This window comes from Hippoglossus hippoglossus, chromosome 16 (genome assembly GCF_009819705.1).
Source record: "Hippoglossus hippoglossus isolate fHipHip1 chromosome 16, fHipHip1.pri, whole genome shotgun sequence".
NCBI classification, from domain to species: Eukaryota; Metazoa; Chordata; class Actinopteri; order Pleuronectiformes; family Pleuronectidae; genus Hippoglossus; species Hippoglossus hippoglossus.
The window spans coordinates 9,792,061-9,932,481 of record NC_047166.1 but is presented as its reverse complement, the minus strand read 5'-3'; the positions used below and the strand labels follow the sequence as shown (position 1 = coordinate 9,932,481).

Here is a 140,421-nt window from a genome sequence, read left to right as displayed (position 1 = left end):
TTGGTGTCCAAGCATCTGCTGGGGCTCATGTCTCCGTCCCCCATGCGAGCTTGACTTTCCTCATCCTCCTCTTCCTGTGGCTCCTCGCTCCGTCTCTGTAAAAGCCTCCTTGTCTGTTTAATTCTCTGTGTCGTTAGCTCCGTCTCTGTGGGTGGGCCTCTGTGACTCTCTGTGTGATTATGACAGGCCGTCTGTGGGGAGGCCTGCTGTTGCCAGAGCAGCTCTCACTGCAGTGTTCAGTCTGCCTGTAGGTCTGAGAGGCTTTACGTCTCTATTTCCCCCCCAATCCATCTCGGCTGCGCTTTGTGTGCCTCTATCAATATTGGTTTGTGTCTATCAGTGGATAACAAGCATCTGTCTCTCTCTCGTTGTCCCGCTCCCTCTGCTCCCCCTGATGTTTCCCCAACAGAGAGACAGACAGAAGGAGAGGGGGTCCATTCCTCCTGGTCGAGTGACACCAGGAATTTCCTCTTTCTCTCTGCTCCGCTCCCAGGCTTCCCCAGCAACCTCCCCTCGACCATGACACTGCTGGCCTCCGAGAGGTCGCTTCTCATCCGGAACAAGTTCCGATCAGGTGAGGACCCTCGAGGCTCCACTCACGCCAGCTCAACAAGGAGGAGGATTTATTTCACATAAAACACAAGCTTTACATCTCAGGCATAATTGGCAACATTAGCATCAATATATGGAGGTGAACTGTTTGCGATAAGTTATTGGCTGATCAGTCACCATGTCCATCATGTGGTCAATAGAGTGAAGGTATTGATCATGGTGAATGGATTTAGTGTTTTTTTCTCACCGACAGAGATGTCCTGAATAGACGAGAGGACAGCAGAGATCTCTGCATGTTACTGTGTCACACTTTGACCAAAACACAGGCTGGTTGGTTGATAAAAAACAACAATGGGCCTTCACCAGGAAATGTATTCATTTTAATATCAAAACATTAATATGGGACAATCAGCTGTAACGTTTTTTAAAAGATCATCTGTGATCTGCTTTATTAGGAATTTAACAATAGTAACCAGAAGTTAAATCTCTTGAACCCAACGAAAAAAGAACACAACACAAATACAGAAAACTGTCATCCACACTACATCTGAAGTTGTTGTGCATTTGCCAGAAAACAGTTTTCATGCAAGACCTTTAAAGAAATAAAGCTCCAACACCACAGTTAAAGACTCATTAGTGATTATTCGATCTCAACTCAGATTTGCTGCAGAGTAAAATGGGTCTCATGTGGATTTGATTTGAAATGTAAAAGTAGGTTGCAGATATAAGATTACAGTCTAAAAGGTTATCATTGAAGGTGACATGAGAAGTGAGCACACTGGGGGGAAACGACAGCTGACATCAACTATAAATTATATCCCTGAGTTGTACTTATACGAAAGAAGTTCACTCAGCTGAATACAACAACTTCAGGACACAGCCACGATTCTTTGATACACAATTAAACAACTGTCCCTAGAACTGCAGTGTGCAACCTTCAGCAGTCGCAGTGGCTACTGTTGTGGTTCCGGGCAGCTGTCGCAAACGTCTGGTAAAATAGAAAGGCGAGGAAATGACATAGAGACGGTCCCTTAGGTGAACAAACACCTGCTGGAAAACATGATTCTCTACGGCAGCTGCTCCGTTTGAAAACATGTATGTACATAGTTGAGCATGAGGAATATATCAGGCTGAGAGTATATACTATCAAACCAATGTATGTACTTTGGATATTGTTCATGATACAGTTTGTCTGAGTTTTTATTCAGTGTTTAAAGTTGAACAGTGTCATTGTTGACCTTGGATGTGACTTGTTTCCAATGCAAAACTGTTTAAGTTTAAGTCATGATTCTCAACCTTTTCAGCTTGAGACCCTGTCACAGCTTTTATGTGTCTGAGTTGCAAGAAGTTCAACCAAAGAATTGTTTAACTTCAATGATCTTAAAAAAGCCATTATTTAACACGAATATTTGAAATAAACAAACAAAATTATATATTTTCCATGAGTCCAATTCAAATATCAAACATGTCGTTGGCAGACAAGCATGCACACACACACTGAAACCAAACAGAAAACTTCCCTCTGACAAGCACTGCTTGTCTGATGTCTTAAGCGGACGGAGCCCAGTGTGCAAATCTGCTGTTAAACCCAGATTTGTGAGATGTTTTGAGTTGTCAGAGAGGCAGGAGAGCAGGAAGAGTGTGGTTAGCAGCACAAATGAGGATGACGTGAGGGGTAGGGGATGCATGAGACGCTTGTGGAGAGAGTGGGACAGCTGAAGGGGGGATGGGACCAACAGAAATAGACATACTGAGAGATAAATAGTTGCTGCCCTCAACCCCCTGCACAGCGCCCCCCCCCCCCCCCCCCCCCCCCCCCCCCCCCTGCCCTCGTCAGGTCTCTCAGGTCTCAAAACTCAAAATGAAATGTATCATGCACTCAGGGAAGCGCTCTGTGGTTCGGCCCCAGGCCTACCTCACTTCACCTGTTGGTGTGTACGTGCTGAATGTTCACATGTGTGCGTAGACGTGTGGTGCGTGTGTAGATGTTTGTAGACATGCGAGAAGATACATAATCTACAAGCACTGCAAAGTATGGGGTGATATCAGTTCCAAGGCGGTATCACTTAACAGTGACCGAGTGGTCTGCTGTTGCTCATCTGTACCTTGTGATGTCAGCGTGATTTTTGTCTCAGATCATTTGTCCTGTGAATGGAAATATACTTACTCACTGTAATATTTCATAATTTTTTGACATAATCTCTCTCCTTCTCTTTCAGTGCTGCAGTTGAGGATTCAGAACCGGAGGCAGAGTGAAATCAATGCAGACTCTGGTTAGTCCATGTGTGTCATTAACATTGTGATTGATCCATCTACACTATGACTGCATGTTCGATTTCATATGAATGAAGTCACCTCTCTCACTGAGAGATGATTGACTATTGATCACTTGATGTCTGTGCACATATTTACCAGCTTTTACTTTCCTTTGACTACACTTCTGGAGTGAATTACCCAGAAACACTTGTTGAACAATAGCAGCAATGACTATAGATTTAAATCCAATGACACAATGACCTCAAATATGCATGATATGCAAAATATGCCCAGTGCCATATTAGTTAGTCTGCAAAAGGGCCTCACAGCTATCAGGGTTGTAGAGATGCACTATAACAAATCTTGCATTACTTAATTGTAATGAAACTGATATATTGGCACAAGTACACAATTTACACAAGTAAATATATGTACACGAATATCATTCAATAACAGATCCGGTTGATAAATTGTACCATAAGCTCAAAATTCCTTTATATTCCTCTGCATCTGTGTGGAAATTGTTTAACATTTTAGTCCATATTGTAGTAATGTGAAAAGCAATCCCAGCTACTTTGTTGAGAGGCACAGCACCTGGCTCCAGGTCCCACTGGGCTGTCTGAGGCTGAAACAGGCTGCACAAGAAGAGCTGCACGTTCTGATACCTGCCGACACGAAAGAGCGTCTGCCAGGCTCCACGCTGTAACGTGGAGGAGGATGACTTTAAAAGGCTGAGAGGGATTTGTTGATGCAGCTGAGATGCTGCTCCACTCGGCTGACGCTGTCTAAAGAAATAGCAAAATGAGAAATCAGGTTTTTAGAAAATGTCCTCGTTATTTTGATTTCATCTCATAACCACATCTTCTTTTTCTTCATAGGATTGAAACCTACTGCTCCAGCTCAAAAAACAGAGAAAGACCTGAGTGAAGCTCTGGTGAGTAGCATCCCATCCATCCCATTTCACACGATACATCAAATACTGATTTTAAAGCATTAATTGATTATGTTTACATTTTTTATTTTTTATTGGCTAATTAAATAAATTAAATATGTGTTAATTAATAATTAATTTAATTAAACATTTAAATAAATCTACGCACTGACACATACTTTATGTACGAATACACATAATATGTGAATCCAATTAGGATGACTGGATATATTTGATGGGATAGAATGAGAATAAATCTTTAGCTGCAGATTATCAATATCGTCTGTAAGTAAGTTATTAAGAAATGAACAATTTATACTGATGGTGAATGGTTAATGGACTGTATTTATATAATACATTTATAAACACAAAATATATACTAACAACTCTATAATAGTTTCATGGGTGAATATTTGTAAACCCTGGTGTCCCAGTATTTCATTCACACTGACACTGAGGTACAGTTTTATTTAACCTTCCCCCTCAGTGAACTGCTGTCTAATCTGTAGTCTCTGCTCTGACCTGATGTTTCCTGCTGCAGCGTCTAAATGAAGATGGTGCCACTCAGAAGTTGCCCCCTAGTGGTCTGAACACTAAAACCACACAAGGTAGCTGCTCCATCTATACAGAAATGTTACTGTGTCCTGTTTTACCCTCGGTTCCCCCTCATCTCGCTCCTCTCTGTCTGCGTTGTGTTACTTCTGAGCTGATTTGCTCTCCATCTCATTGTTGTGCGAGGAAATGAAGTGTGTAAATCTGTCGCTGTTTCATCCGCTGTCAGTTAAACAGAAATATGACCTTGTTGCACTTTGATTTTTTAAAAGCTGCCTACAAACATATCAGTGATTGACGGCATGTGATAAACCCGCCCATCCGGAGATCAGTCATCTTTTTTCCGCCAGCGCTGACATCTCTCTGTGTCATCTCACTTTCCCTCTTTATCTCCACACCCTCTAACCCCGCTTTTAATTTGAAAAGACTGTTATTCTAATAACACAACTGTCTGATCTCCCAAAATGTCCTTCTCTGCCCTTTTCAAAAATATCATGTGGATCTGTTTGTGTCCAGGGGAATACTGAGCATCTCCCTGTAGACAGGAGTGTTTACTATTTTTTGATGCCTCTGTTGGTTTGATTTGGGACTGATCGCCCGTGGCAACAATGTTGTGCATGCTCACGTCACATATGTTCTGAAATCCTGTTTCCTCTCTCTCTCTCTCCAATCTCTCATCCACTGATCTCCCATCTGTCCCCCTTCTTCCTGCCTAACTCCACCATCCCTCCCTCCCTCCCTCCCCTCCCTCCAGTAGAGAGGAGTGTGTGTGGCGCCCAGAGGCAGAAGAAGGCTCGCCAGGTGCAGGACCTCACCGAGAGGATCCATTGTCAGCCTGGACCTGTGGAGCATCAGCACCAACACACGCTGCCCCTGGAGAACCGTGAGTCATCACACTGACTGTACACACACACTCACACACACACACACATTCTCCACCTTCTACCCAATCTCCTCTTCTGACCTTACCTCCTTTCACTTTTCATCTCCTCAGGTTCGGCCTCCTTCCCTCTCTCCGCTGATGTCTTCGAAGATGACATCTCCTCCTGCGCCTCCTCCTCGCCCACTGGGCAACATGGCGTTCACCAATCACCGGCCTATTCTTCTCTACCAGGGCTCCCAGGCGACCAATTACTGAGTGACTTCTCAGCTGTGTGCCCGCCCCTTAACCACAGCCCCGCTCATGCTCAGGTGAGGAAACAGGGTCGAGGTTTGAGATGGATGTGAAAAGAAAGAAAGTCTGATAAATGATTTCCTTCTAACAACCTCTGATATACACATTAAAAGTAAATGATGAGTTTATATATGGGGTCGTACGCCAACTCTGATTGTCTGATATTTTGCCTTTAGTCTGGTTTGACGTTGCTCCCGGCAACCGAGGGCATCAGACAACCTATGACTGTAACGCTGGGTGAATCAAACTCCATGGCAACAACTGGGAGACCAAATGGGATGTTTCTGACCTCTCAGACCACCCCCCTGCTGCCAAAGGTAATGTGGGGTTAGTGCATGATAATGATGTCACAGAAAAAAAACAGTGCTTCAGTTGCTAATTAAAATTTTATAAGGACCTCTTCTGTTTTTGATGCCTCAAAATGAAAATGAATGGCGAATCAATGCAGTATTATGTAATTTTCATTGAGAAAACCATGTGCTTGTCATGGTAACAGCCTTTCACAGCAGGTATACAACCTAAAAAATAATCGAGCACTGTAGAGGTCTTTAACCCAACAGGATGGTCACTTGTGTTTTGTCAAACACAAAGCGCTGCTGTAAGCTGCTCTGCATTCATTACTGTCACTTTGCACTTCTGGGGTAGCTCAGTATTTGCCCCGTAGGTTAACGCATTCACACACCAGCAGCATGGCAGAATATGTCAGAAGCAGCATGTGCTGTCATCAGGAGCTTTATGAGAAATTTGTACGTTTCATGTTTAACCTTGACACGGGGCAAATATTGTCAAACAACGTAAAATGACCTGACATTTCTCCCTGATGTTTTATTCGCTATTCTTCAAATGACTCGCCACAACCACAGTATAGTTGCAATGTAAGGACGTGTGGGAAATGTGCATCTTGACAGACAGCTCAGCCTCCCAGCCCGACCTGCTCCTCCTTGAACTTCAACCACCTCCCCCGCCCACGGAAACCGAGGGACACCAAACCCAAAATGAGGAAACTCAAGTATCACCAGTACATTCCTCCGGACCAGAGAGGAGCTTCTGGCACTGGAGGTATCCGTTTGATTCTTTTTTTGTAAAAAATCAATTAGAAGTATTTTATTGTTTAAAATCAAGACTAAATCAAATCTATTTCTTCAGCGGGAGGAGCCAAACAGAAGAGCACTACCCCTACCCAGTCTCTGGACCCAGCCTATTCCCACCTCTTGAAGCAGCAGCAGGTCATCCTCCAGCTTCAAATCCTCCAGAACCAGCAGCAGCAGCAACAACAACATCAGCAGCAGCAGCAGCAGCAGCAGCAGCAGCAGCAGCAGCAGCAACAGCTACAACCCCAGCAACAGGTCGCTGTTGTATCCAGGTATGCATTGAGCTCCCTGGAGATAGTGCCAAGTAATTCAATCTGAGCCAACTTCACAACAAGACGTCAATGCTGCTGTCATTCTTGCAGCAGAGATCACTGTGTGAAATCGTCCGGAGCCCTGCCCCTCAACCCCCAACCTGTGCCTGCCACAACCAACCACACCCCCATGGACGCAAACCCAACGTCCAACCCTGAGCCTCTGCCTGCGAACCTTGTTGATCTTACAGTAAGAGACCCTTGTCTATCATACCTCACTCCGCTAAGGCCCAACGGTCCCCTAATGAAACCATTTAAATTCACTAGATCTGGATTTTTATTTGGATCTGCACCAAATGCATTTACAAATATCAGTCCTTTAAATATGTCTCATCAAAACCCATGAACTACTCTGATAAATTAAACTCCCTATCTCCCAATGTTAAAGAAATGGAAAGAAATTCTGAGATCCAAACACCGGCATTTAATGGGTTCATCCTGACCCATACAAGTTTTGTGGTAATCAGTCAAGTAGTTTTTAATGGATCTAAAAGCCTATAAGATATATATCCGAGAACAGATTTATGATTATAAGAAACTTTGCCCTCTGCCCTTCCACCCCCATCTTTTCCCATTCCTCAGGTGTCAGAGTTGCGGCAGCAGCTGCGTAAGCGTGGCCTCCCCGTCTCCGGCACAAAGCCGGCCCTGTTGCAGCGTCTACTTCCCTTCCAGCTCCCTCACACTCACCTCCCTCCTGCTCCCTTATGCCAACTGGGTGCCAACCAGGAGCCCCTCACTCCATGCCCCCTGCTGCCACCCAGCCAGAGCCCTGGCTCCAGCTCCAGCTCTGGACCGGACTCGCCCGGCAGCCCGAACCAACAGCTCTACATCCAGGACAGAGGAATTCCTAATGGGATTCTCAGTGACAGTCCAAATGGAAATCTGAATGCCGTCCCGAGCAGGTTCACAACTGCTGCGTCAGTCAGTTTGGCAGGCGAACAGTGCGGTCTGACCAACGCCGTCTTCCTGGCTCCTGCCAGCACCGCCTCAGGAACTCCCAGTCCCAGTCTCCCCATGTCGTCCTCTTCACCCCTGCAGTGTGTGACTCCCTGGAGAACTGAGAGCGAGCAGCAGCAGCAGCAGCAGCAGGAGCTGAATGTGGAGCTGGAGATGAGGCAGAGGATACGGAGCAGGCCCAGGGACCGCTCCACTAGCACTGGGAATGAGGTGAGGACAGCCAGCCACTTGGATGTGTTGAAAAACTGCTCATTTAGTGAGAATTAATCGCATCAATTCCCTTTTCCCTCCCCATTCCTTCAGTCTTGTGACGGATCCCTGCATCCTTTCCTGCAACAGGATCCAGGATGCTCTCGGGGGAAACCAGAAACAGATGCACAGACAGAGGTGTTGTTCACACAGGTAAACACACAAACCAAGACACACATTTCTCACATACCGTAATCGCATGTAGACGTCTCTTTTCAAAGACACACTACAGAGCCTTTAATGTAAAATACTGCTCTAACATCAGCTTCCTCCTATCACCACCTGCGGACTAATCTACCCCCGCTTTCTAATCAGGTGTTTTGCTTTCAACCATGTGATGTGATTGGCCAGGACTTTGAGCTGCCGGTGCAGATTACAGCCAGTCCTGTGCAGACCTTGCCCAGCGTTCGCAGTTTGGAAGAAGAGCTACAGGAGGCTATCCAGAAAGCACAGGTCAGCGTCTGTAGATGAATAAGAGGAGATCATTAACAATTTCTTTTGAACGAGGGAATTAAGCTTTTTTTTCTCCCCCTTTGGCCACAGATGGACCCTCGGCAGTCCATAGATGACATTTTGGATGAGCCTATTACTTGCGATGGTGAGTGTCCTATAATTAATAAAGAATAGAACTTAAATGGCACTCATTCATCTTTCAGGGTCTAATCCTTTTAACCTCCTCTTTTCTAGGCTCTGTCAATGTCTCTGATCTTAAATCCCCGGCCCACTCTGCCCCCGGCCCATCTCCTCCTCCTCCTCCTCCTCCTCCTCAAGTTGATCAGTCCCAGGCCTCCCAGCAGCACACCAGGGACGACAACTTCCTGCCCTCGCCACTTTGCTCGTCTCTCTTGCTGGAGCTACCTCCATCTCCCGCGGTAATAAACCCCAGCCAGGTTGTGCCAGCTCCTCCCCCACCTCCCATCTGCACCTCCCCTCTGCCGTCCACTGTGAAGTCACGGAAGCGACGGGCCCCGACTCTGTTTGACGCTGCCGACTGGCTCGAAACGCTGACGTGTGGCCTCCGCCCTCTCACCCCACCGACAGCTCCCTTTGTTGAGTCAGACTTCAGTCTGGATTCAGATTTGAATGTCAATCGAGTGTTGGATCTGATGATAGAGCAGTGGTGAGGATTTGTGTGCACATAACTTACGTGTTTATTTTTGATGGTAATGAATGGGGCACAATGTATGCATCCCCCAGAGGGCACAAGATTGTGATTAGAGGCCCCCCATCCGTCCATCCATCCCTGATCTGATAGGCTGCCAGAGTCACCGGCTCCACGCAATGTCGAGAGCTGGAATCATCGCAGCGATCAGATCAAACATGGCTTTGATGGGGCAGCAAGAGCACAAACACATGCACACACATGCACCCGACGCACACATAGACACTGCATAGCGCTGTTTTAATACACTTGGGCTCAGCCGGGAAGGCAAACAAGCAACACATCTGTGGACTGACACACTCCACGGCACAATGTTTGCAGTGCAAAACAAAAGAAAACCTGGTGGCTTATTAATTTAAACATGCTTCCTGGCTGCACTGGGAGAATGTTGTTTCTGACTTATCTCCAAAAACCCGCTGTTGGACTGGGTGGAGTGTGGCCCCTGGTGTTGACTCAGTCATAGAGTCCTAACCATTCATAAAGCCCATTTAGAGTGTGTAAAAAGCCAGACAGAGCACACAGCTTGTGTGTGGCTCCAGACCTTAACCCCGGTGCCAGACACACAGTCGGCATGCAGAGAGAGAAAGCTGGCACAAGCCACAAACAAGCAGTGTGTGTGCGTTTGTGTGTTTGTGTGCATGTTTGTTAAGTATGCGTGTGTTCAATATGTCTGACTATGTGTGACTGTGCACACAAGACTGCTTTTGTTTGTATGTGTCAACACACAAACGCTTCCATGTATATTTATCAGCATTAATGCCAAAATGCACTTGTCGCTATTTGTTTGCTCACGATCACATGTATGTGTGTGTGTGTGTGAATGTGTGAGTGCGTGTGTGTATGCGTGTGTGTGTGAGAGGATACATGTGAAAGACACAGGAAAGACGTGGAGGATTTTCTGTGTCCACATCCAGACCAGACATTTCGTTGTAGTCTCTTTTCCAGCGGGCAGTAACTCCAGTGTAGTTATCCAGTGTAATCATCAGGAAAAAAAACCATGTTACCTTGCTCAAGTTATCCAGTGGAGCAATCAGGCAACCACCCAGCAAACAGTCCTCGTACAAATGAACCAATCAGACGAGGGAAAGTTTCCTCATCACTTTGTAAAAAAAAACTGAAAAAAACAGGTGGTCATTTTGTTCCCTTATTAACCCCCCGACAGCGCGTGGCCCCGCTGCTCGGAGCTTACGCTGCTACTTGCAAAGCCAGATTTAGCACGATTTATGACCCGACCCCACACCTGTTCACTTTGTGTATTTGAATTCCACAAATGTTTCTATTTGACATTGCTGTACAATACACAAAAAGAATGACCACTTCTATTAAGAGAAAATGCACTGTAGAATTAGTACAAGAAAATATAGATGTAGGGCGAATATGAAAGTAGTCGTGTGGCCCGGAGATGAGCGCGGAGCTGATGCAGTAAAATGCTGCACATTCTCTTAATGGCGACAGTGATGTTGCTTTTATATTGTACATGATTTACTGGCGGCGCAGGAAAGGGTACATTATTTGTTTGCATAATCAACATTCAGTGAGTTATGTCCATTCTCAACCCCCACTTAACATAATGACATTAAAGGGAAAGAACTGACGGAGGCTAGCTGCCATTAGCCCCTGCTGTACCACATAAATGTAATTTAGATACAAAGTCCCATCTACATAAAATTACATTCTGCCATTGATTGGCCCACCGACCCATCAATCATGTTTGGAGAGCGCTGATTGGCTCATCCATATCTGGAACATTAATCTCGTTCCATAACTAACTGGACGTCCTTCTTTATGACCACTTTATTTTGAAAAAAAGGCGGCAGAACCGGGCAGATCTGAGGTCATGTCACGTTTGTTGTCGGCCTGTTATTTTTTTTGTTCTGATGATGAACTAGTGTCTTACCAAGCAAGACAGCCGCAGTGGATTCTTACTAGAAGAAGATATCTGTGCATCTGCACATCTTCAGCACGATATTACAGCTTTATGTTGAAGCAGTTGTTGAACAGCTTTCACTAGAGACACTATGAAAAATGCAGCTCAGTGTGAATGGACCGCTGTGATAATCACGGTGATCAATAAATGTTGCCTGCTGCATAAAAAAAAGAAAGGAAAAATTGGCAGGAGAGTAAGATGCTACCTCCTGTGACTTCCAGTGCTTTAGGGCCCACACCAGTGTTTTCCTTGTTTCTCATTTAATTTCCCAACACTGGAGCAGAGTCTTCCTGGAGCGAACCCCTGAGACGCTTCCACAGGTTTGGTTAAACCTCCCGAAGACGTCAGCTGGAAACATTGGGGTGTTTCAGGTAACTGAGACTCTGTTGGCCACTTCTGCTGCTATTGTAAAATGTGAGACAAGATAAAATGTGTTTGCTTTAATTTATTATGTAACTTATTCATGCAAAATGATATCACCCTCTGTCCAAAATGTATTTAAAAGCATTGAGAAAATTAAAGTCTTAATAGATTTTCTATGTGGTTCCTTCTCTGTTTCTTTTATCCTTTCATGTTAAGTGCAGCTAAGAGCTCCAATGGCACGTTTAGAGGATTAACACGTTGATTGATTTATGAAGAAAAAACTACTGATCACTCATATTTTCCCCCCAAAAACTCCCTCAATTGATGTCTTATTAAATATTGATGATCACTAAGTAAGTTAAATATTCATCTGCACCAATATGCTGCTTAAATATCTATGAAACAGCTGTAACATCCCCATGGCTGGTGATAAATATGAATGACACAGTGTTTTAATGTGGAGGAACAGCGACACAGCTGTAAATGAAAAGCTGGATAAACTACGACCTCCAGTCAGGGATCATCCCAGGGAAAGGGACACTGAAAGGAAAAAAAAAATCACATCACCATCATCCATCCATCATCCATTAGCTATAACCTTGTATACTTTATACGCAGGGAGGCTGGAGCTTATCCCAGCTGACACTGGACAAAGGTGGGGAACATTGTTGGACAGTTTTGCCAAATTGAGACAGAAAACCATTTACTCAAACACTCAAACACACATCCACAGGTAACGTAAGAGCCACCAATCACCCTGACCTGCAGGATTTTGGATTACGGGAGACAGTGGCCCCTTCCTGTCGGCAGATTCAAACCCAGAAACCTTTTTGCTGTCGACAACAGCATCGTTCCTTTTTAATATCTTCTAATAGGATACAGGATATTAGACAAATTTGGTCATGAAGGTGCAACATGGTGGACTCTCTGGGAGAAAACCTAATCCTACAGGGCTCATACTCAGATACTGCACATCACGATGATTCTTATTTTCAGGTCTTCCTCCTTACAGAAAGGGAAGTGAGGAAAAGGGAAAGAGTAAAGTTAGAAAGAAGGGAGCAAGAGAGGAAAGAGAGAGAGAGAGAGAGAGAGAGAGGATCATGTGTGTTTCAGTTGTATTTAAGCACTATCAGGCTTGAAGTTATAATGATATTAATGAGGACAGAGACACACATGTATGACATGAAGTTAAAAACATTGGTCGAGAGAGAGAGAGAGAGAGAGAGAGAGAGAGAGAGAGAGAGAGAGAGCACAGTGCATCATGGGAGTTCCTGCAGCAGCCCCCAGGCCAGTAGCAGCATAACTAAGGGCTGGTTGAGGACTCACCTGATCCTGCACTGTGAGCCTTATCAAAGAGGGAAGTTTCAAGCCAATCTGTTCAGTACATTTTGTCCCTCAAATCATTTTCAAATTAGTGAACAAATTTCTTTTCCATTTCATGAAACCTTTTTGCTGTCGACAACAGCATCGTGCCTTTTTAATATCTTCTAATATCACAGGATATTAGACAAATTTGGTCATAATGACAACGTTATACAGATGAAAAGTGGTGCAGTTGTATTGATCCCTTGCAAAGTATGAAATCCCAAAGCAATTACTGTTCTTTGATGGAACTGTTATTAGGCCACATTCTAGGAGCAGGTGTACTTTGAGCAATCATGCTCATAATCCCTACAGAGCACAGTGCTGGGTTTAAAACTGCAGTTGTCAGGAGTCATCCTGTGGGGACCATGAATATCTATACAACATTTCATGGCCAGCAATCCAATGTGGGTGTTTCAGTAAAACCCCAAAATGTCATCTTGCTGGTGACACTCCTAGAGGTTCATGCCTTTGTTGCACTGTTTGTATTTGATCCGTTTTGGTTTCACATTGTGATTCAGTGTCACATGTCAACGTCCTGACATCATCACCGACATGGGCCGCGCCTGCCTCTACTCGACATTGATTGGTTTGTAGATGGGTGTGTGTGTTTGACGTCGGTGTGTTCGTCAGCTATTGAATCTTTTCATCAAAGAACCGGTTCACTTTGTTTACATTGCTGTCATTGTAACACCACTATGATTAAATCATTAGACATGAAGACTGCAAGCAATCACGCAATCTGCTTCTTCTTCTTCTTCTTCTTCTTCTTCTTCTTCTTCTTCTTCTTCTTCTTCTTCTTCTTCTTCTTCTTCTTCTTCTTCTTCTTCTTCTTCTTCTTCACTCTGCACCTAGTAGTACTGCTAAAATTTGTAATGCCACTGAATGTGAACTGTTTTCTTAGTTGCTATGATCATAATATATACTGTATTTTACAAACCATGCATTTTTTTTCCATTTAAAATTCCTGCACACTGCTTCTTCTGTAAACTACGTAGCTTGACTTAATGGATCCACGTGAACCTGATGGATGAGTCTGGATGTTTCTGCTCTCTGATGTCTTGCCAAACAACTCATGTTGCTCCGCAGTGCAAGAATACGCCTTTGTAGAGTCTTTGCTTTTTTCCACCTTGGACTTAATGACTTTATAGTTTTCTTTAGCAGATAAGACACTCTTATTACAAGTGAGCTATACCTCTATAAAAGCAGGGGAGTTGATTAATTGATTGAGCGAACACAGACCAAGATGTGGTGTGAGGATCCATCTCCATTCCAATCAAAGACGGAAATGTAAAGATGCAGCAGACAACAAATCAGAGCAATTTAAAGCGGCCTGTGTTTGTTTGGCTCGACAGCGAGTGGAAGCTGCATATGTTGATAAGTTTAACCAAACCTGCCTGGAGACCGTGCACAAAGGGAGGAAATAAGATGAGACAATCTCCTCTCTTTGACTTATCCAGCCGGGGGTGAGTGTGTTTTCACAGTGGTAATACTCCAAAGCTGTGACCAGGGTGTAATGAGGGATTCTCTGTAATGGCCCCTGTAGCCGTTCCACATGACTTACTCTACGTCCCAACCTTTGCAATAACCGCTTCCTGCGAGATTTCATGGGAATTAAAGGTAGAAAGGTGCGTTTCATATGTAAAGCAGGAGGCTCTCTGTGAGACGTGAGCCGGTCTGTGTGGATTCCCTCCCTCCTTCCACCCATCTCTCTCTCTCTCTCTCCACTCTTTGCTCTCTCGTTTTGTCTCTTGGGTCGACACTGGGGTGGGCTGTTGGCAGGTGAGGGGGGGGTTGCTGGTTGAGGTAGGCTTTGATCACTGGCAGAAGGTCGCTGTGGTTCGATTTCTGTGGCGCTCCTCTGAGAGGTTTGCTCTGCAATTATAAACCATGTGAGAGAAGGCAGAGGGGTGTTCATTTCTCAGCAGCTACTGGAGCCTGTGTGTTCGTTAGCCATCGTGTTTACAGTGCGAGGCAGGAAAAGGACATCATCCAATACATGCAACATAAAATCCACCAAATAACCTCTTTACTATTTGAGCTGTGTGGTTAAAGGAGACTAAATAAAGGACAAAAATATTTTTGTACACATTCAACAGATATATTAACTTTTGTTTTGTGTTTTTGGCCAACAAAAAAATACAAGTTCAATATTTACAGGCTCTTTAAGGGCTAAATGCTGCACACTATAGGTAACTTTGACTGTATGCTATTTGGGGCTGTGCAGGTTGTGTACCTAAAGTTTTCAGAGTGTTTCGACTGGAAACAGCTGGCAGCCACAGCAAATGGTTGAGCGGTGAGAGTGAAGCGAAACATTAAGTTACACAGCGGAAAAACAAAGCCCTGAAAGATGCAGTGAAGCTTTGTGATCCGAACTTCGGGGTCTTGGAAATAATTATTGTTGATATAAAACAAAAAATTGCAGCCACTTCAGTTCACTGAATATGACTAAGTGGCATCTAGTGGTGAAGTTGCATACTACAACCCACTGAATAGTGCTTACCTCACCCTTCCAAGCATTAATTAGAAACTCCAGTGGCCTTCAGTTCACGTTAAAACACAAAAGGTCTTCTATAGTACAGCCTGTATATAAAGATGGACGACACATCCTTCCTCCCACTATCTAGAAATTGAAGCTGAAATATCCCTCTGAAAAATGAACGCCACCATCTTGGGCATTTAGAGCCAGAGTCTCCACTGTTGTGATTGGGGGATGGAGCAACGTGTAATTTGCCTTTTTTCTTTGGCCCATGTCCCATCCTCTAACATGAAGGAGGTGTTAGTGTTTGGTTTGTCCCTTCTGAGCTACTGTAGACACATGAAGGTGCAACATGGTGGACTCTCTGGGAGAAAACCTAATCCTTCAGGGCTCATGCTCAGATACTGCACATCACGATGATTCTTATTTTCAGGTCTTCCTCCTTACAGAAAGGGAAGTGAGGAAAAGGGAAAGAGAAAAGATAGAAAGAAGGGAGCAAGAGAGGAAAGAGAGAGAGAGAGAGAGAGGATCATGTGTGTTTCAGTTGTATTTAAGCACTATCAGGCTTGAAGTTATAATGATAATAATGAGGACAGAGACACACATGTATGACATGAAGTTAAAAACATTGGTCGAGAGAGAGAAAGAGAGAGAGAGAGAGAGAGAGAGAGAGAGAGAGAGAGAGAGAGAGAGAGAGAGCACAGTGCATCATGGGAGTTCCTGCAACAGCCCCCAGGCCAGTAGCAGCATAACTAAGGGCTGGTTGAGGACTCACCTGATCCTGCACTGTGAGCCTTATCAAAGAGGGAAGTTTCAAGCCAAACCTCAAATGTTGCGATCTGTTCAGTACATTTTGTCTCTCAAATCATTTTCAAATTAGTTAACAAATTTCTTTTCCATTTCATTAAATCCATCAGGATGTGTAGTAGGTTTTCCATCCACACCCTTACACTGGACGTACGCAGTTTACAATTAGAACGGAGGCAGATTTGCCAGTGAAATTTATGGTTTTAGACGCAATGGGCCCTTGATTTCACGAAGAGGCAGAAAAAATGCAGCTTCTGGCTGAAATAATGACCGTCATTAGCATATTTTATCGCATTAATCGTTAGCTCCATTAGTTGTTTGACATCTCCAAGCCTGGCTGACTCGTCCTGCAATGAGAACCCACTAAAGAATTTCAAATGGGTAATTGATGGCTACAATACTGTGCTGAAAAACTGCAGTTATAAGTCACCATCCTCGCTTTGGCCAGCGATGCGAGATATGGAAATGAAGGAGCAGCATTGTTTTGTACCGCTGGATAGAGCTAGCTGTCATTATAATGCACAGTTTGATTTGATTAGTGAACACTGGGAACACATTGGTCAAGCTGGTAATAAGATGCTGTGTAGAAAAAGCTTGTTTCATCCCATATTTGCAGACGTCCCTACATCATCACTGCATCAATCCTGAATCTTTTTACACCCAGGATAAAAATAACCTACAAGTGCCTCTGGCACTCTAGGTGTGCCAGAGGCACTTGAAAGCTAACAGGAAGTCCAGGTGAAGGGGCGGAGTCAATAAAAGGGGGTGGGTAGCTGTGGGCTCTTCTTCCTGGATTGAGGTCCCACACCAGAGAGTGAGAAAGAGCATGTGGCTTTTTGTTTGGTGTTTGATTTGGTAGATTCCTCTTCTCTTTTAAATAAATATTAAAAAACATGATGTTGATAGAGAAACTGTATTTAGGTCATTGTGTATTTAATTGTATCAAACTAAAGAAAAATGTTATTTAAAATATACAATATTTTTGACCATTTCACCTTTTTACACATGTTTCTACCCCAGAATTCCTGATTATTTCACTTTAGGGGTTTGCTTATTTCATATCTCATTAGATCTTTGTGTTATTTGTACAATTTGCCCTTATCCCTCCTTTATAGTGGCCTGCATTTAATCATTCTACAGTGTGGTGGGTTGTTTTCCCTACGTCTTTATTCAAGTGTGTGGTCTTTCAGTTTGAGAGCAGGACTTATTGTTTTTCATTTCAGATTTTGTAATCCTCTCACTCAAAACCCTGCGCTCGCACACGAATACACCCGGCTCCTTCTTAGATTTCCTGCCTTCCAGCTTCAGTTCTTCTCCTCTCGCTCACGCTGCTTCTGTCCTCACATGAAACATCTGCTGCTGTTTGCTGCTATCTGTTCTGAGATGTGTCCTTTATTTCACACATTGTCAAATAAAATCTGTATATTTTGGTGCAGAAAACAACCTGTTTTCTCTGGGCCTTGTGAGTATCACCGAGGTCACGTATGCATAAAACTGCATAAGCGATATTATACGTGATAACATGAACGTACTATATGATCAAAAAGGAAACTGTAGCAGCCAATGCACATTAATGGACATGATGAGCTGAAAATTGTGAATATGGGCTATACAAATACAATTGGATTGATTTGATTAGAATACCCTTTAAATATTTGTTATCACACTATAATGATATTAAATAGGCACAGATTTTTTTAAATGATTAAGCACAAATAAAGAAAACATTTTTATCTCCGCAGTAGAGAATCCACAAAGGCAGTGTTGTACTTTTCATACTGACCCTCTGACTGCCTCTCTGAGTTTACAGAGAGAAAAATAAAAACATTTGAATCTATCATTTCCTTGTGGGACACAAAACACGAGGACTCTGTGAAACCACCACAGAAATCCTGTTTTCTGCTGCAAACACTGGTGAATTATTACTGCAGCTCTGCCCCAAGGAGGAAATATGTGAAATATTCAAATGCTGCTGTCTGTTGTTGTTCTCTCTGCCGTTGCAAGGTGGAAATAACAGCGTGACAACGGTCGGATATCACTTTATTACTGTACATAATTATTACACTTGTAAGTAGTCATTTGTTTAACTTGTATTATTCATAAAAGAATTGCGAGAAGATGTGGGTTGATTCTCGATGATAAACTGCTTGTGTGAAGAGGCTGTTGTTGAGGAATGATTAATTCTTCTTCTTATGATCCAGTTTCCTTGTACTTTCTCTGTCCAAATGTATCCGACTGCTTCGCTTGCTCGTCCTCGTGAAATCTGTTAATCACTCACTACAGGCGACCAGTATAGATCTTGCCCCTCAGCATCGCTAATCATGAAATTGAGGCACGTGGGGATTTCTCACCTCCACACACTGCGGAGAGTCGGAAACCATATTTCTTTTCTGAAATCTCTCTGAAGGGACGCACACAGAATATTTCAAACGCCATGGTAGATAGAGTTTTTATCCTGTGAAGGAAGGATGCCCTGAGACTGTTTAAAGTAGCCTGCGTCTGTGTCTGTAACTAGAGGCTTCTGCAGCTTTCCAGCGCATGCCACACATCAAACTGCAGAGCTGGTTAAGCTGAGCAGAGCTGCTGCTTGTCTTTGTTTAAAAACTGTGTGAGATGGGGAAGGCTAATTGGACTAATTAGCACCAAAACAAGGCTTGACTGAACAGTCTTTCTGTACCACAGATGTTTTGCTGCTTTTTAGCTGAAAAAAAAAAGATGTAGGAAGAAAAGAGCCTCATTTTCAAGGCTAACCCAATGTGGCGTGATTAGTCTCCGTGCAGTCACAAAACGGGCGGGTAGACGTGCTTTTGATGTACTGGTGCTTGAACCGACCTTTGCCACAGCAGCTCCAGCCGAGCGCTCCCCTGTGGGATGAAAGCTAAACCAACTTTACCTTCTCTTGTCCCCGAAATGTGTTTTTACCTTATTTTGCCAACTGTAGTCCCAAGATCCCGAGACTTTAAGGCCGGAGACTGTGTCTCACGTTTCAGACCCATGAGGTGGAGTTGGGGCAGTTACGCATTTGATTCTGTGAACCCCATTTTATATCCTTGGCCAAGGAGGTGATGTTTGTTAGTTTGTTAGGATTACGCATAAACTACTGGATGGAGTATCACCCAGAAGAACCTTGAAAATGTAATCTGTTGATAAGGATTTGTTTTGCAACATTTTCGTTGATTCCTCTGAATATTTCATGGTTCTTGATGAAAGAGATCAGGCATGTTTTAGGGGCTGATATTCATGTGTGCGACATTTGGTGCAGTTCCAAATAAAAATGTGGATCTAGTGAATTTAAAACCAGTTTCATAAGGGGACTATGGCGGATGTATTCATTACCTTAGTGCCGTTCCAGTTTCTATGTGAATGTGATGTCTGCTTCCTCTTGTGATATATTTCCGTCAGTGATGTGCTGAACTCTGAGCTCAGGATCTGTTGCGGAACATGATCACGTGACGACTTTGTGCCTAATTTTAATCATTTGCTGCTGCAGTGCTTCACATTATCAGCCTGAAATGACTCCTCGGTGCAGCTCACACTTTGCCTCGTACCAACAAAAAAAAAAAAGAACCCAGAGGCTTTTTTGTTAAGTATCCCTATCTTGAAGATCTCACTAGCATGCTGTAGGCTTGGCATGGGATAAATATAGACAGTATTTTCCATTAAAGTGGTTTATTTCATTATATAAAATACTAAGACGTTTTCGTAGATCTTGTGAATATATTAATATGAAATTTAGACACACTGCTGCAGGAAACTGTTCTTCAGGACACGGCTTCTTTTACACGACTTCACATGCGCCATAGAAAGCAAAAAACTGAATTTGGATTTATACCAGACATGGATGAGATGTATTCTGAGGATCAGTGAAGTTGCTTGGTTTTCGGTTTTCAGTCGTTCAGCTGCACACAATAGGACGAGGTAGAGCTGCTATCATAACTCTGATGTACCAGCTGCTTGGCTCCCACACAGGTCGATGTACTGTAGCCTATAACTCCACAAATTATTAATATTATGCACCTTTACTTTAGCAATAACACTGTTACTCCTGTAGATGTCATGCAGCTAATACAACAGATACACTGACAGTTTTAAACTTGAAAACTTTTCTGCTCATATCTGTATTATTGGTTGGATTGATGCACAAGTGCAATTACACTGCATCTCAGATTCAAAAACACAAAAGTAGGCTTTGAAACTGCAATTTCTATTTTTCAGGATGGACATCGTCTATCTGTTATTAAAACAAAGAATGTCTTCTTTCATAGTTTAAATGACAACTTCTTTCATTACTTACACTTCAGTTTGCATAGTTAATCCCCTTCCGATATTTCTAAATTACAACTTCAAGTGCTTCTCGACACAAATTCAAGGCAGCAACACAGTCTAGCTTCAGTTTCTTCAGAGGGCAACAATCCCACAACAGTTTCTGTAGAAATTGCATTATTTTAGTTGATTGATATTCTTTTACATCTCAAATCTCTGTGACGTGAGACCATGGCTGCAATCAGCCTGGAAACAACATAACAAAACGTTTATTAAAATGTAAATGGTTGTGCATTGAACACTTGTTGGTGATACTCAGGCTTTACAACTATAGCAGATGTTCCTGTTGAAATCTCAGAGGGAGATGACATGAGTTTAAATGTTGTTGTTTTAAGTGTTTATACTTAAAAATACACTTGATGTTAGTCTCTGCTTCTGCCGTCTGGAATATGTACTTCCAACTTCTATGTCTGATGCGAACACTGAGCAGCAGCTGCCGCATCTGTAGAGAACGTGATCGTGTGCACTGATATGGCGTGGTTTATATACACGTCACTGCTGATTGGGCAACACCTCTGACACACCCATCAAAACAAAGAAGATGGAGCTTGAAGCCCGTTGGACACGATCTAGAACAAACATGTCTGTCAATCCCGAAACCGTGGCAAAACAGTGCAGAGCGTTTTGAGTGCCCCAGATATCGTTGCATGACAAGTCTTCCAATAAAGGGAAATTGTTACAACTTGCACAGATTTCTGATAAGACATTTAAATACTTTTGAAACAACATGAAAAGACACACATCTCTTGAAAGCTATGAAGAAAAGTTACAAAATTCTAATTTATTCCTACTTATCTGAACACTTCACGACACTTTATCCTCAAAGGTGACACATTTCAGTGCTGATGTTCCTCCTGTCAAGATCCTCGGCAAGACAATGATGTTAATTTTAGAAACCGGACCACAAGTGTCAGTCTGGTCCAAAAATCGAATTCCAAATTTAATAATGGAGTTTTCAAGTCTCTATAATAAGGTTCAGAGATCCAACAGAAATCATCAGAAATCTTTGTAAAGTCACATCAAGAATCACATCAGGGAGAAGCAATTTCTCCTTGGCTGTGAGTGTGTGTGTGTGTGTGTGTGGCATGAAATTTTAAGCAGCAAATGACATAAGATGGTGTGACTGGTTTCAGAGAAGTGATCCTCTGCATTTAGACAGAGGATTAGATCATTATGTTTCCTGTCGTGTCTAATTTGCTGTGTTGTCCTGGGTGTTAATGGATGTCTAGTATCAACAGCTACTGTAGCTATTGTTTTGACAGTCGTGTGGCGTCACGTTCGTGAGTGGACTCAGCATCTGAAACACGACAACATGAAACAGTTACCTCATCGGATAAATCTGTGTGGATACCGTGTGCGCCACTATAACGGCACAGTTGCAGTTACAGTAGAATTTGCGTACTTATAATTGGATTTGACAAATTATCCACGTGTCGGGGCGTGCAGAACATATTAGTGAACATGTCACAGCAGTGGGCTGATAACACACGGACCATGAAAATCAGCGGGAGACGACACTGAACAGGATGCGACACAGAATGATCTGATCCCTGCTGTGCACTTTGTTAAACTGCCTGCACCTGAACTGTAGATTTGTCCTCTTGAGAGTTATTGTCTGGTAGAAGCGAGATTACATCCAAATCAGATAAAACAAAGCCAGTGGCACAAGCAGTGTAGTGTGTGTGTGTGTGTGCCTGAAAAGGGACACAGCTGAGTTCCTGTGTAGGATGTGTACCAGACTCCACCGCTCACCGCTGCCTCTCTGCTCCCCCGCTGGGTCGCTCCTCTTCTCTTTAGCTACGACTTGTGTTTGAGGCCGAGTGTCAATGACAGCCCACCTCACAAACTCAGCTGCAGCGCAACACAGCCCAACCTTGCCTCTAGCTGATAGCATTGTAATAATGACAAATGCTCTGGGTTTGTGCATGCACCGCTGCTTGTTTGAGTGCATGTGCGACGGTGTACGAGTGTTACCACCTCCATTAGTTTGCAGGGAACCAGGGGGGAGCTGGTAGGTGTATTCACCCTGTGGCCGTGCTGCATCCATGTTAATGAGGATATAAGAACTCCCATCCCTCCAAGGTCATAAAGCTGCAGGAGTACTGTATGGATTAACTTCCCCCTGCCTGCTCCTTCCATATGCTCTGAATACGACCATGAGCAGTCACAGATTAGATTAACCCCGTCACGTGTGTGGGTTTCTGTCTGTGCAAACATGTACACAAACTCGATGGAAGAATCACCCACTGCTTTACATCTTCAAAGAGGGAATTAACCTCAGATTTCACCCTGATGGACATCACATTGTTCAGACATCTAGTTAGTTAGATGCTTTATTGATCCAGAGGGAAATATCCGCATCCAGTAGCAATACAAAACAGTCAAACAACAAAGAGCATAAGAATAATAAAAGTTCAAATGAGTCAAGAACAAGTACACTGCAGAACTACTACAGTTACAGATAGATGGTGACAGCATGTCTGTCAACCGCAGGGTTGATGCTAGATTTCCCAAAGATCATCTAATAATTCCAGATATCTGTCTGTATGTGGGTAGGATGTCTCCAGAATCATTCATCTCATCACCTTCACACTCTGCAAATGTATTGATGAGGGCCCAAGGAAGTGCAGTGTGGAATTTGGTGCAATTTGGACACAAGATATATTCAATATTAATACAATATTTGAAAAAGGTGCCCAGTGGGTTGCAGTCAGTGGGGGGGGGGGAGCAGCATGTCTCAATAGGCAGCCTGCGGACTGGGGTGAACTTGTCTTCGTCTATGTCCTCAGATAACTTACAGAAACAGGGTTTTTCACTTTCTGTGATGACTAAAAAACACGATCAGATAACTTACAGGCACAGCACCACTCTGCCATTGAAAATTAAACTTCCATACAAAAACTCTGTTAAATTGCTAGATTCTATAACTGCATTTTTTCTGTCGAAGCAAGCAGAAAAATGTACCCGTTCAAACCGGGCATGTTATGGGAGTGTTGGACTATATCTTGGCTGGAGGTAGTTGCGAGGTTACCAGCAGTAAGTTACTGCTCTCAGCCAATAGTTTAACTCCCCATAAAAACTGTGAAAAAAAGTTTGTTTAAATCGAATTTCTTGTACAGATGAAACAAACAAGATATTGCTTTTTATATTGTGAAACTTTAGAAGTGAAGTGACAGAGCCAGGACAGCTGGTTCCCCCTGGTTCCAGTTGTTATGCTGAGCTAATGGTTGCTGGTGGTAGCTCTGTCTTACCAGTTCAGATGTGACAGTGGTGTCGACACTTCCATCTAACTGTCTTACAAAAAGTAAACTTGCAGACTTCCCAAATGTTGAACTATTCCTTTATGCACCAGGCTAAATCATAAGCCAACATCACATCAGTGTGTAACTAACTGTTGAGTGGCAAATTTTGTGTTTGTGTAAAAGAAACTAAAAAACACCTGGCATGGCTCTGTCACTTGCACAGTCGTGCTGCCGCTCTGTGGCTGCCTCTTTAAGCCCTCCAGAATCTTCCAAGGAGAGATTGCCATGCTTGAGCTAATCTCAGAACCCAGAACCAAATCTGGGTCTGTGGCGAGCCACTGGTTGTCAGGAGGGACTCTGCTCCCTCTACCTTAACAACCAAGCCGACCAAGCGTGACCCTCCCTCCTTCAATGAAAGAATCATATGAGCCAACCGTCTCCGCCCGTGTCTGTCTCTGTCATTCGGTCTCCACCAAACTCTGTAATCCAAATTGATAGGAGGGATGAGGGATGCAACACATGTCATAAATGGGGGCTCAAAACCTATTCCAGTTTTGGAATTGTTTTTCCACTAAGATCTCACGGATTCTTATGGGTATGGCTGCAGGTGAGGCTCCTTAAGGAGTGGTGCTGCTGTCTTATATGATGTGCAGACTGGCTGCATGTGAGTTTGTGAAGCATGCTCTATCTTCCAGGGCATAGTAACGTTGAACAGACTGCGTGTCCACTTCAATCTCTGGATGTTTTAGGGATTTATTCTCTCACTCAAGGACAATTCAGTGGAACAAGCTAAATGTAGTCGCTTGAAGGGCGTTTTCCCTCCTCGCTGTGACAACCTGATTAGGAAGTACTGGATACATTTGTTCTGGAGCTGTTCTGCCTCGGTTTATCCTGTTAAGAGGAGGTGAGCAGGATTGATGGAAGGGAGGTAACCAGTGGACAGCCAGTTGCTCCCCCACAGACTGAGGCAGTTCCCTGGATTTAAGACTCATGATGCCTGTGGAAGGAACAAGAAATCGAGGCAGAGAACAGGCCTAATGCGTCTGTATTGCAGACATAAAGTAGATGCAACACCGAATAGATATCGAGTTACCAGGTGAATTCATTCATATGTATCCAGTCTGCCGTCTGCGGGAGAGGGAGGACGGCATGCGGAGACATTATACAGGCGGCATTACTGCTCAGCACTGGATAACAGTGTCTGTTTCACACGAGCCGCTCTCAGGTTATGAGTAACAGGCCCTGCAGAGATGCGGTTTATGCAAACCGAAGGCTTCGGCACATCCCCCCCCCCCACAAAGTCTCTGCGCATATTCATATGATGCACATGCGCTGCCCTTCGATAGCACAGCCGTTTCTTTTTCCGTCCATCCCACACGACTCAAGCATGGCTCACTTTTTCTCGCCTCCCTCCGTTCGCCCTATCATCAGTGTAAAATACCTCACCCCAGCAGACAGAGACAGATGGAGAGAGCAGCACCAGCCCCCTGCTCGGCTCCAATGATTTATGCCACAGGAGCGCACAGACCCACACACACACACCTATACATCCACACATATACAGTATGCATGTGATTACACATCAGCGGATGAGATTGCACGCATAAATATGCATGGTCTCACAGGTGGCACACGGCTGAATGCATGACGGAACCTGTCTTGTGTTAATGTTAAATGCCAGAGCTCCAGGGCTTTTTATAAGGACGTGCATCTCGGAAGCAGTGACAACAGAGTCTGACATCATTTGTCCCTTTCTATGACAGTTAAAGAGGAACAGGCTGCGGGCACATTCCTCCTCCTTATTCCACCTGACTGAGGTGTCAGCCCGGAAAAAGCTGTGTTCTACATTGCTGCAACACTCCGCTACAGGAAGGGAACATCAGTTTTACTCTGTGTTAAATGCCAACTAGGCAAATTAAGTGAAGTTTTAAGGGCAGATAATGAGCGTGTGTCGCTGCTGTGCAAAGAGAGGAAAGAGTGGGGAGACATGTTTATGTGTGTGTGTGTGTGCACAAGGGTGTGTGTTTGTTATCGCCACTCTGTGGTCTGGGGCTCGGAGCTGTTATGGTGTTGCAACAAGGACATGCTTGCTGTACATGAGGCAATGATTTGCGAGTAAGGTCATTGTACACGCTGTACTCCTCATCACCCCCCCCCCCCCCCCCCCCCCCCCCCTCCCCCCTCGCTCTAACCACACACACTTACACAGCAACCTTTTTAATATAAATTCTGTTGTGGGAAGAAGGGTGAGGCGCAGGAATGGGTGTGAGCAGGAAAAGGGGAGAGAGGATGGAAAGAAGCATGTGAGGTGGGACAGAGGAGAGAAGGGCTCATGGAGAAGAAAGACAGACTATAATAAAGGAGGTATAAGAGTGGTAGAGGGGAAATTGTTTATCCTGCAGCCCAGGTAAGGGTGACCTGTTTGTCTCAGCGTCTGAGCGTCTGTTACTCCCCTGATGTCTCTGTAATGGGCCTGTGAAGCAGGAAGACACGACAGCCCACTGCAGCGGCCCACGGTCCTGACAGAGGCTCACAGGCTCCTCGGCTCCATTCCACCCTGATAGCTCCAGGAAATACAAACAAATTTCAGTTAATGAATTAAAAAAAAAGTGTCATTTGTTATTTCAACAGAAAAATAAACCACAGTTAAACACCAGGTCTGGAGGGCAGGTTTCTCTGCTACATCATTTTAGTGAAGTATTGTTTTAGGAACGCTGGCGGCAGGGATGACGATGGCACCTACCATCGGTTATGTTTTTGTTTGTGTTTGTATGTTAGTTAGCAGGATTGCGCAAAAACTAAAGGAGGGATTACCACAACTTGGTGAGAGAATGCAATATGCATCAGAGAAGAAGCCATAACATTTTGGTGTGAATGAAGATCAGGGTGCGGATCCAGGATTTTTTTTTTTTCACTTTCTGTAACATTGCGAGAAAGGGCTTTCTTCAACATTTTTGTTGAATCCTCAGAGATAAATTCATCCCTATTGATTAAAAGAATCCGCCATTTTGAGGGGACTGAAATTATTGAGTGTGAGCAGATCTAAATAAAAATCTGTATCTAGTGAATGTGGTTTCACAATGGGCCTTGACTGAAGTATGTGTTCTGTGAGTGCTACTCCAGTTCCAACACACTGAACGAACTTAGACAGCAGCTGACTCTGAACACAATCTGGCCCCAAACCAGCAGATCTGACTCACATCTATATCACTGCCCCAGGTGCAGCCCGGGTACAGAACAAGCTTGTGGGAACGACTACATGCCTCTCAACAGGGACCGGGCCAGATGCAATGGCAGAATACAAAAGTGTCATTGTTAAGTCTGGAAATAGTTTCTTTTTAGATGTACAATTTTGCACCACCGTTCAAACGGGGAGAAAATGGCTGTAGAGTAAAAAATGTTAAGACCATGACAGACGAACTCCTGCAATCCACTGAACGCTGCACACACTGATGACTTATAACAGAGTAAGAGTGTTCCAGGGTGGATTTTTCCTCAAGGCAGCAGCTATAGATCTAACTGGAACTTGAAATAAAAGTGTGTCAGGCAGCCGGGTCCCTTTGATTTGTCTCTGCTCACTTTCCCCTCATGTTTTTCACTTCACTCATCCCCCCCCCCCCCCCCCCCCCGCATACGACACGGTGATGACAGCCCCCTCCTGTGTGCTTTCTCCAAAATCACCTCTGTGACGATCAGTTTCATTACTTTGATTTTTTTCCAGAAATAAAACTGTGCAGTCGCAAAGTTGGGCGGGAGCGAGGGGGGGGGACGGAGGGTGAGAAGAAAGGGAGACGAGAGGAGAAGCTTGGCCTAGAGCTGTGGAAAGTTGTAATGGATGTTATGTGAGCAGCAGGAGAATAAAAAGCATGTGGGCGTTTATATGGAATTAAGATTTAGGTAGTCATTACCATATTGCCTAAGACTTTTCAGCTATAAAAAAAAAAAAAGAAGATTGTATTATTTTCTCTCCAATTACATCCCTAAATAATACACCCATGTATATTTACAGATGCACACATTTAAGAGTGTGAATGATGCATAAAACAAGCGCATAAAATGTTGTCCTTTCACTCAAAACCACTTAAAACACAGAGAGTGAGGAGAGGAATAAAAGGCTTTAGTTTCTTGATTTAAAATCAATGCGTAAATAGCAACTGATGCCAATCTCCTGATAGGGAGGACAAAACCGTAACTCATCCATTTTTATTTAAAACAATAAACAGGAGGAATAATAGAATTAGAAAGTCTAACCACATATATATGTCTATATATTTTATTTTTATAGGCGACCTGTAGGCTTGAGTGGGGTCTGCAGGCACTCAAGCCCACAGGTCGCCTATAAAAGACGTAACATGCCTGAGGGTTCAATGTACGATCGCAGGTGACAACATGGAGACGGTGAAAGTGCTCCCGGTTCTAATAGAGACGGAGATGACAGCTGCGCCGGGGAAACGAGAGAATACTTCTGCTCCGATGTGTGTGTGTCGACTAACCTCTCGCTGTCGTCCCCAACTGCCACTGACAAGCCACTCACCTGCTGACATGCTCATGTACGGTATGTGTGTCAGCCACTGTACAGGCAGCCGCTGGAGCGACCTGTCAACGTGGGGACCGGGTTCGATTCACCACTCTACACTGGTGCTCAGAGAAAAGAGACCAGGAGAAAACATCCAACAGGGAGGACCATAGTCATAGCGACTGTATATTCTGTATATAAAATCATTTACTTAATTTGTTTTGAGCTGTTACTTACATTTCTTTTTTTTAAAATAATGTATTATTTTATTTGTTTTGTATTATTTTTCTTGTTGCCTTTTGTGAAGCACTTTGTTATGGCCGTTTTTAAAAGGTGTCTTATCATTAACTTATAATTATTTCATTCATGACAACAATCCCATCAATAATGGCTTTCACTACTTAAATCATGTAAACTAAAAGATTTAAGATAATTAGTTAGATTCTGATTTCTTTATTTAAACCTGCTTGGACTTATTTTCTGACCACTTTAGGGAAGTGGAAACCAGTTATGAACACAACAACACACTGTGTTAAACTGATGTGTCGACCATGTTAGCAAATAGTGGCTAATTTAGATACAGATCAAAAGTCTCCTTCAGAGTCATGTGTCTGGCCACTTGGTGAATATACATCAAGATTCACTCCCTGGTTTGGTCTCTAATGTCTGAGGGAAACATCTGACGTCTTTGTTATGTTGCACCAAATATTTACAATAAACTGACGCAATATAAAGCAATGTCAGGCTGAGAAGAGAAGCAGATTCAGTTGATAATTTTCCGCTGTATCACTACCGAGACAAAAATTTTTTAACATTCCATTTGGTGCATTTTATAAATATCAATTACATGATTTAATTGATATTTGATGAAGTTTTGTTAATGATTACTTTGGATGAACAGAATTAACTGGTCCATCAGCGACTGATCAGGTCCCTGTCCCTCCCTATATCCGACTGGTTCCACCTTGAATGCAGGTAACATTTCTACTGGACTTGGACCGATCGCTGATAGCTCCAACATAACCTGTAACAATCGCTGCAAGCTGCCAAAGGGGATTTGCAATAAAACAATCTTGTTCTAAAAAACTAACCTCTGTTAATGCACCCCCCCTCAGCTCTCCTAAACAGTTCTAGTTTCATAACCACCAGCATCACCCATCACAGGCCCTCTGCAGCACACTGAACATCACGGCCCTCATGGTGCAATTCACACCACTTTAATTCAAGTACCTCAGCAACCTCATTTACCCCCCCCCCCCTTTAGTGCCACCTCTGTAAAGTTTGTCTTTTACAGGTAGTGTACATCTTTAGTGATTACTTTATTTGAACATCTTTGTTTTACAATTAACTCCAAAACCCAGTAAAGAGTTTTTATCACATTTTGTATAAAACTATGATAAAATCCTCATCTTAGGTGATTTTAACATACTTGTCATGAGTTTTATTACTGATTTTATAGATATACTGGAATCATTTAACCTCACTCAGGCAATACATGAGCCGACACACTCAAAGGACCTTTTTAATGGTCTCAGCCCGGACAGCATTGGAACTGAGGATATGTGTGTGTCGGATCACAAAGCAGTTTTATTCAATGTGGTTTTATCCCAATAACCTTTTTAAGCATGATGCACCTGTTCGCCAGCGCATTTAAACTCTGTCTGTCAGCAAGTTTTCTTTTTTAAGTAAAGAAAATTTGTATTAAATTTAGTTGTGAACAGGAAATGAACAATTTTCTCTATGTGAAAATCTGATGATGTTTTAAGTAGAAACAGGCAAGTGAGTATTGGTAAATAACGACACTTTAGTTGCCGGGAACAGCTCCACACAAATCAAGTATGAAATAAATGTATCCGTCCATCTAAGAATCGACAAGCATCTATCACGTTACAGGTTCCACAATGAAAACAGCTGATCCGTCCCGGAGGAGCTCTAGCGTCGCATTTTCTGTCGATGAGAATCTAACCAGAGTCTCTTTACCCACGCAGCCTTTCACTGCGACATAATGCTTCTTTCCTGAAATGACTCACATGAATTAGTTTGTCCCCACTTATTTTCTGACACGTTGTTTGTTACACAGTAGATACAAGTATTCTCCGAAGGCTCTCACAGCCCATGAGTGGCTTCAAACTGGCAGCCAGTCGAACAAGGTCAATTTCCTAACCTTGCATTATCCCCACTGTATATGTTGTGTCTTCAGAGACGGTGTTTAGAACAATATGGTGCATTGTTCCCGCAGCCGACAAAGCATCTTTTGTTGCGCAGTAATATGGTGCATTGTCTTCCTGCCTATGAAGTATCTCTTGTTTTAGAGTAATCTTGTCTTAAGAAGCTTCTTTACAATGATACGCCACATTGTTCTTTCACTGTCTTCTGCCATTTGATTTATGTTGTACTCTAGAGCTCAGGAGAAAGAAAAGAAATGTTTGCATGTGCATCCTGCAGGGGAAATGTAATTCTACCTTAGTAGATCAATTGAAAGCATTGTATTCAAATGCCTTTCACTCACAATTCTAATCCGTCCTCTCCTATTAGCAAACATATGGGCAGGCTGACTGCAGAGGCTGTTATGTAATTAATAGTCATGGTGGGGCAATTAAAATCAGGAGGCTTTATGGGCTTGCTGATTAAGATATTTAAAGCATGAAGAACCCGAGGCTCTTATTTTTTTGTGCAATTTTCTGCATATCATCGTGTTTATACTCGTTTGCTTTTTTGTTTCCTCTAGCAAATGTGTGTTTGTGCTAAAAAACACAAAAAAACCCGAGCTCTGCCTTTTGTTTGTGCGCGATGCGAGAGTGCGAACAAGGCGAGGAACAGTTTTTACACTCATCCTTGACTTTTCCTTTACCCGCACGCAATTAATTACAGCCCAGAATAGCAGCCCTGGGATCAGCTGCTCGGGAAATGAAAACACATCAGTGTAAACGCGCGGCCGGCCCAGTGTTGTCTCGCAGCTCGCCGAGACCCCCTCGCCGCCATCCATTTGCAGTGACAATCATTATCGCCTGAAAGCAGTGGTCTCCAACTCTATTCCAGAGGGTACGAGTGTGTTCGCGGCCCCACGGTAATCCATATTCACTTTCTTAATTGGTTCAATTAGTTCTCTCAGATACTGTATGAATTTTACACTCTGCCTGTCCCCAGATAAAGTCCAGTTAACGTATTACCGGGCAGAGGTTACAAATTGGGTTCCCACTGGTGAGGCTTAATACACACAGGATTTGAAGTCATTTATGTGGTTGAGTGGGCTAAAAACTGTATTGCTGACACTGTAATGAGGAAACACAAGCATCTCAGCCTCACCGTTTAGTCATACGCACGAATTACACTCCTGGGAATTCTCACATGTGCGTGTGCACACACACAGACACACACACACACACGCCGTATCAGACACAGATAACGACACGATGGGAAGTAAATACTCGTATAATATCACCTTTATTAACACTGAGTCAGCCTTTATTTCACTTCACTAATTCTGTCAGGGTTGTGTTACTGTAAAGATATAACTACACAATCTCATAATTTCATGTTTACACACAAAGTTATGCCCTTTAATTCTCTTCACTAATTCTGGGGGTGGGGGTGGGGGGGCTGTATAACTACACACACTCTCACTTACACACACGTGTATGAAGTCAATGTTGATTGATGTCAATGAAGCAATTCAGTTTGTGACATGCAAAACTATGCGGCTTATTGGTCACTCTCTTTTAACGGCCGAGTTAAACAGCAACAACAGACATGAAACCGCACACGCACGCACGCACACAGACACGCACACAGACACGCACACAGACATCGTCAAACAAATGAGGCCTTTTGCATTACTGTCTGTCTGGTGAATGGAGAGTATGTATCGATCTGGAGAAGAGGCTCGTACGTCAGTGTGGTTGGGCAAAATGCCATTAAGGGGGGAGAGAAGTTATGTCGACACACACACATTGTTTGTATTCTTTACCCGGACAAACTGATTCCAGCTCTTCATCCTGTGTGTTCAAACTGTCTCGCTATGTAAATTTAATTCTTCGTCCCTCGATCAGTTGTCTATCCCTCGTTCCCTTCTGTCTTTCCACTGTCCTGTCTCCGTCCCTTGTGTCCAGCTCAAAGTTCTGCGTGACACTGACCGCACAGTGAAGTACAGTGCAGGTGGCTGCAGGCGGCTCTAGAGAGCGTCCCGACTTTCCTCTGCCGTGCTATTTGTGGGGTCTGATGGGCAAACTGGGAATAGCAAGATGATTCAACGCTACAGGGTCAGGATCTATGATAATGTACCGTGGGGAACATTCCCATGTAATGAACACAGTACATCTTCTTTAGAGGCCCTCTTGAGGAATGAAGATGAGGACACACAGATAAAGAGGAAGCCAAAGAAAAGCAGATAAAGGGGAAAATCCAGGAATGCGAGGGGAGAGAACAGAACGAAGAGAGGAGCAGCGGAGGAGAAGAGTGGAACGGCAATGACGAGAGGAAAGATGTGATGGGAGAGAAGAAGTAAAAGAGATAATGTTAATGCAGTACAGTCGGCGGTTTGTGCTCCCTCTGCAGCACTTGTGAACACTGCTGTCTGTGTTGAGCTCTTGCTCTTAGATCCTCCTGCTGCTACTGTAAAAAGAGACATTGAGAGGAAGAGTTTTTCGTTCATGTATGTACGAATTTGTGAATGAACGTCTGCAAGCCCCCCTTGTCTGGAAGCTGAAACACATTGTCATGGTGGCTCTTGATTTGTGTGGATGAAAGAAGCCATAATGAGCCTCCAGCTACTTAGCGTGCCATTCGACTCAAGCTGTCTGTCAATCACTTCCAGGTCCCCTCTGCGTCAAGCCTTGGCTTTTGTCCTGATGTCTTGAAAAAATAAAGCAATAAAACGATAACAGACATGCAAACACGCCCAACCCACAACCTCGCATCTGTTAAACATTCATTATTCTCTTCCGTTTCTCTTGCAGAGAGAAAAACTGCCATGAGCCACGGAGCCAAATTAGGTTGGACCAAGAGGTCTGCTGCCGCTGGAGCCTGATCCACTGGGCACACAAGTGTGAAATTGGTGAGTAGATTACATGTGAGGGCTGTGATGTGCCAGCAGCTGGTCCATCGTTACAGGTCAATACCGATCAAACACGGCTGATAATGTGTGCGCCGAGTCCATTTTTTCGCTTAACTGTGCACATATCAGGACACGAGTGAATCTTCTCATTGAAAATCAAATGTATTTATTGATAGAAATCATTTATAAAAGGCTATACAGGGTAATTTTCATGTACAAATTCTACTTGATTCATCTTTAAGGGAGTATTTCACATATGAGGCAACAGAATAGTATTTCTTTCAGCGTTGCAGTTGTTGATCCCTGACAACTTCTAAATATACATATACAAAAAAAAAAAGCTAATCGTCTTAGAAATGCTCACATCATTGACTCATAATTGAAGTTTAGTCCCGGCTTGACCCATTTGCAGGTCTCAGCTAAGCGATCAAGGAACCAATACAACGCCTCGCTGCCCTCTGTCAATACACCTGGTCTGACCTATTGGCTGAGGTGGAGAGGGGAGCAGATCCATAGCATTGACAGCCTCCCCCTTCTCCTCGGCTCTCTCATTAGATCCACTCTATTAAACTCCTTATGCATCTGTCTGTAGGCCACAGGCCGGGCGCTGGGAAACAATCGGAGAGCCCTGCTGGTGGCTGGTGAGCTCCACTACGGCTGAGGAAATTACTGAGAAAGACTTGAAATGCACCACGTTTACATGCCGCTGAAGACAACTGTTGAAGGCAATGGGGGTAATAGTCTTCTTGTTGTGTTCATGCGGTTTTTACATTAAGAGAACTGCAAGATGTGCGTAAGAGCGGATACATGTATCTGTGAAGTGCGAAAGGACATTTTGGGAAAAGCACTGATTCAATCTCTGTTTTCAGGAAACTGCAAACCTGGCTCTGTCAAAATGGTTTAGACATCCACCAGCCACCACGTAAAAAATCACTTATTTACATGTTATATTTCATGATCTGGTTATAAAAACAATTGGTTGTTTTACAGTGATATAAGAAAATTGTGCAGTACATCACCCCCCCGTCAAGCATTTTAATTGTTTTATATTAATTTGTGAGTTTTAAAGGTGCTGTTAGGTGAATACTGTCACGTTTGAATTAATCTGATTTACCGGCTGTGTTTCTGCCTGATATTTTCAAAATGTACTTGGTTCGAGAAACTGAGCTGGAAACCTACTCACTGATGATGGCAAGTTTTGATGACAATTTGGAATCGCACGTCATTGACTGATTTTGTTTTCGTCTTCTTTGCAGGGAATTAACCATTTCTTATAAGGGCTCCAACCGTTACTCCATCCTGAGCTTATAAGCTCTATAGTCCCCCCCCCCCCCAAGAAGACTAGTAATTGGTTTCAAGAAATAAAAACAAGCCAGAGTGTTTTTTTCCCCTATAGCAGAATGATAATGGGTGCAGCCAGACCCTCCTCTAATGCTGACACAGCGTTGTGGAGATGCCAATGCAATGGCTGTGCGACACTGTCTTCCCCCCTGGTGCTAAGCTAACCAGTTGCTGGCTGTAGCTTTATATTAAGTGGCAATGATCTGCTCATCTAAACAAACAAGCTCTTTACCCAAAAATGTTGAGCTGGTCCTTTACGGATCATGCCACTCTGCGACTGTGTGTATTGTAACATGTAACTCTGACATGTGCTGACTTTGGGTTTCTGTGTGTTTGCATTGTACGGTATGCTCTATCTGTGGGTGTGCGCGTGTAGCTGTGTGTTCGAGGAGCTGTGTGCGTAGCCATGTGTGTAGTATCATTCAGGGGTGGAGTGCATGCGCATGGGACAGTGTGGCACTGAGGACTCTGAAGGGTCAGGCATGGACGCAGTCGTCACTCCCATCTTCTTCAGGGAACGCTCATCTGTCACCGAGATGGAGCGAGAGTACGCAGGACGAGAGGCTGCTGGTGGCCCTGAGATATACAGATAGATGGATAGATGGATATTATTTGCTTTCACAAGACAATTGTATTATTTCTGAAAGAAATGACAATTGTAAAAAAGGGAAGAAAAGCAAGAGACATTGAGAAGGAGATGAGAGACAGAGGGAGAACTGTGTTTATGCTTTTAATTTATTTAAGATTACTTAAGATCTCTGTCGTACACTTAGATTCACGTTAGTTAAACCCCTCATTGGTATTCAACTCACACAGTCGACTCTTTATTTGAGTAAATGACATCCATTTGCATTTATTATGACTGACAAATAAAAGGAAAGAAATAACAAAATCAGGACTGTTTGCTGTCCTGGCTCCCAATTGGTGGAATGAGTTCTCCATTGACATCAGAAAGTCTACACATCTTCCGCCGTAGACTAAAGACGCATCTCTTCTGACTACACCTGGGTTAAGAAGATGATGTCTAATGAACCACCGTCAACTTTGGTGTTTATATTTAAAAAATATATATTTTTAATTAAACTTATATGGGACTTGCATGTAGCACTTGTAATTTGGCTTTTTTGAAGCAAATTGTACTTACTTGATTCTTGCTGATCTGGGTTTGTACCCTCATGCACTTACTGTAAGTCGCTTTGGATAAAAGCTTCAGCTAAATGTAATGCAATGTAAAATAAAAACGAGTACTGGGCCTGAGCGGAGATGGAAGCAGTAGCAGAGTGCAACCTGTAGGGGCTCAGGGCAGTGCAGTGAGCCGCAGCAGGTTGAGCAATGACTGCAGATTTGTTGCAGGTTGATGTCTCATCATCACACACACGGGGAGAGAGAGAGAGAGAGAGAGGGAGAGAAAGAAAGCGAGAGGGGGGGGTGAGAGAGAGAGATGCTACAGGCCATATTGGCAATTCTACCCTTGATATCGCTCACATCCAGCTGAGGTTCACCACACTAACCAGAAGGGGGCAGGGTGAACAAACACTCACACAAGCACAAAAGCACACACACACGCACACACACGCACGCACACACACACACACAGGACACAGACCCCTGCCAGGGCTGACATTTGCAGCTAACTGCTGCAGTGGCTGCTTGGTGCGGGGGACAGTTCAGCAGGTGTCTGCATTACACTGTTTATTAGACCGACGCAGTGGCATTATCACTTCATGAGGCAGCCCACACTCCCCCCCCCTACATCTGTCTTTCTGTCGTCCTTTTCCGGGCATGTACCCTCTGTCTCTCCCCCCACTCCGCTCCTTGTGTTGTGAAATGCCTCCCGACTGCTCTCCACTCTCCGTTCCTCTCCCACAGATGCACACCAGCCATCTGGGTAGTTGTTGGGCAGCGAAGGCATTAATGGTGCAACAAACCTCTGTTCAAGCCCGATGGCATTACAGACATCACGGCAGGCTAAATAAATACAAAATGACCTGTTCAGCTTTAAATTCCTAATGATCTACAACATGTGAGCTGCGTTTTAAGTGTTTTTTGGCATTCCAGTATTTCCTCTGTAGACCTCCCTGCTTATTATGTCCAAATGAAATGCAGAAACATACATTTCAAACTTGCTGCTTTTCATCTATGCCCCATCTCATCTTCTGCTTCTGCTCTCTCTACCTTTACCGCTCTCACCTCCAGCTGTATTATCTCTCCTCTCCCCCTCTGTCTCCCCTCTGTCTCCCCCTCTGTCTCCCCTTGTATCCTCTGTGGTATTTCAGTACAGTGCAGGTCAGGAGCTGCAATCTCACCTGTGCTGTTCTGGCTGGATTTGACTTTGCTGTTGGTCTTCTCCTGCATCATCTGCTCGTACTCTCTCACCTCCTCCAAACTCAGCCCTGTGGGGAAAAGCACAGTACAAATGTAGACACTCAAAGCATTAGAGCAGAGTATGAAATATTACATATATATTGAAGGTAAAAGAAGAAAAAAAACTGCACAACCGCACTGCTCTGAATGTTTAAAAGCTGCATTGTGTGTGTATGTCTGACCCACCGTGCCATTCGTCTATCCATGCTACCGCCTGCCTGTGGCCGACCAGAAGAATGTCCCTGATGTTCTGAAATAAAACCAGAAACAAAATTAAATCAAACGACATTGAAACGTGTGCAGTCATGTGTGTGCAGTTACCACAATCGGTACCAGTTCACAGGACGTCATTGTCAAAACGTTGGATAAACTTTTGTGTAATTACTTTGAACGAATGAGATCATGGTTGAGATAAATGGAGACTTATCTCACATTAGTTGAAACTTATCTCAGCGGTATTATTTGCACTTACTGAAACTAAAAGGACATTCCCATAAACAGTGGCTATGCCTTAACAGTGTGGGAAAAAAGGGTGCAGCGAGTTTGCCTTTAAATGCTTTCAGTTTTCCTTCATGCTTCATTGCTTTGCTTCATTGTGTCAGACAAATGTTTTGAAAGTGATTTTTTTTTTTTTTTCCCCAACGGGCGTTTAACTCATTCCTCTGACCTGAAACTGTGAAAACCTTTGCTTTTTTTGAGCTGTAAGAAAAGACGCCTGCTCACTCTTTCGTGGTGGAAAAACCATTACAGCACATTTCCTAATAATTCCAACAAAATAGTTGGTTGCATAAAAAGCAGTGAAGAGCTCACCTGAGGCTAACAGCCTTCTTGGCATTTAATTATTTTCTATAAATTAATGTGGTTAATGATTCTTTTTATGTCTAAATGCAACATATGGCATATTCAAACGCGCATCTCGACCAAGGCCCCTTATGAAACCACATTGAATTTAACAAATCCTTTTTTGGGGGGGGGGGATCTGCACCAAATTCCACACATTTGTAAATATTTAAAAAAACATCTAAACCCATTAATAATTCTCTGAGAAATATATACGTAAATGTTGAAAAATGCCTTCACAGGTTTAAAGGTCCGTGGTAAGAAACAAGCGCAGATGAAAATAAAAGCTCCTTGGCGGAGGTAATAACCAATCATGATCATTGGAGATCACCATTTTACTGTACAAGTGAAAACAACGTGCACAAATCAGTGCTCAAAAAAGGAGCAGAGCACTTTATGAAATCCAATTAGCTCTAAAATCTAATTTTCCCACCTTGTATTACACCTGTATGTGCTCGTAACTGTAATTGCAGATCTTATCTTGATCCAACCCTCACGACATCAGCATAGGGAAAAGGAATGATGGGGGGGAAGAAAGAAACTCTGTCTCACTCTGTGTATGAACTCCTCAGTCCTGGTCTGAAAGCCGTAGACCTCAAAGCTGCACTGCACCCTCTTATAGGAGCACATGATGGGCTTGTGGTCGTCTCTCCAGCTCTCCTCCAGAGGCCCTCTGCCAGTTTTATCTGACTGCCAGCGACTCAGGTCCTGCACAGAGCAAACAGCCGGTCTATATGTTACTTGCTGACGCTGCAGAAACTTGGGTCCTGTGAGGCATCTTCAGGGGAGTTATGGATGTGTGTGTGTGTAAGTGCATTTGTACTGTGTGTGTGAAAATGAGTGTGACAATATGTGAGAGGAGGTGCAAACAGATTGTTGCCCAACACATCCCATCAGAGGAAAGCATGATAAAACGCATTATGCATCTGTGACCAAAGCTGATTGGAAACCGTTTGTCTCTGTGATTATATGTTCTCACAGTGTCGCCTAATATGAAATGGGTGTGTTGGCGGTTCTTTTTGTTAGTCTGTGCGTGCATGTGATGTAGTGTATGGTCTATGCTTATGTGTGCTTGTCTGCACACATCTGTGCACCCAGGCCTGTGAATCGACCTTTATCTCTGAGGACTCGCAGGCAATAAAGAAGTGTAAAACCTTGGAGAGAAAGGAATGAAGACAGACAGGTGTAGAAGAGGGACGTGGATGTTTTAACTGATTTATGCTCTTTCACATGCAAAAAACGCACATTATCATTTGTGTGTTATCATTTGTAGATGCACATATCTGCTTTCCTCAGAGTTACATGAGAAGATTTAAGCTCTTAACCTGCAACAAATGCCTTGACTTACAGACACTTGATGACACCACAGGAGCAGTATGGAGGCATTTTATGTTGTTGTTGTTGTTGTTTTTCTCGTTTTGTGTCAAGATTTATGCCAAGACTGCTGTCCTAGGCTTTCATTTCATATTTGACATAAGAGACAATCTGCTCACCTAACTCGTATCAAATAGTTGAATAAGGTATTTATTTAACCTGATCATGGAATATTGCAAAGACAAGTACACTTTATATACACCTGGCAGTGTGCAGTGTAACACATCAGCCCCAAATAATGATCACGCAGTTAAATCAACAGCTTCAATAAAAACTGAATATTTCCACCTTCATGACAGGGGGGAATCATTGCACCACTGTTGTATTAGACTGCTGGGTCTTAAGTGTTCCTAATAAACTGCTCATGTTTGTGTGTTTGTGACGGTGCAGTACACACCTCCTCCTCTTTGTAGTGCTTTTCAGGGATGGGGTCACTCAGGATATCCAGGAAACTCACACCCTCCGCTGGGGTCGGCCTGTCCCCAAACACCTACATCCAAACAGATGGGGGAGGTCGTACAGTATAATGAGAGCAGACACACACACACACACACACACACACACACACACACACACACACACACACACACACACACACACACACACACACACACACACACACTCCCTGCATACTCTGGCACACAGTGGAGAGCTGGATGAGAGTAGATGAGTAACTGTGTAGAAACTAAGGTCACACACCATAACACCCCTCACTATATCCCACCCTGAGGCCCCTGGAGCAAATCACACTGGAGCAAAGAGAGGAGAGAACAGACAGAGAGGGCAGAGGAGAAAAAAGGAGGATGTATGAAGGATATTAAGAGTGGGGGGGGGGAAGGAGTTATGGGAGCAGAATTCACTTTTCCTTGAGAGACAATGGAGGGGAAAATAAGGAGAGAGGGGATACGGCACTTTTTAAAATATGTGCATAAAGCCCCAGTGAAGTCGGTCATTTCACCACTGAAAACTAACAAATGGGAAAAACCTGCCGTTAGATAAAACCCCGCTACGCTCCTGTTGGTCCGTGTCTGCTCAGGGTCTGACTCCCTTTTATGGAATATGTTGCTTTAGCTGGATGTGTTGCTTTTTTACAATGTGCTCAGGGCACGATGCTGTCACAGTGTTCTTATCCACTGTACAAATACTCTATCATAAATCATGCATTAACAATTATACAGAAAGTATCCGAGTAAAAATGGTGCTGTAGCTGACGTGTGAGGACTTTGCCCGACTTCATGTGAATGTGTGTTTGTTTGAAATAACCTCATGTAACCTCTAACTGTGTGACAAGAAACAAGAGTCACCACATTTTTCACACAAGCAGAAGTCCACAACTCCATATTGTGACATGTTGGGTCTTGTTACTAGATTCTTTCGCAGATAACACAACCCAGACCTAAACTGACGTTGTGTGTGTTGGGGTGTGTGTGTGTGTGTGTGTGTGTGTGTGTGTGTGTGTTTGTGTGTGTGGGTGGTTGTGTGGGTGGGTGGGTGTGTGTGTGTGTGTGTTTGTGTGTGTGGGTGTGTGTGGGTGTTGGACTTGGACAAAATGCAACACTGCAGCCACAATCACCATGTTGCATGTCCGGGTAATAGATCTGCCAACAGTGCATTTTGTGCTTTTCTTGTTTTCCTAGTAATGGGCCCATCAATGTGATGAACATTTTCCTCGTGCTACAGAGAAAATTGCCATCTCTCTCTCTCTCTCTCTCCCCCATGTTTTCTCCTCCCCATCTTCTCTAATCACCATCTTTCTCACCTCTCACTTGCTCTCAGTCATACTCACGTTGTCGTTATCGCCGTTGTTGTTCTCGAATCTCGTCTCAATGCGGATGCTGAACTTGGGGAGGAACGATAGCTACGGGGTGAGGAGAGGTAAAAATGGGAGAAAATGGTTGAGGGGCAGAGATAGAGCGAGTGGAAGCAGGCGGCAGATTAGATCGACTGATAGTGGAAAGAGATGAGCTCTGTTGTGTTCATGTACAGTAAATGATGTGTGAGAATACTTACTGAGTACTCTGCAGCACCAGGGACGTTCAATATGGACAGGGAGAAAGAGCATTAGTTACTCATACATGCATGAGAACACAGTTGCTCTCACACACACACAAAAACACACATACATGCTTCCACAGGGGGATACATGCATACGCTGTGATAAATATTTGATGGCACTTGGAATACCAGCTGTTATAAGTAAATAAGTTGTGTATAATGCATTGAGGTGAAAGCGATCTGATGTTTAACACAAACAGAAGCACCTGTGATGGTGTATGGGTAGAAGTTCCAGGCCTTTTCCGTCACATAGAAGATTCGCGGGACAAACGCTTGCGCCCAGGACGGCAGTTTACTGAAAGCAAGACAGGAAGAGAGAAGAGAGCAGCGTGAGTCCGAGAGTGGGAGAGAGATCATGGACGTAGACACAGAGCTCCTAAGTGGTTTTTGTGCCATTTATAGCCAGATTACCTGTAGGCTACTCTCGCCATAGCGTTGATTTGTATGACTCATTTCCAATTACACCTGTGGTGATGAATTGTTACTGTTACTTCTAGGTCACATGTCAGAACATGATTGAGGTCGAATATATTCTGCAGCAACTGTACTTATGTGTGTGTGTGTGTGTTTTAGTGTATCTTTACAAATGTAGACCAAATGTCCCACAAGCACAGAAAGATTAGGAAAATCCTCCACAGTGAGAACATTTACTTCTTTTAGAGTTTACTTTAGGATTAGGTCTTCGGTTTATAGTGGTGATTAGAATAAGAGTTGAGGTTACATTAGGGTAATGAGTGAGGTGAGCTGCGGGTTAGGGAATGAATTTAGACTTAGACAAGAATTCTGTTTTTTTGTTTTTGTTTTTCAGACTGGTTTTCCACTATGGTCATCACTCACTGGTAAGAGGACTGTCATCCTGAGTGCAAAGCAAATAAAACACATTCTTTCAGCACAAAAACAGGAAACCTTTAGTCACACGTAGCTTCAAAGTCCTGTGACTCAACAGTCATCACCTCAGCCATGTCACTGCTCACAGATCCCTGTTTACTCTGATGTCGATCTGTAGATGTGTTTATTTAACATTAGAAAAATATTATATCTTTGCTTTAAGGAAATTCAGAAATAACTTGGGTGAAACTTCATTTTAAACCTATACTAAACACTAAATGGTTTATGACACATTATCATATAGTTGTAAACTAATATATAACCCTGTTAATTACCAATTTTTACATCTCAACGTTTGTGTATATACAGATAATGAAGGATTGATAGTAGTAACAATGTCTATTGACACATGTTACACATACGTTTTCTAAAATTTGATTTATTCAAAAATATTAGTAAAATCGTGGCAAAATAATAAAAACAATTTTCAATATGTTCAAAAATATTTATATTTTTGATGAGAGTTACCTGAGAAAGTGTACCCCACTCTCATTTCTGCATGTGAAATATAAGGCTACAGGCAGTTAGCTTTCTGTAGCTTAGCATAAAAGACTGGAAATGAAGGAAAACGTTGGTCTGGCTAAGTCCAAATAAAACAAAATCTGCATATCCGTCTTTACACGTTGGATTTTGGTTTGGTTAAACAAACCAGATACTAGATATTTCATTACCTCAGGGCAAAGCCAGGCTAGCTGCTTGCCAAGGCTAGTATTTATGCTAAGCTAAGCTAACTGGCTGTAAATGCATACTCATGCATCCATGTGTGATATCAATCCACTCGTCTAACTCACTGCCAGAAGGTGAATACGTGTTTTCCAAACGTTCAAACTATTTCTTTAATAAACAGTTAAATTGCCTTTTACCTGCTTATTACTACATTATAATATGTAATAAAACATTAATTAGGGTTTAAATGCTGCTGTTACCATCATTTGAGTGTATGGACGTTTTTTTTTACACCTGGTCTCAGTAAAAATAGTCTGACAATGAAGACTGATGCAATTTCAACACTACAATGAAAAAATCAGAGGCTCAAACCTCAAAACAACATATCCAGTCAATGCCACCTCAGGATGATGTGGACGTGTTTTTGTTGGCTGGTAGTCTAGACTTAACACTAACAGAACTTGGATGGTTAGGGTTAGGGTTAGGGTTAACCCTTAACCCTTGATGATGAGATCATAGAACAAAAACAGTTCCACTCTAATCCCAAAGCACCGGCCTCAACATGTCTGAGACAGAGGTCATGCACGTGGACTTTAGATGAAGGCAGGTATCTCTGAGGCGTGGATGTTGCTTTGCTGAAATCAGGTTTTATTGCTTGTCACAGGACGTCAAGTTTTACAGTGAATCAAGAGCTCAAAGATCAAAGTCAATCAGTTATCCTAATGGCAGAGCTGACAACACGAGGACAAGGCTCAGGTTGCTGTGTCATTAGGGACACAGTCGTTTGTTGGAGTGCACTCTACCTGCTGAGGTAGATCCGCTTCTCGGTCAGCTGTCCCGGGCCGTGCTGAGGGTGAATGTTTGACTCATTTCTCACCACTTCCACGCCTTCTCCCCCACCGCTCTGCTCACAGCTGTGCTTACTGATCATATACAGCTGCCCGATCTTGTACTGGAGGGTGACAATGGTGAGAATGGTGATGGAGTGAGAAGAGAAAATCGTTATGGTCGTGAGCAAATATGAAGAGCAAGGTGTGTTCTGAATGAGGCCACCTGAACTGATGAGTTTGGAGTAAAGTGTTAGTTTCATTTACAATTATTTGATAATTGTGATCATGTGTTAAATTGAGCAGTTATACTGTCACATTTTCTCTGATACTTTAAAATGGTTTTATGTAACTTATTATAAATAACTTAAATAATACAATTGTATTCATAAGCAACTAGAATGACACTCCGTAGAGTTCATACCTCCACCGAGGCAGTCCCATAAATATCAGTCACTGATTTTCTTTCAATCAAATCAATGACATTTGTTTTTTAAATATCCCATCTCACAATGTTAAAGAAAGTTTTAACAAATTCCTGAAAAAAGTTATAGTTATACATTATGTCCATGGACATCTGGACTTACTTGTGTGTCCAGTCTAAATACACATGTAGAACTGAAGATATCGTGACCTGGATGACTGAGATCCTTCAAAGATACAGTATATACATGTAGTCTGAATTAAGTTTTTGAGCCTGCACACAACCTTGACTCATTGTTTTTTATTTTTCTGTACACACTTGTTCCCATACACCAGACCCTTCCTTTGTTGCTCTCTTCCTCAAGATTCTCCTGTTTTGGCCCATTGGAGGTATTTCTCTGAGGATAGAAGTTGTGCTACGGATGCTGTATGGGTTGCAGATTAGTCTGGAAACCAGACCAGACCAATAAGGGGCCCCTTCCATTCAGATTTCATTCCATCCAGGGATTGTTCGGACTAATCACACACATTTTGTAAACTTGATATGATGACTGACACAAGATTAGTCAATGGAGGCGTCTCATTCTGTTGTTATTTAATCTCATGGCTTTGTTGGTCTGGTGTGTGACAGTTAACAACGCCTCTTGGACGGATTCCAGGGGAACTGTAACCGCCCTTCGAGGAACAATTGGGGATTTTAGGTTGTGTAAATTATACTGACTAGTCCTGACATTTAGACAAGAGATATCTGGAGGAACCTCCTCAATGAGCTCAGCTTTACAGAATCAGAGTTGCTTTTTTCACAAAAATTCACAAAAAACATACTACAGTAACCTCTTACTACCGTATTTTGTTTGTCCTAATTCCATATCACACGGTGCAACTAAACTGTTCGGCTGTGGCCACCACAATGCAACTCTTTTCCCTGCCCTATATAAATTTGTGTGCCACTAAAGCATCATTTTAATTAAAAGTAGAATCAGAGCGAGATGGGGCGGCAAAGAGAAAGAGGAGGGCACACATCAGTTTGCCATCCTTCACTGTACTCTGCTGACAGCATGTGACACCCCTCCTTCTTGTTCCAATTACTGGGGAGCGTCAACATTCAATATTTACTTATTGCGTATTCATGGGACTTAATTAATCATAGCGATGGGTGCTTTTACACCATCTTTAGACTCACAGACTACACATTAGTGACTTCCTCCCACACAGGTTGTGAATCTCCTTTCACTTTGCGGAAAACAAATCTTAAGCAGGAAGCTGAAAGAACACTTATCTGTCCCTAAGTCACCATAATGTTCTCTGAAAGTCTGTGATGAGCGATGTGATGAGAAAGTCCTCCACAGTGTTTCTGTTGTTTATTCTTCTCCTACTGTCTCTAAAAAAAAAAAATAGACAAAAAAAAAAGGGAAAGGCGCGGATCGGTTTACGAGCTGTGAGTTTGTCACAAACTCGTAGCTCATCACTGCTTCGGGCTGGGGTGTGACAGCAAGTGTGAATGAACGCAGCTATGATAAATAAACAACAACAAACGAAATAAAGTTTAAAACAAAAAATTCTAATTTGTGAGAAGGCAAAACTTATTTAACACTATCTGTTCACTGACAATGGAAATTAAGTAATTTTTGCCAAACCAATAAAAAAAACCCTTGTACTTACTTGTGTTTGACTGTGTAGTCGCCTCATAAACGTAAAATGTATCCCTCTCCGTAAATAATAACCAACATCTAATTCCCTTTTAAAGTGGTGATTTACAGTACCTATAAAAACACATTGAAAGTTGCTTTACAATACTGAATCAAAGGGGATTTAATGTGACTTTTTGACATTAATTCACACACTGCTGCAGTTTCTTTCTCTTCCTCAGTGACTCAGACGAATCCTTGGTTCTATTTTGACTTCTGTTTTTTTTTTTATCTTGATGTGCAGCTGTTGACTCAACAATATCTCCCAAAAGTCTGAGCCTCCGTACACAAGTGTATTTATAAACCCCTAAGCTACGCATGAATTATCTCCACTTCAGTTATTATATGACCCCTGATGGTATAAGTGTGTCCTGTTTTAAAAGAATATATGCAAACCTGTATTTTATCATTTAAATGATTTTGTAGAGACCTGCCTTCACTTTGACATTTTTCCTCCTGGAATAATTAAATCCCCTTTGATTTATGGCCGTAAAGAAATACAACATGAGAACTTCCAAGGAGGCTGAATCTGGAGGATGCTGCAGATTCATTTGTCGGTTGCTTGTGAGCTAAGGGATGTTGATTTCTCCTCCACATCCTTGCAAACACTTCATCAACCCCCGGTGGTTGATGGCAGGTCTATGGCACCACCTCTCACATTACATTTACTGACACTTAAGTAGACATTTATATACCCTAACAGTGCTATAGAGTACTTTTATAGGCAGCCTAAAAGTTTTGACTGCAAAGTAAGTGATGGAATTAGTGTCTGAAATTCAATGTACAATAAGACGACGTTGGCGCTTCAACCTGATGATGCATCCCCTGACAAGATCGAAGTTTAGACGCCGTTCCAACAGCATTGGAATGTTTGCAGGGCTGTAGACATACAATAAGTTGGGTTATAGACTAAGTGTCTTGCTTCAGGACACTTGAGCATGAGCATATCTGGAGCCGTAGACCCCCCCCCCCAACCGCACTCATCCACTCCACTGCTTGAGCTACAGCCGTCAGCTTTTCCCACGGTAGAATACGATACGGGGCATTGTTCAACGCGGTGCAGCTGTATTGGGTTACAGAAGTACTACTGGCTATTTTGCTCTTGAAAATCAATACTGCTTCCTCTTAAAATTGAGCAAGCGCTAAGACATTGTGAATGGCTCAGGTTCAGGTAAGCTGCCAACGACTGGATACCGTCTCCGAAAAAAGGGCTGCACTTAAACTTACATTACACTCCGGCGAAAAGAGGATTTGCTGCAAGCTCAGAAGTTTGTGTGTCCTGTACTGACACTGTAAATCCTATTCTGGACGGCTATTTGTCACTGTCACTGCTGTGGTAACGGGTACAATCAAAGGGGGGGCGGGGGGGCGGGTACAGGAGGGGATGATGACATTCCTTGTGAAGGACACTGTGTCGCATTAAACTCCCTCGTCCACCCACCCCTTTCCTCTAGCGGGATCTCCTTTGTTTATTAACCTGCGGGCCAAATACCTTTTGTTTGAGTTCGGATCTTGGAAAGCTGTAACCAGTCCGACTAGTTTGTGTTTGCTGCGGGGAGTGCTAAAGAAAGCGAGGGGAGCAGGGAGGCAGACAGATGGGGAGATAATTTAGACACAACAGCAGCGCAATGATGCTGCTGGCCAGGTGTTGTGCGTCGGCGCCGTCACGTTGGCAGAGCCTGTTGGTGCTGAACGTACCTCGCCACCCGACGTGCCAAAGCTCCCACAGAGCAGCCGCGGGAGGTCTGTGTGCTCTGTCTGCAATTTTCTTATCAGCGCATTAACACTTTTAAGATTACGAGTTGAGAGAACAGTTTTGAAATAAGAACCCACTCTGTTGTCTTTGACATGAAACTTGTTGGAGGGCAGTGTTTGTGTGTGTGTGTGTGTGTGTGTGTGTGTGTGTGTGTGTGTGTGTATGTGTGTGTGTGTGGGAAAGACAAACACACTTACCTCATCCACAGTCAGTGGCATACATATGCGGTACTCTTTCATCAACATGGTACTGTTAGAGTGAGGACTGCCTGTGTGAACTTTGTCTGAGCTTGTCTCTCACTTGTCTCGGTTGCATAGCAGACGCCCTCAGGCGAGTTCCACTCCTGCTGGTCTGCAGTGACCTCTTTTCTGATGCTCCTCTTCCTTTGTTTTGCTGATGTCAGTAGTCCGTGGATTTAAGTCCGTCCTCCCTGTCAATGAGTGTCCTCTTGTTTTCTTACACTACCACCTCGCTGCACTCCTCACACTCCTCGTCTCTCCTTCTGCTCTTTCTCTTCCTCACTTTATGTGTGACCGTTCAACCGCTGTCTCTCCCTCCTCGTCTTGTTACTTCTGCTTTCTAGTCCCGTGGTTTCTTTTTGTTTGCTGCTTTTCTTGCTTTCTGTTTGCTTTCTCTCAACACGCTGAGGAAACAAAAAACTTGGCAATTAGTCAGGAGGTGTAAGACTGAAACCTACCCTGACCAACTTTACCTGTTCTTGCCCTTCTCTGCTCCCTCTCTGTGCTTAGTTTTAATTCCTTCTCAGACTTCTCATGCGTAACCTCGCTGTCTGCTCGGTGCTCCTCCCTTTCCCCTCAGCCGCTCTCCTCTGCTTTCAGTTCCTCACGAATTCCTCCGCCTGCTCCCTTCTTATCTCCTCTTTCTCTCCCTCCCACCTAAAGTTCCCACTCCCCGCCTACTGTACTTTACCACCTCCTCACCTGTGTCTCTCCCCCCCTCTCCCCCCTCCCCTTTTCTGATTTGTATCTGTTCTTTCTGTTCTTGTCGCCGCCGCTATTTCCAGTAATAACATCGTCTATCATCTCTCTACATTAGCTAACACAGTTTGTTAACATCAGTCTTTGAATCTGAAGCACATTCCTCACCCGGGCCGCCTCACCTCCCTCCCAGCTCTCAGCACTCCGGGTATATGAATGGCTGACACGCAGGGCCAGTCAGAGTGGGCCATTGGATTAGATATTACCAGAGCCATGAGGACCTCCATTAAGCACAGCACCTGACTCGCTTACATTGTATTACCCCATGACCTTCAGCTGGGTTTAATTGAATCTGCGTTTTTGTCAGTGAGTAGTCAAATCAAAGCAGTCATCATTTCTCGCCCATGCCCTTGAGTTGTGGGCCACTCTCCTTTCTGTGCAAGCGAGAGCTGACGCCGACTGCCAAGCGCATATTGTTGCCCTCCCCATCAAATAAGAGAAGCAGATGTTTGGCCCCTCTGGGTCGGTCTGACAGGAGCCAGAACCAATAACCAGCCCTGGATTCTTCCTCTGCGGTGGATTTCTCTTGCTTTTTTCCTGGTGAGCCTTGAGACGGGGCCAAAGCGGCTCTCCTCTATACCGGGTGTCTCCGCTATCATCCGCTCCGCAGTGAAAAGAGCGGTGGAAACAAATTCCTGGTGGGGTTTGCTCCTATCTTATCAGATCAGTGTTTAGAGAAGGGGAGCCACTACAGAGAGCTGAGGTGTGCTCCGCTCGCCTCTGCCTCGATTCTCTATGGACTCCACGCACACACGGCTCTGACAGAACATGCTTCACCTCAGTTTAAAAGGTGACTGGTGCAGACTTGGATGTGTATTCAGCGGTTGATTGAGTCATTGGTTCCTTTGACTGATCAATTAATTCTGGTTGCCGGCTTGTTTGGAAACTGGGTTAATGATAACCATGGTGGGGAATGGCAGCGCTGTGGGAAGTCGGATCCTGCAAATTACGGAGCTGCTCTAAAGATTGATTGCAGATTGATGGATGGAATAAATGTTTACTGTAGTTAAAGATTTATCCTCCGCCTCCTTTTAAAAGATCACAGTCAGAAGCATTTACAGTGTAGTGAGCAGGGATCTTTGGACATGTTCAGATCTTAGAGATATGACAGTAGAGGGATGACGGGAAATGAGGGCAGAGAGATGGGGAGAGACGTGCAATCTCCTCTATCTACAACAGTAATCAAAGCATGATCTGTGTCTGGATACATTATCTGGACAGTAACGTCTGATTTACATCGGACCTATTGAGAAGTGTTATCATTATCTTGATTCTGCTGATACTGTGATCAGATCTCAGCGCGCAGACTATGTGGGAGGAGCTGCTAGACTTGTGTGGGTGCGTCCCAGGTCAAGGAATGCAACGCCATGGAATGCCGTCATTCATTTTAAATCCCTTGTAAGGAAAGACTCAGTGGATACTGTGGCTTTTGCTGGACATGTTGAGTCATTTAAGTTAATGGCATTTCAACATGGAGGGTGATTTATAATTTTTTATTATATTTATAGCACATTTCAACTTGGGAAGTCAAACCACCTCCAGATATGAATATGCACATTTACACCTTGCATTAATATGCGTTTTTCCTGAGCCAGGTGAGATATCCAGAATATATTCATGTTAATGTCAAAGTGTAAAAGGGTTGAAAGGTTTACATCCAGACCTGAATGCGTACGCCACCAGCAGCATAATGTCTGTATTCGTGTGGTTTTCATGCTTCATTCATTAAGGATTAGTTTGTTACATTACATTTTTGGATGGGCAGGAATTCAAACTTTCTTCTTGATGATTTTCCTTTTTCCTTAAATTGATTATTCATTCTCAAAAATTTACAAAAATTTAAATTCTAAAATCATGATTGATGTGTGCAATAAAATCTCACAACTTTAGCGTGACAGCTAAATTTATTACTTTTGTGATGTGGTACAAAAATGAATCTTTCGCTGCTCCCGAGTAAAATCCAGCTGATGAAGCCGAGCACTACCTTCATCTGACTTAGACGTTTTGAAACTCTACTTCAGCTCGGAGCTGCCCGTCCTTATTTCCTGTCCTGCAGGTGATGATGGGATTGGAGTGGACTTCAGCCTGATTCTTACACCTATCACATCCCCTCACATCATTGAATGAAAAATGAATGGGTGCACTTTAAAAAACTGCTGAGGCGTTCTTTGACCTCTATGTTTCCTGCTTCGATTCTGTTCCCGTGTTTGGTAGAAAGACAATATGAGTGTGTGTGTGTGTGTGTGAGTGCGGGGATGGCAGTGAGCAGATCTGTATTAAGCTGAAAAAAGGAAGAAGCAGATCATTAACTGGTGGGCCGGCTGCCATTGCTGCATTACTGGCTCTTCAATCTCAAGGTGTGGTCACAAGCCAAGGTCAAAGGTCCTCTGGTGTCCCCTCCGAGCGTGTGAATGATGGACCCCTCCCTCCCGGGGCCTGGATTAGAAGTGGCTTGGTGGAGGGCACGGCGCTGATACGCTGCAGCTTTCCCATCTCACGGCGAGGTGAAAGGTAAGGCTTTGAGCGAGATTTAAGACGATGAATTCAGCAGTCAGCGAGGATAAGGTTTGACTGGTTTATGAGCTACGTGTTGTACTGTTAAAAAGCGCGGTAAGTGCCAGCCTTTTCTCTGGGACTGTGCTCGGATCTTCAGCCTCCCTCCCTTTCTTCGACTATCACGACAAGCCCGCTGGACGCCTCTCATCTGTTTTTGGTCCAATCATCCAAAAAAAAAAAAAAAACTGAAGTATTTAGGTCAGACTTTAGCCTGGCAAAGGGAGAGACAAGAGGAGAGAAAAAATAAAGTACACATTCCATTATTGTCCTCTGCTCGGAGAGTGTCTCAAAGCACTGACGCAGCCAGATGCGACTGCACAGCAGACAAAAAGCCGGCTGGTGGTTGAGCTAACATCTCTGTTTGTTGTGATATCCAATGTGTGTTTTATGTGCCAGGAGTGGGGGGTCTTTGTATATATATATATGTTTGTGTGGCTGGCTCCTCTGTGTTAAGATGTAAGCTTAGTCTTAATCTCCTTGTAGTTGAGTATCAGGCTGGTGCTAAGACATTGATTGGGCCAGCTCCTTAATTGATACCACTGGAGGACAGCCCGCCAGGGGGAAGGTGGTTTCTGTGAGTGTATGTGTGCTTATTTCTGCTGTGTTGGAAGTTAGAAGTGAATCCCTCGGTGACCTGGATGAAACGGAGCTCTCACTTATCCTTATCGAATCCCAATCTTATGTTGTCAAGCTGTGTCCCACCGGGAAACACACGTGCATGCCAGTGAGGTAGATGAGGTCTTATCCGACATTGTTAGGGGCTCCAGACAGCGTTCCAACCATGGCAATCAGGGCAGTGCCCCAACATGATAACTTAGCACCAGAGCAAGTGTGATTGCCTTCATTAATTCACTCACACATTCACACACACATACACACACACGCCCCCCACCCGTACGAACACATACCATCACATGCACACAGGCTTCTTGCTCTGGTAATCAGGTCCTGAGACTCCAATTATTAAAAAGAATAATTCATTTGCAGCTTTTCTCCATATTCATGAGCGCAGCAGTATAGACCGAATTCCATACATTGTTGAACGCATGTTCCCGGATGAATTATAGATGTTGTTTGAAATTGTTGAGTGTTCTTAAATGTCATCATTAAACCCGAACAAGAGAGCAACAGTGCCAGTTCATATCCACAGAGTATGAGAAAATGTGTTTTTGTCTCCACAGAGTTTGTGTGTAAAGAAAAAGATAAAGGAACCAGATCCATTCTATAGCTTGTATTATTCCTTTGTGTATTTGCGAGTCTGAGAGAGAGCGAGAGAGAGAGAGAGAGAGAGAGAGAGAGAGAAGGAGAGAGGGAAGGAGAGAGAGGCCTTGTGTGCATTTGAGGCAGCCAGCAGCCAGTGTGTATCTTAAGGCGTTCGGAGCAGGGATGATCAGAGGGTGAGAGCCCAACACATTCATCAGGGCTCTCCATGGGGACAGAAGTTGAGGCGCTCCACTGAGATGAATAAAAACGCTGCCGACCAGTAAGAAATTTAATAATTTATTCCAGGAATGAAGTGGAAGGGATTTGGAGACAAGTGTGTGTGGAAGGGTGAGGGCAGAGGAATGGATTAAAGCTGACTTCAGTGTCTGTGCGAGATAGAGGCGTGCACTGTGGCCCTGCACCTTTTCCTATTCCACACACCGCAACCGAAAGGAAATTCAATTGGCACTTTCCTTCACTTTCTGCCCAGTGTGCGAGATCGGAAGCGAAAGGGACAACAGAGCGATAGGCCCCTTGTCCAAATGCAAAGTAAAGTCACAGGTGTATGAAGGTGGAGGGATTCACAGAAAGGTGAAAAGGCATCTCTGGTGCTTTTAAAAAGATGGCAACGCTCCATTGCCCCCTTCACTCTCCTTTCCCATCCCCCGGACCATCTCCCTGTTTCCATCTCATCTAACAAGCTCCACACCTTCTCACTCCATGTCAAAGCTCCACATCTTTAATGTTAATACTAGCCAGTGCAGCCAGGCTCAGACTGTCATCCCAGTGGCTTTGAGGCCAGTACTCTCCAAAAGAATTCAAATTTGATGAGTTCACAAACGGCTGCTGAAAGCCGCACCATGTGGAAGTCTCAGAATATGCCCAGTGGCTTAAGGCCCGTTTGTTTAACGACATCCAAGCCAGATGGAGCAACTTTCCAGTCACACAGAGAGAAAGAGGAAACAACAGAAAGGAAAATTTAAAAGAAAGAAATTACTTTTTTATCATCGGAAAAACGGATGAAAGGAACAGATTCAGTAGTTCATCCCTCCCACACTGCGGGGATCGAACCCCCATGTGACACTCAGAACTGTAATTTGGCCTGTGTAATTATATGTCATATTAAACTTCAGGTACGGTATACTTACTGCCATGTCTGGCAATAGAAGCCTTCTCATAACCCCACAATCTCTCACTTAATGTGATTTACCTCTGTCTTGTATATCTCTTCTCTTTCAGTGGGACATGATTAAAGAAAAATTATGTAAATGTGTATTATCTGTCTGTAATTTGCCTAATTTATTGCACTTTGAATCAAATTCTAATCTATTTTATTCGCTTGTGTTTGCATCAGGTGCAGACCGGTTGAAAAGTTACGACTCTAACCCTGTCTTCTCTGTAAAGGCCGCTGGAGGACCGCCTGCAAACCTGCATCGTAATGTTCGAGACAAACGTGAGGTGCTTGTGCATCTGTTCTCTCCACTTTCACTTTCTGCTTTTTCTATAGGAAACCAACTTCCTTTCTTGGTCAGTCAGAGTTTTCAAAATAAAAAGACAAACATGCATTGTACCAAGAAGAGAAAAAAATCCCATTGTTTTTTTTTTTGTCATTGAAAAATAATAAAGCTCTTGTATGAACCTGCTCAATTATCTGTTATGTTTGTGGTGGGTATAGTCAGAGTCTTGAGTAGCATTTGTTAAGTTTATTGTGTTGGCTGCTGAAGCTACCGGCCATCCATCCTTGTTTATTATTTGCCTTCTGGACTGACTTTTTCATTAAAATAACAAAAGACAACAAAGCTATTAAGCGTCTACAAGCCACAGATGGTGGATCTCACCCTCTCTCGCACATGAATACAGGACAGTGGTAGAAGTGTGGTGGAAGTATTCAGAATCTCAATATCAGTGAAGTTGACATTTCCCTAAGCGCCTTAGTAACCAAAGTAATACTCAATGCAGAGAAATGCCTCCTAAGAGTCCTAAGAGTATTATGTATTACACAACTATTTTACATTTACATCCCACCATTGATGCATTGGTCTGTTAGTGTTTAAATGTCTTTGGCAGAGGAGGTTAAACATCACACTGTAAGTTTAATCAACAGGTGGTGAACCTATATCAGTATCACAGGAAACAGAGCTGCAACAACTGCTGGATTGTTCATGGCGAATATTGTAATTATCAATTAATTATTGATATATATGTATCTATATATACATACATGGATGTTATTGTGAACTGACTCTTTTTGTTTCTGTTACCTTGGGCTCAGGCAACCTAAGGAAATTATTGACTACTTTTGGAGATTGAGGCTGAACAATGAATGAACTGGTCAAGAGAATGATTAACAGATTGATCAGTAATGGAAATAATTGTTAGTTGCAGAAATAAGTGAAGTTGCTTTTATCAGGGAAACATTTCCCCCAGAAACAGAAATCAATAACGAAGTGAATTAATTTTGCATCTGTTGTCATTATGTCAGTAAAAATAAGAGAAGATACTAAAAAGATTAATCGTGTATAAAGATTTATTGCAACTATTTCGATGATCTTTTCAGACATTTGTAATGAAAAAACATACTCATTTATGTGTGTGTGTGTGTGTGTGTGTGTGTGTGTGTTTGAGAGAGACCGTGAGAGAGGGAGAGGGAGAGAGGGAAGACTGTATTGTTTGATTGTTCGCTGAGAGCCAAACAGATGCGTAAATAGAGATAGTGGTGGGCAGTCACATCAGATTAGACCAAACAACCAAAATCAAACTGTCTCTCAACCACACACACACACACACACACACTCAAACACACACACACACGCTCACATACTCTCACAGACGGTACGTGGAAAAGGGAAAAACATACAAAGCTTCAATCATTCGTTCGGCCTTTATTAACCACAACAGGAACACACCCCCCTGCACGTGTGTAAACCTATTCATACACTACAGGCCGGTGTGTGCTATGGGAGCGTACCGACGCACACTGTGGAGTAAATACAGTGATGACGCATGCCATCACATGCCTCATAAACCCTAATGTTACCATTCCAATATTTCTATAGGCCCAAAGGCAAACCAGAGAGACCGCCACCGAAAAGAGGGAGAGGAGCAAAGGGGCAAGCTGTGATGATGAATTGATTGATGAATGCAAATGAAGATGAATGCATGTGGCCAATACAGATAACAAGAGGAATATGAAGAGTACAGCGGGTGGTTCACCTTCTCCTGTAGCAGACAATATGAATAGCCGATGTGTATCTGGCCTATTAATACCACTGCAGCGACATTGAACGCACCACTGAACCAGACATGGATCCTTTATCACAGATCATATGGGCTGGGATCGGCGGGCACCAGTCTTCCCTACACCATCTGGAGTCTAATCACTGGGCCAGGACGCACAGATCATCCTAACCTTTATTACCATATGGGCCCATTTCTAAAACCGGCCACAGATCAGTGTACATGTCGAGTAATGGCAGCAGTTTCTAAGTTTAATTGTTGGTCTCCAGTGCAGCATAACACAATCACAAAACATGCGGGATGAAAATGACCATGTGGGCACTGCTGGTGACTGAGAGTGTGTGTCGATGTTTGTGTAACTATTTTGATAGTCGATTAAAGGGAGGGGTGGTGATTTGTTTCTGAAACACTTTTTATTTTATTTGTTGAAATTATCTTAAAGGGATAGTTCACTCAAAAATGGAAATTCACTCATTAGCTTCTCACGGGTGAAGTGTTTGAGTCCACAACACTTTTGGAGTTTTATGGATAAACAGCATTGCAGCCAAATCCAATACAATTGAAGTCAATGGTGACCAATTCTTAAAACGTAAAAAACAACAGAAACAAAGATTAAATGCCTCCATACTGCTCCTGTGGTTTCATCCAAGTGTCCATAAGCCCCGGCATTCAAATTTTGTCTTGAAACAAGGTCATTGACACCATGTCTTTAAATTTGTAAATTACCTCGTATGATGAGTGAATTTTCATTTTTGGGTGAACTATCCCTTTAATGCTCCACTAACCATCAAGTATAGTAAAGTCGTCTGAAAAACAACGATAGTCGTTAGCGAGCGAATCACTTAAAAGTTGTTTTCTTGCAGTTTTCAGGCAGTGCGCATTTTGTGTAGCCTGCTTTTTTCCGTAATTACCAACCCTCGCTTTAATTGTTTCAGATTTCAAAAAAAGGCAAACATCCTCCCAGCCTTTCATATACAAGGTTTTACTACTTGACTCATTTTACACAAAACATTTTTTTGCATTTGTTGGTCGGGCTAAATCTATCACCTTGGGATTGACAAAAGAGATTGAGACTCGTGTTTGGAGGCAATGTGAACGCACACAAGAGTGAGTTCACCCACTCGCAGAAACATGCAGATAGATTTATTTTCCCAGATTCTGAGACGTCTGTCTGTAACAGTTCTTACTTGCTGTCGAGAGCTTTTCATTCAACTACTTTCTACTGTGAAAACACAAAAAGTGAAAACTGCTCACAGACAGTTCGATATATCCAGAGTAACGAGGACACTGATTCTGGATAGAAGTCTTGCTGTTGGATTTTTTCAGTTCTGTGTGGGAAGCACAAATCAAATAACCTTTTCCTCTTTGGATAGAAATCAAATGTTGAACCAGACACCAGAAAGAAAGCACGTGAGAAAACATGGATCTTTTGTCAATTCGAGTGAAATGGACTTGTAAAAAGGACATCACACAAATCAGAGTGTAATTGGAGTACACACGCACGCATGCACACACGCACGCATGCACGCACACACACACACACGTACACACACACACACACGCACACACACACACACACACACACACACACACACACACACACACACACACACACACACACACACACACACACACACACACACACGCACACACACACACTCTGTAGTGACCTAGTGGGCGAGTATAATGATGACTGAGTTTGTGAGAGTGATGCGGTTTCCTCAGGACAGATCTCACAAAGTCTGATAAAGGGGACATCGCCTCTGGGTGTTGATCTGAGCACACACACACACACACACACACACACACACACACACACACACACACACACACACACATCTATACTGCAACTTGTGTACGGTTGCATGTGTGTGCACCTTGGTGTCTGTCTCATATTGGTGATCATTTACCGAACCTTCAGGGTAATGACACATTTCCATCAATACAGTGAGACCTTTGCCCCTTAAAGCAGATGATATTCCACATTCTCACTCTGATGTGTACTTCTTGGAGTGTGACTGTGGAAGACAACCCAAGGTTTGCTGAAAAGGTTAAACCTCAATTAATAGATCCTTTAGTGTGAGTGTCAGCTGATGATCGGAGGCTAAATATTGCTCCATTGATTGGTGCTGATCCCAGATTACACACACAGGAAAGATGAAAAAAGGCAAAGGAAGACAGAGAGAAAAACAACAACACATCCCCATTTGAATGCACTCAGCCACCCCCGAGATCCACTTTTGGATAAAAGAGAATGGTAAACAAATATGTAGCCTACAGTAATTTAGCACAGCCTACTGTTGCATTTCTCTTCAACAAATGGTTACAAAAGTTACTTTGGTATAAATATTTAATTTCAGCTCTGAAGCCAAAACACAAGGAGTTCACTCTTACTGCAGTGTTGTGTGATGCTGCATGTTCCTGCAACTCTCTGCAAGCCGGAGCGCTCACACACACACACACACACAAGCACACACAAGCACACGCACACAAACACGCACTCACATGACCGCTGACATGCATGCAACACATGGATTTCTCATTCACACACACGCATGTACACGCTCGCTCACGCGCGCACGCACGCTCGCTCGCTGCAGCTTCTTCATGCAACGAAGCACCGGGCAGGGGTGACACTCACGTGCGGATTCCACAGATGCTGGTGTGGCGCCTCCGTTTTGCTTGGAGAAGCAGAAAGAGGAGATAGGAGGCAGGAGGGGAGGAGGAAAAAAAGGCAGGAGAGGGAGGGATGCAGGGAGGGAGCCGGGGATGGATGGATAGATGGAGGGGAGGGAGGGAGGGGAAATGCGGAGGGACGCAAGGGAGTAAGGGAGAGGTGGGTGGGGGGTGGGGGGGGGGGGCAATGAGAGGGCTGAGTGGTTCTAGTAAATATTTATATTGCATTATGATACGCGAGAGAGTGAGAGGGAGAGAGGGGGGGAGGCAGAGAAATGGGGAGATATAGAGCGTCCATCCCTTTATTAATTTTATTCCGGACCGCTAAGTTTAGCATTCAACACGTGTCGCCAGTGATGGAGGGAGGGAGGGAGGGAGGAAGGAGGCGAGAGAGGGAGAGAGAGGGAGAGAGAGAGGTTGACGGTTGCTAGGTGACGGGGCGCATATACTGAATTTTAACAAAAGAACAGGGAAAGAGGGAGAGAGAGAGAGAGAGAGGGAGAGAGAGTGAGAGAGGAGGAGAGAGGGAGGGAGAGAGGTAAGAGGAGAGAGACCGGAGAAATTGAATACATGAAGAGCACATATATATTTAGATATATATATTTTCCCCGGCGTGTGTGTGTGGGGGTGTGTGTGTGTTTGCGTGTGTGTGCGTGTGTGGCGTGCGTGGCGGTGGCGGCGGCGGTGGCAGCAGTAGCGGCGGCGGCGGCGGAGGCGGCGGCGGGGGACACCCGCAAAACGGATACCTCAAAAAGGAAGGATGTGAAAAAGGATGGAGGGACGCAGGAAGAGAGGGGGGACAGGCTGGTGAAAAACAGTAAGTGCATTTATTTTAATGACATTTGCGGTGCAGAGGCATTTTTTCTTCCATACACACACACTCACACTCACACACACACTCACTCACACACTCACTCACACACTCACGCACACTGACTCTGTAACTGCTTAGATTAATTGCGGCTCGGGCAGTGAGAGGGTGCTACGCGTCATTGAGACGGGAATAAGGGGCTCGGGTGTCGGCATCTGCGCGGCCGCTGCTCGTGATGGAGAGATGGATGGATGGATGGACGGATGGATGGATGGATGGCCGGGGGATGGAGAGGTGGAAACGGCCGGCGCACCGGGGCTTTGACCCCTCTGTCATTGCTGCGCCTGGAAACTCACAAGCCTCTTTAGCCCCTTCACGCATAGGTTCCTCACAGCAGCAGCAGCAGCAGCAGCAGCAGCAGCAGCAGCAACAACCGGGATAGATGCTCCACTGATACACACACACACATATACACAGATTACCGGTGGTTCAATTAATCATATGGACGAAAGCTTTGGGCTATGATTTTGTCTGCCAGGAATTTTCCATGCATTATTAATAAAGACAGAGTTTTTGGTTCCGTTTAAGTCTTTAAACACTGGCTGCAGTCCCCCCCCCCCCCCCCCCCCCCCCTCACTCTGCTGCTGCTGCTGCTGCTGCTGCTGCTGCTGCGGATGTATTAACTGAGGTGATCATATCTGTTGATGCTCATTTTCTCAGGCTGCGTGGTCAATGTTAGTGTGTTTGTGTTCCGCTAAGCCCGCAAGATTGCCGATCAGTTCCCCCCCCCCACACCCCCCCCACCACTGATCTATTTATATCCCGATACGCTGAATATTTGGGCGTATATCACACTGTTATCCCTCCACCGAGGAATCTTCCCCCCAATGGGCTGACTTGCCTCAAACAGTCTCAGACAGCTGGAACAGGCAGGGTGTGTGTGTGTGTGTGTGTGTGTGTGTGTGTGTGTGTGTGTGTGTGTGTGTGTGTGTGTGTGTGTGTGTGTGTGTTTCCAGCTTGGTGAGAGAGTGTGTACTTTGTAGCTAGATTCCTAAATTTGCACCCTCTTTTGGTGCTCATGTAACTTTTGTGTCTTGCCTTGCAGTACTTTATAGCAGAGGGGAAGTGAATGACGGCTGCCGCCATCAACACCCCCCCCCCCCTTCCTCAGAAAAATAAGGCCTTGCACCATTGAGGACCACCATGGGATTGAGGCCATCATTTTGACCCAGTGATATGTTGAGCTGCAGGGGGCTGCTTCTCTCACAGATTTTGCTGCAGTGATTGGGATTTGTTGGATCCAATACATTGGCCTGCACAGCGAGGCCACTGAATGCATTTGGGAATTGGAATGTTGGAACGTGCTGTTTGTTTTTTCGCGTTTCTCCGAGGCATCTGCTGCCTCTCGATCGCCGCTCTCAGCTGAATTCTCGAGCTGATATCCATTTCAATCAGCTCTTTCGCCCACAGGTGACATGCTCCACTCAGTTTATCATCTCTCTCCCCCCCACCCCCCCACCCCCCGCCACTGCAAGCCCAGGGAAATTTACACACCGGCGTACTGCAGCAGTGTACTGCATGCACTGCTGCCCGTCAGGCTAAAGTGTTGCCTTCGGTGTCAGCAGTGCCGATCTGTCGTACAGTTGCCCAGAGAGGGATCTGTACTGTAACAGCTGTGTGTAGGGGTAGATGGGGGGGGGGGGGGGGGGGGAGGAGTGGGTGAAGAGAGACAGACAGAAGGTGTGGAGGGAAAGAGGGATGAGAGAAGGTGTGAGGAGGAGGTGGTGAAAAGAAAGCATGAGGGGAGAGCCGGGTGAGAGATTAGAGAGGCGTCAGAATGGAGGGGAGAGCAAGAGAAAGGCGGCTGGAATTGACTATCAGAGGGACACGGGTGGAAGGCACTGGAGAGGAGATGAGAGGGCTGGAGTCAACATTTGTGTGCACTGTTTCCCCCCCCTGCCTGTGCTCCTCATCAATGCTCCTCATCAATTTCACCTCATTGATTCGTGGACTTTTGAACAGAGAACCTTCAAGCTTAACCAAACCCCCCCCCCCCCTCGCTTGTCTCCCGTTTCTTCTACCAATCCCCCTGTTTCTTCTTGCCTCAATCCGTTCCGTCTCCTCTCTCTCACCCCTGCAACCCGTGACTTCCTGATTGCACAGTTTCCTTTTCCCTCTCGTTCGCCCGCCTCCTCTTTCATCATTTGTTTGATGCAACATTAGTGGATGGTTTCCTCAATCCTGCGGCCCACCCAAACCCCCTCTCCCACCCTCTCCACACGTTGCACCCAGTGTTCTTTTTAATACCACTAATTAAGGTAAAGCTCGTTAACATAGAACATCAATTAGTCTTTAACGAGATCAGAGGCTGGTGTTTTGGAGCGATTACAGTACTCCCCTCTGCCGGTGTTCTCCTCTGGACTCTTCTACGGCTCGTATCGATAAACGTGTTGCATATTCACTTTGGCCTGGAGCAGTGGCATGCCCAGAATTGAATACATGTGGGGGGTGTGGGGTGTCATGTGAGGTGGGATGTTTTTGACCAATTATCTGACTGTGGTATTTGGGTTTTTATTTAAATTCCTTGGGAGGCTTTGTCACAGCTACAACTACGTCAAAACCATTAACCACAAATCTATATTTTCTCTGATAACAAGGGCTCGTTAAATAAATCTATTATTTCAGGAAGAATTGTCCTCTGAAATCAGCAGGGGACACAATTCATCACATTGATTCTGCTCTGCAGCCTCAAGTCAACTGAAGTCTAAATTAAATACTTCAGTGCAATCATAAGGTCATTTAATGCATGAAGTGACTTTTTGGGAAAGAAGTGGCCTTTCAGACATAAAAAAGAGATGAATGTAGCTGTTCAGTTTCAGTAATTGCTCGACATGAAACTTGAATCAGTCACTATGCGATTTCACACATCTGTAACTGAAAATACAAAATTAACCATAAAGTGTCAACAGAAACAACAATTGTGGCCTGTGTTAAAGTGTAAAAACAGAAAAGCGACAAAGTCATGTTTCATTGCTGCCGACCCTTTTGGAAACATCTGGGTAAACTGAGGAAACACAAAATGTGTTAGGTCTCAATTACACTGGAGCTAATTAGTTGATTAATTAGTTTATTAGTATGTCAATCAGCATAAAAATAATTAGCGATGGTTTTGATTATTGCTTAATTATTTTTGTCAAAATAAAATATTCAATCTCAAATATTCTCAGCTTCTCCAATCTCCGAGTTTTTTTTCTTCTCTCTGCTTCTCGAGATTATCTTTGGGATGTTGTCTGTAGGTGGGACAGAAAAAGACATTTGAGGACCACACATTAGACACTGGAAAATTGTAATGAACACATTCTGCCTAGTGGCACGGTGGTGCAGTGGTTAGAACCGTCGCCTCACAGCAAGAAGGTTCAGCAGGGTTCCTTCTGTGTGGAGTTTGCATGTTTTCCCTGTGTCATGCGTTTCTCCGGTTTCCTCCCACAGTCTAAAGACAGATTGGGGTGAGGTGTGAGTGTGAATGGTTGTTTGTGTCAACATGTTGGCCCTGGCCCCGGCGACCTGTCCACGGTGTACCCCACCTCTTGCCTAAAGTCTGCTGGGATTGCTGCCAGCACCTCCATGACTCTCAGGGCATAAGCCTGAGGTTTTTTCCCCCCCACATTTCATTTAGCTTATGATTATATGCAGCTTAGCAGACAGGAAAAGTAGTTATTTGCAGCCATGCAAGTAGATGGGTATCATTAGCAGAGAAGAATCTTCTGCATTTATTTAAGTTTCAAGTTAAAACCAATGCGAAATTAAATATTCTTCGACTTGAAACACGTTAAATAGAAGTATCTGCTCATCAACATTAGAAAAACAAATTTCTTATCAACATTAGTGAAGGTAGAGCAAATCTCTGCCGATGTGTTCTGTCACAGCTGCCGAGCTTTCAGTGACAACTCTAAGCACCTACCACTAATTGGACGTAATAGTGACATTATGATGCACTTCCTCATGACAAGTTGCAGAAAAATCTGAAATGATTTACTTCCACGATGAGAATCTGGGCTTCATTTGTGTCGCATGAGAGATGTCAATCAAACGCTGAATGGCACTGTTGATGGGAGAGGTAAGAGGTCTTCTTTGGCAGTGATGAAATGCAGTTTAATGGTTCAGTGTGATGATAATCAATATCAAAACAAAATTATGCCTTAGAAACGTAGGGAATTACTTAAATATCAGCTGGGCAGCATATCTGAGGGTTTCTCTTCAGTGAAGTAGCAGCTGCTGTGGTTTGGCAACCCTGCGGTGCAGTTACAGCCCGACTCTGGAGCAGGACTAAAGCAAAGACAGTCAAGCACACAGTGTAGATGGAATAACAGGAAGTCATTCAACAAACAGGTGGCGATATGAGCAGACAGACAGATGGACAGGCGGGAAGACGGACACATTCATAAACAGAATCACACAAACAGGTAGAAACACACACAGCAATGAGGGAGAATTTAGTGATCATTCCTTGCACACAGCCTCTATCAAACAGGTGCGCACGTACACACACACACACACACACAAACCTGAGCCCAAAGCCCAAAGCCCTGCGGCTTGTTTTGGGAATACAAGTCTGGAGGCAGCTAGCAGGCATGCATGCTTCACATGGCTGCATGCAATACACAGTCACACACACTCAAAAAGTACATTCAGGCAAATACTCTTGGGTATGCAATCACACACACACACACACACACACACACACACACACACACACACACAAAGAGCATACCCAAAAATACACACAGAATGAACAACGAATGGCATATTTCCACACTAGCACACACACAAGGGTTGATGAGAGGGGTCCTTGGGATCTCACCCATGGGATCCACACATATATATATACTGTACTGTATATATTCATCTGACTGCATACTACAGTATATGCACACACTACATGCACACACAACATGCACACACACACACACACACATACACACAGAGGAAAGGAGGATGAGGAGAAGCAATGAAAGCATATGATGAGATGTGCAGGAACATTTTGCGGCACGCGGCCGTTTGCAGCAGTGTGGTGCGGACCTACACGATGATGGATGGGTCAGGAAATGACAGCATAAGTGGTTATTAAAAAGAGGATATGGGGGCATTTATAAAAACTATGTTAGCCGGTGTCTGCGGCCCATGTCGCGTGTCACCCTGGGCTGCTGTGTCATGCCTCCTGATCTGTGAGACTTCCCCGCGTTCCATGTAGGGCCGTCTTTGTTAAAACCCTTCGCCATTCTCTTCTCGAAGAGCCTAGGAGCCGGCATTTATAGCAGTCTTTGTACTGGAGTGACTGTGCCGGATTTACTGCGTGCCAGTACCAGGTGCAAAGTTGAACCTGTTTTATTGCCTTATCACTATAAAAATAGCATTGCTTTATTTCTCTTTTGGGTTTGAATAGGAATTTCCTTCCTAAACAGGGGGCCCGACTATACAGCTGTTACAAATGCAAATATGCGCGTTTGTACCTGAATGGAATTTGCACAGCGTGTTATCTATAGTACAATGTGGAGGGGAAGACAAGGATGGAATAAAGAACATCGGTGCAGAGATGGAAGAAAGCCTCGGATGAAGATGGTTTGATGTTGCTAGACTTGTTTTAAAGTGCATCATTTCTGCATGTAAATTGCTCCAGCGTCCAAAACTAGGCCCTGTGATCCGAGACGAGTCTTGCAGACCCTCTCCTGGTTTTTTGACACTGAAAAGAACAAAATGTACACTGCATGTGGAATGCAGGTAATCTGATTCAGGGTCAGGATTAATTTGTTCTCCATTCAGGTTGTGAAGCTTCATTATTCAAATTCAGACAGTTTTCACTTTGAATTTCTTCTTCAGTCTGTCTACTGAAAGGTGATTAGGAGTGAATGCACTCTTTTCAATTATGTAATAGCAATTACAATCTACTTTTTTCCTTGGAAACAGGCCAATAAATGACCCCATCCTTGGCCTGGTGCTGATCACGTTGATTGTTATGTGATCGGTTCAGTGTTAACCGTGGCATGTTCTCTATCAGAGGCTGCAGCGTTTTGAAATATAAACACGCACATTTTGCACTGAGCAGTGACGGGAAATAGCGAGCAGATCAATCACTGGCACTGGGTGCTCTGCGTGATCCATAAGCAAATATTACGTCTGCTGATCACAGAACTGTGCAGGGGGTACTTGTGAAGATTGACCAGTTTCTGTGAGTACATATGTGTGTGCATGCATTGATCCCGCACACGTGTGTTCCTTCTGACTCAATAATGTTGAGTCATCAAACACAGTAAGACCATTCTGTGTACTCGGACCTCATCCAAGATGTTTAGTCACCACAGCTGATGAGCTAAATGAGGCTTAAATTAGCTACATTCATGTTCTACATATTCATTACAAGTGAAACCGCAGAGAAACAGTGTAAAGCTCTGTTTTAATAAGCTGAATTTACAGTACGAGTGTTAAGATATGATTTTATTTTGGTGTGACTACTTTCAGTGGTGGCTTCGCAGGCATTTTGCCACTTGTTTTTTTCCCCTCGTCTTTCTTTCTGGGTAGAAAGTCGTAGCTGTCAGAAATTTCTGATACCTCATGGCATGAACATTTTTTCCCCCCGAGGCTGCTCATAATTGCGTTCTGTAAAGTATGATGTGACGTGAAGCCATGATAAAGAGGCCGTGGCGATCTCAGACTAGTGGAACACCTCTCTGATGAGCTGCTGAAGCTTCATGTGTCAAGGCTTTGGGAGAAATACTGGAGAAGACAGGTATTTCATATTCACTTCTGAGAAACAAACATCACAGGACGAGTGGGCCTCTGGATTTGGCTGTGTGAAGACAACACTGTGGGTTCTGACATTCCCTTCACTAACCTTCCACCACCTCTTACTCTGGAGAATCATCGGAGAATTCTTCACTGGTCTCGAGCCTCAAATTCCTCTCCCCTGTTGGGCTCCTGTCTGCATGGGAGTTCACTTCCTGAGCCACACTGATCCGCCAGCGTTTATAGGATAGGCTGACAGAAGTGTTTCTAACACCTTTGGTTATGAGCGGGGGCAGAGCCAGATGTGCTGTGAATGCAGCTCAAACCTGCACCCAGCATTGTCATGCAGCGTTTGATTCTAAGCAGACAGAATATGGCGACATGTGACACCTGCTACTGAAAGAGACCGGCTTACCATTTCCCTCTCGTTTTTAAAATTTGTTAAATGCTTGTGTGCGCTCGTGTAAATGTGACAGACTAACTGTACACACTCATCTAAGCGTGTCAACGTTGTACATGTCCTCTTGTGATTGTGTGCGTGTGTGTGTGTGTGTTTGCACCAGCCTGTGTGTGTGACCTTGTACAAAGGCGCCATAGTTATCAGAGGTTTCCTACACCAGTTTAATCTGTTTATTCTCAGAATAAGATTAACAAGAGTTAGGTGTGTTTATCTTTTCTGCCGAGAGTCTCGAGCAGCTTCCTAGTTTGTGGCTGTTACAGAATGTTTCACCTTTAAGGTCCTGAAGGGCTGCAGTGTCGGCTGCTTGTCATCTCGCTCTTTTAATTAGTGACTGATTTAGATCTGGCTAGGTGATCCCAGTGTCTGGCCAATCAATGAGGGAATTAATGGAAGCGCTGGTGCAAGCAGAGTAGAGCAACACTGTAGCTGGCTCGGCACGGATTAAGGAAATTCATTGGTTTAACGTTATTATTAAAACCCGTATTTGTTAATGATTCTTCTCATGTCTGAATATTCAGACACTTATTTCTACCGTCTCTTCACATCTGCTGAGAATCTTCCATCCAATTTGTTCCTGATTTCAATCTCAGTGCTTGTTAAAGAGAGCGGGAGAGAGAAAAAATAAAAACAACAATCAGCCAAACATTTCATTCATGAATGTACAGTACATTATGTAAATGCACAGTGCGCATGCATGTTTATTCTTAGATGATTGCACAGCATTGACAGTGCTCTGATATTGAAACAATTTTCCCTGAGAACAAAGCCCTCAGAGACTCTGGATGCATATAAAAGGTTGAGGAGTGAGACATGATGCCTATTAAAACAAACACAGTAAAATAATCCCCCAGGTCGTGTGTTGAAAGGACATCTTGACAGAGGATTTGTGGGGGAAAAAAAGCAATTACATGACACCATTTACAAAGACATTGAATCCAGTAAGTTATGTGTTGTTATAATTAACTTGGTAGCGGAAGGGACGGGCCAGGCCACGTTGTTTTAGTCGTCAGGTGTTGAGGTGGAGAAATGAAGTATCCTCGCTCCTTGGGCTGCTTTAAAGTAAATACTTATATTCAACAAGCATTTGCAGTGGGCAGACAAACTGTGCAGTGTCCTTACAAAACCATTCAAGTGGAGTTAATATAGGCCAGTTAGGCATACTGGAATAATACCCAGCACATTCTGATGCAAGATCCCCAGACACTGGCCTTTCCACTTGAGTGCATTTGACCTTACTGATATTTATGTCTGAACACACATGAGGGTGGTAGAACATTTGTAGCCTTTTTTTTCTGAATGGATGTGTGTTTATCATTTTTTTCTTTTTAATTATATTTGTGTGTATCATTCATAAACAGATGAGTGTTTATGGTTCCTGTATAATAATATAAGTGTGTGGGTGTTTGCAGAATTCTGAGGATTAAATGAATGACAGATTGAAAGATAACACACACACGCATGTGGGCAAACACACACTCAAACAGACACACAAGCAATGTGAATAATTCAAGATGCCCCGGCTGTATAACAAAGCAAAGGGAAGCCACTGACAGGCCTTTACTTTTATCACCTGGTTTTCCTCTCACGTTACACAAGTTCAATTTCAAACATCACTACAATTGCTTGACATCTATGAGGTTATATCAAAGCAAGATTAAACACACTCTCCACTTAGGTAATTATATACCCCGCGCTGAATGTTATGAGTTAGAGAGATGAGAAGTGGTAATGTCAAATATTTCAGTAATAATCATCTGTAATGGATGTGATTTCCCGTCACTGCTTGTCATGGTCTAGTGTGCCGAAAAACCACAGTGGGGAGGATTGGAGACATTTTTCCTTTTTGTTAAAAAATGAGGTCAGAGAATTGTTAGTGCTATTCTGTGGAGGGGTCCGGGGTCAGCTTCATCTCATTTCCATCAATCCATAGAGGGAAGAGAAACAAGGAGTGTCCTCCCATTCAAGTAATGAAATGTATCCCCTGAATGTACAGAAGTGAAGTCCAATTAATTGACCCTGTCTCTTGGCAGAAGTGTTTTAATCCGAAGCCATAAAGAATGTATTTGAAATAAAGGGGAAGATACCGTGAACCTCGGAGTGAGGTGCGTTTTTTTTCTGCGACCACGTGGAAATTAAAGGGACTGTAAATGTCAGAATAAAACTCGTGAACAAACATCCGAGTGAGATGTCAACGTGACTGTTTCATTTTGTTCCTTTAAAAGGTTAGAAAATATAGTGGGCATAAAGAGTGACTACCTGCCGGGAAAAAGTGTTGACATGCTGAGCCTTAGTGGAGATTTCACTCCTGTAAAAAGAACAGCTCATATGAAATAAGATTGTTTTCCATTTGCTGGTATTAACTGTGAAAGCCTTCAGTTTCATTTTTGCACCATTTACAGTAGTTATTTGTTTTAAAAAAAAGACAAATATAAAGATGCCTCATAGAAATGTAATCTTATGGTTGGACAATAGATATATTCTTATATTTGTGACCCTGTGTGTCTTCCATTAGTCTTAAATTTGAACACCACAATCTTTTTTTTCCCATATTGCATATCAGCGAGCCCCGATCGGTGCCACATAAAAAATGGTGTCACGTTTATGAGAGCGACCAGCTTTAATCTGATTATCAGCCTGTGGCATGTTTAATTTATAAATATTGTGTTGCATTTTCCCTCTGTAGACTTGGTGTGACAAAGATTTGATAGATGACTCCGTCGTTTGTCACTGAAATGGCTCATGATAGCCATGGCATCAAGTGTGAGGGAGCCAGTGGCAGCAGCAGCAGCAGCAGCAGCCTTTACTACTGCTGTTTACAGCCATGCAGTAAAAACACACAGTACTGTACGCCCTGCTGCTGCTGCACACTGCGCTACTCGCTGATCACTCTGCACACCATGCACAATGGGAGCGGGAGCCGTTCGCCTGCCTGGTGGCTCTTCTACTCGACGGGGATCAAAGAGAGGGAAAGCGAGCGATAGGGAGAGGAGAAAATGAGAGAGGAAGTGAGGGAGGGGAGGAAGTCGAATTTGAAATACAGGACAAAGACATGTGTGGAGGGAAAGAATGGGTGAGAGCTGGGGGAGAACAGGCACGGAGTTGTGGGAGGAGGGGGAGAGAGGGATGGAGAGTTGGGGAAAGTGAGATGCTGCAGAGTGGGATGACAAGAGAGACTGACTGAATGGATGGATGGATGAATGAATGAATGAATGAAACAAAACAAGTGGAACTGAGACAGACTGAGTGAGGGAGTGTGTCTGCGAGCCTGCTCGTGTCCGTGTGTGCGTCAAGTCAGAGTGTTGTGAGTGAGTGGATGAGTGGGTGAACAAGTGCAGCAGGACAGAGAGGGAGAAAGAGAGAGCAAGATTGGGAAAGAGAGGAGGAGAGGGAGAGGATCTGTTCCGTCAGAGAGGACACACTCCACTGACTGTGATTGAAGTATGGGCCAATTAACACGAGGAGCATTGAGCTCCAGCTGCACACTTCTCTTCATTCCTCCGCTCCCCATATTACCCTGCATGAAACACACACACACACACACACACACACACACACACACACACACACACACACACACACACACACACACACACACACACACACACACACACACACACACACACACACACACACGCACACTTTATCTTATCTTTTACTATAGTACAGCTATGGACCCAAGGAAATTACAGAGGCTACATAAATCAGTTTTCTCGACTCTTCATCTTAATATGAGCATTTCCTAATCCAAGCACTTACTATGACTCATAGAGATGTAGTCTCTTCTAATGGCGTACAGTAGACTATATATTGTATTTCAGATGTTTGGTGTTGGCCACTGAAAGCTGCCTGCGCGGATTCAGTGCAGCCTGTGCCATAGGCTACAAGAAGCAGGTTCATTACTCTGGATGACAGCGTGGAATGAAGCAGCAGAAGCCTAAATGTGGGCTGCACGCACTGCACTTCCAACAACTCCACACTCCAGACTCCACAGACTCCTTCCCCCAATTCACATTTCCCCAGCAGATCCGATGCAGCAAAGGGTCTGGCACGCTGCCTCCACTGAAGTTCGGCAGGAGAAAGGGGGCTCAGAGAGGCACGGATGCCAGCAACCGACTTCTACCCGAGCGGTTTCCTCCTCTCTTGCGACTGATTCTTTCAGAATCACCGCAGGCTCTCGCTGCAGCAGAAGCATGTACAGTTAAGGGGGTGGGAGGGGATCTGATCCTCTAAAACACTGTGATTGTTTCCCCACCATCACACTGATGCCAAGAATCAATCTTTCATTTCGTGTTCAGAGGCGATACAAGTTTTTGTCTCTTTGGTCGTTGCATGAATAATACAGGCTCCACTGTTCTTCTCTATGGGAGAATATACCTTCAAAGTGGTTGATTTGCCTTCAGCGACACAAAGAAACAGTTTTGATATTTTTTCAAACCTGTGAAAGTTTTTGAAGGAGCTGCACTGCACATGTACTAGCCATCAAATCCTCTACATAATGATTTAGAATGGCACTGAGCACATTATGCAGAGTGAATCGAATGTTTGAGAAATGATGAGATGTGTTTTGATTGTGAAGCACTGGCTGGTAATTTGGGGAGAGAAAGAGGAGGCTGCTTTGGCTCCTGTGTGAATGTTTTCTCTCTCATCTTCCTGATTAGCCGTCTCTGTCAGCCTGAGAACATTCCTGCTCTTAAGTGCTCGGTAAATATTCCTGAAGGTGTTTTTAGTTTGCTCCTAACAGTCGCTGGCATGTTCGCTGGCTTCTGTGCTGCTGTAAATGCCACTTTCTTTGTTTAGAAAGATAAACTAAACAGACTCAGCGGAAAAAAATAATTATGCTGTAGATACAGTAAGCTGCTTATTGCAGTGATTGACAAAATGGAAGATCAGCGCTGTGCCAATACAAACACTTTAATGCGCTGTGAGTTTTCTAATGATGTAGATAGCAAGTCACGCTTGAAGGTGATGAATTCGAGAAGTTTTTTTTTTTTAATTTCAGGTTTTCAAGACTTTTCTTCCTTTCAAAAAATACATGATAATATTTAGAGGTAAAGACACTCAATTTTTAGCCAAACACAATCCTGATATGTCACAAATAATCAGAATTAATGAATTTTGAAGTTTGTTTCTCGTTGTTGTTGTTGTTTGTTTGTCTATTAAAATGGACTCCATTAAAATGTGGAATCCATTAAAATGTGTTGCAGGTTTAGGATTTTTTCCCCCCTGCTTTCATTATTGGGCATTCTGCAACATTTTCCTAATTATTCCTTATCAATGGATCTTGATGAAAGAAAATCTGGCATGTTAGGGACTGATATTTAGGAGTGTGTGCAATTTGATGCAGATCCAATCAAAAATCCTGATCTGGTGAATTTACATGTGATTTCAGAGATGGTGAGATGATCGCAGTGTAATAACATCATCTAACTAAATCCTTACTTCTAAACCTGTTAGAGGAAAACAGAAACATTTACTGGGTTTGTCGGCTTACCAGATATGTACACAGTATGTTCTCCATTGACTTATAAGAGGCTCCAAAGACTGGAGAGGGTTGTTTTTAAAGCTAAGAGGGGAAAAATAAAATGTGAGAATTTGCATTCTAACAAAAGATTCATGTATGGTAGCAAATCAAATGGAACAGTCATCTCTCTCTTTCTCCCACTCTCCATTCCCTTCTGTGTGTGTGTGTGTGTGTGTGTGTGTGTGTGTGTGTGTGTGTGTGTGTGTGTGTGTGTGTGTGTGTGTGTGTGTGTGTGTGTGTGTGTGTGTGTGTGTGTGTGTTTGTTTGTGCGTGTGCTTGCTGTTAGCCCCCTCACTGCAGTTTACAGAATTTCACCAAATGGAGCACATAATGAACTGTACAGTAAAGTACATTTAGATAAGGAGCTGGTTATAATTCACTTGCACTTAGCATTGCCTCAGTGAGACTTTGCAGTGGCGCGTTCGATAACAGGCAGTGTACACTCTGCGGAAAGTGGATACCGTACACAGTAATACACTGTGTTCACACCTCCAACGAGGCTCGCTGTGGTGGAATGGCACACACCGGCGGAGCAGTGCAACGTAAACACCTCATGAGAGTGAAATACGGTGACAGGCCTAACAGTTAATGGCTCAGAGCTCGGCACCGTAGAATACATCTTCACCAAATGATATGATGTAGTGTATTCCTGCAGCTCTGGCTCTCATTTTCTGCTCTCACCGTCTGTGTCTCTGTCCTTTTCCTCTCTCCTGTGCCACATCTTCCTCGCTTCAAAGACATAAAAAAGATAAAAAACTAAACAACAAAGCCCTGCTTTCTCCTTCTCTCCTTCATTATTACATTCTCCTTTTCTCTCTCTCCTACTAACAGGTCTGTCTCTCCCTATCGCTCCACACCTCCATCTCTTTTTCTTACTTGAATCTGTTCGCCTCCCTCATTCGCCCTCTCATTCTGTCTCATTCCACCGCTCGCTCTCTGCACACATACACATGTGTATACAGCCATGTCACTCAAAACAGATTTGGCAGTGTATTTGTTTAAGCCAAACACGTATACACATCCCAGTAATCAATATTTCTTTTCCTGCTACTCTCCTCACATATTTTACCCCACCGCGCTCGGCCTTCTCCTTTTCCCCTCGTCCTCTACCCCTCCACCTGGTCAGTCCGTCTTCTTTTAGTTATATACACTGTATTTTCGGCACATTACTCACAGCTCTCGTCCATGTTTGCTTCCCCTTTTCATTCCACCAGTTAATTCTTCCTCTCTGCCACCTCTCCTCTTTTTTTTTTTTACTTTCTATTTCATTTCATTTCATTTCCTATAATACTGATCAGGGTCAAGGAATCGGCAGACTGTGACAAAGAGTGGAGAGTCGGATGAAGACGGAAAAGAAAAGAACATGGAGGGGAGGAAAGGGGGGATTGACTTTAGAGGGAATATTATGTCAGCAGGCTGCTGTTCATCAGTGCAATTGTGTTTGGTAACTGAAGCCATGAAAATAGGGAGAAGTGATTGGGAATATGAAAAGACCGAGTATATACGGCAGAGAAAGGGAGGGGAGGGAGGGGAGAAAGTGAGACGGAAATGGAGAAAGGGAGGGAGGGCAGTTGGCACCAGAAGTAAATTGAAAATGATGTGCTGTGTTTTTGTGTGTGCCCTGCTATCTCCCAGGTAGTCATTATCTCTCTGTATGGTTGTTTGTGTGAGTGTGTGTGCGTATATGTTTGTATGTACTGCATTAACCCTCCTATCTCTTTATCATTAAGCTGCTCTCCGGGCACTGTGTTTCCATGCATTTATCTTGTGAGTGTGTGTGTGTGTGTGTGTGTGTGTGTGTGTGTGTGTGTGTGTGTGTGTGTGTGTGTGTGTGTGTGTGTGTGTGTCTGTGTGTGTGTGTGTCTGTGTGTCTGTGTGTGTGTGTTCTTACACACTTGCATGCATGTGTCTGTGTGTGGTTGCAGCTGTGTGAGGGCGAGTGTGTTTACAGTGATCTTAATTGTTGTTATCATTCATGCAGCACAATAACCACCTCCGCCCCCATCTTTGTCTCGGTCTGCTATTAACTCGCTCTCCCTCTCACCCTCCTTCCCTCTAACGGCCAGTTTCTGTTTTTCCTTATATTGTTCTTTCTCAGCCTGCAGCCTAAATAGCACCCATTTCATCTTCTCTGTGCTTCGCTTTCCTTTCCTTCCCTCTGTTGTTTTTCCCCCTTTGCTTTTCATATTCCCCGTCCAGCTTTTTCTCCAACCAAAGCTCAAACTCATCACCTCCCAACCAAAAACCACCCAAGTCTAACTAACTTCTCTTCCTCTCTCGCTTCTTCTTCACTTTCTTCTTCTTCTACTTCTTCTTCTCTTGCTGTCTCTCTTTCTTTCAGGCACCCTCTCTTAGTGCGATATATATCTGCCTCCCCCCCTCGGCAGGTTGCCATGGTCGCCATACCTACTCTCTCTCTCCTATTGGTCCTGGCAGAGTGGACAGGTCTGGTGGACGCCTCCCCCCACCTCCTGCTCCGGCCCAGTCCGCGGGAGCGTGATGCAGGGGCCATGATGAACTTCAACATCGCCGTGATCCACGCTGGTGCTACAGTGGCGGCAGAGGCGTCGGTGTCGGGGTCAGGGGGCAGGGTCCTCTACCCTGGTTTCGGCCGGGTGTACGGCTCCCTGGGCGAGAGCGTGGTCACCCAGTGGGGCTCTGCTAATGTCATCTGGCTACAGGTTGGACACTGTCTCCTCTACCTACTGCTCATCCAGCCTTACTTGATGGAAGGGAATAACAATGACCATCCATTATTCATACTCGCCCTCATTATTTGAGCTGAATGGGCTGCACACTGCTGATGTTGTGTTGGCTCTGCTGAATGAGTCTGACTCTGCTCTTTGACCACAGCTTGTATTGCTAGCCAGACATGTCATGCATACTACACACACCTTCCATATGAATAAGATAACTCAAGACATCATGCCCTAGTTGGCCAGATCTTCTTGTCACTGTCCTAAACCATCTCTATTTGTGTTTCTCTCTTTCCTCTTCATCTACCACGTGCCAGGTGAATGACAGTAGTCCAAAGACGGTGCTGTCCCAGCTGTGTGAGCTGCTGGCGGCGCGGCCCCTGCAGGGTCTGGTTTATGAAGAGGAGAGGCCCCCTCGCACAGCCTGGGGTCCATTGGCCCCCATGCTGGAGTTTGTCTCGGCGCAAACAGGACTGCCCATAGTGGCTGTAGGAGGGGGAGCGGGGCTGGGGAGGATGCCACAGGTAGGAGGAAGGGTGTTGGCATTGAGGTGGGAGAGAGAGAGCGAGTGTGTGAGTGTGTATGAGCGAGAGAGAGAGAGAGAGAGAGAGAGGTGAGAGAGAGAGGAGAGAGATGGATGGATAAAAGAGGACAAGTGTCCCAAACGTGTGATTGTTTTGCTGTAAATGTGTGGACTGGCGAGTGGGACAATGTTAATTAGGTTGGTGCTGTATACTAAAGCAGTATGGATTGACAGCAGTATAAAACATGCACAGAGGGCTTGGTCCTTTTTTTACACAGATTGAATGAAGTGTAATGGATGAGTTGCTCATTGCCGTAACGACTTACAATGTCACACTGTCGCACATCCTCTCTGTGAAGAAAAGGTTTGGGAAAGTGCCGGTGGGACGGAGCAGGAAGTTGAAGGTCAGGGTCACTGATCTGCTGAAACTCTGCAGTGTTTGATCTGTAAATGGCACCAACTGGGGCTGTTGCTCAGCCTCTGATGTTCCTGGGAGGGAGGCAATGAGCAGACATGGGCGGCGTGTGTATGAGTGCGTAAGGGCATGAGTGTGTATGCGTGTGCACTGTGAACTTGTGTGCATCAGAGAAATCTAGTGCCACATGCTTGCCAATGCCAAATGAGAGGGAAGTACAAAAAGCGTTGCATTACTTGCTAACAAATACTGTTTTAACCATTTACTCTTGAGGAATTAAATTGTATCACTTTGATGAACTTGCTTTGAGGACGCGCGCTCCTCATCCCCCTCCCCTTCCCCTAAACAGACTTTTTAGAAACACTCCCTTTTGGAAGTCATTGGAGAATTTGAGCAACAATCCAAGCTGTGTTAGCCCTGTGGCTGCACGAGTGCTGCTGCTCCATAAAAACTTCAAGCCCCATGATGCCTCGATGTTATGCATGAAGATGGAGCAGTCCAGGGAGTTGTAGTTCTGTGCTTAGAAAACACTGTCCCTGGCTTACAAGCTGTATCGTAGCTGCAGTTTAGACACGGTAGAACTTCAGGGGATGAATTTCACTTTTTATTTTAACCACATCTGCTGCTCTCTTCCCCAAATCAGGAATCAGGTTCCATCTTTCTCCAGTTCAGCTCCTCTACTACCCTCCAATTAGAGGTCATCTTTGAGGTGCTGGAGGAGTACGATTGGACCGCCTTTTCCGTGGTGTGCACACGTCACCACGGCTACCAGGATTTCCTGTCCGTGGTGGAGGGCCTGACGGACGGCTCGTTCATCGGCTGGGAGAAGAAGAGTGTGGTGATCCTGAACGTGACCGACGACCCTGGGGGGGCACGCACGCGCAGGCTGCTGAAGGAGAACGAGGCGCAGGTGAGACAGGGGGGAGGGAAGGGGGGAAAGGGGGGGAGGAAAGGGGAGGAAGTGCTGCGAGTGTCATTGGGGGCCCCCTTTCTGACAGGTGGCTTCCCAGCTTTTTCCTTCCTTCTTCGTCTCTCCCTCACCCCCTCCGCATCTCTCTCTCCCCTCTCTCCTCTATCCCTCTGTTCTTCTCTCCCCCCTCCCATCTGCCAAGGCACAAACTGTTCAACGGTACAAGGGAACCACAAGTCAATCTGATCTGCTGGCTGGTTGTCATGTGGCATTGTGTGAGGAGTTGCTGAGTTCAAAGTCCTAAACAAGTGAAACCACTTACAGTTTTCCCCTTGATTCCCGTAAGTAGCTTTAAGGTTCTGGGAAAAAAAATCCCAATCCTCACTGTCAGACGCTGTCGTATACATTATATATTCCGTGTCACCTCTCCATTGTGGATCCTTAATATGATGTTTATTATGACTCAACTATTTATAGCTGGGATATTTCTATCTTCTGCTTTATTTTACACAGACCCTCCCCCCCAAACAAAAACATTTCTTTGGGTTTGAACAATATTTGGCGGCACAGCAACAGTTTGTATCAAACACACCACTGACCGGCCACTGCAAGGAAATGAACATGGTTTACAAACTCCCCCCTTGGGAGAATTTGAACCTGAATCACCTGAATCTACTTCACGATTCAGTTTTGGTTGATTTTTTTTGGAGTACAAAGAGAAACAAAAGCCTAAAAAAAACTCTTAAACTTCAAATTGATTCATTAACCTCGACCAGAATGACTTGTGGTTTTGGTTTGTACCTCTGGTGTGTTCCATTCCTCCACACTGTATGCCTGCTCCCTCTTCTTCCCCCACTACCTCGCTCGTTCTTCCCTTCCTTTCCTTACTCATTCCAAACTTCCCCTCCCACTGCCCTTGCTCTTCAGTCTCACCACACTGTCCCACCACACTCAGCCCCCGACCTTTCCTTTTCTAACCCTATGATGTTCCCTTAAACCTCTTCACCACCATCTTTGACCCCACAATCCCTCCTGTTCAATTTTTCACTCATCCCACTTGTTTCTTACGCTTACTCCCCTCCCTCCTTTCCTCCCTCTGCCTCCCCTCCAACGGTTTCTTTGCCTGGAGACAAGCTCACTCTCCTCTGCTGCTTTGCTTTTCACCTCTGTCTCTGTACAGCTCTCTTTCACTCCTTCAGTCCATTCGTCCATCCCTCTGGCCGCATGTCTTCCCCGGGCTACGGACTCGGCTCTCCACTGGCTCAGTTTAGTCTGGGTCTCAATGTCATCGCTAATGTCCCAGCATGGGCACTGCAGCTCTGCGTGTGTGTGAGTGTGTGTGTGTGTTTTTGTGTGTACATGTGCACTGGATTCCTTTGACTCCACTCGGCTAGTGTCACTGTTAATATAACATACTCCCTGCAGCGCGTTGCCTATACGCAGTGCTTGAATTTCTAACGCTCTTGCTTTTCACAACAACCCCCTACTTCTTTTAGCTAGTCTCTGCAGGGCTAATAAATGCTTGTGATTGCTTAGTGATGTTTACATTACATGCTCTCTCTCTCTCTCTCTCTCTCTCTCTCTCTGCAACATGGTGCTCGTCTTCTACATTGTGGACGACCTGATGCCGGGGTCCGGGTCAATTTCTACTCAAATCTCTCACTGTCTTTCCTTTGCTCCATTCCTCTTCCAGCTTCTGCCTTGTCAGTATTTCTTCTGCTCTCTTTCTCTCTGTTGTGTGTTCCTCTCTTTCTTCATTTCCCGTCTTTAGATATCGTGTGTGTCTGTTTATAACCGATTCTCTCCTTCCCTTCTTAATTCAGTCCCCCTCTCTGTCTGTCGCTATGTTTCCCCCCCCCCCCCCGCTCCTTCCACCTCCTCCTCCTCCTCCCCCTCCTCCTCCTCCTCCTCCTCCTGTCACTCTCATTCCCTGCCTAATTCACTGGAGGTTTATTGGCATACAGGCAGGATTGTTTTGCCAAGCCATTACAGTTCAAAATTCAATGAAGACGCAATTCTCAAAATGTGCTTTCAGTCTGTTTCCCCGACTCCCTCCTCCTCTTCCTCCATGAAAGACTTGTCTTCCTCTTTTTTGTCCTTCGACTCCCCTTTGTCTTGATTCCTCTCCCAGTCATCTCCTATGTATTTCTTTTATTTCAACCACTCTTTCCTCTCGGGTATTTGTCAGCATTTAACCTCATGCCCGCGCTTTTCCATCTTTTCCCTCAGTTCAGCTCCATCCTCTTCTTGTTGATCCCTTCCTTCTTTTTCCATTTCCCCCCTAACCCCTTAAAACCCCTCTTTGGTCAAGCTCTTAGCCCCCCCTCCCCACCACCCATCCTTAGCTCAGCACTTGCTGCAGAGAGCTCATCCACTGTCAAGGCTTTGTCTTTCTATGTTGCATTCTCTCTCTTTAATGTTTTCCCTCCGTTTCTCTCCCGCCTCACTCCATCATCTTCCCTTATTTAGAAAAAAAAAAATCTCTTTTCTCTTCAGGCTCTGATTTCACCAAAATGTGTCATCCTTTGCTTTTCTTTTTCGATCCTCCCTCTTCCTCTCCGTTCTCCAAGGGGTGACTCTTCTGTTTTCCCATCTCTGATTACTTCCCTCCATTCGCTTGTGTTACCCTCTCCGTCTCCTGTTGTCTCCAGGTCTTTTCTCCACCCTGCTTTTAATAACACATATCACAGTTTAACCTCTTCCCCCCTTGTTTTCCCTCAGGTGTGTTTGGTCTTTATCCGCCCCCACATCCCAATGCGTCCCCACTCTCCCACTCCATTTCTGCGCTCTACCACTTGTTTCGTTTTCCCTTTCAACGTTTTACTCCTATTTTCATTATTCATTACTGTGACTTGTTTCATCAGGCCCCAGCTCATTAAGCACTGACCCCCATTGCTTGTGCACCTCCTGGTTAGCGCATATCACATACAAATATGCATTTCTCCCCCTTTCCCGTGTGTCTGCCTCTCTCTCTCTATCTCCGAATCATATGCCCAACTCCCATGAACCTAATCACATCAGCTTACAGCTACTCTACCTCTTCACTTACCTCTCCCAGCATCCTTGTCTTTTCTTAACACTGCCTTTTCTATCCAGCCCCCCCCCCCCCCCCCCCCCCCCACCTCCCTCTCAGGTGCACCTATGCTCCAGCTCTATCTTTCTCCCCTTACTTCTTCCACCCTCTGTCTCTCTCCATGTCTCCCCTGTCCCCCCCTTATCTCACTAGCGTGTGTGTGTGTGTGTGTCTCCCCTCGTCCCTGTTCTCTCCCTGCCTTCCTACTGTCCTCCAGGTACGTTTGCTGTACTGCTCCCAGGAGGAGGCCGAGCTGGTGTTCAAAGCTGCCTGGGCCGCCGGTCAGGCCGGAGCCTCGCACATGTGGTTTGCCGTGGGGCCAGCTCTCTCAGGTCTAGGGATGGAGAACCTGCCGCGGGCTGTGTTCGCCGTGCGGCCTCAGGGCTGGAGGGACGAGCCGCGCCGTAGGATTGCTCGCGGTGTGTCCGTGCTGACTCACGGGGCAGTGGCCATGCGCAAGGATTACGGAACAACGGGTGGGCCAAACTTTGTCACCAACTGCATGACGGATGCCAATCAGACTCAGAGAGTGCGGGGCAGGATGAGGTGAGACTGACATCAGGGTAAAAGGGAAAATGTGAAAGGCAGAATGTGAGAAGGAAAGGAAGATAAATATTAGGCTGGGAGTAAGTGCAAGGCAGTTGGCAGACTCCAGACAGAATATGTGGAAAAGGAAGAAAAAGGAATGAACGCCAGAATGAGCTGGCAGATATATGGGTGTAGTTGGTGGATTCAGAGTCAGAGAGCAGGGGGATGTCAGAATTTGGAGCTGGCTATCATCCATGCAAAATAGATGTTGTTGCATGTAGTTGTGAGTTGGCTAAATTATCCCAGCATCTGTAGCAAGCGGACCATGTCTTATGTATATTAATGAGCTGCAGGCTTTAATATATTCCTTGTAGGCTGTGCAAACAGAGCAGCACACTCTAACAGGTAGCTCAAGTGCTTCTGGTTATCATGGCAGTTCATTTTCAACACCAGTCATTTTCGCTCTGCATACACACATTACATTATATGGAGAGACGAGTGGAAATTTGGTCAAGATGAAATCGAGCTGAACAGGCATATTGATTTTTTAATTATTTTTTTTAATGAAACAGAGCACAAACAATGTGGCGATTAAAGGGAAATGATTAATGGATTCTTCTTTCAGAACACATCTCATTTCCATTTTTTTTTTTTTTGCACTGCTACCTGCTGTTCACTGTCTGCAACTACAAGCTGTTGTTCCATCTGAGGTATTTCTGTGATGTAAAAAACAGAAAAAATCTTTCAGATATTGTGTTTTGAAGCCAGCAAGATGACATGAGGAGGCAATTAGAAGGTCTGTCCTGGGTGATTATCAGACAAACTATAGAGCTCGCAGCTGATTCGGAGTGCTGCAGTGGTTTCACTTCAAAGATCCTGACATTTCCGTGCATCTGATCATTTGTCTCTAGATTGGATTTACAGACAAGCCCTGACTGACACCATAGAAATGTTGTGATGTAGTTTCAAGGAGGAAGGAGAACAGGGCAGACTTTCTGTTCGCATCAAAACCAGTGTTCTACTTTTTCCTCTTCTTCTCCAGCAATGCATTTAGTTAATTAATTTATATTAAGTGTTTTCTGTCATTTATTTACTGCCTGCTCTCTCTTTTGCTTCCGCCCCGTTGCCATGCAGGTATTTCAGCAACATCACACTTGGCGGTCGAGACTACTCCTTCAGCATTGATGGTTACCTGTCGAACCCCTTCCTGGATGTCATTTCCTGGACACCTGGACGGGGATGGGAAGATGTAAGGACATGACATCAGTTCTCTGAATCTGTGCTGAGTCTCGTGATCCGCTTGATTGCATGTTATTTTGTTGTCTCCATTAACTGTTTGAATCCTGACACTTGCGAGATGCTGCTCGGAGCAAGCGAGGACTAAAAGCGCCAAGCAACTGAACCCGACACAGTTTTTTTATGCTGATTCGAGCAGTGTTCTTGGGTCTTAATCTCTCCAAGCGAGCTGGAGGAGCAGATCTGTGCTGCATTGGCAACAAGAATATTTAAATCTGACAGCGAGGATCGGCAGGTCACATGGGTTTTATGATCATGTAAAGTTCACTGTGGCTATTGGTGCCTGAGGCAGAGGAGAGGAGCTGGCTGCTGACCATTTGACCGTGCTTTGTGTGCTCCTGCTGTGCTTGTTCACTTTCTGCTGCTCCTCTGCTGTTACTCGGTTAAAGCACATTCGCTCAATACCACACACACACACACACACACACACACACACACACACACACACACACACACACACACACACACACACACACACACACACACACACACACACACCACACACACGCACACATTTCCAGCTAAAATGTGAAGAATGGCTGTTTTTTTTTGGTTCATCATTTATTAAAAATCTAAAACGCTGGGGCTTTGGACTGTTGATCCGACAAAACAAACAATGTGCCAGTCGCCATTGGTTGCGGGAATTGTGATGGAATCCATCGACCAATATAAGAAAAGTTTCAGACAATTACGTCTGTCCAATTGCACCTCATAGGAAGCTGGTTGCTGTAATCTTACCTCCTTGAAACATGAAGGGCAAAATCCACAGCTCTAGTTTTGTGCAAGAAGTTAATCTGAATATTATATGAGATTTTAACAGTCATAGTTATCCAACTCAAGTGGTTTTGTTCCAAAGTAACTGTCTATTTTCTGTGAAATTCCCTCTTTGTGTTTCCCTGGACAGCATTTCCTTGCTGAGATGCAGCAGAGGGAGAATAACACAGAGCTTTAAAACCCACTCGATTTTACTAACTGACATTGTCGAATCTGCATGTGAGTTGAGGCGGAATGTTGGATTGTATTTCACCACGGAACAAGGACTGTCTTCTCTCACCTCTCGGCCAGTAATGAATAGAAATGAAACTAATCATTAGCTGCAGCAACAGCCCCGTCGTCATACACTTCCACTCATGCATTTAATTCTTCCTCATTTTTTCGAAAACAGTGTTTTGTTGTTGTTCTAATCAGGAGTTGCTGATTCCTTCTCATTTCTTGCCTGGGTTGCCTTCGTCTTTGCTGTCAAATTAAACGCGGATTTAAATAGAGATGAAGAAATCTGGGTGTCATTGCCATCTGGTTGTAGCCTCACCATTGTTTTTGGTGTTCGAGTGTCTTGTCTACACAACTGTATGAGCAGCTACAAAGACCCAGCACCCCTGGCATGTCATGCATATTCTATAAAGCTGTGGTTTGTTCACAAATCCTCAAAACGAAGCCTTGTCACCTGTTGTAGATGCTTCTCCCTTTAATACAGCGGGATTTTCACCCTTGTCAGTGTCAGAAGAGAGAGAGAGCGATGCTCATTTTCATCAGCACCGCACGGTACATGTGCACAGACACACAGCGCCCTCAGAACATATGCTCCGCAACTGCACATTATCACAAACACCGCACAAATACAAATACCAATGCCTACACACGCTTCTGCACACACACACACACACACACACACACACACACACACACACACACACACACACACACACACACACACACACACACACACACACACACGTGCACACACACGGGTGGTTCTCAGCCTCCTGCTGGTTTTAACAGCCCACCAGAGTCCAGTCTCAGCGTGTTGTAACATGCTGACTCCTGCCATATCCCTCAAATCCCTTTCAATTAGAAGGTCCTACGCTGGTCCTTCGACTCTGTGCAAACCCAGGGTACAAAACACGGCCACACACGCACACACACACACACACACACTCTCATACACTCACATGCTTAGAGCTTCCTCACAGACGCCCATATGTGTCTACACGCTTCTTGCATAAACCCTATTCCACACGCATACACACCCACCCACGATGAGGAGAACATGCCTGTATCTGCCTATTATGCACATCCATGCTGTTGGCTCTCCCTGAATATTTAATGCTCTCTGTTCAAGACTGCAGCATTACCTAGAGCCCGGGAGCGCATACCCATCTTGCTTTACTGGAGCACTGCAGACGAGTATTGAAGGTTGTCCTGCATTAGCATGGCTCATTCCTGCGCACAGAGCTTGATGTTCCAGGTTACTATCAGAAGTCAATGAACATTTATTACCATCATCGACAGCTGCTAAAGGATATTGTTTCAGGTCTAAGTGGTTCCCAGTCCTCACACTTACGTCCCAAGATATTCTAGGAACTTGTAAAGTGGGAAGTGGTTGACTTTGACAGGTTTTTTTTGTGCATGCACTTGTCTGGTTATCTGTTTGATACAAGCTGCTTTCAGGTATGCACTGAACGTTCTCCTGATATTTTCCGGAGGGGCCCGTAGGTAAGAACGCATGGGAGTCAGTTGCTCCTGACATTTTCTGGAGCTGCCAGCCCCCTAGTAAAATCTCTGGAAAATGTCAGAGTGAGGCCAAGTGCAAATGCAGCGTGTAAATGTCCAGGAAATTCACAGCGAGCGAGCGGGCGTATCACTTACGTTTCATCTGATGGACACAAAGCTGAAAAAAGTATCTCAGGGAAAGAGTTGCCATACGAGTAGAAGACACCAGCGAAGATGTCTACTTGGAAAGAGAAAAAGAGATTGAAGAGCTTTTGGTGATAAGGGCAGATTCTGGTGTCTATGTGCTTTAAACAAAAACATGGAATTTATATGTCACTTCCTGCCTCTGGCCTGTTCCTGTTGTTGTGAACGTGTCTAATTTGGACAATCTCCTGCTGGGCTCTTCATACTCTATATGAATATGTCTGAAAATGGCTTGAGAGTAGAGTGATCTTTTGCTGTGTGTGTTCCCTCGAGTGGGTTTTGATTGAATGTGTGTTGTGGAGCTGCGGTCAGAGCTGTGGTCTCTGCCAGCACTTAGAAGTTGCAGGAAGCTGCCAAACTTACTTTACTATGTGTGCCTAAGTTTACTGTATATCTCCCTGTATTTCTGTGTAGGTGTGCATGAGTATACAGTATGTATGCACACTTTCTTTTTGCGTACATCACCTCAGTGGCACCTGTCACGACTGTTAGACGTGACTTTTATCAGGCGATCGTGCCAAGATGTGTCAAGTTTCACAAAAAAAAAAAAAAAAGAGACTCTGAATCTTCCTAGGTGTGGTTCTGCCTTGTGCTGCTTTCAAAAGTCTGAATATCCCAGGCACAAACACCCAACACATCCAGAGTGCATATAAACAATGCAAAGAAACTGGGAAAACAATGCTGCAGCCAAAGGGAGGCTTGACGGACATTTTCAGGTCAACAGTGGACACAGAGCACTGAGGTCTCACACCATCATCCAAGGACAGGTTTTAAAAATCAAACTGAAGTGGCATCTGTTGCAATGTGTCTGCTCTGTGTTCGTTATACAATGTGCAAATGTCTCTTAAAAAAATTGAATTTGACCAGTGTGCTGGAAAAAAAAACTTCCAGGTTGCCACTAAAACACCTCCGTCACCACAAATTCCCCAAGTGCGTGCGTCTGTGAGCCACTCGCTCTCATACGACTCAAAGCCGATAGTCTATATGTACGCTGGAGTAATTTAATTTGATGTATAAATTGACACTAAAGTAAATGACTTGTAGGAACGTATGTGGATAAGCACCGCAGCCTCATTAATCAGTGAAGCCTTTTTACATGCACATATTTGTCAGGTAATTGCTCCCATTACACATAACAATGAATGTTAGGGCTTGGTGTTTTAAAATTAAGTGAGTGGGCACACTGTTAGTACTGATTTTATATCTTCACTGTGTATTTGCAATGATGTGAAAATACTAAATAAACAAATAATAATTATAAATGTTAGACACTGTATTTGAGGCTTTAAGAAAAACTGTTAATCTCCCGTTTTTAGCTGATTTGGCAACACCATCACTATCTGTACCTTAACATATTCATAAATACCATTTCTAATTTAAAGTAATTAGTAGCATTATTAATTTCAAATATGTATTTATTCAAACGATCTTAAAATGTGCACATAAATACTGTGAAGCCTCCACTAATGCTAACTCCTGGCTTCATTTGTGTGACCGACGTAGAAATCGGGAGGAAATTCTTTTAACTACAGAATCATGATCATTGTGCTTCAAGCAAAACAATTTAAACCCAAAATTTAGTATTTTTTATGTACATTTCCTCCCTCCGGACAGTTCGGACACATTTATGGAATCATAAAACTAACTTTAAAGATGTAACCCGGTGCTGGACAACGGATATTAAATTAAGTTTGATATTTCTGTCTATCTGTAAGCGACTTTACAAAGTAAGGGAGTGCTGGCATCTTCCTCACATCCATATTTTGTTTGATTTATTTTCTTACACTTCTATATAAAGAAAGCATCCAATATAATTAAAATGTGTCACTTGATAAATCACATATACACAAATATAAATGTAGTAACTATAAGGGATCCTTAATTATATTTGAAAATTATATATTGAACTAATCTACACTACAAAACGATCAAAAACTTGAATGTATGATCCCAGAATGAGATTATTGTGCGATAGACTCTGTGTGACCTTGTCCCCTGGTTGTATGATGTATATGCTGTGTTGGCCTCGAACTGGTATTGTTGAATTTGTTGGTAAAAAGTTAAGAAGAAAAAAAAAAAAGAAACAGACTCTCGCATGGATGTATTTAGCAATCCCTATAGATTTTAACGGCCGCCATTATCAGTCCAGTAACTAGGTCTTTTAATACAGCCATAGTCAAAAGTCATATCAACCATCTTCCTTCTAACTTTCCTGTATGACGTCCAACACATTGACCCGCAAAATGTTATGTCAAGTAACTCAAACATAATCTTTCCAATCTGCTGAGGTAATCATATTACTGTAAACAGGTTATCGCCTCATAGTGAATAGACAGACTTTCCAACAGAGGGTTACTGGAGGACACTGAGAGTCAAAACACAACATTTCACTAAACACACAGCAATGGTAAATGGACTGTAATAATATAACACTTTTCTAGTCTTATTTACCACTAATAGCTCTTGACAGTACAAGTCACATTCACCCATTTATACAGCACTTTTATGCGCAGTGCTTTTTTAAAAATCACATTTATACACTGCGGGCAGAGCCATCAGGGACGATGTGGGGGTTCAGTCTCTTGCCCAAGGACATTTGGGCACACAGACTGGAGGCGCCCGCATGGTTTCTAACCATGCAGCAACCTTTTGGGTTAGCGGTGATTAGTGGACGACACGCTCTTCCTCCTGAGCCACAGCTGCTCCAGCATTCCTCGAAGAACAACGACACACAACATACATTTATTTCCATGGTGGTCCTGTCTGCACCAAACCTTAATAAAAAAAATGTTTTGCTACATAAAAGACCTGAATACCAAGTTTAACAAGCATTATGTAAATGACACATTTTTTACAACAAATACAAAGTACCTCTCCCTCCTCCTCACATTTTTACAATATCTTGAGTCACGGCAAATGTGGGATGACTTGGGTTTTTTGTTGATCCTTGCTTTGTGTTCATTAGTGTTGTAGAGACCTGGTTTTGCTTATCATCATAGAGAAAAACAGTATCCTTTCAATAAAAAAAAAAGAAAATAATGATTGTTGTTAATATTAAGCTCTACTACGCCCCTCTCTAATGTTTCTCTCTCCTGTTCCCCCAGGTAGGCTGGTGGGAGAATGGCGTGCTGAGGCTCCGATACCCGGCCTGGTCCCGCTACGGGCCGTTCCTTAAACCACCTGATGATGCCCAGCACCTGCGTGTTGTCACTCTGGAGGAAAGGCCATTTGTCATCGTGGAGCTGGCGGACCCTGCGTCGGGGACCTGCATCCGTGACTCAGTGCCCTGCAGACGACCCCTCAATGCCAGGTTTGAATTCACTTAAGATTAGTTTTAGGTTGAAATGTATAATTATGCATTTGATGTCACTAACTACACATGAAAAAAAAATCCCGGAACACTATTGTAGGAAAGTAATAATAAGAAGAAAGTAGCTTCTCTTCTTTATTTACCGCTGTAATGAATGGAGTTCCAGAGCTCTCATGATGCCGTCCAATGGAGGTGACATCAATCACCTATCAAAACTGTGGCCTCTTCACTCCCCTGACCATGATCAATAACAGACTCCTCTCCAGAGGATCAGTGGAATGACTCAGGGGTCTGAATCAGATATGACCACAGTGGAGCTTTAAGGTTCATCAGCCTCCGAAGGGATGACGGCACCTGTCTTCTACTGCTCGATCAAACCTGTCACCGAGGGCTCGGCCACAACCCTCCCTGTTTGTGACCATATCCTCCTGAGTTCCTCCTTTTCCTTTTCCTTTTTCCTTTGTTTCATTTTCCTTCTATTTCATTTTGGAATTCATCCAACTTTGAAATGCACTGTTACAATTCAATAAGGATGAGTTTTGTATAGGCTTTTTGTTTGACAGTTTTATTTGTTTCCTTTACAATCCCCCCCCCCCCCCCCCCCCCCCCCTCTTTTAACTCTTTCCAGTGCCATCCATGAGGGCGTGGCTCCCATGAAGCAGTGCTGCAAAGGCTTCTGCATTGACATCCTCAAGAGACTGGCCAAGATTGTTGGCTTCACCTATGACCTTTACCTAGTGACCAATGGGAAACATGGGAAGAAAATTGATGGAGTTTGGAACGGCATGATTGGAGAGGCAAGTCTTAGTGTGTGTGTGCGTGTGTGTGCTTATCTGCCCTTATGACAAAGTGTTCTCAATGTGGAAGGGCGTGTGTCTGTGTGTGTGGGTTTATATTTGTGCCTCTGCATACTTTATGTTACATTTTCAGCCAACAAGTGGCACAGTGACATTCCTCCTGCACCCATGCGCCTGTGTTCTGGGTGAATGTGCGTCACATCAATTGCTGTGAGAGTTATGGCCACTTAATCACTGCTATTACAGTACAGTACACAAACATATCCTGTAATAGAACCTTTACACATTTAGATTGAAGCATGAGCCATGCAGTTGTAGTGGAAAAATTAACTAAGTGTGGTTGAAAACTATTTTGTAGTTGAAAAGTAAGTTTCTGCAGATCTGTCTAAAGACTTTTATGACCTGAACTGTTTGTGACCTGAAACCTATATAACATGTCTAAATACTTTTATGACCTGAAACCTTTATGACCTTTTTATCACTTATTTACTCTCCAAAGAACTGAATGTATGTCTCCAAAGGATGTAAATCAGTTCCCTGTGTTTAGATTCCTCTCTCAAACTGCGCCTACAGAACCAGTCTGAACTGGCTCAGAGAGACAGCCTTAGTTCTCCTATATAAGATCCTTGCATTTGACTGTCCTGCATCTTCACTCTGAGATCCCTGTGACTCTCTGTGTTGATCCTTTCTGCAGAAAGCCCCTATTAAAATACACAAAGACAAATTTGGTGTTCCAGCCTCTTGTATTTCCAGATTTCCATCACACAGTGAACACATAGTCTCCTGCAAACACATCCCTACAGTGTCTTTATCTGCAGAGACACTCTTTGAGACACGCTAACAGCACACACGCTGGCTGACACCCCTGGCTAGTTGCGATTAGTCCTTGATATTTTCTTGGCAATACTCACTGAGGTTCATGATCCCCCATCAAGAAAAGACACAACCTGCTGGCAGAAAAATAAAAAAACAAGCACAAACACACACGGACAGAAAGAACCGACACACATGCTCACACACATACTGCGGTCGATATGGGGGCTGCTGTTTCATTGAAGCTACACGCTGTTTCTATCTTGGTCTCGGAGGGAACTAGCCGAACACCAGTTGTCACGGGCTCCAGAACAGTTCCCCTGCACTCTCCCGTGTGATCATTTATATTAATCTAATTTGACATGTAAAAGTCCAAGTAAATTTTGTTTTCCCAAACTAATGTCGGCCTTTTGATCAGCCTGCCATTCTTTGATCAGGTAATCCAGGGACTTGGCAAAGTTGAGAGGGTGCTTTGCTTTCCGCTCCGCTTCATTTTTCTGCTGATTTGCTCTGAAGAGTGGATGTGCCATGTCTAATGTAGATTAACATTTCACTTGTACAATCAGCCGACACAGCGGTTTCCAGGTTTTTTCTACACGGTAGCACGGGGATGAAGGGCCCAAGAGACGTTCACTGTTTGTACAGGACTGTATCCTTGGCTTCTATCATCCAAGGTTGTACGAAGGGTCAGGGTGCAGAAATTTCACTGTCTCACCTGCAGGAAACAAATCTCTCTGGACTGTTGAGGACACTCTTTGTCTCCCCATAACCTCCACAGGAATTACCGTTGATTCGATTTCTCTGTTGTCCCCTTCAGGTGGTTTACAAGCGAGCGGACATGGCTATTGGCTCGCTGACTATCAATGAGGAGCGGTCGGAGGTTGTGGATTTTTCAGTCCCTTTTGTGGAGACGGGGATCAGTGTCATGGTCTCCCGTAGCAACGGAACCGTATCACCATCAGCTTTCTTAGGTAAGAGGCTCTGTTTACGGGAGGCAGGCTAAGTGGCGTGCAGGACCTAATCTAATTGAAAAGCGTTGAGTTTGCATAAAACACCTCGGCGTTTGGCTGCTGGTCTTTACATTTAAATTAGCCGTTACTTTTTCTTAGCTGCCTGTGTCTTCACAACTTATAGTTTCACTCTGTCAGCAGTCTCAAGGCTCCAGCGGGAGAGCAGTGTTATTGGCCTATAGACTGCAGTGAGATGATTGTAAAATAGAAACACAGCGTTTATGGACTTATGGAGAATACTGTACTGTACGTTTGCCCTAATGGTCACCTTTTTCACAGCACATATATATGTCTACTTTATACACTTGAAACATTCTTGTCCATTCTATTGATAAGAATAATACTATTTTAATAAAACAATGTATTAATAATGTAATACCAAACAGTTAATTAAGTAATTATACGCTTTTTTGTTTTCCTTTAAAGAGCCCTACAGCCCAGCAGTGTGGGTGATGATGTTCGTCATGTGCCTGACTGTGGTCGCTGTGACAGTCTTTATTTTTGAGTTCTTCAGCCCTGTGGGCTACAACCGCAGTCTCCAGAATGGCAAGAGTGAGTGATGGGTCTAAGCTGTTTCTCCAAGCATGAAACATGGCTCTGCCTGCGCTGTGGAGCCATTGCCACATGGACCAAATGGACACTGAACACACTCCTGGAATGTGGTTAAGAAAATTAATTGTCAAGTTTTCTGTTTCATTGAAGTTTGTTTTCTTAGTGTCAGTTACATTCAAAATGAAGCGATGGTCAGGCTTGAGTCTCTGACTGTGAGTGGGGCAAATAGTATGTTGAACTGCGTCCAAGTCTTCTTGATATTGAAGCAGCTATTTATTATTCAACAGCATCGTTTGTACCCCTGTGATATTCAGCACCCCTGATGCCAATATTCAGCCTGACTCGCCTCTTTTACTGCATGATTGCTGTGCTCTACATAATTTTAGCCTTCTGTCATCCTCTCATATATCCCTCTTTTTCACTCTCATCTCTCCCCTTCCTTCCTCCGTTGCTCCCTTCGTATACAAGCAGGAGTGTGTGAGACCTTTGAATGTTGATATTAACCATGTGCTTTAATCGCTGTAAGATCACTCAGCGGGAATGAAAATTGCCATGCCTGAAACCTATAGTTGCCGCCTTATGAGCGTTGGTGTCAAAAAGCCAGCGAGATATATTCTTATTAAGTAAACCCATTTTACGGATCATTCAGGAAAGTATAATTTGAATCTACATTCCATTGCTACTGTATACACTTTTGTGTCATGTTCAAAAATAATGTTACCACCACTCATTAGACTCAAACGTCTTTCTTTATTTCTCACTCTTTTTTTCCCTCCATCATTGTGGGCAGAGGCTGGAGGGTCTACTTTCACTATAGGGAAGTCCGTATGGCTTTTATGGGCCATTGTCTTCAACAACTCTGTGCCGGTGGAGAACCCCAGAGGAACCACCAGCAAGATCATGGTGCTGATCTGGGCCTTCTTTGCCGTCATCTTTCTGGCCTCCTACACTGCTAACCTGGCCGCTTTCATGATCCAGGAGGAGTACATTGACACTGTGTCAGGCCTCTCGGACAAGAAGGTACTTCGTAGCTTGAATACTGATTAAGTGGGGAGAGCCGAAGGAGAATTAAAGTCTTAGAGTGAGCCAAATCCCATGCATTTGAATGCTAAATTGATTAAAGCACAGGAATTTAGAAATGAATAAAATCTCATTTAACATGACTAAATTACCACAGCTCCTGAATACATAAAAATACAGTGCTAAATACTACTTTAAGTCCACGGACCGGGCTCTTCTCAAAGATTTGCCTGTGCATGGAGTGTTGCGAGTTGGTCTGGAAAGTGGACAGAAATAGGTCAGACAGATTGGTGCACAGCCTGGTGTGTCTCATGCCCCTTCCATCTTCCTCTCTCGCCTTCCCTTGCTGCGATAGTTTCAGCATCCCGAGGAGCAGTACCCACCTCTCAAGTTTGGCACGGTGCCCAACGGAAGCACGGAAAAGAATATCCGCTCCAACTACCCAGGCATGCACCAGTACATGGGCAAATACAACCAGAGAGGAGTGGAGGATGCCATACTCAACCTAAAGACTGGGTCAGTTTGCCTTTCTCCATATCTTAACTTTTTGTCTGCTTTACATATACAATAATTTTCACTTTATGAACTTACAAGACACTGTACAACAACAACAACCAAGATGCTCACAGCAATGATTAAGTACAGACCCTCAAGTTGTAAAGGAAACATTCTTAGCAGCAATTCAGAACTGAGGAATCTCACCAAAACAAGCATCCTTTCTTCAAAAGGCCAACTCAATATTAAGCCTTTATAAGAAAATCAAAAACAGACCAATCATTCTTTCATGGTTTATTTTCAGATAGTGGTTGTCACTGCAAAAGGGTTGAACTGAAATAGAGGCAAATAGAAGCCAAGCAATTGCATTAGTCAAAAATGAAAATGGTGGAGAAGTCCTGTCATGAGTAGACTTTCACTTTCACTTCTACCTTCTTTAGGATGGGCCTTCGGACTTTTCAGTTTAGTCCAAACCAAAATAACAACTGTGAAAGGTTCCTCGGACCAGGGTCCAGTCCAACCCAAAGAGGGGGTGTTGGTCTGGATAAAACCGAACCATGCTTCACTTTATTTGCATATTTGGGTGAAGAATAGTTTTTTGATAGTTCGGCCTTTTGGACTAATTGTAGGAAGTTGAGACAGCGTTGAACTACAGAAGAAGGGAGAGAAGCGGAAGCGGCTTTCAAGATAGCCTGAGGACAATTTTAATGTTTTAATGAAAGGATGTTCATGTTGCTGTTAGTAAAACCACAATGGTTTTACAGTGGCAATAAATTAATGAAGTGAATAAAAGGAAAAGTGTGCTTTTTACAATACAATCGGATAATTAAAATAACACGCCAATGTCAGAAACACGCCCGATAGAGATCATAGCAAATGTTTGTGACCATAGTCCAGGTGTAAAGACATCCTATGATTTAATTAACAATGTATTCTAAGATGACAAGCCAATTGTAATCAGATGTTTCACAACTTATAATACAATGTCATCACAAAATCCATTCAAGTGTATTTATGTGCATCAACCTATCAGATGAGGATGATGCATCTGATCTAGATAGTTATGAATATGTTTTTTATCTTTAATCTTTGTTCTTTATTTTAATTGTGCTCATTTTTGTACTAGCAGGCGATCATATAATCTGTGTGGCGCTCGTTTCAACCCAGTCCAACATTTCACATCTTCTGTCGCTCTTCCTGCACAGATTCTCTCACCTTTACACCTTCACTGCTATCTCCACCCTCCCACACAGTGCAAGCAGCATTTCCCTCTCCACTTTCTAGTAAAATCTCAATCACCCGTCATGTGTTGGATAATCCCAGTTTACTTTATCCTAAGCCTCTGTCATCGTTTCTCCCTCCCCATTGCTTTGCCACCACAATTATAACTCGGCATTAACATGCGCAAAAAGCAAGAAACTCCTGCATCTCTCCTGCTCTCTTTATTACTGCTCCTCAGTACTTATCTCTCCCTTCCTCTCACCCATCTTCTGCCCTGCAATCTCATCATTTCTCCCCTTTGGTCCATTCTTTCCCCGCCCAGTGTGCTCTCTCTGCGTGTCTGTATTTAAACTTTATAATCCTCATCACTCTCTGGCTCTATCCCATGTCTTTTCCCCCTGAAGTGTGTAAATCTCCCCCCTCTCCCTCTCTCTCCCTGTCACTGCGCTCTTCGCACTATATAAATCCCCATCCTCCTGCTCTCCACCGCCTCCTCCACCACCTTGCCACTAACTCTTACTCACACATCTTTCCCTGATCTCTGCCTTATTATATTCTCCTTGTGTTTTCCCTCTTTCCGCCAAGCCTGCTTTCTATTCCACCCTTCCCTCCTTTTTCTTGTTATGATTTAACTTTGTATGCCCTTTCTATCATTGTGTGCCTGTCTGCCGTATACTTCTGCACCGCGCCTGCCTTCCCAGGTACATCGCAAAGATCCACCTTTACACCTCCTCCCCTGCTTCAGCCGGTCTCTCCATCCCTCTGCTCGCTCTCTCCCCATTAAATGATGAATGAATTTTCCCTGGATCCCTTTACAGGAAACTGGATGCTTTTATTTATGATGCTGCAGTATTGAACTATATGGCCAGGAAGGACGAAGGTTGTAAGGTGAGGACTAACCCACAAGAGCACCTTTGCTCACACACTGCAGACTCCACATATATGTCTGCCTCTGTCATTTTTCTTTATATATCTGAACACTGTCCCTTTTCCAAGGTGATGACCATAGGCTCGGGGAAGGTTTTTGCCACCACAGGCTACGGTATCGCCCTGCACAAAAACTCACGCTGGAAACGTCCTCTTGACCTGGCCCTGCTGCAGCTGGTGGGAGATGGTAAGAACTCTGTGTGGGAAGGGGAGGGTGGAGAGGAAAATAATTAGGACATCGGAGGGGCAAATGGAAGGTTGTGGGTAAAATGATTTGAAAGAGAAACGATGGGGGGTGGATGCAGGACACGGGGTAGATGAATGAGAGGATGTGGAGAAGTGGATGGGGGAGTATAAGGTGTGGAGAGAGTAATGGCTGTAAGGGGTTTTGATTGTGACAGAGGGAATAATGGTGTGTAGGAGAGGGCTGATGGTGCTGCTAAAGAGGTTTGTAGGTCTCTTTATTGTTTTGAAGAGAGGATGAGAAATAAACGAGGGGGTGGGAGGAAGAACAATGTTAGTTGTTCATCTTGAGCTTTGCAAAAATGACTTAATTCTGATGGTGAAGGTGCACGAGCCCTCGCTCCTTTTCACTCATTTCTCTCTCCGACTTTCACTCTCTTTCCCGTTTTCTCGCTCCGACTGCTAAAAAAAAAAAAAAAAAGGATTTACTTGTGTGAGTCAATGTTGTAAAAAAAGGATCATCACAACTTGTGCGGTGACAGATTTACACTCATTAGAGATTAGCTGAGACAGACACAGAGAGTGAGGAAGTGTGAGGAAGAAAAAAACTGAGGAGAAACACCTGAAAATACCCGGAACACGAGGTGTGGAAAGACTGTGCTGAGGCAAAAAGAGTTATATAGAAAATAGATTAAATTATTAAATAATTGATAGCTACAGTACGAGAGCACTGTTAGAATGTTGTTCGTCCGCTGCACAGACTTGTGTCTTGGATTAATCCATGGGAGGACGTTTCTTTTGTGTTTTACAGAGAGATTCTGTTTTTAGCAATAGCTGCCACTACACAAATGCTTCATTGTCATTTCACACAGTCCGCCACACGCATTTATTGTCTCAATCGGTTGCTGCTTGTTTGGCTTATCCTCATGTTTTAAATCAGCTTTGCTTATGGCGTGGCGGACAAAGTCCTCTAGCTGTTTCTGGCGTGCAGACACTTTAGCTGCTTACACACTGATAATGCCAATTTGGTGCCAAGATCTATTAAACGAGACTGACATCTGGAGCTGAAAGAGGGATGTGTGTCTGTGTGTGGAGGAAAAACCAGGAGCCCAGACAGCCATGACTGTGTCTGCTGTTGTTTGTTTAAGTTCTTGGTGCATGCCCTTGTCCTTGAGCAGCAAAAGCTCAAACATCAGCTGTGTAAGCCGCATGGATCTGGTTACAGGGTGGTGTTGAATGGGGGTTCTAGTTATAGGTAGGCATTATTGGAGTGGATTACTAAGGAAGAGGATTAGTTTGTTTGGATGTGAAGGGAGGGAGGGGGGGCTCACATTCAGCGTGCCCTCTCAACAATCACCCCCGCGGCTCAAGGACTCAGCATCACACCTTCAGCTGGGCTAAATCATGTCACAGTGTTACATCATTATTGTGCCATGCTGTGTTGAGTCATATCATTTTACAACTGCATTAGAGGATAGAGGGACACTAGAGGAGTGCGCCGCTGCTTTGTCAGCCCTGTGAGTGTATTGTTCTGCTCGCTGTAGCCTCTGGTGATTCATACCACGGCTTTAATAGATGGTCCATTGATCTCACTACAACTTGTTTCCTGATAAAGGGAAAAACTCCAGAGCAGCAAGATTCCTCTTTTTTCTTCTTATCAGATCCACCTCTATTTTTTTTGCATAGTATCATGATTTTGATACCAAGAATATATTATTCAGTGAGCAGATGTAAAAAAACAAAAATGGTGAGAGGCTGGGTTTGCAGCTCTTGGCTTTTCTTTTTTTTTCTGAAATCTTGCAGTGAATGCCGAGAGGTTTGTCGTGTTGTGATAAAAGCATCGGATTGGACGGGTCATGGTTTGCTGCTCAACCACTGTGGAGCTCGGCGTCTCTGGACATGTCTGGCGTCGTGCCACATTTGGCACACTGCAAAAAGGGAAAACTTGCACACAGCCACTTCCAAACACACAAACAGCGAGACACGCAAATAGCGTTTCCTTTATTAAATAATGTCTTTGTGGTGCATGCCAGCTTTGCGTTTGCAGTGTGCCAACTCTACCTGACCTGACCTGCCAGGAACGACAGAGGTGGAGTGTGGATTTGACACACCTGTCAGCTTTGGCAGGCCTGAGCTGGCTGCGACTGAGAGGTAGAGACAACTGCCATCACAAAGGTCTGAGGGAGGGAAGAATTAGGCGCAGCGAGCAGAGAGTCAGATTGTAAAAAGAGGGAGACGAAGACGCACAAGATGAATCACGGAAAGTCAAATGGCAGGAAAAGCCAGGAGATGAGACTTAGAGCTTACAGAAAGGATTTGGCTGGGACTTGTGAAGTGGAGGGCAGACACGAGACTACCTGTTTATCTGCACCCTTCAACGAAGACACTCGCCATTTTCACATCAGGCTCCTGTTTGGACACATCGCTGCGACTGAAGGTCAACGACACCGATAAATCCTGCTCAGTGGGGCTCCGCTCTAAAGTTAAAAACAAACCTTTGTGTCCCGGAATGTGAGTGAATCTGAGACAGGGACTTGTTACCTGTATCCTGCCTGTGGGCCGCGGCAGCTCTGTGTCCATCTGCTGCTCGAGCTGGAAGCCACGGCTGATTGGCTAATGATGTTCTACAGGAGACACATTAGCCACATCCCACAGATGAGTGAGTCGGCTTCATCTTAGCTACACGAGCAACAGCTAATGACGGCACGAATGAGAAGGCTTGAGTTTTCGCAGCGTTGCAGGTGGATGTGCGACTTGTCAGCATTTAAACCCTGCTCCACCCGTTTGACTTGACTAGTTCGGAGACTGTAATATGCAGTAAAATGCAACCTTCAGACCTGGTTATTGCAGCGCTGCTCATCCTGCCTTTTCTATTAGTGTAACAGAAAGCTCTCATTACGAGTCCTGTTGAAGAATACGCCTCTTTAATTCCATCGTGAATCATGCGCCGCATCTTCTGGCTGTCCATCACTATGGTTACACCGGCAGCTGCCACATCCAATCAAACGTTTAGCGGGGCAGTGTGGCTCCGTAAGGCCGGTGAGATCATAAATGAAAAGGCAGAGTTCTGCGTTAAAGTGGTCTTGCCTGGTTCGTGGTAGGTTAACAGATGGGAATCTTGAATCCCCGAGAGCTTACCACCTTGATGGAGATTCTGACCATCCCTCCAGCACAATTAAATGATTATGATCTTCTCCTCCGCCTCTGTCTCTGTCCCTCCCTATCGGTGCTCACTCTCTCTTCACACTTCTCCCTCTTTTTCCTCTCCTCTTATCCTCAAGCCGAGGAGTGTTCCCTCTGTTTGTCATAATGACACAATCTCAGCCTCTCGTCCTCCATCTCTGCTTTCCTTGTTCCCGCTCCCTCTAACTCCCTCTGTCTCTCCGTCTGTCTCATTTCCCTTGATGCACTCGTGGACAGAGAAAGAATACCTCTCCCTCCCTCTCTTTATAAAAGTCTCCTTATAAAATATTCTTCCCAACTCTCTTATTACTTCTCTCCCGCTCTCGTTCCAGCCGACCCTCTCGCTGTCGCTCCTGGTCTCCCTCTCTCCTCCTCTCCTCATTTACTCGGGGTTACAATGTTGAGATTAGGTTGTCGGTGCCATTTTACTTCTCAGTGCTAGTTCATTGTTTTGGACTCTCTCCCTCTGTGTCTCAGTGTCCTTCCTCTTTGTTACTTTGGACACTGCATTGCTTTTTGTTTTTACTGACCTCTGAACTTGAGGAGACACCTTGGATAATGGGCAAACACCAGAAAATACTGTGTACCTGTACTTTACTGCTTATTATCTCTGTCATATCTAGCTATCTCTGTCTATCTCTCTGTGTCTGTTTTGCTGTACAATCTTGAAATAACCCCAAGCCTCCCAGCCTTAATTCTTCTATCCAACATGATCCCTTCTCTCATCCCTTAACCCCTTTGTCTTGTCTTTTCCTATTTTTTTCCCCCCTTGTGCACTTCAGTCCTGCTCGTCTACTCTGCTCCCTCCATTTCTCTCTCTCTCTCTCTCTCTCTTTGAAAGGCCTCTTTAATTTTACCCTCTTCTAACCTCATTCATTTCTGTTCCCTTTCCAGATGAGATTGAGATGCTGGAGCGCCTCTGGCTCTCTGGTATTTGCCATAATGACAAAATTGAGGTGATGAGCAGTAAACTGGATATTGACAACATGGCCGGGGTCTTCTACATGCTGCTGGTGGCCATGGGCCTGAGTCTGCTGGTGTTTGCCTGGGAACACTTGGTCTACTGGAAGCTGCGCCACTGCATGGCCACCAGTTCTGGCAAATTGGACTTTCTCCTTGCGATCAGCAGGGTAGGTGTTTTTTTTCCCTGTGTGTGGTTTTATTTCTGCACTAAATATCTTAAATTACAACCACTTTTTTTGTGGCAAGTTTCCCTATAAAGAATGCTGCACTACAACAGGCAAGATCATCGGAAACCATAATGCTGTGGATTACATTCACACACTTGTGTAACCATGTGTGTTCATGCCTGTGTGTGCCCTTATCTATTACCCGAGTGTGAGTGTTTGAAAGTGTGAGTCTGGGGTCAATTCAATTCCACTCAGTCAATTCGCGAGATTAATTGAAATTCAATTCTGCTCACACCCTGGATATCCTGTTCCTTTGACAGTGACCTTGACAGAAACAGCCCACACCATATGCATGTGATTATTGTAGCTGTACTGATCATTTATCCCATTTCCTCACTGTGGTTATGATTTATGCATTTATGTATGTATTTTCATGAACCAAACAATACACAGCAGTGATATAAATAGAAATGGTTATTTATCTTTAAAATAACAATCTTGCATTTCTTTGGAAAACTGGAACTAAATTGTGTTGCTGCTTTATGATTTCTTTTTTCATCCACTTCCCTATTTCTCTCTCCCTTTCTCCATCACTTGTGTATGTTGTGCCATAATGCATCAAACGTGATACCATAAAATGGTGTGCCTTTCGGCATTCAATAAATTTGGTTATCAAAATAAAATATTAAATATTAATATTTTATTATTAATATTAAATAATAACTTTAATTGATTAAAGTTACCTCGGGCACCACCCTTCAAAGGAAGGGAAAAGATAGCCAATTTATTGATTAAGTCTCATTGATTAAGGTTCTAACTACAAATTTGGAACTCTGATTAACAATTAAATTAATAACTATAACCAAAATTACCATATAGATAGTTAGCTAAGTTGAAAGATATGGGGTTCTTGACAGTGTAGAGGTTGGCGAAATTCACTTATGCAACATTAATAAGAAAACATTTGTGAAAGAAAAACATTTATTATGAATATAATAAAGTATAAAAACACAAATTACTAACGGTATAATTGCTAAACAAAGATAGGTATGTGTGTATACATGTGTGTGTGTCTGTGTGAGTCAGCGTGCTTTCAAGATGGTCGCTGGCCAAAGAGATAACACCCGTCCCCCACCTATTGGAATGTTTACGACCTGTAGAGATAATGAGGTGAAGAGTTATGCGTGTGTCTGTGTGTGTGCCAAATTAGAGGAAGTTACTAGATTGGATGCAACGAAAGACTGTGAAGAGCATAACAGACTAACATTACTTTCTCAATAACTTGTACCCAAAATATCACAACACCACAAATCAAGCTTATAAACCTCACACAGAATCGAATAAACAGTCTTGCTTAGCCTAGTATAATTATTAAGCCCAGTTGTGTTACCAGTCCGTGGAAAGGGGAAAAAGGAAGTTGCTGTGCAGTTCGCAGTTTTGTGTCGTCTTGCTGGTTTCGGTTGAGCGGTATAGCTCAGTTGCTGGCTGAAGTTTTCCTGCAGGACATCGCATCGCTGCTAGGACGTTGGTAGAGCTTGGAGGGCGAGGAGGTTTCCTTGCTGAGATGAGCTGGAAGCTGCACCTTTGTGCTCCTCTCGAAGAGTTGGATGGGAAGAGAAGATGTGAGCTGGAGAAGAGGCTCCACAGCCTTCCCTCCTGTGGAAGGATCGTAGGAAGAGGCAGGAGAGGCTCGACAGCCTTCTCTCCGTTGAGGGAGTTTAGAAAGAGAGAGATCGAGAGAGAGAGATCCAGAAGCTGGAGAACTTAGCTTATATTGGCCCGGTGACCTCACAGGTCATGGGGTCCAGAGTGACCAATGGGAGTTGAGACCTGTGTCCCTGGAGGGGGTTTCCACCCCTCTGTGTGAAGTTGATGCCCTCTGGGACATTGAGTTCCTTGCTCTGGTTTTTAATGGCCCCTGGGAGACGGAGTCCTGGAGGGACATGCTGCTTCCGGCTTTGATGGCACATGTAGGCCGAAGTGTGGTTTCACACAAAACCATGGCCCAACATGTACATTCAATAAAACGTATTTTGTACGTGTGTGGCATATTTGCATCTGTACACATTTATGTTGTCAAACTTTTTCCCATTTTATTTCTGCACCATTATCCCCAAAGCATTGAATTTATTCAGAAAATACTGTTTATTACATTTCATTTTACTTAGTAAATCAGGTCTTATTTTACGTAGGGTTATTTAATTTATGTTTTCTTCTTCTCAGGGCATGTATAGCTGTTGCAGCTTTGAGGATGAAACAGCACCAGGTGGAGCAAAATCTTTGCCCACTCATCACCATACAGCAATGGTGACAGTCCCATCCCAGCCACATGTTGTCTCAACGTCTATGACCAACCCAGTTATTGCCATGTCGCAACAGCAGCAACAACCGCAACAGCAGCAACCACAGACTGTCTACAAAACACCTCTACCAGGCTCACCTCCCACCATGGTGCATTCTGGGACAGCACTGGGCCCCTCCAATACCCCCATTGCCGGCGCACCCCTCCCTTGCACCACCTTTCTGCCTCGGCCAGATCGCAGACTGGCTGTGGTGGATCGCTGGAGACTGCCGAAAACGGCTACAGCTACCAACCCTATGGCTGTAAGGTGGCCCGTCACTGACATGGGACCCTTTGCTCAGAAAGTCCCACCAAACTGGGCTCCAAGTGCTGGAGGGGGTGGGGGACTCGATGGTTATAAGAGATACTATGGTCCCATTGACCCTGAGGGACTGGGGCCCTGCATGGAGCAGCAGGCAGGGTCCCAGACCCCCAAGACTATGCCCAGGGGCCACCCCCAGCCACCTCCAGCCACTGTGGCTTTCTACTCAGAAAAGGGCATGGACCATGGGGTGGGGAAGAGGGTGGTGGGAGGTGGCAGCGGAGGTCAGGGGAAAGGGGCCGTTAAATCTCTGGGCACTCCCAGAGTGCCTCCTAAGAGTCAGGCCCCTCTGCCTCCTACACCCCCACTGCCACACCCCTCTCCCCCTCTCCCCTCATCCTTCTGGAGGAAACGCAGACCCAAAAAGCCCAAAGAGCCTGGAGGGCCACTGTATGAGAACATTCTGCCCCTGGGGCGGAGGGGAGCAGCACGAGATGAAGTGAGGGAGGGAGGAGGGAGAAGGGCACGCCCGCTCTCTCCCCCGCTCTCACTTCCAGTGCCAGTACCCCTCAGCCCCACCTATACACCTCCTTCTCCGTCTGCGTCCTTGCACTATACGTCCTCGACCTCTTCGTCGACCACTTCATCCACATCCACATCCTCATCTGCCTCATCTTCTCGCTCCACCTCTCCCACCTACTCTTACAGCTCCTCCAGGAGCACACGAGACAGGACTGGAGGAATAGATGGAGAGGATGATGATGACGATGAGGAGCTGACAGAAGAGTCAAGCCTCCTCCTCGGTAGGGGGAGGGACAGGGAGCGCTCAATCATCCGGCCTCGTTCCTTCAGCCACGGGCGCCTGCCACCACCCATACCCCCCAGAAAACCACGAACATCCTGGGGTGACAGAGAGAGAGAAAGGGAGAGAGGGGGGAGTCAACTATCTCAACTCCAAGAGTGGTGGGCAAGCTGGAGTGAAAGAGAGAGGAGTGGAACGGGCGGCGATTCTGAGAGGCAAAAAAGGGAAAAGAAAAGGAGGAAAGAGAAGGAGAAAGAGAAGAAGAAGAAGAAAAAGAACAAAAAGAGGAAAAAGAGGGAAGAAAGGGAAAGAGAGCGAGAGAGAGAAAGGAAGCGGCGAAAGGTGAAAAAGAAGAAAAAGAAGGCACTGAAGACAAAGAAAAGGAGGAAATCAACTGGGGGGAAACGATCTGAGCCAGAGGAGGGAGATGTAGAGGCAGAGAGGGAAGGAGAGGCAGAAGGAGACAGGGAAGGAGAAATTCAAGACTACTCCTCCTTCTCTGCTCAGTATAGGAGCACATTTGGGGAGAAAGGGAGAGATTCCTGGGAAGGAGAGAGAGACAGAGGAAGGAGAGAGGGAGGAGATGAGGGCAATGACAGGGAAGAGGAGGACAGTGGTAGAAGCAGGGACAGACATCCCAAATCCTCACGCTCCCATTCCAGACATCAAACCCCAAGCAAGCGCTATCCTAACCTTCACAAACTCCCTGCATCAGTCAAATTTTGGGTGAATGGAAGAGGAGATAACTCTAGTACTCCACCAACATCCCTCCATCCGCTACTTCCATCCTCAAAGCGGAGAAGAAGTGGAGAAATGGAAAGAGACGATAGCGGTCGAGTTGGAGAGCGGCGTCCTTTGTTAATGCATTATGAAAAAGAGAAAGCACAGACAAGAGAAGGGCTATCCTTCCAAGAGTGGGACTCTGAAGATGGCAATGTTGATAATGATGAGAATGAGGAGGAGAGGGAGAGACTGAGGGAGCGTGAGGAAAGGAGAAGGAGAGCAGGTAGGGGGGCGGTGTCCGAGTCAGAGAGGGACAGAGCCAGGGCAGAGGACAGTTACTCAGATGAAGGCTCGTCAGGGGGGTTTGGTCGTTTCGAAAGATATTGGGAGGGAGGTGCAGCGGCAACTGGTGGAATAGGAGGAATAGGTGGAGGAGGCTGGTTCTTTGGCACCTACCCCTCCAGAGAGAAAGGGGGCAGTATCAACAGTCGGGATGATTCCTTAATAGGAACTCGGGCAGAGGGATGGTTTGGTGGGGATTTCTGGGGTTCAGGGCCAGGTGCAGGTTGGGGATCAGAGGGAGGGCTAGGGGGGTCAAGCTCACAGTGGCCGCCACCCCCAACGTCCTTTCCTCCTCCTAGACGATACTGGTCAATGGATAAGATCCCTGTGAAGGGAGAGAAAAAATGGAAGAGTGGAGGAGGGAAGAGCAAGGGGAGATCTAGGGACAGAGGTGAAGAAGCAGGGCGACCCACCATGTGTTCCTGTAACCTTTATCCCCAGCCCCATCCTTACCCACATCCCCACAGTCGCTCACACACCTCCCACTCCAAAAGAGGAGCCACAACCCTTTCCCATAGCCAGGAAGAGCTTCTCCCCCACTGCCACAGCTTCAGCGGAGTCTCTCGCCCCAAGCCTCTGCCTCCCAAACCAGATCAGTCCAAATCCGGCAGCCAATCTAACCTCAGCCTCAGCACACAGCCCACAGACCATCCGCCTCAGCCTTCACCGTCGCCACCCCAGCAGCCGTCCATGTCTCCCTCCTCTCTCCCGATGCCCATCCCGCCTCCGCCCTCCACATCCCCCATCTCGCCACCTGCTGGGGTAGGGATGGGGGGCCAGGGACAGGCTCAGGCTTCGGCCAGTGCCAAACTCCAATATCAGAGACTGCGCTCGGTGCCACAACCGCGGAGGTTCTACTCCCCCCACCTGCCTCTCAAAGCCAAGAGCCTGTGCTCGCGCCGAGGGTCGGCCCATTTCTCCAGCCTGGAGAGTGAGGTATGACAGGGGGAGAGGAGAGAGGGAGACGTGGGAGCGAGCACCACTGCTAGTGAGAACCGTGGTGCCATGGTAGCTGCAGCCAGGGATAACACAAGAGACACAGCTGCCTTGGTGACCATAGGTGATCAATTAGCGGCCATCACTGCGGGAACTAATTTGGACTGTAGTGCTATTGCTAACACTGCTTTGTGTGAGAGCAACGCTACCGCCACCCGCTCCATTGTACACGTTCTGGTGAGAGCGACAGTGAGACGCCACACCACGTTGAGCTATGTCCGTCTGGATGGTTCCCACGATGACGAGAGTGAAGGTGAGGCTGCATCGCCGCGGACAGCAGCCCCTGAACTTGTCCTCCGCTCAGAATTGAGCTTTGTGATGTCATCTTCGGTTCTCCTCCCCTCCCCGAGTCACAACTATGGATAAGAGTAGTCTCCAATCTGTGAGTAATGATGTCATATTTGTACACACAAACCCACACACACGCTCACACAATCAGATGAATGCTCACAACGTCTCCCTCCCTCTGGCTTTGAGAACACACCTCGGTGGGATGTGGATGGACCCACCCTCCCCCAGAAGATGCCAGTTGTTTGGTCAATAGACTCTGCCTCCCTGTCCTCATTGGCTGTTGGCTTTTGAACTGGATTGGTGGACTGTTCCCTGGTGTCGGAGAGACTGCCCCCTCTTTTTCCCTTTGGTAAATCAGTTGATATAAAAAGCAATGCAGTCACCTCTCCCGTGCCCTCTGTCTGCCTGATAACCTTTCACTGGGCAGCGAGGACAGTGCTATTTATTTGCCCTTTGACCTCATGACAACATCAGACCCATCTAGCTCTACCCCAGGACCATCCACGTGATGTCATGTTTTACTAGAAACTCTTTTAACCAGTCAGATTGAACAGGAACCACTTCTCCTCCTCCCTGTCGGAGCTTGTCGTGCATTTGAACAACAAACTGAACTTTGAGAAGAGAAATAACAATAAGAACAAAAAAGACATGTAGCAGGTTTTCTTTGACTGTCTTTTCTTTTCTTTCCTACTCAGACTTCTCTCCCCATCCCCTCTTTTTTATTCTATCAATATATTTCTCTCACTGTGTTAGTGTTTTAATAAGGAGCAGGCTGGATGTGGCTAGTGTTGGAAGTGGGAATGATTCAACAGCAGTGCCAAATTTCCACTCAAGAGCTTTTAAGCAAGATTGGTTTTTCAAGCAATTTGTTTTCGTAGTATAAAGCCCCCATCTTTCCTTTCCACATGTGAGCCACACATAATTCACCATCATGTAAGTGGATCAAGGGGATGATTGGTGCAATATCTGTAATTGGCACTAGATGGCTGCATAATATTCAAATAAGCTGTGGAGACAATTGTGCATTGCAAAAGCTCTCTTAGGATATTATTGTATTACACTACCATATTGCATCTTTGCAGAGTTTGTAGATGATGGATTATATGAAGCACAATTCCTCATTGTATTTTTCAGAACATACGGCCCGAGTTGTAATTGCACAATCTGCAGGTAACATATTTTTCGTACGTGAAAAGCTATTCAGTTAATCTTAACTCATGTTCCAGATTATGGACAATGTAATTCACTGTAACCAAGGTTCAAGTCACAGTACAACACACAATTGTGCTGAGGAAACGATCTGGTACTTTGACTATTTCCTTTCGGCAAATAAGACTGAACGATATACTGTGAATGTTTTTACGTTCCGGTTTTAGGTGCACACACAGTAGCTGAGACTTCACTGAAGGCAGTCGGTAATAACTCCTGTTATCAAGATTTTCAGATGACTGTTTGACTTTGAGCAATATTCCCATCTTCAATGTGACAGGGATGTGATGGCACATCTGTTTGCATCTGAGACATTGTAACTGTTTGTCCTCTATTTTAAAAATGAGATCATTTGTTTCAGCCAGAGTCAGATGCTCAACATAATCATTGGTTTTTCTTACAGCTAGATAGATAGATGTCACCTATTTCAATCAGATGTGATTGTAATAATGAGTTAAAGTCTGCGGCACCTGGCTCGGGCTGACCAACGTGCATATGAAATGTGTTCGACAGAGTGCGGTGGACTGTAGCACTGAACCTTCTGTGAGCTGTGCCAAAAGCCATCTACTTTATAAACGGTGCCAATGTTGCAAACATTGCAACGCACACACACTCTGGATTTTCATAAGGTCAACACATCCACTTCATCCCTCACACTAAGACCAGCCACAGCCCAGCTCTTCTTATTGTAGTTGAATGTAGCTTTGACATGATGTAGCAAAAGAACACCTACTTTTAGACTTTGTAGCTTTTTGGATGCTGTTGATAAAGGCTCGAAGGAGGGGGGGTGGGGGCGGGTTGACCTGCGATGTGAGGGACTGTGCGTTGTGTTTGTGCATGTTGTCACAGATCGAAGGGTTAGTCGACCTTCTCCATTCCCCTTTGGACTCCTTTGCCTTTCAGTGAGAGCAGACTGTAACTTTTATTACCTGCACATGCATTGCTTTTTTCTAGGTCTGTACGGGGCAATTTTTTAAAAGCAATCTGTCTTTGTTTTTGTTTTATTTGTTTATTTCGAGAAATGCTTTTGCCGTTACCCATCTTTTGGAAAACTCCAGCGTCATTGCATGTTTTGCTGAATGAAATCTCAAAGATTTGTGGCAGGAGGGTTGTGTAGTTCAACTGTAGCAAATGCTTAGGACCCAGGGCGGCCACCTTTCAGTGAGGTAGTGCGCTCGCTTGACTCTGCACCCCGACAGTGGAACCCACGGCAACAGTTCGACTGCTTCACGTGTAGTAGAACACAGTCATTTTTCGACCAATCAACAGGGCTTAAACCTGGTATGTCATTGAGCATTATTGATTTCTACTGAGGCGCTAATACTTAAGTCTGTGACTGCATGAACAGAAGTGACTCTTAAAAAACCCTCTGGCTTATTTTGTTTTATTTATTTTATTTAATGCTGAGAAAAAAGAATATATTAAAATATACTATGTTTCTGAGAATGTACCATGTTATACTGTGATTTAACTGAGATATTTTATTGTATTCAATTATCATTTGAATTATATCATTTATCTATAAAGAAATATATCTGTACAAATAAATATATACATATATATACATACAGGTATATATATATATATTAGTTAAGTTTGGTATATTTGGAGGAAGTGTTAGATGAAATAGTTTTAAATGTTTTAGCTTTGTAGCGATTCTAGACACTGAAATCATTTTTGAATTTCGATTCCTCCTATATGACTGTGAAGACATTAGTGCCTGTGACAAAAAAGACAAGTAAAAGTCTAAACTCTATTCATCTATATCTACTATAGCTATCAGTCTGTCACTCCTCTCGTACTACCTAACATTACTTTGTGACACTCGCTGCTTTCACACATCACTATGTTTCTCTCACACAGTCTCTTTTGCTTTCTCCTCCTCTGCGGTTCTTTCTCCTGTTTTTTCTTTTCATTAGAAAGCTAAGAACATCCTCCACCTCTCCTCTTTAAAAGTTTTATCACATGGTGATCACGTCACTTTGCTGATCAACACATCCATTGGCCTTTGCTTTTTCCCCCTTTGATCACTTTTCTTTTTGAGTCAGCTCATTCTTCTGTCTATCACTTAGCAAAAAACAGAGACCAGTAGATACTGTGTTCTTGCTCCTTTTGACTGATTGTTGATGATGATGATCAATTAATTGATTGATGAAATAATTAATGAACATTGTTACTATTACTGATGTGACTGAAGTGTGTATCTGACGACCACGCCACTGTAGCAAGTCTGGGCTGCACCACACCACCAGCGAGCAAATGAGGCCACAGTTGCTATGGTGTTGCCATGACATTTTCATGGCGTTGCCATGGTGTCCTCTGCACCGCCACCACCTGGTGCCTGCTGGGTAATATAGCATAATGTCCTTCACTTTCCCCCAAAGCACTGGTCAAAGATCTGCTATGCGCCTGTCTGCTCAGTCCTGACCTTAATCAATGGGAGGTGAAATATTTAAAAGCTGACTTTGGTAGAGTGCCGAGGGGCAGCATGGTGGTGACTTGTCTGCTGTCTATGCTGATCTAGACTGGACTGGTTTGGCTTGAAGTGGCTCTGATGAAGTGTTTGTATCATGCTGATCTCCTAAACTTTAAATCATCCCTTTGTGCTGCCCTGCATGTTCTCCCAAAAGCTTCATGTCACCGAAAGCCTGAAACCAGTCGGGGCAGTAGAGTGTGTCAATGCTGCACATGTCTAATATTGAATGTGTGTGTTTCATGTCGAGAGGGTGCATGACATGTGTGTGTTTTGCATGTGCGGTGATCATGTGTTAGTCCATTGCAGCGTGACTCTGCGGTGCTTTCTTTCGCCCATCCTCTGTTTTCCTTCTCCTGCTATTTCTGAAAAACACAGTTTGCTTTGCATGGATATTCAACACACAATGCGTACATCACTCAGCCAATGATCCTCATCTTCCTCTAGCCCTCACTAAGCTGCAATCTAAAGCTTTGCCTCAAGTAGTTTGATTATCCCACACAGGCACACATGTGCCGTCACAAACACACGCACACACTGAAGCCCATCTCATTTCTTGAAGTCTTTTGTAGAAAACTCAGTTCAGAGATTTGGTTACTTGATGAATTTAGTACATCCACAAAGACTGTAGTGCTTGTTTTGATCCATCTGTCCCTTGAGTTTGCTGAATGGTCCTGCACTCTGCTTAGCACTGTCCTGCCTGTTCTGATCCATCAATTCCTGTTTCGAGTCGTCAGATCCAATTTGTTTTACTTTGCTGAATTGCTCCTCTTTTTGATTTACCTTGTTCCCCTAATCTGCTTTGATTTATCGGAATCACTGTTTGGCCAGACTGTATGCATTAAACAGTCCAGTCCAGCCTAGTGCAGTGTGCGCCAGGCTAGTCGAGTACCTGAGTTTGTAAGAGATCCCAGTGCAGCCTCAAGCTCATCCTCTCTCTCTCTATTGTCCCATGACCGGTGAAGCAATATGTGTGGTGCTCCAGAATTCAAACAGGGTCCTCATTGGCTGAATCGGCCATGAATTATATCAAGGAAATACAGGAGTGCCACACATTGTACTCACCAGGTCTGGGGCTTGCATGTTGCACCACGAAAAGCTTATCCAACCACAGTGACAGGGCACATATACCCACAGAAACCAGAGTGTGTGTGTTTTCAGTATTGTACAAGGCCCAGTTCTGCTCTAGTAACCTCGCCAACACACAGGCCTACTTACGGGTTGCTAAGGCGGGTTGCTAGTAGGGTGATGTTGCTCCTAGCCCAGACTGGTCTGGTCTATGCCCTAATTTAACTGTGTTAGTTTATTTGACATTGTCTGTCTGGGGTGGGGCTGGAGGGTCAGTGCTGCACTTACTTCCTGAGAATTGCTTCATAAAATATGATTCTCTTTAATTAATGCCAGTGGTGCTGTGTCTCCTTCCAATTCTTGTGTCAAGAATGCAATTATAAATAAGGGGATTCGAGATTGTGTTCGTACAACGTGACCGTGTGTCCGTGTGTTTGTGTTTGTGTTTGTGTGTGTGTTTGTGTGTCTGCGTGTCTGTGTGTTTGAGTAAGTGTTTTTTTTGTGACAGTATTTTCCATACAAGCTATTACCCAGTCAGAACTCCTTCAAAGTAAATTTATGGAGAGTGGTGTCTTTGGCATTCTGACAGGCAGTACTCTGCCAAATTGTGTGTGCGTGTGTGTGTGTGTTCGTGTACTTATATCTTTGTCAGGACAATTTTAAGCAAAGACCCTACAGAGTGAGGACATTTTGAAAAGTGAGGACATTTTGTCCGGTCCTCACTCTTTCAATGGGCTGAGGGTTAAGACTTGATTTAAGGGTTGGGTAAGATAGGTAAGGTTAGAGTAAGGGGCTAGGGAGTGTATTATGTCAATGAGTGTGTGTGTGTGTGTGTGTGTGTGTAAATATGAATCATTCATTTTAAGCTGAAAACATTAAGACATGTTCTAAAGTTAGATTTAGGTTAGGTTAAGGTCAAAGTCTAGGTTCAGGCAGGTAGTAGTTACGGCTAAGAAGTAAATCTCCAGTAAATTAATTCAGGTCAACGTGATGTCCTCTGAAGTCAGAGAGACATAACTCTCCCTCTGTTTATCTGTGTGTGTGTGTGTGTGTGTGTGTGTGTGTGTGTGTGTGTCCTAGGTATTTCTCATGTTGTGCAGACCTGAATCTGTTCATATAATGGGGATTTGTATCTTCCTCAATTGGACAAAAACAACTCCCCATAATCTGAATGATTAAATGTTAAGGTGAAGACATTAGGACATATTTTAAGGTTAGGGTAAGTATTCAGCAAATGAATGTAAGTCAACACAATGTCCTCTGAAGTCATGGAGACATAACTCTCGCTCTGTGTGTGTGTGCGCGTGTGTGTGTGCGTGCTCGTGCATGTGCATGGCTGCTCGCACATATTTCTCTGGGAGGTTTCTCGCCTCTTGTCAGACTTTTTTGCTTTGATGTGGTCGGAGCTGACCGAACATAATCCACTTCTTTCACCCTCAAAGAGAGCAACACAGCTAACACTCTGCCTCAACTCTCAACTTCAGCCAGCGTGCCGCGGCCCTGTCAGAGCCACCCGAGCAGCTCTCTTTCTACTACACAACAAACAGGTGTGTTTCTGCTGATCAGAGCAGAATCTTAAACAGACCTGTCCCCGGTGCGGCTTTCTGGGAAGTCGTCCAAAGGCCTGTGTAGAGCGATATTTGCGTTACAGCCAGTCACTTTTATTCGTTTTGGTTTGTTTGTTTTGGCCTTCATGGTGAGAAGTTAATTTATCAGGAGAAGATAAAGTCAAACGGAGAAAGATAAAGAATAGGAGATTAACTTTCGTCGACCTTTGTGGAAAATCTTTTATCTGATTCTCGAAGGCTGTTTTAAATTTATTCACAAATGCGACCTGGTTCTTTAAAAATCATGCTCGGCCAAGCATTAAAAAAAGTATCTAAACAGTACCTGACACATGATATTCTGCAAGAGTGTTGATGAGGATATTAAATATGTTTTGTTCTGCTCCCTGTGCGCCTGCGATCTGCTAATTAGCCATGCTTTGTCAGTGTGATGGGCTAATGGCTAATTGCATTGTGGGGCCTCTGTGTGTACATGCGGTAATGACTTAACGCTCTAATAAGATTGAGTTACAGGCAGTCGGATCACGGTGTCCCCAAACACTGATCTGAGGTCAGTGTTATGTTTTTTCGCTCTATTGGCGATGATGGGAGGATGCAGGGGATAAACTGATCTAAACTTGATCTCCCCTGAGGGATTTCTATCACCCGCTCTGTTTCCTGTCATTTATCTTAAGAGCTGGCTGCGGCCTGATGCCAGGGATCGTGCCGTAAGCGTTTTTTATGGATGTCAAATACAGGACTACACATTTCACTGCATTAAAAACACACCGTATCTATTGATTGCCGCTGGACGATGGTTGCATCTTAAAACTGTAAAGTCTATAAGGTCTGAACTTGTCTGTTGATAAATATCTGAACCTGACTAGAGTTATCTATCTCTGTTGAACTCCTGTCTTCTTCCGCCTGCTTCATCTTTTTCCCCCTCCCTCTGTCCTCCCCGCACACACGTGCACGCTCTGTGGGAATTGAAGGAGTGCATCCCTGCTGAGGTGCAGCAGATTGATCCTGTACTGATCTGCCACTGGCTCCCTGGGGATTTGTAACACGTCCGCGGTGCAGGGCTTAACACTTTCTCTCGCTCGCTTTCCGTCTTTGTCTCTCTCCCTCTCTCTCATTCCGTCTCTGGTGACACCAACGTCGTCTCTTGCTATGCAGTGCAGTGGCCTCATGCTCCTGCATCTCTCACCCTTCATCTCTCGCAGTGTTCTGCCAATTCTGTTCCAATGTGTTTCCTCTGACTGGCTGTCATTTCATCTATGCTCTGTCTTACTCTATATCTGTTTGTTTCTTTCTTAAAAAACGCTCTGTCCTTTTTGTTGACACGGTTGTGTTTCTTACAATATGTTTGCAGAATATATATTTTTCCGTACATCTACTCTATATCTCTGCACAGGCCATACTCGCACACATGCCGTACATGTGCAGTTTCTCTTTCATCATGTGTGCAGCGCCGCAGGGTTCTACAACTCATCGGCTTGATCTCTGAAGTCTGGAGAAAGAAAAAAAAGAAAACTGGCCAAGCATCCTTTCATCTCATGTGTTTTTTTTTCTCCATCTACGCAGCCAATCTCTTGCTTCCTCCATTTCCACATGAGCCACACTGGGCCACGACCAGGGATAAATGAGCTAACTGACCCACAGCTGATACCACACTGTTTGTTTGTGTGTGTGTGTGTGTGTGTGTGTGTGTGTGGGTGTGGGTGTGGGTGTGTATGTGAGAGAGAAGAGGAGAATACACAAACGATTGTTACTCTAGCATTTATGTGTTTGTATTTAGCATGTTTGTGTATTTTATTTCGTAATTCAAACAATTATTGTGTCTCCTTGTCTTAATTCACCAGGATCTGTGTGGATCTTAAGCTATTACACAGATTATTCTATTGTCTGGGGTTGTACCTCATTATCTTAACTAGTCCCCATTGCCCCAATGTAATACCAAAGAAGAAACAGGAAGTGAACATGTGACAGTGACTCACACTAGATTACTGCTTGTGCACTCCACATAAAACATTGTTACATTATGCAAAACTAGAAAAAATGTGGCTCAGGGTTTCAACTAATTGGATTTTCCGTTGCCGATTAAACCAGTGATTATTTTCTCAATCACAAGTGATCTTACCCGTGTTCCTTTAGTGTGTTCAGTCTAAACTTGAATGGCCTTCCTCCGCCGAGGCCCGACGGTCTCCTTAAATTCAATCGAGCTGCATCAAATTTCACACACTTGTAGACATCAGTTCCCGAAATGTGCCAGTTTTTTTCATCAAGATCCATGAATTATTCCCTGAGAAACTGGTGAAAATGTCAAAAAATGTCTCACGGTCTTAATGAAGGTGAAAAATAAGTCTTTGATCCGCCTCTTTGTCCAGATCTGTGCCAGAATTTAATGGATTCGTTCTTGGCCCATGTCTTATCCTTCCAGCAAGTTTTGGAAATCTGTTCACTTGTTTTTGAATTATCCTGCTGAGAAACAAACAAATTAACACACAAACAAACCAACGGACAGGGATGAAAACAGCCTCCTTGGCAGATATACCAAGATGAAATAGAGGAAAGCAGCAGATCCTCTCATTTGATGGGCTGGAACCCTTTTGTTTTGGCTGACAAACATAGTATTAATTGATTGAATTGAAATAATCAACAAATCACTGTATTTCTATTTCAAGTTTTTATGCCGTGTTTGTTTCTCTGTTGCACTTTTGTCTGAATGTAAACTGGAATTAATAAGATAGCATGGACAGAAACATGGATCTGCATATATGTTACAGACAGTACTCTACCTCCATATCTAGGACACAATAATTATTCATACTACATCCTTGTTTGCCTCGTGTGTGTGTGTGTGTGTGTGTGTGTGTGTGTGTGATGCCACCTGCCTGAAGGGAATTCATCCTAGAAAACTGGGATGAAGATTAAGATATCCCAAGACTTTACCTTGTTCTCCCCTCGCCTCATTATCCAATCGTCCCTCTTACCCTGAATCTCTTGCCCTCCCGCTTTCATCCTTCCCCTCGAGCACATTTTGTTCACAACCTTCTCTTCCTCCCTGCAGCAGTAAGAAAGGTTTTGCAGCCCACAGCTGAGGCTTTGAGTTCTAGTTAGTAGTTTGCACATACTGTGAATCGTAATATGTTTCATGTCAGTGATCTATCGGCTCGGTCACGCTCCCAAACTCATTATTCCCGCAGACCACAAACTCAACATCCGCTCAGTGTAGATAGGATTGTCTCGATACATTTTAAAAACATATTTGGTATAAAAAATAATGACTGGTTAGGTGGTTAGATTTTGTTTGTTGCTGAAAATATATATTAAATCAGGAGGTAATGATGCCCTGCTTGTGTCAAGGTGACTATAATAAATATTCTTATGTTAATAATGGATAACATGAGGTGAAAGGGTTCGCTTGTGGTGATAAACCCACTGAAAAAGATCGCCTGACTCTGCAGTCAGCCTCCACTCGATGTGTGTTGTCCTACAAACCCTCAGAAACTCTCTGGTGAACTCGGTGGAGCATTGAGCAGATAACAGGAAACATATTTCCATCAGGAAACGGTGGAAATCAAAACACAGCTAAAAGAAAAAAATAAATGTTGGAATTAAATTCATCAGGTTTCCAGAAACATACCACGACATGAATTCTAATGCTCCTGCAGTGCTGTCAGACGGGTGAATAAGAGACTACTTGAGGTGATAATATATGTTTGATATTTTTACAGAATGTTTACTCTGCACATAAGGGGGAAACATTTTTTATTGCAGGTTTAGAGTTTCCCTCAAAAAAGACTGAAAATAATTCAGAGTCATTATATTTCTCAGAATTTACCAGGTTGTACAAGCAAACAGGAGCCACATACTGTGAAGTATATAAATAAACACAAGCTGCTATCAGAGCAACACACTGGGTGATGTAGTAATAAAGAAAATGAAGGATTATGTAATTCGTTTTTGTTTCACATTGGCATACACATTATTTCTGACACATCACCGGTGTAATTAATGATAATAGCTATAGTAATTATAATAATAATAATAATAATACACTTCATTTATAGAGCATCTTTCAATACACAATTACAAGGTGCCTTACAGGATAAAGATTAAGTAGCCTATCATTGGCAAACAATAAGAAAGAAAAGCACTTCCAAGATCACGCATCATTAGAAAACATTAGAGCACAAATATGAGTCCAGAATGGGCCTTAAAAGTCACAAACATATGACGTATAAATATTTACAGTATATTACACACATTCCTCCGATTCTCAGGCCTCCGACTCCCTCTGATGTTTGTGGCGCGAACTGTCCACAAACCCAAATTCATGACTTCATCCTACAGGGTCCATTCATTTTGCACAACTCTCTTTCGCTCCACCTGCCTGTCTGTTCCGTTCCAGTGCTATTTGTTGTTGCAACGAGAGGCAGGTCAGCAGTAAAGTAAATTTGGCTTATTTGCTCCAGCGCTGTGTGAGCTTGTAGGCCCATGTTGACGGGGCTCTAATCGGCTGCCAAATGTCTCATCTGACTGGCTTTGAGGTTGCTGCTCTCTTCCAAAAACACAGCGGACCAATCTTCATTAAAAAGATATATAAATAAAGCAAATACGAGCGCAGCCCAACAGGAAAGCAATGCAAGCAAACAGAGCCAATTGGTTCTGAAGAGACAAATTTATCCGGCAGATATGATTACCTCAGACACCACTACTCCCTTGATTCCACAAACAACAGTTAGGCAAGTCAATTTACCTTAATTTCATTGGAGGAGAAAGCCATCCAGTCAGCCAGCCAGCCTTCCATGGCCGGGATGAAGCCGGCGCTTGATGTGAGCGAGCACTCGTTAGACGATAATGGATGCGTGTAATTGGTGAAGTGCTGATTGCACCCCCAAAAAAGATTCCATCAGAGGAGAATTTTCTGTTTCATTAAGCCATGGTCAGAAATAATAAGATAGCCATCTGTACACTGAGATAGAGAAAGAGAAGGGGGGGGGGGGTTGGAAGTGGTAGCAACAGCTTCCAGTGCTGTGTTGTAACAATTAAAGACAGCAAAAAGATGGGTTGTGGTTTTTGAGGATGTCTCCCTTCATTGATCAGTCCTCATTTTTCTCTCGTCGAGAATCATCAGTGCATTTCCTCCTTTTTAACTTTACATTTTCTTAATCATCCAAATGGCATCTGTGTGTTTCTCATTCTACTGTGTGTGTGTGTGTGTGTGTGTGTGTGTGCGTGTCTTCTCGGTTTACAGCCTTTATGTATCAATGACTGGGCGCACACACCAGCTCGCTTTTATGGCCCAGGATCAAATACTGTAAAGCACACACTGATAGGCATGCAAACGCACACTCTCCAACCGCAAGTGCTTACTCATCACACATTTATGTGCTTTGTTTTCCAATGCGACGATTACTGTGGAGTGCACGGTCCACGGTTCATATTTTCATACGTCCCCCCCCCCCCCTCGCCCCTCTCCCTTGGTTTCTCTCATGTATGCGAGCACGTCCTCTTCATTTATTTATGACAACAGAACAAGAAACATGACTCATCCCAGATAAGACCAATGAAGAGTGTGAGTCTTATGGGCCATAAAATGAAGACTAATGGGAATTCTATAGAGAGAGAGAGGTCTAGTGCAGGTTTGTGTGAGGGGGGAAGCCCCCTATCATTTTCAATCAGAGCCTGCTGCTGCATGACTAATGCTGAAATGACATATATCATTGTCAGATTGGGCATGTTCACACAGCGTTTTTTTTAATAAAGATATGCGCACAGTGATGACAGCCTCAGTCAAACACACACACACACACACACATTTGTGCAGCTCACAGCTAGCTCACTCTTATCTTGTAGGCTGACACCATTTTGCTCTCTAACAATCTTGCTAATTATAATTGTTAATTAATTCTCTGCCAGTGTCCTCATCAGGAGACTAATAACCTACATTTCCATTAATTAGACCTTCAACCCCTTGCACCCTCTCTCAGTCTCTCCGTCCCACTGCAATCCACCCCTCCGTCCTCTTCTTCCCCAGCCTGCCTGCATCCCTGCTCTCGCCTGCTGCTTTCCTCTCCCGCAGTCGTCCACAGACCAAGTGCACACATGGAGTGTGATTAATTGTGTGTGTGTGTGTGTGTGTGTGTGTGTGTGTAGTATTTATAATTCTCACATTGTTGTAATACTTGCTCCTATTCTGGGACAAAAAGCTGAATCCACTGAGTTTTAGGATTAAAAGAATAGTTTGACATTTTTCACACAATACTCATTTGCTTTCTTGCCGACAGCTACATGAGAAGACTTGCACCAACTCCCAAGTCCATAGGCTCCGTACAGAGGGCTGCAGTTTGTGGTCTGTTCATTAAATATAAAGCTGGAGCTAGATGCTAGTAAAGTTAGTGTAAAGACTGGAGACAGGTGGAAACCGCTAGCTTTGCTCTCTCTGAAGTTACAGGAAAAAATCCTCCTACCAGCACTTCTTGAGCTCACTAATTAATAGTAGCCCAAATCTCTGTGGGTTGCCTGGCAACTGGTCCCAACCAACAAACAGTCTGGTTCATAACCCCCTGAAAAAACAGCGCGTCGCACTTTTTCACACTTTTGTTGCAGGGTAAACAAACAAGAGGTAAAGTGTTTTTGAGAGTTCGGGGAGTTCGACTGTGAATCTTGTTACTTTTGAACAGTGTTGGGCAATAATGTAAAAAGTAATTTTACTTGACAGAAACTAATATTGTTACTGCTTTTTTCGAACTAAGTAATGTCATTACAATTACCGAAATTTAAACCAGCTCGTTATTCATTTCTTGTGGCTCTTGTTAAATGGACAACTGCAGACAAATGCAGCCGTCACCCGACTTTAAAGTATTGCAAATGACTGAATCAAACAATCTATCAGCATAACACAATGGCCTGAGCAGTGCAATATTTTTCTCCTGGAAACATTATTTTCCCCTCGTCAGGGTCAAGGACAAGACACAGTGATGAGTTGTAGTCTATGTGCTGGTGCGAGGACTTTATCCACATCAAAAATGAATCATTCTAATCTTCTGAAGCACCTGGTTTGTATCTGAGAAACTGTTTGTATTTCATTTCACGTTGCCGAAGCAGTTTTAGTGCTTGATTTAAAAGCCTGTTAAGGCTCAAATAACGAGGCCTATTAAAACATGTCAGTTGTGTTTTACTGTTCCACTACTTCATTATAGGGATCATGGACACACTGAGAAATAAAAACTGACACTTGTCTCACACTGTGTCACAACGATAAGATGATATAGCCACATGTGCATTAATAAGAGAAATTAAACAGACCTTTAAAAGTACCGTGAAAGTTACTTTCTGTTGTTACTAATTCATTTTAATACAAGTAACTCAAGTAAATCAAATAAACTAACAACTAAAATGATTTAGTTTGTATTACAAATTCTTTACAAACTTAATTCTAAGCCAACCTGTTCTAGGACCATCCCTAGCTCCATATTTACCATGTAGACATACAGGTGTAGATTTTCTTATCTGACTCCCTGTAAGAAAGTGAATAGGTTTGGATACATATATATTGTATTGAACTTTATCAAAGACTTCAGAGACAACAGCCCTTTTCCAACTCAGCCTTCATTCAGAGGCAGACTAGCTGTTACCCCAAGATTTTTTTACAATCTTTATGCTAAGCTAAGTTCACCCGCTGCAAGCCCAAGCTACATATTTACCTTAAACTGCTTTCAGACCTGCTCTGAGCTCAGTAGAGGAGGTCCATTTCTGAGCGCAAAAGTCTGAGTGAGAGGCTCCGAATATCTGCAGACTTTCTCTGCCTGGCTCCCGAGTATAAAGTCTGTAGAAATCCAGGAGAAGTTGATGTGTGAACACAGCAGGGGATCCCCCGCTGGATTCACCGCGAGCGAGTGGAGGGGCTGATGACGATTCTAACAAGCGACAGACGCAAAAACGAGATGTCAAGAAAGTTTGTGGTGATAAGGGCCGACACTGGCTTCTGTGTGTTGTCAAGAAAAATCATGTGATTTGCGCAGCGGAATTAATAAGTCACTTCCTGCCTCTTCCTGCTGCTCCAACTCTCGCCTGAATAATGCGGAGGATTTTTGATGCTGTTGTGAACGAGTCTGTGCAGAAAACCTCCCGCTGCGTTGTGCATGTGTGAAAGGCAAACTCTGGGTAAACTCTGTAGCCAATTCTCCCGACTTCCCCCGTGGTTCATAGTCTGAAATGTGTATAAAGACACACTAACAGTGGTGTTAAGGTTCTTTTCTGACTCTGGGCAAGAAGGTGAACAGGTTCATCCAGTAAATGTGAAACTCAATTTTAGACTTGGTTTGTGGTTCATGTGAACGAATGTAAATCTACTTCCTCCTAAGTGTGTTTGTATGTGTGCATATATGCATGTGTGTGTGTGTGTGTGTGTGTGTGTCCTTGACGGTACGTGGTCGATAGCCAGACAAACGGGCCCTCTCTCTTCCAAACGACAGGTCCCAGCAGACTGAGCTGACCTGGTTTCAGTGCACAGCGGAGCCGAGTTATCGCGCCACCGCTTGCTCTGATCTCAGAACAAATTCTAAACGCGCTGAGCTTCCTGTAACTGCACTGTTGCAAAATAGATCAACAGGCCTGTTTATTTCACAGGCCCGCTCTCACGCTTCAGTCGTCTTGGATCTGCTGCAAACCTCTGCCACTTGCAACAGTTTATTTCCACTTTGAATCAGCCATTTCATGGAGTCTCCACCAGAGAAGCTCTCTGCTGCTTTTTCACCCATCTCCTCATCTCCTCTCCCCCCTTTTCCACTCGCCGTCTGGCTCGAGAGGAAGTGAGAGACAGTTGGTGCTCGCTTGTCTGTACTGTAGGCTATTGGTAGTGGCAAAATGGCAGCTTCGGTCTCATCTGTCCTCCTTCCTCTACCTCCCTCACCCTCTCCTCTGAGAGAAGTAACCCAGATTTTAAAATGAATTCCCCTCAATCTTTCTCCTCTCTCTCTCTCTATCCTTCTCTCTGTGTCTCTCTCGCTCTCTCTCTCTCCCTCTCTCTCTCTCTATCTCTCCTTCTGTCTCTCCATCTCTCGTCCTCTTCTTAGTAAAAACAGAATCAATCTTGGAAAGAGAATACCACCTCTCTATCTCGTCCTCCTCCTCACCCTGCCTCTGGGTTAACGGATATATACCAGTTCACTCTTCTCTTTTTGTTTCCTAGAAAGCTCGAGTCTCTCGGAACGTTTGTTGCTGTCTCTTTTTTTACGCATTTTTCTTTATTCTTTCTTTTTTTTTATTTTGGCTGACTCTTCTCCACTGCACCGCTTCGCTGGGTTTTTCTGTCTCTTCTCTCCATCTTTCTCCCCTTTTTTTTCTAAGGTGACCAGCTACAGGTGTGACACTTTAGCCTTTTGTTTGAGGTGAACCAGACAAAGAGAATAGAGAGGAGGAGAAGAAAGCTGCCCTTCAGTCCACAGATTCAGGTATTTGTCCTTTTCCTTGCATGGGTCTGTGCACACATTTTTTACAGCCATTTTTTTCTTCTTGTCCTCATTTTAACTTATTTTTAAGCACTCCACCATTTTCCCCACCATTCTTCCTTCGCCCTTTTTGATTGATTCGCTCTTGCGTCTTTGCTGAGACACCATCATTTCATCACTTTCTTTTTCTCGCAGGTTTTTTTTTGCTTTGGGCTTATTTATTTATTCATTAAATCTCCGTTGCTGTTTCATTTATCATTTAGCAGCGTGCAACTCTTGCACCACAATCTCCCCAGCTAGCATTTGTCATTTTTTTGCACATCACCTAACCCCTATATACATATTCTCCTGGTCCAAACTTTTTTCTCTGCAAAAATGAGGCTAATTGCCAATAAGGGCAGTCAGGAAGCTGAGAGGGGAGATTGGAGCAGGTGGTGGGGGTGCTGTTGACATGGCAAAAGGAGGTCCAGTTGACATGACGACAAGGGGGAGTAGGGATGTGATATAGCCATAGTTGCCAGGGAGATGGAGATATAAGGGGCACAGTAGGAGGGAGATATGGACATGCGGTATGTGGGACACTCTAATGGTTCAGTGTCTCGGAGTCTCTTAGGAGAGTTTTGTCTTTGTACATGGGTTAACGTCTCTGTTTCCTCTTTTCCTTCTTCGCTCGTATACCTGTTGCATTTCTGGCCCATTCACTCTTTCTCCATCTTTCTCTCCATCACATCCCTCCTTCGCTGCTTCCTACCCTGAATCTCATGTGCAATTAACAAAACTGCTGCCTCCACCATGACCCATCAAACTCTCCATCCTTCCTCCTCCCTGTCCTTGCTTCCTTCCCTCCTCCATCTCCCCATGTCCAAGGTCTTCCACCTGCACTCAACACCCTCCTTACTGACACTCATCATCCTATCCCTTCCTCCTTTCCTTTTTTTTTTTTTTCCCATACTCTCCAGGCATCATGTCTACCCCGGTCTCCCCTTCCCCCTCGCTCTCCCCGTTGACACTGGCCTCCCCTACATCAGCAACCTCCCCCGGTGCTTCCCCTTTGCCCTCGCCCCTCTCCCCTCCACCCAGAGTGCCCGTGTTCCAGAGGAAGGGAGCGCTCAAACACAAGAGGATTGTGGAGGTGAAAGACCACCAGTTCACGGCACGCTTCTTCAAACAGCCCACCTTCTGCAGCCACTGCACCGACTTCATCTGGTAACACAAACACAGACACACACACACACACAGCAGCACATTTGCACAGAAACCTCCCCGGCAGCTCATAAGCCGCCTCCTCAGACATCCTACTACTCCTTATGACTTTTTCTCTCTTTCGCCTACACTGACCTCATCTGATCACATGACCTCCCCTCCACACTCCCGGCGCCCACACAACACAGGAATTACTTCAGGAACTTAATATGCTCACGCACAATCAAGATTTCAGTTAGGAAATACAGTTACAGCAAACAACATGCCCACACACACAGAGGCAGGGCTGGTGGAGGAAGTATCCAGATCTTAAAGGGGAAATCCTTCCATTTTAGTCACGTCCATAAATTCAGAGACAAACCAAAGCACGAATGGCCAAAATCAATGCACCAAATGATGAGATGTTACTATTTTAAGTCTTATTTTAGTAAATGTGACAACACAAAACAAGACTAATGATTCCCATATTGTGCTCTGGGAAAGTGTGATAGACATAAATCATTTAAAATCCCACTGGAAGATATTAAAAATGCAGTGTCATAAAGCTGTGGGTAGTGCTGTTTTAATTAGGTCATAAAAAGTTGACATTTTTCGAGATGCATGGTTTTTTATAGGACACTGATGATATATGTTGCCCGGAACTCGTAATCTGAAAAGTATTTTCAGATGAATATGATGTGAAATTGCAACATTTCCCTTGAAAAGGAAGTGGGAGGCAGAGGAAAAACCTCATCCAAAGCCAAGAAATAGAAACACTAGATCAGGTGAGGTAACAGTGTCTCAAACTGAACTCCTGTACAGTAGAGTAATGCATGGTCTTATTCTTATGTCCAACATGCAGGCATATGAGTATTTATTCACATAAAAAGAGAGTCTTATATACCGACAAGCATGGTGTGTGTGTGTGTGTGTATATGTGTGTTTGTGTGTTGGGACATATGGTGGGGGTGTATGTTGGAAGCAGGGCCGTGCATGTGCCAGCAGCCTCTGGGTAGCTTTCAGGACATTTCTCCAAGTGGCTGCTGTCTTGGCTGTGGTGGTTTTGCGTGGCCCTTCGTTCAGGGTGAACACTCACTTCCTTCTCACAGGAAGTCAGAGTAGCAGCAGCAGCAGCAGCTCGCAACCTGGGCGTTGCAGCGCCTGCAGGGATGAGCAGAGTAATTAAAGACTGTAAAACGATTATTCTAATTTAGAAATGTAAATATCTTATTGCTCAATTGGGTTAAATGTTTTTTTGGGTTGTAGGGCTCCGTCAGTATCGGTTGAGAGGAATAGTTTGAAAAGATAAAAACAAGCTGCCATTGCTTGATGTATTAGTTGAATTTTATGTGAATGGACTCAACAACCTGTTGTTTACAAAATGTTACTTCTTAAAACTGGTTCTAGTCTGAAAAGTCAGTGAATAAGAGCAGACGGTGATGCACAACATATTATTATCAGTAATAATGATAATAATAATATAATTACTGTATTTCTGTAGCACTTAACCAAACAAGGTTACAAAGTACTTTACAAAATAGATGGGAATAAACCAACACAGGAGAAAGCAACACAAATAAGAGAGATAACATACAAGACAATATTCAAAACAAGCAATATCCGCTAAAACATTCAAACGTAAATTATTTTTAAATATTCTATAAGAAGAGAGGTTTTTAATGAATGATGGCTCAGTTGTGAACAAGTGTCCCAACACACCATGGCAGTGTAACAGGGAGATATACCACACTGAAGTGTAACTTACAACTATGATGTTCCTACAACGACATGTCAAATTTTCCATTATTTCCGTTTTGTTTTTTAACACATACATATATACAGTTTCATTTTTAATCAATCGTTAGTAATTTGTTTCTCAAACTACATATTGCATAATGTTGTTTAATATTCTGGCCATTTTATGCATTTATTCTGATGTTCTTTTTGCCAACTCTTTATTTAATTGAGGAGCTTCTTCAAAGCATCATCACATTAACATGCAGAGATTCACTACATTGAATTCCCTGTGATTTCCAGCCAGGAAGCAACACTGTCAGTCTCAGCTGATCTGTACCTGGCTCTCTGATGCTCTCTGCTGGTCCGACAGCAGAACTCTCCTCGTGCACTCCAGTGCTGCAGTCCAGAGACTTGTGTTGAATGCTGATCGAGGATCAGACTACCCTCAGCTACGCCATCCCTTAATTATTACTCAGGCAGATGGTGAGCTGATTGTAGATCAGTGATAATGGTCAGTTTCCTGTATGGACCCCTGGGCCTCTCCGGTGGGACGGTGGAGGAGCACACCGCTGTGTCTTGTTTGTCCGACTTTTCTAAACCTCCTAATCAAAAGTTGATTCACAGCAGGCAAGCCGCTGAGTGGACTCTTTAGCCAATCAATGACTTTAATTATTCAATTAAAGCTCTAAGGAGACACTGGAAAATGGCCAACACCGCAGTTCTGGAAACAGAAGAACTGTGTGTGTGTGTGTGTGTGTGTGTCTCTGTGTGTGTGTGTGTGTGTGTGTGTGTGTGTGTGTGTGGGGTAGAGAGACACAACTATTGACACTGCTCTACTTGACCTAGTCAATGAGGCTCAGAAAGGACAGACACCCAAAATTCACACATCGTGACGTATGTTGACCTCGTCGGTCGTCTCTCACACAGCCGGCAGTGAGACGGGGTTTGTTCTCGACTTGTGCCTCCATGTCTGATGGTCGTAATGCAGCGTGGAATAATGCAACAGCACTATCTCTAGTCTTGGCAGCATTATCCAAACTCTCCGGGCTCGGAGTCTCAGAAGGAAAATATTTCATCTTAAAGTGAAGCAGAGGAGATTGTTTTTTTTCTTTCTGTCTTAATACATGTGTCTCTCTCACTCAGGGGCATTGGCAAACAGGGATTCCAGTGTCAAGGTAGAGATAAACCTGCTGTTATTCTCTTCTTTTACACTATTTAATCTTCTCTCCTGTATCTTTTCAGCGTGACAAATAGATTTTTGAGGATATTTTTCTTCTCTGTGTGTCTTCTTTAGTGTGCAGTTTTGTGGTGCACAAACGATGCCACGAGTTTGTGACCTTCACTTGTCCGGGCTCCGTTGCGGCCCCCAGACCAGAAGTGAGCAGATTTGTTGGCGCACACGTCTCGTGTTCCATTTCACTCAAGAATCGCCCTGTCGTCATCACATTTAACGGCACACTTGTTGCCAGGAACTTGTGTGCATGACTCATCTGTCTATCCATACATCCTGCGCCTCACTGTGACGTCTGTAACCATGTCGTCCCACAAGGCCTCTGAGATGTAGGGAGAGTAGGGGGAGAGTAGGGCTGAGGGTGGGAGGGAATGCGCAGAGGGAGAATTAGAGGGTAAGTGAAGAGAGGACAATAACATTGTGGCATTTTATGGAATTAAAGGAGATTTGTCTTTTTTTCAAACTTTTTTTTCCCTGTCAGCTAAATAAACTGCCTCAGAAATTAGGTCAAAGGGAGCGAGAATCTGGGTGTGTGTGTGTGTGGGATGACAATGGGAAAGGAAAAGACGAGAAACAGGGTGACTGTGTTTTTAAATAGCGGCTCCGAGGAGAGAAAACACTTTGGGAGAGGTGGAGGGGGCGGAGGGTGGTGGTGGTGGTGGTGGTGGGGGGTCTGATGAGCTGAAGAGAGATAAAAATGATTCATCCCTCTGTGCACAGAATACACACACTCTCTCTCTCTCACACACACACACACTCGTAGCCTTGCCGAGATGCACTCTCATTTATATGTCCTCTCCCAGTGGAGAAATCTAATTGGCTTGTCCATAAATACCCCACTCTACATCTCTCCACTAATCATACTCTGCATGTATGTGTGTAAATGTGTGAATGTGTTTGTGTGCGTCTCCTCCATGATCAGTGTGTATATGAGTGTGAGGTTCCTCAGTGCATATTTTTTTTTCTGTTGCATTTCAGGACCTAAAGAGTCAACACACATTTAAGATCCAGACCTACTCCAGTCCGACCTTCTGTGACCACTGCGGCTCGCTGCTGTACGGCCTCATACACCAGGGCATGAAATGCACCTGTGAGTTTCATCAGATACCAAAAGTGTAATACATCTGTGTCTGTGTACTTCCATTCATCATGCTACGGGGATACAAATCTGCACAGACAGGATCATTATTGGGATTCACCTCCCTGCAGCTGGAAAAAAGCTCATTCCCTTACAAAGATCAGATCATTTTAAAGGAGTAGTTCTATATTTTGGGGGATGTGCTTATTCATGTCCTGAATTAGATGAGGAGGCTGGCAACCAGTTGAGACGCCAGATATTCCAATATAATCCCTTTAAAAACTACAATTTGTTCTTTCTTACAGATACAGTGTGTAAAAGTGTGTGCTTTAGAGATGCTTGTCGGCAAATAGGTTTCCAGTCGTGACGCTGAGCCAAACAACAGACTGTCGGTTATAAACTAATTAGAGAAGATACATGACAGTGGTATTAAACCACTCATCTAACTCCAGACAAGTAAACAAATGTGTATTTGTTTACTTGTCTCAAAGTGCTTTTTTACAGTATTAGTCACATTCACACATCTACACACATTCATACATACTGCACTATACTCAGCACTATTTCTAAGATACACTTGTATCTTGCCCAAAGACACTTGGGAAAGCAGACTAGGGGAGCTGGGGATTGAACCACCGACCTGATTAGTGGACGCCAGTATCCTTGTGACAGGAATGAGATGTGTGGTGGCAGTAGGTTGTCCACTGAACCAGAAGGTCGTCTGTTCGATCCCTGGCTCCCGCAGTCCGTACGCTGACCTTGGGTAAGACACTGAACTCTCAGATCTCTGTTTTGGGCACACTATATACGAGTGTGTTTTATTATACTTGTGTTTTGTGTGTCTTCATATGCTGAGGTTGTGACATGAACGTCCATCGGCGATGTGAGACAAGTGTTCCCAGCCTCTGCGGTGAGGACCACACAGAGAAGAGAGGAAGAATCCACCTGACAGTCAGAGGAGACAAGGAGGACGTCTATGTCACAGGTGAGAGAACCTTTTTAAAGTTTTCACCACAAAAAGCCAGATTACACGTATAATGAAGGATTTCTCTGTCTATACTTCCCATTACTCTGCTTTCTCTCCAGTGCTGGAGGCTCGTAACCTGATGCCCATGGATCCTAATGGCCTGTCAGACCCCTATGTTAAACTGAAATTGATTCCGGACCCAAAGAGCCACAGCAAACAAAAGACCAAGACCATTCGCTCCACACTCAATCCCGTCTGGAATGAGAGTTTCATTTTGTGAGTCAGTGTTTACTTTGATCCAAGGTGAAAAAGTTACAAGGTTTTAGGACTTTAAAATAAAATGTTCCAGAAACTGAGATTACAGGGTCCAAAATGACCCTGAAAGATAAAGAAAGGGGATGGAATATACAAGCAGATTACTCAGAATATAAAGTACAGATTATGATCACTGAATTCATGCATGTTATCTTGTATCCACAGTTTCCTATATGTTTTAATTCAGTAGACTGAAGTTATTATTTATTTTTTTCGAAGCATTAGAAATCTTGAAAAAGTCATATAGATGAACATATCAGCAGTGGTGGAGGAAGTAGTCATAGTACAAATTAAGAGAAAAATGTACACAAGCAAAATTACCTCATTAACTTTTCTACTTGAGTAAATAAATCTACAAAAGTTCAGTACAGATACATGGAAAATGTACTGAAGTACAGTAAGTATGTAAATGGTCTTTGTTAGATCCCAGCACTACATTTAAGACTAATTCCTACTGTGTCCTTGTGCGTCATTGTGTTGCTTCTAAGAAAGTTTGTTTGTGTGTGTAGCTCAGTGCGTGGTCACCAGTGGGACAGGCGACTCTCTGTGGAGGTCTGGGACTGGGACCGCACGTCCAGGAACGATTTCATGGGGGCGCTGTCGTTCGGGGTGAGTGAGATCTTCAGGCGTCCCATCAGCGGCTGGTTCAAACTGCTGGCCCAGGATGAGGGAGAGTACTACAACATCCCTGTGCCAGACCCGGACCTGCAGGTAGGACGCACTGTGTCTCTCATCAGTAAAACCACTGCATCATCCTCAAGGTGAACACAATTTAACAACGTGTAAACTGTGGAGCAGCCCTTTATTTAGTATCATGTAAATGAGCATTTATCCTAACGCCTTGGTTTTAGCTTTATCAGCTTGTAATTACCTACATCTAATAAACAGATGCCACTGCTCACACTGGGTCAGGATTTTGAACTTTCTCCCTACTTACAATTCTATCTGAGAAAGAAAACATGGAAGATTTATGCCTGGTGTAGTAGATAAGTAATTAGATAATAAATTATATTGAGTCGCCTCCTTCCTCCGTTACGCGGTGTCTCCACCAGGGTGCAGGATTGTCCTGGCTGACTGTAATCTAAATCCAGGGGTAGGACGGGGTTCAGTTTGTCTGGTGTCCATGTGTGTTAATGCTGTGCTGTAGTGTTCTGTGCCGGACGGGATCCAGTCATTCACTTCTCAACCTTTATGGATCATTCTCTATAGGAGCCTCAGCTGGATGCCTCAACACCCTCTCTGCCTCAAGCAGTACCTGCCCCGCTGTCTGAACCCTTCCCTACGGCCCTGTCCCCGACCCCTGTCTCGCCCTGTCCACCCGTCCACACCCCCCTCCCCAGCATAGTCAAAGTGGGCATCCACGACTTTAACTTCCTCATGGTGCTGGGCAAAGGCAGCTTTGGCAAGGTAAACACACACACACACACACACACACACACACACACACACACACACACACACACACACACACACACACACACACACACACACACACACACACACACACACACACACACACACACACACACACAATTAGCAGCTCTGATCCAACAGCACTAAGTGATATCACAGGTCATTCATCCATGCAGAAAAAAACAAAGATTAATCTTGGCTTTAAATTACTTCTTCTATCGATGGACTTGACCTTCAGTTTGCATTTCATTCAGCAGAAAAAAGTCTCCACTCTCACTGACATGCTCATTGTCTCCTTCCACTGCCAAATTATTCATTTAACCCTTCGCTTCTTCTGAGCTGTCAGCAGTGGTGAGCTCGGGCTGGCCGCCTTCTTACTCCTGGAGGTGTTTTATTTCAAGGGAGCCTCTGCTCTCCATTTTTTCTTTAATTCCCCAGTAGATGAGCCATAATGAGGGAGAGAGTGGAGTTCCGAGTCCTTCTTCCTCCTCTGAAATCCCGCTCTGCTGTTTCATAACTGTCAGAGGAGTCTACAGAGGACAGGAGAAATAGACTCGACTTACGTAAGATGTGTGAGAAAAAAAAAGAAGACGACCCAAGAAAGGAGAGACAGACCCCGGGGCTGCTGAGTGAGGGAAAGTGAGAAAGAGACGGAGAGATGGAGAGAAGCATCACTGTGCCGCAGAAGGGGACAGAATGACCGAGAGGAAACTGGATATCAAGAGGAGGAACGAGACAAAAGGACCACACTGCTCCAAAGTTTTAGAACAACTCAGGTTTTCAGTTTTTTACTGAAATTCACAAACTTCACGTCCAGAGAACAACCATAAATGTAGATAGTAAAAACTATGATTTATTTGTTTTTACTGTGATTACCACTGTTGCTTCACAACATGAAGGTTCTTGGTTCCAATCCTGGCCTGCCCTGCGGCCTCTCTGGTGGAGTGTGTATGTTCTCCTAGTGTCTTCATGGGTTTTCTCCGACTTCCTCCCGCAGTCCAAACACATGTAGATTGATGTGAGGTTGACTGGAGACTCTAAATCGACCGTAGGTGTGAATACGAGTGTGAATGGCTGTTTGTCTGAAGAGCTGTCCAGCGTGTAGTCCAGGGATCGATGAACCGATGGACGGATGGATGGACAACTGGACGGATGGACAGATATAAAGAGTCCTGCTTTTGTGTGACTTAGTTTAGAAACCACAGAGAAGGGCAGAGCAGACAGAGGGTGGCGGGATTCCTCTCCGGGACTGGCAGTTCATCAATATCCCTGCACACACACATTCACACTCTCTCTCTCTCTCTCACACACACATGCGCTCACACAAAGGACATACACACGCAACCTCCCTCACCTTCGTGCAGCCATATTGATTTCTGACGAATGAAGCTGTGTAATTTTCTGTCCTGTTCACCACAGTTTGAAGGAACGATGAGATCCTTTATCTCCGGCAGCCAGCGGCCATCACGGCACACAATCAACCAGACCATTTCACACAGTACTATATCAGCACTTTCCAGTGCTCTTGACTATATCTGACCCACTAAACCCGAGGCCATGTGGTTCACAGTGTGGAAAATCAGAGCGCCATTAGCTCTCGGAGCACCACGCTGGCAGCCAGTTTCACAGGAGAAAACAGCCACTAAATATATAGTTTTAATATCTGACAAACAACATGAGAGCTGCTTCACTTATTCATTTATTATATTAACCTGTCTTGAAATCTTAGGGCAACATTACATTCGGTTGTTTGATGATAACAATTACCCAGGACAAAGTATTAATCAAGCAATGGGATTTTAAATACACTTACACCCTTAAACAATAACGTAAAGTGACATAAATGTATAATTTTCATATGCAAACATTAATCAACAGTGGGCAATTGCTTAGCATGTCATTTAATCTATTGCAAAAATATTGCAAATGTGCATCAAATGCACAAAATCACTTTATTACAACAGTACTAATAGTTTGCATTATAACATGTACAACTTTATCCAGAGGGAGAAATGAAGCTTGAATGAGAGATGCACCCACATTGAACATTGTTATTGAATATTGAGCACCCCTTCCATCCATCAACCATATGCTGCTGCCGGAGCCCATCCTAGCTGACATTGGGCGAGAGGTAAACCCTGGACAGGTCGCCAGTTTATCGCAGGGCCGACGTCCAGAGACAAACAACCATTCACTCTCACATTCACAGCTTCAGTCACATTAGAGTCTCCGATTGGCCTAAACCCAGTCTGCATGTCTTTGGACTGTGGGAGGAAGCTGGAAGGAGACCCGGCCAAACAGAGAACATAGAAACAGAAAGGCAGGGATTCAAACCAGAAACCTTCTTGCTGCTCCACCTTTTATGTCAAAGCAATGATTCTCTGTTGATGTTTTTTAGCATCTGCACTTGTCATCTTCTTCTCAGCTTGTGCAGTGTCTATAAATAAACGTTTTGTTTATTTATGGATCTCAGCAGTTGAAAGACTCTACAGTACCCCCTCTTAAAACCGGTATGATGCTTTGTTGTTACAGTAACTTATCCTCCTTTCCTCTCTTTTTCTGCTCAGGTGCTGCTGGCGGAGGAGAGAGGCAGCGAGCGCCTGTTCGCAGTCAAAGTGCTGAAGAAAGACGTTCTCTTCCAGGACGAGGACACGGAGAGCGCCCTGGTGGAGCGGAGGGTCCTGGCGCTCTCCTCTCGCCCTCACTTCCTCACATCGCTCTACTGCGCCTTCCAGAGTGAGGTGTGTGTGTGTGCATCTGCGTGTGTGTGTGTAGAAGGTGTAAAGGGTCGGTCTCAAATGAACCACATAACTTTCATTAAATTGTCCATAAACCTGTCTGACATTTGGTCTGCGTACTTCTCCCAGGAGTTGTTTCAGTCCAGGTTGGATGAGAATTTCGATTAATAAATGAAATAATTAGCTTGCTTTCTTTAACAAGGTCCTCGGTCCTTGCGGAGGGGTTTTAACAGATTGCTTTTTAATTTGGACAAGAGGTCCTTATGTATGGAGTGTGTGTGAATGTGTGTGTGTGTGTGTGTGTGTCATTTCTGCAGGACCGCCTGTACTATGTGATGGAATATGTCAACGGAGGAGACCTGATGTTCCACATTCAGATAGTTGGCAAGTTCAAAGAGCCTCATGCAGCGTATGTAGTTTAAAAAGCTCTTTTCTTCTGTACCTTTAATCACAGTCCTCATCTACAGCGTCTCATTTCCTGCCTTTTTCATAAAACTCTCTGTTCCTCTGCGCACACACTCGTCCCCCGGCTTTGTTCATTATTCTCCTCGATTCATAAAAAGTCATCAACTCAAGTACCGGCCCTCATCTCTTTCCTCCCGACTTTCTCCTCCCACCAATCTCATCTGTTCATCTACATTCTCCCTCCCCCTGGCTGTTCATCTAATCAATAATCTTTGATCAATCATCTAAAACTAATTCTTGCTCTGATGCTCATTTCCAGCTCCCTTTCTTCATCTTTTCCCCCCCATCTTTCATCTCTTTGGTTACTGTCCCTTTCATCACCCTCTCCAGCTCCACTCCCTCTCTCCTCTCCTCTTGTCATCATCCTCTTTTGAATTAACTGAAAACATAAAGCAACCAGTAGTGAGCGTCCCCCCGCCCACCACCACCCCTCCACCCTCATCTCCCCTCTCTCCTCTCCCTGCAGGTTCTATGCAGCAGAGATAGCGGTGGGCCTCTTCTACCTCCACAGCAAAGGCATCATCTACAGGTACAGAGCCGCGCGGCCACGGTTTGGTGCTGCCGTCGCCGCCCTGACACAGATTTATCATGTCTTTTCTGGCTAATGACTGTTGTAAAGGTGTTATCTATCAAAATGATTCATACCTGTGCGATCAATCTTGCTTCTCTCCCAGGGATCTGAAGCTGGATAATGTGCTGCTTGACAGCGAGGGCCACATAAAGATAGCCGACTTTGGGATGTGCAGGGAGGGCATGTTCGAGGGCGACACCACTCGCACCTTCTGCGGCACCCCTGATTACATCGCCCCCGAGGTACACTGACACCTGCCCTCTGTCCACAGTCCGCCGCCGCTCCCTCATTTCCCCGTGTTTCACCCCTCGTTGTTTGCCTGACCTGTGTTTGCAGCGAAGTGAGACTATATGTCGCGTCGCTGCTGCAGCTCCTCTCGTCTGCTCCGTCCTGCCTGACCTTGTCAGCATTTTTGAATAATTTACTCCCCATAATTCAGTTAGTGGTGGTGTGTGTGTGTCTGTGTGTGTGTGCTTGTGGACATTACATAAATCATAACTGTCCTTCAGAAACGCTGTATTACCACGTTATCCCTTTTCTCTGTAAATCTTCTTCTTCAAGTCTGTCTTAAAACAAAAGTTATGTTTATTGAGACGGGTTTTGTTTGCTGTAAACATTCCTCCGGTTCATACAAGCCTACAAAAGATCATACTTAACAATGTGTGGAGAGCAAGAGTGCATGTTCCAAACAATGTCTAAAGTTTATTTGAAGCTTATATGAGGTCTCAGATGTGTGAAATGGATTTATCATTAAAGCAACCATCGTGGTGCAAGATTTCAAACATCCCTCTCTGTGTTCCCCCTGGCTGTGTGTCTGTGCAGCGGAGGGATAGTGAGACAAAAAAGGGAATTTTTAATTAACAAGACTTTAACTCCTGTAACTCAGACCCCTGATGCCTCATATTAGCTTTGGCCAAAGTTTGTCATGTATTTTTACAAAGAAAACGGACAATGCATCACAAACACCAGAAACTATCTTGTGCATTTTGTAGCATCAAAACTTGTTTCAGTGTTCATACACTGCGGCTGTGCCTCAGGAGGAGTCAGAGCTGGTTTTCCATTGACCAAAGATCGGCAGTTCGATCCCCGCTTCCCCCCTCCGCCCATTGTCCTCGTGCATGACACTGAACCCCAATATGCCCCGGATGGCTGTGCCTGCAGTGTGTGAATGTGTGATGGGGGAAAGAAAAGTGCAGCATATAGTCGTGCCGTATGGGTGAATGTGACTTGTACTGTAAATTGCTTCGAGTGCGATACAAATACAATCCATTTACCATATGTGAACCTATCTCTTCTTTTCAATCCATCCTTTAATGTTCATACACTCGCTCACGGAGTTCAGAGCGAGTGACATATCTCAACCTGATATAATAAATGTCAATGGCAAATAGCATCTCCTCTGAAATGCAATAAACAGTGGAGGTGACTTTGCTTGACACGCTTTTGATATGTTAAATATCTGCATGCTGGATGTTTATGTTACAAATCCTGTGAAATATCTGTGTGTGTGTTTCTGTGTGAAGCCGTCACACACACATTAATGCAGCGAGTGTGTGAAGCAGATATCCAGCCTGTTTGATTTGTGGACTGGTAGTAGACAGATCCAGTGAAGAGAGGAAGAGAGGATGTGGCTGTTGTGCACGTCTTTGATATTGTAAACCTCACAATGGAACCCCTGGGTATTGACTCTCTTATGTAAACACCCATTGATTCTTCTGCATCTGCCATTTTGGAAGAGATACAATATATTTCCCCAGGGGCTGGGGATTGCACGCACACACACACACACACGCGCACGCAAGCACACACACACACACACACACACACACACACACACACACACACACACACACACACACACACACACGCACACACACACACACACACACACACACACACACAGCAGGGAAACAAACAAACAAAAAAACAAGCACACATGTGCACGTACACACACACAAGCAGGCAAACGCACAAATCCAAAGTCATGTGTTGATTATTTCTGAGCTCATTCATATATTTACCCTCCCTAATGCCGCACTTTCTCTTTTTCCTCTCGCTCGGCTTTTCACACCGGCTGTTTATCCTCCGAGCAGCCGACTGCTACAACTCGGCTTTCTCTAACTCTCCCCGTCTTCCTTTCATTTCTTCAACTCTGCGCCGTCGTCCTGCTTCTTCATCTCCTTTCCTCTTTTATTCTCTCCATTCTCTCCAGATTGTGGCATACCAGCCCTATGATAAAGCCGTGGACTGGTGGTCTTTTGGGGTGCTGCTGTATGAAATGCTGGCAGGACAGGTAACAGTTTGGCTTAATCCTATCATACACCCATGTGCGCGCTTAAGCTTAAGCCCCCGGTCCTTTGTAATCACTTTCCAAAGAACTTACATTTCAATATATTTGCTCAGATCCTCATGGCTACTCTCTCTCTCTCTTTTCCTTCTAGCCCCCGTTTGATGGTATTGATGAGGAGGAGCTGTTTCAGTCCATCATGGAGCAGAGCTTGTCATACCCCAAGACTCTCACCCGTGAAGCTGTTGCCATCTGCAAGGGAGTGAGTCATACACCCATTCGCTCACAGATAATCAAGATCACTCTATGTGTAAATCAGAAAAATGTTATGAACCAACAACGCATTTTAGAATACATTTAAATAATGAGGAAATAAGATATGAAAAAAACTGAAATTTCTCATTTTAGGGAATGTGTTTATTTAGCTTTCTTGACGGGAGACTGATACCACTCCCTTGAATGAGATGCTATAGCTGCAGCAGCTGTTACATGCACTCTGCCTCCATTCATGGTGCACTCACAATCAAGATAAATGTGCATTGACATAAAAAGAAAAATCACATATCAGAATAAATAAAGCAAAGCAAATGTATAGGCCCTGATTATAGTCATGCTGTTCTTTTCTCTTCTCTCATTTTCCCCTCCTTCCCTCCTTCCCTCCTTCCCTCCTCCAGCTCCTGACAAAGCACCCTGCGAAGCGTCTGGGCGGAGGAGAGGACGCTGAGAGAGAGATTAGGGAGCATCCGTTCTTCCGCTGGATTGACTGGGACCGTCTGGAGAGACTGGAGATCCCGCCGCCCTTCAAACCCAGAACTGTCAGTTTAACAGATGGACTCCACAAATCCCTCTCTTTCTTTCGTCCTTTCATTCTTTCGTTCTTTCGTTCTTTCGTTCTTTCGTTCTTTCGTTCTTTCTATACCTCTTGTCAAGGTGAAACAGGTTCTCGTTCTGAGTTGTTTTAAAGTTGCAAACTTTTGCTTTACACAGTCTAGTTACAGGCCATTATGTCTCTACTTCTCCACGGACCTCCACTGCTTCGTTTGGCATCCACATAGTTAAAATGATTCATTCTTCTTTGCAGAATACACATGATGTGAGCTCTGCTTTTTTTCTAAATTGTGGTGATAATGTTCTGGATGGTCTTTTTGAGCATAATAATCCTGTCCCCAGCTCCCGATGTAAGCAGTTATTTCCTCTCGAACCAGTTTCTCTGGCCGAGAGCCAGTTCTTTGGCTGTCGAAAAAAACAAAGAACTGGTTTGAGATCAGACTCTGGCTCCGACCCGGCCCTTGAACTCCCTTAGTGTTGAGAAGGGGAATTAGAGAATTGAAGCTGTCACTTCTTTCCATCTGTCTCCCTCTATCTCTCCGTCTCCGTGTGTGGTTCTTTTCTCAGCCCTCCACTTTGTGCTGGCCATTTCACCCCCTCCTCTCCTCTCCTCTCTGTTCTAACAACCCCTCTCTCCCTCCCTCTTTCTTTTCTCTCTTTCATCACCTCTGCCGGTTCCTGGAGACGGGCTCTGAGCGCTCGGGCACAGACAGTCCAGTCACAACAGACAGGCGCCTCTGACCTTGAGGTCCTTCCTTCTCCTTCCATATGCAAATGTGTGTCATCATTAGCCTGCCACACACCGGTCTCTGGCCTCCGCTGGCCAGTGGTGAGGTGTGCCTTGATTGAGCTGAGTGTGCTCTGGGGTTAGAGGCCAGGCCCATTAGCTAAATGAGATTCATACCATCCAGCAGAGCCACTGTCTTATTCTGTAAAGGAGCAGGAGAAGAGACGTGAGCAGCTTTCTGCCGACAGTCGGTGAGGTAGACGGCTCCTCACAGGGGAATGGGGGAGGGGGGGGGGATTCCTCACATTATTTATTTTGTGACTTTTTCAGGAGGAAGTTTAATGTGGATACGATCAGTTTTAATCCTGCACGTATCTCTCTCTTAATCTTTTATGCACATGCCTTCTTTTTTTTCTTTTCTTCATCAGGGCGGAAAAAAAGGTGAAAACTTCGACAAGTTCTTCACTGCAGCTCCGTCGGTGCTCACTCCCTCCGACCCGGACATAATGGAGGCCATCAACCAGGAAGACTTCGAAGGCTTCTCCTTCCTCAACCCAGAATTTGCCCCCTCGCCTCTCACCGCTGTTTGAAAATAGCTCCCACACCCCTTTTAAATGTAATCCCCTTATTAATAGTAGTTTTATAACAGAGACATTGAAACTCCTCTCATATTCAGATTCTGACGTTTACACAAAACTGCCAAGACACCTTTGTATCCATGCACTCTATTCGATGTATGTATTTCATCTAGATAGTCTCAGAATATGCAGAGATATGCAATTATTATAGATTCCCATTTTAGAGTTTCTGTTTTTGTAAGACGTCCATTAACTTGATATAAGACGGCTGTAGTGTGACTGTAGTATGAGCACATACTGTACTTCACCTGTATGCATGCACTGTTTGTAGAATGAACTACTAGGAATAGATTATCCAAGAAAGATAGACAACCTATTTATTTTCAACATTTCCCACTGTTTTGATGACCATCATCTTGTGTTGTAGAAGCCAAACAAAGACATGGTTCAACTCCAGGTAGCGGGCAAAACAAGTCTGTCCATTTTTTATCATTTTTCATTTCATAAGCAGGAGTTTTCCTAAGAGGTCTGCTCCAGTTTAACACGGCACAGTAGCTCGGCATCCGAACCCCTTTCAATATCTCAATATCTGCGATGCAAGCTGCTTGGGCAACAATGGCCTCCCGTGGAAGCGCTCAGTCAGGATCCTGTGGCCCCGGCTGGACCTCTCGGTTAACGTCACACCAGCGACCTCCTGTGACCCAGTGAGACAATGAAACAGCTCAGCGGGCACGATGTGACGGTTAATGTAGGATACAGTGCTGCCCTGCAGCTCAGTCACACGCGGCCAGGAGGCGGTCCTCACATTGCTGCACCATTTTTTTCTTCACAGATTAGTTTTTCCTCGTGTTTTTCTCCTATTACTCCTCTGCAAAGTATGGAATTAGGCCTTGCAAATGACAGTATATGACCTCCTTTTGAAACCTTACATTTGCACTGAAATATTTTTTGCTTATTTGGAAAAAAATGCCTCTGCACGCAACTAAAACAGGAGGATTGTCAGTTTGCACAGGTACATATACTTGTGTATTTTAGTGGTGTAGAGCATGAGGCTTTTTGCTGTGTAATGACACCCGCAGCATTGATTAGGGAGTAATTAAAAGTGAGACTCGCCGGGACTGTTCAATACATGGAAAAATAATAGCAGCAGTGTCATTAAACCCTATCTGAGCGGGGCAGGTGGCAGCAAACGTACAGTTTAATAATCCCATTACAGCGCTCTTATCTCACAAAGCAGACGGTCATTTCACACACAAATCTGCTTCTCTATGACTTTTTTTTTCTGTGAAGGCAAAAAGATCCATTTAGCAATTTCTCATCCCCAGGAGAAGAATCCTCCTTTTTTTTGTTTTAAGTGCTGATGTCCATGCGCCTGTAACTGGTGAGAGCGGTCCATCTCTTCGCCTTACCTTTGTTTGACACACTTACGTAACAACATGACATTTACAGTAGATATTTCAATCAATGATAGATAAGCAATAGATCATTTATGTATATTTGTTGGTTGAGTTAATTTCTGTTTTTACGTGCTGGAAAAAAGAACGTTGAAATAAAGTCCTGTGGGAAAAGAAAGTCATGAAACGAGGACGGCGAGGTGTTTCCTTCTGTGATGTTTGTGTGAAGCACAAGAAACAAACATGCATCAGCTTTGTCTTCACCACACGCCTCTTTGTCACGCTCACTTTTCACACATACTCACAAGTGCAATCGCAGCAATGTACACACACACACACACACACAGAAGATGCTGACCCCTCTATTTACTGGGGTGCTGTAGTTGTCGAAGCAGCAAAACCACCTCTCAGGCATCACACTCTCCCTCCCGTCTCCTCCTCCTCCTTCTTTCCCGTCGTCCTCCCTCCCTTCTGCTCCTCCCTCCCTTCTGCTCCTCCCTCCCTCCCTCCCTCCCCTCCAGCATCATGATGGGACTAATATCCCCATAGAGATCTGAGTTATAACAAGTTGACCTTCACTTTAAAATCTCATCAACTAACAATCTCCCTCTCCACCTCCCTCCCCTCCTCTTTATCTGCCCTTCATCTCTGTCTCTCTCTCTCTCTCTCTTCCTCCTCTGTTTGTCTTCTGTGTCAGTGCCGCACTGTAAATGCTTTACTGTGTTGTTTCCTCTCGTCCTGTGTAAAGTGTAGAATTTATTGTGGTCGCTGTTATCTCTCTGAAATACCCCCGCTGTCTTGTGTTAAAACAAGTGTCTCGTCTTGTTGTATTTCATCAATATTATGATCTGTTTTACACGTATACTTAATATTCTCTATCATGGTTCACAAGACAGGGACACACTGAAAGGGCTGCAGAGGTCAAACACAGATAAACTCAGTTTGTGCTGCGATATAGTTTGAAAGATTTAAGCTACAATAACTATAAAAAATAATTAATGAATAAATAAAAAATAATGTAAAAGTGAATTTGTACTGCCAAACATCTGGACAAACATCCAGATGTTCTCTGTGTAGTTCATTTTAACTAATCATGTCCAGATGTGTTTATGAGTTTCTGTGAGGAGGACATTTCGAGACATATCTTTTATGATGGCAGATGAGACTTATTAATAATCTCTGTAACACACAAAACGTGAATAATATCAAACTGATGCATTTCACACTTAATATTCTTCATCTTTAAAGAAAATAAAACAGTTAGAAACATTTTTTTCTGAAAACTATGAATCCTATTCGTTTTTTTCTTCATGTATTTTTCAATATGATATAAACCTGTTTTTGACGTCTCATTTCCAACTCCACACAACAACCTTTACTCCAACCTTGACATTATATGACTTTGTGCGAGCTGGACCTCTAATGCCCACTGATCGGAGCTGTGTGTGTGTGCGTGTGTGTGTGTGTGTGTGTGTGTGTGTGTGTGTGTGTGTGTGTGTGTGTGTGTCTGTGTGTGTGTGTGTGTGTGTGTGTGTGTGTGTGTGTGTGTGTGTGTGTGTGTGTGTGTGTGTGTGTGTGTGTGGATGTGTGCAAACCATCACTCACTGTCACTGTGACATGATATCATCCCTCATCTTCACCACTGCCTCTTCTTCCTCCAGCTCCATCCCTCCTCTGTTTCTGTCTCTCATTGTCACACACACACACCCCTCTCCTCCTGTGCTCATGCCCTGAGGTCAGAGTGTGCTGCAGAGTATTGATATCGTTACTAAAAATATAGGGTTCCTCCACCAGCCGGCTAAAAATAGAGCAAAGGACATAGACCACAGGAGACATGGGAGGAGGGGGCCTGAAGAAGAGGAGGAGCGGGATGAAGAGAGAGGGAGAGAGAGGGTATCACTATTGCGATTTCACTGCTATTCACCTGTATTAAATGAAGGTTATATGAAAATGTTTGATTAGTCCTGAATGAACTACAGTTTCAAGAGGACGTATGATCCATGTGATGTTTTCTACTTCCACCTGATAGAACTGTAAATAAAATATTATTTGACCTGAAGTTTGCAGCCTGTTTCCCCCCCTCCACTCCAAATCTGATCTAGTGCCTCATCTCACATTTCTGTCTGCCTGTAGACTTTTCCAAACTGAATTTCACTCTTTGGACATTATCACGATAAAGTACAGTGCAGCACAATGCAGGTTGTTTAGTTTATAAGGTTTTTAAAAGATAACTTTAAATACATTTGTTGAAAAAAGTGCAAATTTAGAAAATCAGTAACATAAGGGGCAGAAAAGAACATAACAACAAATATTCAGTAACATAAATTAACATAGATTAACATTTCATTTTCTGTCCGAAAAGGACATATTGGATATGGATATGTTAGACACAAAGGTTAATAAAATCAGTAAAATGATTTATACAAATAAAACCTTTCACACTTTTTGTACAAGTAGTTTAACTCTAGATATTTTAATTATCATAAAATGATTATAAGACAGAAGAGATGTGAAAGGTTGAAATTATGAACAGACTTTTTTTGTATCACTGCAGGAAGCTCATATCTACATTTGGGTGAAGGACTGCCGATGAAAATTAGCCTTACAGCTAACTCGCTAAAATAAAGAATGAATTGACAAAACAATAATTCACAGGAGAATTAAAATGGTGTCTAATATAAGTTAAAGTATAAAACCAGTAAAGATGAAAACAGTTTGCACGTACTCTACATTGTTCAACATGATACCACTGCACAGTGTACTTCAATGAAAGAAAGATAAAGACAACAACAACATATTTGAAGAGGGTATGATGGGATGAGATGTAATAGTTTGACCTCTCTCTCTCTCTCTC

The 140,421-nt window shown here is 44.1% G+C and overlaps 4 protein-coding genes across 16 annotated transcripts in view; 3 read left to right on the top strand and 1 right to left on the bottom strand.

Annotated features, from left to right (window-relative positions):
* The window catches only part of si:dkeyp-69b9.3 (myocardin), a 12,131-nt gene extending 798 nt beyond the window's left edge, over positions 1 to 11,333 (top strand). The window contains exons 2-16 of one of the 8 annotated variants that reach the window (XM_034611276.1): positions 407 to 574; positions 2,772 to 2,825; positions 3,687 to 3,742; positions 4,281 to 4,347; positions 5,046 to 5,174; positions 5,286 to 5,482; positions 5,642 to 5,782; positions 6,374 to 6,524; positions 6,612 to 6,828; positions 6,919 to 7,057; positions 7,450 to 8,034; positions 8,164 to 8,226; positions 8,425 to 8,526; positions 8,617 to 8,671; positions 8,761 to 11,333. In XM_034611276.1, the coding sequence (XP_034467167.1) occupies positions 520 to 574; positions 2,772 to 2,825; positions 3,687 to 3,742; positions 4,281 to 4,347; positions 5,046 to 5,174; positions 5,286 to 5,482; positions 5,642 to 5,782; positions 6,374 to 6,524; positions 6,612 to 6,828; positions 6,919 to 7,057; positions 7,450 to 8,034; positions 8,164 to 8,226; positions 8,425 to 8,526; positions 8,617 to 8,671; positions 8,761 to 9,197 (2,448 nt within the window). In that variant the 5' untranslated portion in view covers positions 407 to 519 and the 3' untranslated portion in view covers positions 9,198 to 11,333. Of the gene's footprint in view, positions 1 to 406; positions 575 to 2,771; positions 2,826 to 3,686; positions 3,743 to 4,280; positions 4,348 to 5,045; positions 5,175 to 5,285; positions 5,483 to 5,641; positions 5,783 to 6,373; positions 6,525 to 6,611; positions 6,829 to 6,918; positions 7,058 to 7,449; positions 8,035 to 8,127; positions 8,227 to 8,388; positions 8,527 to 8,616; positions 8,672 to 8,760 lie in introns of all 8 variants that reach the window. The other 7 variants (XM_034611273.1, XM_034611269.1, XM_034611272.1 and 4 more) reach the window with 7 other exon arrangements.
* A 22,121-nt stretch (positions 11,334 to 33,454) lies between these two features.
* pitpnc1b (phosphatidylinositol transfer protein cytoplasmic 1b) lies at positions 33,455 to 48,392 on the bottom strand. The gene is made up of 10 exons (XM_034612077.1): positions 47,727 to 48,392; positions 43,639 to 43,787; positions 41,488 to 41,576; positions 41,237 to 41,244; positions 41,013 to 41,084; positions 39,624 to 39,716; positions 38,405 to 38,560; positions 37,199 to 37,262; positions 36,955 to 37,041; positions 33,455 to 35,224 (listed from the first exon to the last, which is right to left on the bottom strand). The coding sequence occupies exons 1-10, from the start codon at positions 47,772 to 47,774 to the stop codon at positions 35,067 to 35,069; spliced, it is 924 nt and encodes a 307-aa protein (XP_034467968.1). The 5' UTR covers positions 47,775 to 48,392; the 3' UTR covers positions 33,455 to 35,066.
* A 10,217-nt stretch (positions 48,393 to 58,609) lies between these two features.
* LOC117777361 (glutamate receptor ionotropic, NMDA 2D) lies at positions 58,610 to 107,941 on the top strand. 6 transcript variants are annotated; one of them, XM_034612073.1, is made up of 17 exons: positions 58,610 to 58,615; positions 58,891 to 59,016; positions 74,208 to 74,452; positions 74,785 to 74,991; positions 76,049 to 76,315; positions 79,606 to 79,934; positions 81,051 to 81,165; positions 87,011 to 87,216; positions 87,845 to 88,013; positions 89,644 to 89,797; positions 90,263 to 90,388; positions 91,179 to 91,408; positions 91,764 to 91,924; positions 93,943 to 94,012; positions 94,121 to 94,238; positions 98,312 to 98,547; positions 100,771 to 107,941. In XM_034612073.1, exons 3-17 carry the CDS (start codon positions 74,282 to 74,284, stop codon positions 103,957 to 103,959), a joined length of 5,748 nt encoding a protein of 1,915 aa, XP_034467964.1. In that variant the 5' UTR covers positions 58,610 to 58,615; positions 58,891 to 59,016; positions 74,208 to 74,281; the 3' UTR covers positions 103,960 to 107,941. The 6 variants fall into 6 exon arrangements, with proteins under 6 accessions (XP_034467964.1, XP_034467959.1, XP_034467962.1 ...); XM_034612071.1 differs by lacking the exon at positions 58,610 to 58,615 and adding an exon at positions 58,693 to 58,737; XM_034612070.1 differs by lacking the exon at positions 58,610 to 58,615 and adding an exon at positions 58,693 to 58,737 and having other exon boundaries at positions 74,113 to 74,452.
* A 10,771-nt stretch (positions 107,942 to 118,712) lies between these two features.
* On the top strand, positions 118,713 to 137,754 carry prkcg (protein kinase C, gamma). The gene is made up of 17 exons (XM_034612074.1): positions 118,713 to 120,059; positions 121,016 to 121,262; positions 124,119 to 124,150; positions 124,270 to 124,352; positions 125,185 to 125,296; positions 126,141 to 126,269; positions 126,371 to 126,527; positions 127,076 to 127,277; positions 127,776 to 127,973; positions 130,547 to 130,720; positions 131,035 to 131,126; positions 131,649 to 131,711; positions 131,857 to 131,995; positions 133,966 to 134,046; positions 134,195 to 134,302; positions 134,715 to 134,855; positions 136,024 to 137,754. Exons 2-17 carry the CDS (start codon positions 121,021 to 121,023, stop codon positions 136,183 to 136,185), a joined length of 2,115 nt encoding a protein of 704 aa, XP_034467965.1. The 5' UTR covers positions 118,713 to 120,059; positions 121,016 to 121,020; the 3' UTR covers positions 136,186 to 137,754.
* Positions 137,755 to 140,421: the final 2,667 nt, after the last annotated feature.

Bases quoted from the DNA above. Each gene is read 5' to 3' on its own strand.
- pitpnc1b (XM_034612077.1), bottom strand. From the start codon at position 47,774: ATGTTGATGAAAGAGTACCGCATATGTATGCCACTGACTGTGGATGAG. The intron at 38,561-39,623 runs GTGTGTACTGCA...TGCTCTGTGCAG, and splicing joins AGCACTACAAAGAGGAGGAG to GACCTGAGTCGCTGGCAGTC. The intron at 37,263-38,404 runs GTGAGACAGAGT...GTTTTATTTCAG, and splicing joins CTGAGGAGTTCATACACAGA to AACATCAGGGACATTCTTCT.
- LOC117777361 (XM_034612068.1), top strand. From the start codon at position 58,770: ATGAAGAGCACATATATATTTAGATATATATATTTTCCCCGGCGTGTG. The intron at 59,017-74,207 runs GTAAGTGCATTT...TGGTCCTGGCAG, and splicing joins GGACAGGCTGGTGAAAAACA to AGTGGACAGGTCTGGTGGAC. The intron at 91,925-93,942 runs GTCAGTTTGCCT...ATCCCTTTACAG, and splicing joins ATACTCAACCTAAAGACTGG to GAAACTGGATGCTTTTATTT.
- prkcg (XM_034612074.1), top strand. From the start codon at position 121,021: ATGTCTACCCCGGTCTCCCCTTCCCCCTCGCTCTCCCCGTTGACACTG. The intron at 127,278-127,775 runs GTAGGACGCACT...CATTCTCTATAG, and splicing joins TGCCAGACCCGGACCTGCAG to GAGCCTCAGCTGGATGCCTC. The intron at 134,856-136,023 runs GTCAGTTTAACA...TTTCTTCATCAG, and splicing joins CGCCCTTCAAACCCAGAACT to GGCGGAAAAAAAGGTGAAAA.